At 40.6% G+C, this 144,179-nt stretch overlaps 5 protein-coding genes across 17 annotated transcripts; 2 read left to right on the top strand and 3 right to left on the bottom strand.

Annotated features, from left to right (window-relative positions):
- Positions 1–13,738: 13,738 nt before the first annotated feature.
- Positions 13,739–34,442, top strand: Xpac (DNA repair protein complementing XP-A cells homolog Xpac). Of its 4 annotated transcripts, none has more exons than XM_070104846.1 (7): positions 13,739–13,852; positions 16,674–17,242; positions 20,860–20,977; positions 24,658–24,785; positions 26,984–27,149; positions 27,681–27,798; positions 32,799–34,442. In XM_070104846.1, exons 2-7 carry the CDS (start codon positions 16,695–16,697, stop codon positions 32,948–32,950), a joined length of 1,230 nt encoding a protein of 409 aa, XP_069960947.1. In that variant the 5' UTR covers positions 13,739–13,852; positions 16,674–16,694; the 3' UTR covers positions 32,951–34,442. The 4 variants fall into 4 exon arrangements, with proteins under 4 accessions (XP_069960947.1, XP_069960946.1, XP_069960948.1 ...); XM_070104845.1 differs by having other exon boundaries at positions 13,775–13,856; XM_070104847.1 differs by lacking the exon at positions 13,739–13,852 and adding an exon at positions 13,853–13,913.
- Positions 34,443–45,166: 10,724 nt separating this feature from the next.
- Positions 45,167–58,201, bottom strand: Set (NAP domain-containing protein SET). Its single transcript, XM_053798796.2, has 6 exons — positions 57,704–58,201; positions 53,220–53,332; positions 51,556–51,632; positions 50,274–50,458; positions 48,891–49,095; positions 45,167–46,372 (listed from the first exon to the last, which is right to left on the bottom strand). Exons 1-6 carry the CDS (start codon positions 57,962–57,964, stop codon positions 46,350–46,352), a joined length of 864 nt encoding a protein of 287 aa, XP_053654771.1. The 5' UTR covers positions 57,965–58,201; the 3' UTR covers positions 45,167–46,349.
- Positions 58,202–60,919: 2,718 nt separating this feature from the next.
- LOC128703919 (lysine-specific demethylase 9) lies at positions 60,920–107,871 on the bottom strand. Of its 7 annotated transcripts, XM_070104842.1 has the most exons (14): positions 107,616–107,870; positions 97,634–97,800; positions 96,086–96,175; positions 91,036–93,882; positions 86,424–86,621; positions 86,102–86,242; positions 82,532–82,671; positions 80,197–80,336; positions 79,904–80,043; positions 78,127–78,277; positions 72,697–73,104; positions 69,339–69,443; positions 65,421–65,670; positions 60,920–61,347 (listed from the first exon to the last, which is right to left on the bottom strand). In XM_070104842.1, exons 1-12 carry the CDS (start codon positions 107,848–107,850, stop codon positions 69,424–69,426), a joined length of 4,677 nt encoding a protein of 1,558 aa, XP_069960943.1. In that variant the 5' UTR covers positions 107,851–107,870; the 3' UTR covers positions 60,920–61,347; positions 65,421–65,670; positions 69,339–69,423. The 7 variants fall into 7 exon arrangements, with proteins under 7 accessions (XP_069960943.1, XP_069960940.1, XP_069960939.1 ...); XM_070104839.1 differs by lacking the exon at positions 69,339–69,443 and having other exon boundaries at positions 107,616–107,871; XM_070104838.1 differs by having other exon boundaries at positions 65,421–69,443; positions 72,023–73,104.
- Positions 107,872–114,223: 6,352 nt separating this feature from the next.
- Positions 114,224–125,108, top strand: Polr2E (DNA-directed RNA polymerases I, II, and III subunit Rpb5). 2 transcript variants are annotated; one of them, XM_070104836.1, is made up of 6 exons: positions 114,224–114,359; positions 116,435–116,692; positions 117,764–117,868; positions 120,060–120,196; positions 121,284–121,445; positions 124,032–125,108. In XM_070104836.1, exons 2-5 carry the CDS (start codon positions 116,450–116,452, stop codon positions 121,429–121,431), a joined length of 633 nt encoding a protein of 210 aa, XP_069960937.1. In that variant the 5' UTR covers positions 114,224–114,359; positions 116,435–116,449; the 3' UTR covers positions 121,432–121,445; positions 124,032–125,108. The 2 variants fall into 2 exon arrangements, with proteins under 2 accessions (XP_069960937.1, XP_069960936.1); XM_070104835.1 differs by lacking the exon at positions 124,032–125,108 and having other exon boundaries at positions 121,284–122,140.
- Positions 124,684–137,616, bottom strand: LOC128703917 (uncharacterized). 3 transcript variants are annotated; one of them, XM_053798789.2, is made up of 6 exons: positions 137,554–137,616; positions 133,226–133,509; positions 129,327–129,351; positions 128,736–128,801; positions 128,207–128,354; positions 124,684–125,140 (listed from the first exon to the last, which is right to left on the bottom strand). In XM_053798789.2, exons 1-5 carry the CDS (start codon positions 137,578–137,580, stop codon positions 128,208–128,210), a joined length of 549 nt encoding a protein of 182 aa, XP_053654764.2. In that variant the 5' UTR covers positions 137,581–137,616; the 3' UTR covers positions 124,684–125,140; position 128,207. The 3 variants fall into 3 exon arrangements, with proteins under 3 accessions (XP_053654764.2, XP_053654765.2, XP_053654766.2); XM_053798790.2 differs by having other exon boundaries at positions 137,504–137,586; XM_053798791.2 differs by having other exon boundaries at positions 137,522–137,585.
- Between the last annotated feature and the right edge of the window lie 6,563 nt (positions 137,617–144,179).

Here is a 144,179-nt window from a genome sequence, read left to right as displayed (position 1 = left end):
ATGACAAGATTGAGGAACCCAATGGAAATAAGTTAGTCCTCGATGACGCACTGACTTTCTTGGGTTATCCTGGGTGGCTAACCCTCCGGGGTTAAAAATCCGAGCGAAATCTTAATGTATTTCCCCTACACTACCACGTCCCTCATAGAACATTAGTTCAACAACCAACACTATGGGTTATTTAACCTGTTGGAGCTCTGCCGTATACCAGTTTACTAACACACCCCATACCCATCCTGTGGGCTGTAGTCAAATGATTAGAGGTACATAATGGGTCCACGGACTACTATGCTAGCCTGAAATCATAACCTACCTTACCTGCCAGTTATGGCTGGCGTCTAGGGCACAACCTGGGGACCACTACTTTCAAGCCCCCCCCCCCCCTCTCTACATCTATTTTTTCTGGATTTCTAACCTAGCAGGGTTAATAATCCTATTCCCAATCTAAATCACCCCCATAACTATACTCATCAGCATCAGATGTTAGTGAATCCTTTCTACCGACTAACACTTCACTTCAGATCACAGAGGTTTCCATTATTTTCATCACTAACATCTACTGCCAGAAATGTTACGCTTCACTACTTACAATCAAACCAACTGTAATTCTGAATAATAATACTCTAATTTTGGAAACTCAATGAACAAATATTTAACTTGGCACAGTTTGGCCAAAGGCATAAAAAACGTAGAACACCCACCACAACCACTACCCAAACCCGGAACCCACCAAAATCCCGACGGAAACCACGTGCAATAACAGACTGCAGACAGCTACTGAAGGTCGTTGGTGGGTTCCCAGGCCAACAGTTCTACGTAATCTATGCCTTCAGGGGAGATTACTCTCCCCTGCTATATGCATTCATAATGCATATAGCAGATTCTCCAATTCTATACCTCACGTACCCTACTTAACATCCCCTAAATCTATAAGTTATTTTGACAAACTAAATAATTGTAGATCTAGTGTTATATATATACACCAAAACTATGCAGCATACTCCAGGTATAGGCCTTACTAATTTGTAGAGCAATGGCGGCGCTAGGGGGATGAAGGGAGGTAAAGGTAAGATCAAGGAGGGTCTAGGTAATATCAAGGTGGGTCTAGGTAAGATCAAGGTGGGTCTAGGTAAGATCAAGGGGGGTCTAGGTAAGATCAAGGGGGGTTTGGGTAAGATCAAGAGGGTCTAGGTAAGATCAAGAAGGGTCTAGGTAAGATTAAGGGGGTCTAGGTAAGATCAAGAAGGGTCTAGGTAAGATTAAGGGGGTCTAGGTAAGATCAAGGGAGGTCTAGGTACGATCAAGGGGGTCTAGGTAAGATCAAGGGAGGTCTAGTCTAGGTAAGATCAAGGGAGGTCTACGTAAGATCAAGGGGGGTCTAGGTAAGATCCCTTAAATGTCACTGGAAAGTCAACTTGCACTACTCTCCTCTGAATCAAACCTGATTGACTTCCATCGATCTGTCTCCAGAGATTTTACTGCTCCCCCCCCCACTCCCTCATTCAAACAATTTTGCATACGTGCACATTTACCCAAATAAAATTTCACGTAACTATAGATATTATATTACCCATAGGAGTTATACACAGCTTGGGGAATATTAGACAATCAGGTTTAATCCAAGGAAGGGGAGGGTACTTGCAACTGCTTGTATCAAGATACCTTCACTAATACAGACACCCCTTGAAGGGCATCCAAATTTAACATGGTAGTTAGGACCATTAAGACAACATTGGTGGTTAAATCTCTCGCTTCACACACGGAGGGCCCGGGTTCGATTCCCGGCGGGTGGAACATTTCGACACGTTTCCTTACACCTATTGTCCTGTTCACCTAGCAGCAAATAGGTATCTGGGTGTTAGTCGACTGGTGTGGGTGGCATCCTGGATGACTAGATTGAGGAACCCAATGGAAATAAGTTAGTCCTCGATGACGCACTGACTTTCTTGGGTTATCCTGGGTGGCTAACCCTCCGGGGTTAAAAATCCGAGCGAAATCTTAATGTATTTCCCCTACACTACCACGTCCCTCATAGAACATTAGTTCAACAACCAACACTATGGGTTATTTAACCTGTTGGAGCTCTGCCGTATACCAGTTTACTAACACACCCCATACCCATCCTGTGGGCTGTAGTCAAATGATTATAGGTACATAATGGGTCCACGGACTACTATGCTAGCCTGAAATCATAACCTACCTTACCTGCCAGTTATGGCTGGCGTCTAGGGCACAACCTGGGGACCACTACTTTCAAGCCCCCCCCCCTCTCTACATCTATTTTTTCTGGATTTCTAACCTAGCAGGGTTAATAATCCTATTCCCAATCTAAATCACCCCCATAACTATACTCATCAGCATCAGATGTTAGTGAATCCTTTCTACCGACTAACACTTCACTTCAGATCACAGAGGTTTCCATTATTTTCATCATTAACATCTGCTGCCAGAAGTGTTACGCTTCACTACTTACAATCAAACCAACTGTAATTCTGAATAATAATACTCTAATTTTGGAAACTCAATGAACAAATATTTAACTTGGCACAGTTTGGCCAAAGGCATAAAAAACGTAGAACACCCACCACAACCACTACCCAAACCCGGAACCCACCAAAATCCCGACGGAAACCATGTACAATAACAGACTGCAGACAGCTACTGAAGGTCGTTGGTGGGTTCCCAGGCCAACAGTTCTACGTAATCTATGCCTTCAGGGGAGATTACTCTCCCCTGCTATATGCATTCATAATGCATATAGCAGATTCTCCAATTCTATACCTCACGTACCCTACTTAACATCCCCTAAATCTATAAGTTATTTTGACAAACTAAATAATTGTAGACCTAGTGTTATATATATACACCAAAACTATGCAGCATACTCCAGGTATAGGCCTTACTAATTTGTAGAGCAATGGCGGCGCAAGGGGGATGAAGGGAGGTAAAGGTAAGATCAAGGGTTGTCTAGGTAAGATCAAGGAGGGTCTAGGTAATATCAAGGTGGGTCTAGGTAAGATCAAGGGGGTCTAGGTAAGATCAAGGGGGGTTTGGGTAAGATCAAGAGGGTCTAGGTAAGATCAAGAAGGGTCTAGGTAAGATTAAGGGGGTCTAGGCAAGATCAAGGGAGGTCTAAGCAAGATCAAGGGAGGTCTAGGTAAGATCAAGGGGGGTCTAGGTAAGATCCCTTAAATGTCACTGGAAAGTCAACTTGCACTACTCTCCTCTGAATCAAACCTGATTGACTTCCATCGATCTGTCTCCAGAGATTTTACTGCTCCCCCCCACTCCCTCATTCAAACAATTTTACATACGTGCACATTTACCCAAATAAAATTTCACGTAACTATAGATATTATATTACCCATAGGAGTTATACACAGCTTGGGGAATGTTAGACAATCAGGTTTAATCCAAGGAAAGGGAGGGTACTTGCAACTGCTTGTATCAAGATACCTTCACTAGTACAGACACCCCTTGAAGGGCATCCAAATTTAACATGGTAGTTAGGACCATTAAGACAACATTGGTGGTTAAATCTCTCGCTTCACACACGGAGGGCCCGGGTTCCCTTCCCGGCGGGTGGAACATTTCGACACGTTTCCTTACACCTATTGTCCTGTTCACCTAGCAGCAAATAGGTATCTGGGTGTTAATCGGCTGGTGTGGGTGGCATCCTGGATGACAAGATTGAGGAACCCAATGGAAATAAGTTAGTCCTCGATGACGCACTGACTTTCTTGGGTTATCCTGGGTGGCTAACCCTCCGATGTTAAAAATCCGAGCGAAATCTTAATGTATTTCCCCTACACTACCACGTCCCTCATAGAACATTAGTTCAACAACCAACACTATGGGTTATTTAACCTGTTGGAGCTCTGCCGTATACCAGTTTACTAACACACCCCATACCCATCCTGTGGGCTGTAGTCAAATGATTAGAGGTACATAATGGGTCCACGGACTACTATGCTAGCCTGAAATCATAACCTACCTTACCTGCCAGTTATGGTTGGCGTCTCGGGCACAACCTGGGGACCACTACTTTCAAGCCCCCCCCCCCCACTCTCTAACTATTTCTTCCGGATTTCTAACCTAGCAGGGTTAATAATCCTATTCCCAATCTAAATCACCCCCATAACTATAATCATCAGATGTTAGTGAATCCTTTCTACCGACTAACACTTCACTTCAGATCACAGAGGTTTCCATTATTTTCATCATTAACATCTGCTGCCAGAAGTGTTACGCTTCACTACTTACAAACTATCAAACCAACTGTAATTCTGAATAATAATACTCTAATTTTGGAAACTCAATGAACAAATATTTAACTTGGCACAGTTTGGCCAAAGGCATAAAAAACGTAGAACACCCACCACAACCACTACCCAAACCCGGAACCCACCAAAATCCCGACGGAAACCATGTACAATAACAGACTGCAGACAGCTACTGAAGGTCGTTGGTGGGTTCCCAGGCCAACAGTTCTACGTAATCTATGCCTTCAGGGGAGATTACTCTCCCCTGCTATATGCATTCATAATGCATATAGCAGATTCTCCAGTTATATACTTTACCTATCATACTTAACACTACCTAAATCTGTAAGTTATTTTGACAAACTAAATAATTGTAGACCTACAGTGTTATATATATACACCAAAACTATACAGCATACTCCAGGTATAGGCCATACTAATTTGTAGAGCAATGGCGGCGCTAGGGGGATGAAGGGAGGTAAATATAAGATGAAGGGGGTCTAGGTAAGACCAAAGGGGGTCTAGGTAAGACCAAAGGGGGTCTAGGTAAGACCAAAGGGGGTCTAGGTAAGACCAAAGGGGGTCTAGGTAAGACCAAAGGGGGTCTAGGTAAGATCAAGGGGGTCTAGGTAAGATCAAGGGGGTCTAGGTAAGTTCAAGGGGTCTAGGTAAGTTCAAGGGGGTCTAGGTAAGATCATGGGGGTCTAGATAAGTTCAAAATGGGTCTAGATAAGATCAAAGGGGGTCTAGATAAGATCAAAGGGGCTCTAGGTAAGATCAAAGGGGTCTATGTAAGATCAAGGGGGGCCTAGGTAAGTTCAAGGGGGTCTAGGTAAGATCATGGGGTCTAGATAAGTTCAAAGAAGGGTCTAGATAAGATCAAAGGGGGTCTAGGTAGGATCAAAGGGGTCTAGGTAAGATCAAGTGGGTCTAGGTAAGATCAAGGGGGTCCAGGTAAGATCAAAGGAGGTCTAGGTAAGATCAAGGGGGTCTAGGTAAGATCAAGGGGGTCTAGGTAAGATCAAGGGGGTCTAGATAAGATCAAGGGGGTCTAGATAAGATCAAAGGGGTCTAGGTAGGATCAAAGGGGGTCTAGGTAGGATCAAAGGGGGTCTAGGTAAGATCAAAGGGGGTCTAGATAAGATCAAAGGGGGTCTAGATAAGATCAAAGGGGGTCTAGATAAGATCAAAGGGGGTCTAGGTAGGATCAAAGGGGGTCTAGGTAAGATCAAGGGGGTCTAGGTAAGATCAAGGGGGTCTAGGTAAGATCAGCCTACAAAGTCTGTAAATATACACTGTATAATCCAAATTCAAAACAAATGCTACCCCCCCCCCCAGAAGCTCTAATACAGACGCTGGAGTCGTAAGCGCTAAACCCACATACGTATTTTTGGGACTTCAAAGCATATAATTACTTAGCCAGGCCCTCTACAACCTAACTGAAAATAGGAAGATGTGGTTAATTCCACATTTCTGAGGAATTATAGATTTTTCCGGCTATAATATATTCTGCCTAAGGAAAAATGATCCCTTCACGTGAAGCTAAAAACTTTGGCTGTTTAGTTTTAGAAACAGGTTAGACACACGAGTGTTTGAGAGTTGGACCTGCCTAACATGGCCCACTAGAAACCATACCCCGGCCGGGATTGAACCCGCGGTCAGAGAGTCTCAAAACTCCAGCCTGTCGCGTTAGCCACTGGACCAGCTAGCCACAATAAGATTCATCCAACTAGGTATATTTCTACACCATAGGAAGGCTAGCTGGTCTAGTGGCTAACGCGACGGGCTGGAGTTTTGAGACTCTCTGACCGCGGGTTCAATCCCGGCCGGGGTATGGTTTGTTTGCAATCGTGTCATTACGATTTCGTGAGTCATGGCCCACTAGGCCTGCTTCAGTGCTCCTTTGTCTTAATGGATATACCTGATTTAATAGGCTTTCCTTACACCCGGCTTCAAGACCTCTACCATTACCCTCACCACACTAAACTATCTTAGTATAATTATTAATCCTTGGCTTCATATCAAGAAGCATAAATAATAGGAGTCCTCACGTTGTTCAACTCTATACATCCTTGGTTAGGCCTCATTTAGATTATGCTGCACAGTTTTGGTCACCGTATTACAGAATGGATATAAATTCTCTGGAAAAATGTACAAAGGAGGATGACAAAGTTGATCCCATGTATCAGAAACCTTCCCTATGAGGATAGACTGAGGCCCTGAATCTGCACTCTCTAGAAAGACGTAGAATTAGGGGGGATATGATTGAGGTGTATAAATGGAAGACAGGAATAAATAAAGGGGATGTAAATAGTGTGCTGAAAATATCTAGCCTAGACAGGACTCGCAGCAATGGTTTTAAGTCGGAAAAATTCAGATTCAGGAAGGATATAGGAAAGTACTGGTTTGGTAATAGAGTTGTGGATGAGTGGAACAAACTCCCGAGTACCGTTATAGAGGCCAGAACGTTGTGTAGCTTTAAAAATAGGTTAGATAAATACATGAGTTGGTGCTGGTGGGTCTGAGTTTGACCTGACTAGCTTGTGCTACTAGGTAGTTGCCGTGCTCCTTCCTTAAGTGATTGTGACGTGACCTGACTAGGCTGGGTCACTGGCTTAAGCCGGTGGGAGACTTGGACCAGCCTCGCACGGGCCGGTAGGCCTGCTACAGTGTTCATGTTCTATAACATTTTTATTAGAATATTTATACTCCCCAGGATGCGACCCCTACCAGTAGGTCTGCTGCAGTGCCAATGGATATAAGGGAACATACCCACTTGTGCCGGGGATCGAATCCCGGTTCTTCAGTTGACGCCACTATCAACTGAGCCAGGATACATCACTTACACATTTCATCTCAGCTCCCTATAATCTTACAGGATGTATATCAGCTGCATAATACACATATTACACTTAACTCCTGGTCACAGACCGGGCCGCGGGGGCGTTGACCCCCGGAACTCTCTCCAGGTAAACTCAAGGTAATAAATTCTTCATTATTTTCCGACCAGAGATTTCATCTCTGGTCTGGAAATAAACTAATTTTCTAAGCTACGTTTGATATCATTCTTACAACTTTTTCTGTACTTTCCCCACCACATTCTCAGTTAATATAATTACTATTTGCTACAAAAACCAAACTATAGTGGACTTATAACCTGGAAATACCTTACAAGCGAGCCCCGCCCATCTTTGACGACGTCTCCAGCTGCTGCATCTCCACATGAAACTGTTATGGGTCAGACTATATACTAGTGTGGTTGTGTCCACTCCTCAGACTGATCAATGTTGCTGTGTTGATCAATGTTGCTGTGTTGATCAATGTTGCTGTGTTGATCAATGTTGCTGTGCTGATCAATGTTGCTGTGCTGATCAATGTTGCAGAAGACAGCCTGGCACAGCACTTCTCAGACTGATCAATGTTGCTGTGTTGATCAATGTTGCTGTGTTGATCAATGTTGCTGTGCTGATCAATGTTGCTGTGCTGATCAATGTTGCTGTGATCAATGTTGCTGTGTTGATCAATATTGCTGTGTTGATCAATATTGCTATGATCAATATTGCTGTGATGATCAATCTTGCTGTGATGATCAATCTTGCTGTGATGATCAATCTTGCTGTGTTGATCAATGTTGCTGTGATGATCAATGTTGCTGTGATCAACGTTGCAGCACACACAGCCTGGCACAGCACTCCTCAGACTGATCAACGTTGCAGCACACACAGCCTGGCACAGCACTCCTCAGACTGATCAACGTTGCAGCACACAGCACTCCTCAGACTGATCAACGTTGCTGTACTGATCAACGTTGCTGTGATGATCAACGTTGCAGCAGACACAGCCTGGCACAGCACTCAGACTGATCAACGTTGCTGTACTGATCAACGTTGCTGTGATGATCAACGTTGCAGCAGACACAGCCTGGCACAGCACTCCTCAGACTGATCAACGTTGCTGTACTGATCAACGTTGCTGTGATGATCAACGTTGCTGTACTGATCAACGTTGCTGTGATGATCAACGTTGCTGTGATGATCAACGTTGCTGTGATGATCAACGTTGCTGTGATGATCAACGTTGCTGTGATGATCAACGTTGCTGTACTGATCAACGTTGCTGTGATGATCAACGTTGCTGTACTGATCAACGTTGCTGTGATGATCAACGTTGCAGCAGACACAGCCTGGCACAGCACTCAGCCTGATCAACGTTGCTGTACTGATCAACGTTGCAGCAGACACAGCCTGGCACAGCACTCCTCAGACTGATCAACGTTGCTGTACTGATCAACGTTGCTGTGATGATCAACGTTGCAGCAGACACAGCCGCCTGGTACACCTGCAACACACATTATAATCAACATTACACACATATATACACATTATCTTAAACTATTAACATTACTCATATAAACATTAATATTTAACATAGTAGGTAAAGCTATCTTAAACATTAACACAACTAACAGTTTGTTAATATGTGAGTTTATATCTGGATCACAAGGCTCAAGTTACTTGGATCAAGAGACCTTCAGTAAGTTTTCAATAATGGACAAAAATAGGCCAGAACTACATACATCATTATGGGTTATGTTGTGTGAGTTACTGTTTGATCCGAGGAAGAGGAGCAGCTCCAGTTCCTCGCATCAAAACCCCTCCACTAAGAATACCCCCCCACCCCCCCCCCTCCAAGATATTAGACCCCCAAAGAAAATTAACAATAATTTGGTGACCAAACTGGTGGCAAGGACCAGGAGCTGCAGCTTAACTCTGCCGTTGTACTGGCAAACACGTCACTAGGCAATACTTACGTTATTTATGTGTATTAAGATGCTGAGGAAGCGGTAAAGCCGGCGGGGCAGCAGGAGGAGGAGCAACACATCTCTCCTGTACGACCTCTGAAGGTTAACTGACTTTTAGTGACCTTGAGGTTGGTCACTATCCTGACCTTCACTATAACACCATCACTGATAACCTGACTAACTCTGACTACCACCACTAGATGGCACTACTACACCACCACTGTCCTGACCTTCACTATAACACCATCACTGTTCTGACCTTCACTATAACACCATCACTATCCTGACCTTCACTATAACACCATCACTATCCTGACCTTCACTATAACATCATCACTATCCTGACCTTCACAGATGACAGCAAGGAAATGAGTGAGCTACTCAAGTCCCAATATGACTCAGTTTTTAGCAAGCCGCTAACCAGACTGAGAGTCGAAGATCAAAATGAATTTTTTATGAGAGAGCCACAGAATTTGATTAACACAAGCCTATCCGATGTTATCCTGACGCCAAATGACTTCGAACAGGCGATAAATGACATGCCCATGCACTCTGCCCCAGGGCCAGACTCATGGAACTCTGTGTTCATCAAGAACTGCAAGAAGCCCCTATCACGAGCCTTTTCCATCCTATGGAGAGGGAGCATGGACACGGGGGTCGTCCCACAGTTACTAAAAACAACAGACATAGCCCCACTCCACAAAGGGGGCAGTAAAGCAACAGCAAAGAACTACAGACCAATAGCACTAACATCCTATATCATAAAAATCTTTGAAAGGGTCCTAAGAAGCAAGATCACCACCCATCTAGAAACCCATCAGTTACACAACCCAGGGCAACATGGGTTTAGAACAGGTCGCTCCTGTCTGTCTCAACTATTGGATCACTACGACAAGGTCCTAAATGCACTAGAAGACAAAAAGAATGCAGATGTAATATATACAGACTTTGCAAAAGCCTTCGACAAGTGTGACCATGGCGTAATAGCGCACAAAATGCGTGCTAAAGGAATAACAGGAAAAGTCGGTCGATGGATCTATAATTTCCTCACTAACAGAACACAGAGAGTAGTCGTCAACAGAGTAAAGTCCGAGGCAGCTACGGTGAAAAGCTCTGTTCCACAAGGCACAGTACTCGCTCCCATCTTGTTCCTCATCCTCATATCTGACATAGACAAGGATGTCAGCCACAGCACCGTGTCTTCCTTTGCAGATGACACCCGAATCTGCATGACAGTGTCTTCCATTGCAGACACTGCAAGGCTCCAGGCGGACATCAACCAAATCTTTCAGTGGGCTGCAGAAAACAATATGAAGTTCAACGATGAGAAATTTCAATTTCTATGTCTGTTGTTTTTAGTAACTGTGGGACGACCCCCGTGTCCATGCTCCCTCTCCATAGGATGGAAAAGGCTCGTGATAGGGGCTTCTTGCAGTTCTTGATGAACACAGAGTTCCATGAGTCTGGCCCTGGGGCAGAGTGCATGGGCATGTCATTTATCGCCTGTTCGAAGTCATTTGGCGTCAGGATAACATCAGATAGGCTTGTGTTAACCAAATTCTGTGGCTCTCTCATAAAAAAATAATTTTGATCTTCGACTCTCAGTCTGGTTAGCGGCTTGTTAAAAACTGAGTCATGTTGGGACTTGAGTAGCTCACTCATTTCCTTGCTGTCATCTGTGTAGGACCCATCTTGTTTAAGTAGGGGCCCAATACTGGACGTTGTTCTCGACTTTGATTTGGCCAGACTATTGTACCACTAGTACTCTACATGAAGGCCAGATTATTGTACGACTAGTACTCTACATGAGGCCAGATTATTGTACCACTAGTAATGCACATGAAGGACAGATTATTGTACCACTAGTACTGCACATGAAGGCCAGATTATTGTAACACTAGTACTCTACATGAAGGCCAGATTATTGTACCACTAGTACTGCACGTGAAGGACAGATTATTGTACCACTAGTACTCTACATGAAGGCCAGATTATTGTACCACTAGTACTCTACATGAAGGCCAGATTATTGTACCACTAGTACTCTACATGAAGGACAGATTATTGTACCACTAGTACTCTACACGAAGGCCAGATTATTGTACCACTAGTACTCTACATGAAGGCCAGATTATTTATTTATTTATTTATTTATTTATTTATTTATTTATTTATTTATTAACAATTTAAGCATACATACAGAGGTACAAAAAAATACAGATAAGAGCAGCATGCCAAAGCCACTTATACTATGCATAGCATTACGGGCTGGCTTAAAATTAACTTAAGATTAACTAAGCAATGATGAAATCAGTGATAAAACATTATTGTAAACAGATAACTATAAAGCACAAGTGAGTATTACAAAGACAGGTCATATCCAGTATCACTACAGGTTGCATGCATTGTTGTACATTCAGTCGTATGGAGTATTCTGTTAGGTACCACTAGTACTCTACATGAAGGCCAGATTATTGTACCACTAGTACTCTACATGAAGGCCAGATTATTGTACCACTAGTACTCTACATGAAGGCCAGATTATTGTACCACTAGTACTCTATATGAAGGCCAGATTATTGTACCACTAGTACTCTACATGAAGACCAGATTATTGTATCACTAGTACTCTACATGAAGGCCAGATTATTGTACAACTAGTACTCTACATGAAGGCCAGATTATTGTACCACTAGTACTCTACATGAGGCCAGATTATTGTACCACTAGTACTGCACATGAAGGACAGATTATTGTACCACTAGTGCTGCACATGAAGGACAGATTATTGTACCACTAGTACTGCACATGAAGGACAGATTATTGTACCACTAGTACCCTACATGAAGGACAGATTATTGAACCACCCGGATGACACCCGAATCTGCATGACAGTGTCTTCCATTGCAGACACTGCAAGGCTCCAGGCGGACATCAACCAAATCTTTCAGTGGGCTGCAGAAAACAATATGAAGTTCAACGATGAGAAATTTCAATTACTCAGATATGGTAAACATGAGGAAATTAAATCTTCATCAGAGTACAAAACAAATTCTGGCCACAAAATAGAGCGAAACACCAACGTCAAAGACCTGGGAGTGATTATGTCGGAGGATCTCACCTTCAAGGACCATAACATTGTATCAATCGCATCTGCTAGAAAAATGACAGGATGGATAATGAGAACCTTCAAAACTAGGGAGGCCAAGCCCATGATGACACTCTTCAGGTCACTTGTTCTATCTAGGCTGGAATATTGCTGCACTCTAACAGCACCTTTCAAGGCAGGTGAAATTGCCGACCTAGAAAATGTACAGAGAACTTTCACGGCGCGCATAACGGAGATAAAACACCTCAATTACTGGGAGCGCTTGAGGTTTCTAAACCTGTATTCCCAGGAACGCAGGAGGGAGAGATACATGATTATATACACCTGGAAAATCCTAGAGGGACTAGTACCGAACTTGCACACGAAAATCACTCACTACGAAAGCAAAAGACTTGGCAGACGATGCAACATCCCCCCAATGAAAAGCAGGGGTGTCACTAGCACGTTAAGAGACCATACAATAAGTGTCAGGGGCCCGAGACTGTTCAACTGCCTCCCAGCACACATAAGGGGGATTACCAACAGACCCCTGGCAGTCTTCAAGCTGGCACTGGACAAGCACCTAAAGTCAGTTCCTGATCAGCCGGGCTGTGGCTCGTACGTTGGTTTGCGTGCAGCCAGCAGCAACAGCCTGGTTGATCAGGCGCTGATCCACCAGGAGGCCTGGTCACAGACCGGGCCGCGGGGGCGTTGACCCCCGAAACTCTCTCCAGGTAAACTCCAGGCTACATGAAGGACAGATTATTGTACCACTAGTACTCTACATGAGGCCAGATTATTGTACCACTAGTACTGTACATGAGGCCAGATTATTGTACCACTAGTACTCTACATGAGGCCAGATTATTGTACCACTAGTACTGCACATGAAGGACAGATTATTGTACCACTAGTACTCTACATGAAGGCCAGATTATTGTACCACTAGTACTGCACATGAAGGACAGATTATTGTACCACTAGTACTCTACATGAGGCCAGATTATTGTACCACTAGTACTGTACATGAGGCCAGATTATTGTACCACTAGTACTGCACATGAAGGACAGATTATTGTACCACTAGTACTCTACATGAAGGCCAGATTATTGTACCACTAGTACTCTACATGAAGGACAGATTATTGTACCACTAGTACTCTACATGAAGGACAGATTATTGTACCACTAGTACTCTACATGAAGGACAGATTATTGTACCACTAGTACTCTACATGAGGACAGGTTATTGTACCACTAGTACTGCACATGAAGGACAGATTATTGTACCACTAGTACTCTACATGAGGCCAGATTATTGTACCACTAGTACTGTACATGAGGCCAGATTATTGTACCACTAGTACTCTACATGAAAGCCAGAATATTGTACCACTAGTACTCTACATGAGGACAGATTATTGTACCACTAGTACTGCACATGAAGGACAGATTATTGTACCACTAGTACTGTACATGAGGCCAGATTATTGTACCACTAGTACTCTACATGAGGCCAGATTATTGTACCACTAGTACTGCACATGAAGGCCAGATTATTGTACCACTAGTACTCTACATGAAGGACAGATTATTGTACCACTAGTACTCTACATGAGGACAGATTATTTTAAAACAACAAAGGTGTCAGTGCCCCTAAACCCAACATAACACGTACCTGCTGTCCTTGTTCACCTAGCAGTAAGTAGGTACCTGGGTGTTAGTTACCTTACACCTGCTGTCCTTGTTCACCTAGCAGTAAGTAGGTACCTGGGTGTTAGTTACCTTACACCTGCTGTCAGTGTTCACCTAGCAGTAAGTAGGTACCTGGGTGTTAGTTACCTTACACCTGCTGTCAGTGTTCACCTAGCAGTAAGTAGGTACCTGGGTGTTAGTTACCTTACACCTGCTGTCCTTGTTCACTTAGCAGTAAGTAGGTACCTGGGTGTTAGTTACCTTACACCTGCTGTCAGTGTTCACCCAGCAGTAAGTAGGTACCTGGGTGTTAGTTACCTTACACCTGCTGTCAATGTTCACCTAGCAGTAAGTAGGTACCTGGGTGTTAGTTACCTTACACCTGCTGTCAGTGTTCACCTAGCAGTAAGTAGGTACCTGGGTGTTAGTTACCTTACACCTGCTGTCAGTGTTCACCTAGCAGTAAGTAGGTACCTGGGTGTTAGTTACCTTACACCTGCTATTACGGTTCACCTAGCAGTAAGTAGGTACCTGGGTGTTAGTTGCCTTACACCTGCTGTTAGTGTTCACCTAGCAGTAAGTAGGTACCTGGGTGTTAGTTACCTTACACCTGCTGTTAGTGTTCACCTTTAGTAAGTAGGTACCTGGATGTTAGTTACCTTACACCTGCTATTACTGTTCACCTAGCAGTAAGTAGGTACCTGGGTGTTAGTTACCTTACACCTGCTGTCAGTGTTCACCTAGCAGTAAGTAGGTACCTGGGTGTTAGTTACCTTACACCTGCTGTCAGTGTTCACCTAGCAGTAAGTAGGTACCTGGGTGTTAGTTACCTTACACCTGCTGTCAGTGTTCACCTAGCGGTAAGTAGGTACCTGGGTGTTAGTTACCTTACAGCTGCAGTCACTGTTCACCTAGTAGTAAGTAGGTACCTGGGTGTTAGTTACCTTACACCTGCTGTCACTTACCTAGCAGTAAGTAGGTACCTGGGTGTTAGTTACCTTACACCTGCTGTCAGTGTTCACCTAGCAGTAAGTAGGTACCTGGGTGTTAGTTACCTTACACCTGCTGTCAGTGTTCACCTAACAGTAAGTAGGTACCTAGGTGTTAGTGGATTGGTGTGGGTGGCATCCTGGGGGACAAAATTGAAGAACCACAATGGAAATAAGACAGAATCCCTGGGTTATCCTGGGTTGGTAACCCTTCCCTGGGTTATCCTGGGTTGGTAACCCTTTCCTGGGTTATCCTGGGTTGGTAACCCTTCCCTGGGTTATCCTGGGTTGGTAACCCTTCCCTGGGTTATCCTGGGTTGGTAACCCTTTCCTGGGTTATCCTGGGTTGGTAACCCTTCCCTGGGTTATCCTGGGTTGGTAACCCTTCCCTGGGTTATCCTGGGTTGGTAACCCTTCCCTGGGTTATCCTGGGTTGGTAACCCTTCCCTGGGTTATCCTGGGTTGGTAACCCTTCCCTGTGTTATCCTGGGTTGGTAACCCTTCCCTGGGTTATCCTGGGTTGGTAACCCTTCCCTGGGTTATCCTGGGTTGGTAACCCTTCCCTGGATTATCCTGGCTTGGTAACCCTTTCCTGGGTTATCCTGGCTTGGTAACCCTTCCCTGGGTTATCCTGGCTTGGTATCCCTTCCCTGGGTTATCCTGGCTTGGTAACCCTTCCCTGGGTTATCCTGGCTTGGTAACCCTTCCCTGGGTTATCCTGGCTTGGTAACCCTTCCCTGGGTTATCCTGGCTTGGTAACCCTTCCCTGGGTTATCCTGGGTTGGTAACCCTTCCCTGGGTTATCCTGGGTTGGTAACCCTTCCCTGTGTTATCCTGGGTTGGTAACCCTTCCCTGGGTTATCCTGGGTTGGTAACCCTTCCCTGGGTTATCCTAGGTTGGTAACCCTTCCCTGGGTTATCCTGGCTTGGTAACCCTTCCCTGGGTTATCCTGGCTTGGTAACCCTTCCCTGGGTTATCCTGGGTTGGTAACCCTTCCCTGGGTTATCCTGGCTTGGTAACCTTTCCCTGGGTTATCCTGGCTTGGTAACCCTTCCCTGGGTTATCCTGGCTTGGTAACCCTTCCCTGGGTTATCCTGGCTTGGTAACCCTTCCCTGGGTTATCCTGGCTTGGTAACCCTCCGTGGGTAAAAATCCGAACACATCTTATTTCTTTATTAAGGTAAGTTATATATCTGTATATCTATAGAATATATATGTAAGATTTCATTCAGATTTTTAACCCTGGAGAGTTAACCTCCCAGGATAACCCATTATAAGTTATATATAAGTTGTATATTATATTATATAAAATATTTATATTTCATTACAAATTATATAATAGCCACTACGGATACAGAATATTTTGTGACCAGAATATCCCTATGATGCCTCATAAGGATTTAATTAAATCCACTGATTACTCTCTGTACAGATTACCTTCTGGTAAATTTATTTACACAATGTAATTGTTACATTGTACAGTGGACCCCCGGTTAACGATATTATTTCATTCCAGAAGTATGTTCAGGTGCCAGTACTGACCGAATTTGTTCCCATAAGGAATATTGTGAAGTAGATTAGTCCATTTCAGACCCCCAAACATACACGTACAAACGCACTTACATAAATACACTTACATAATTGGTCGCATTCGGAGGTAATCGTTATGCGGGGGTCCACTGTAGTTTTATTTGCATTAATTAAGATATTATAACTAATAATCGACAGGTCGAGGTTCTGACTTTTACTTTATTTTATTGAGGAATTATAATGTACTGTAGTTAAATATATTGAAATACTGTAATATTTTTCATTGCAATACTCTAATACATTTCAGAGACGGCGTAATATATCAGTAATGGCAGCCCAACAGAAAAGAAGTATATTTGATAATTCAGATGAAGAAGATATGCCTTGCGATGACAAAAAAAAGTCGAAGACAAAGCCATCTAGGGAGAAAATCTACGATTCTGCCGAGAAGCATTCCTCGGAGAGAATAATACAGAGTTCATCGCTTGACGCTGCACCAGAGGCTCATTGTTCAAATACTATTAAAGAAAGCGAATCCAACAAGACAGAAAAGGACGAAGATATGCCTTGCGATGACAGAAAAAAGTCGAAGACAAAGCCATCTAGGGAGAAAATCTACGGTTCTGCCGAGAAGCATTCCTCGGAGAGAATAATACAGAGTTCATCGCTTGACGCTGCACCAGAGGCTCATTGTTCAAGTACTATTGAAGAAAGCGAATCCAACAAGACAGAAAACGACGTTGAATTGGAGAAAAAGACAAATGAAAAAGTGTCACTAACTGCAGCACAACGTGCCTTAATAGAGCAAAAGAGACAGCAAGCTCTTTTAATAAGGCGGGAGAAGTTAAACAGAAGAAATCCATATGTCCATGAAGAGTAAGAAAATTGTCTTAAGTTATTCTTTAAATAAGAACCTCTTGAAACTAATGAAGGGTTCTTGATGCAAAGAATTAGATCTACCTTCCCTGTCCTCAGATCGAATCATATTTCCTCGTATTCCCAGGTGCTTTATAACTCCCATGGGATTTAGTGCTCATCATGACTGTACAATAATAAGTAGCAAAATTAAAACAGGTTTTTTCCCAGGGCTTCACTAACCAGTACAGATTACCTTCATTTTATGCTATGTCTCATTTCTATTGGTAATTATCTATGTACATTACATTCACTGTATGTGATCTGTAGTTCACAAGGTTTATTGAAGCTTCTTATTACATGGGATTTATTGTTGATGATCGAATGATGAATAAGATGCAAAGAACTCTTGTCTTTTTCATCAACTTCTTTTATTGTATACTATGACAGAGATTTTTAGATTTTGCCACTGTAGTGACTAGTTTATTGTGCACCCCATATCCATCCTGTGGATGGTAGAGCAAGAGCATATGGATACACAAAAGGCCTAGGAAATAGGCCCCAAAATTGGTTAACAGGAATACATATGGATTTATATCTTCACATCTATAGTTCACCTAGGTAGTAGGTTGGTAGACAGCAACCACCCAGGGAGGTACTACCGTCCTGCCAAGTGAGTGTAAAACGAAAGCCTGTAATTGTTTTACATGATGGTAGGATTGCTGGTGTCCTTTTTTCTGTCTCATAAATTGCAAGATTTCAGGTATGTCTTACTACTACTTCTTACACATAGGTCACACTACACATACATGTACAAGCATATAGTATATATATACACACACCCCTCTGGGTTTTCTTACTAGTTCTTGTTCTTGTTTATTTCCTCTTATCTCCATGGGGAAGTGGAACAGAATTCTTCCTCCGTAAGCCATGCGTGTTGTAAGAGGTGACTAAAATGCCGGTAGCAAGGGGCTAGTAACCCCTTCTCCTGTATATATTACTAAATGTAAAAGGAGAAACTTTCGTTTTTCCTTTTGGGCCACCCCGCCTCGGTGGGATATGGCCGGTGTGTTGAAAGAAAGATCTATAGTTCAATTATCTGTTACAGGCAAATTTAGGAAATTTGCTTGGTATATCTGGTATCTTATTTTCAATAATAAGATATCTTGACATGTCACATAGGTTATTATACTGTCTGTCTCTGTATTCCTCAATAAGTGGCAGTTAAGCACATAGTGTTCAAGACAGTGACCATATGTCTGATCACATAATTTACATTTAGTTTGATCATCTGTGTGTCTCCCAAACTGCCAGAAGTACTTGTAACCAAGCCTAAGCCTGGCCACTACAACATCAGTCAGTACTTGTAACCAAGCCTAAGTCTGGCCACTACAACATCAGTCAGTACTTGTAACCAAGCCTAAGCCTGGCCACTACAACATCAGTCAGTACTTGTAACCAAGCCTAAGCCTGGCCACTACAACATCAGTCAGTACTTGTAACCAAGCCTAAGCCTGGCCACTACAACATCAGTCAGTACTTGTAACCAAGCCTAAGCCTGGCCACTACAACATCAGTCAGTACTTGTAACCAAGCCTAAGTCTGGCCACTACAACATCAGTCAGTACTTGTAACCAAGCCTAAGCCTGGCCACTACAACATCAGTCAGTACTTGTAACCAAGACTAAGTCGGGCCACTACAACATCAGTCAGTGTTCACATTGCAAGTTGCTCCATAAACATACTTATCTACATTCATGTTATCATAGTGGGTTATAGATCTACTCAGGCTTCTAACTGCATTCCTATAACAATCATTTTCATTATTTACTTCTCTCCTAATATTATTCCTAATGCTAGACACAGTTATACCAAAGTTATATTCTACATTCTCCTTCTGGGTACTCTTCTTGGCTAACATATCAACTTTATCATGAAGGAGTAATCCAATGTGTGATGGCATCCATAGCAATTGTACATTAATTCCTTTGTCCCTGATTTTTGAGTGTCTATACCTGGCTTCTCCAATGACCATGTTGTTGGAGTCATTATATGAGTCAAGAGCCTTCAATGATGACATAGAATCAGTAATGATAGAGTCAAGCTCAGTGTCATAGGTTAGCTTTAGCGCCATTAGGATTGCAAACAATTCAGTTTGCAGTGTAGATGCCCAGTTGTTAATTCTTATGCCTAACTCAACAAATTTATTATGGTTCTTAACTAGGGAGGTGGCAACAAGAGCAGATGCAGCCCTGCCAGAAGACTCCTGTTTAGATCCATCAATGTATATAACTTGTGATAACTTATTACTACCAGCTAGGTGAGAAATTTCTTCTTGAGCAGTTGCTTTAGCAAGTGATTTAAGGAAGGGATTACTAGCAATGAGCTTCTTGGGAGGGACTTGCAGGTATGTGATATTAAATGAACACATCTTCTATGGAGGGGTGAAATGCTCTTGTTGCCTACAGTGATACAGTTCATGCAGGTTATAAAACTTAATGCAATTGCACATTTTCACAATCCATTTAGATCTGTGTATTTACTTCTAGACAGTAAGGTTCATTGTGACAGTATCTGGTTCATTTCTTAACATTCTAATACCGAGTACAGTGTTAATTTCAACAATCCTATCACTGATACTAGAAATACCAAGCTCCTTCCTCATGTTAAGAACTTTTGTAGATCTGGGACAACCAAGAATAATCCTGAGAGCTTCATTTTACATTAACTCCAAGGGTCGGAGAGAACTTTCTCTAGCTAATATCAACATGGGAGCAGCATAATCAATTAAGGACCTAACATAGGCTAATATCATACAGCCTCATTGACCTTAGCTCAGCTGCTGTAGGCCTCATACACATTGCATGGAGACTGTTTCCTTACACCTGTTGCCCTGTTTCCCTAGCAGTAAGTAGGTACCTAGGCATTAACTATAATAGTAATAATAATATTTTATGAAGGAATTCAGGGAAACCAGTTAGCCGGATTTGAGTCCTTGAGGTGGGAAGTACAGTGTCTGCACTGTGAAGGAGGGGTTTGGGAAATTGGCTGTAAGATAAGATTTTGTTCAGATTTTTAACCCTGGAGGGTTAGCCACCCAGGATAACCCAAGAAAGTCAGTGCATCATCGAGGACTGTCTTGACTTATTTCCATTGGGGTCCTCAATCTTGTCCCCCAGGATGCGACCCACACCAGTCGACTAACACCCAGGTACCTGTTTGCTGCTAGGTGAACAGGACAACAGGTGTAAGATTTTTTCTTTGTTTTGGGGTTTTTCTTTCTTTTTGGGTCACCCTGCCTTGGTGAGAAATGGCCAAAGTGTTAAAAATATTAATAATAACACTATTAATGAGATACGAGTGTTACACCATACTTTTAAGAGATGGTAGTTAGGCTATAAGTCACACGATTTGAGATTATTTGAGCTTTTAAGTTTTCCAGATTTTGCAGTAAATTCCCTTTAGGAAAGTGCCTTGATGCCAGTGAATTGCCTTGATATAAGAAATTGGAGGTATATCCTTCTCTTGGATTAAGCCTGATTATCTCCCTTGTCCCAGGTGCTGTATGACACTCTGTGGGTTAGGGCTTTCCCAAGAAGTTAGAAATCAGAATATTTAACAGTTCTGTTACTTTACAGGAAGAAGAAAGATAGTGAAAAGGTGATCAGAATAAATAACACCAAGTTAATTGACACTGGAGGCGGCTTTTTCATTGAGGAGACTGACGGTATCTCCAATGATGACATGTTGACAGCTGTGAGTAATTTTGTTTATTTTATGTGTAAATTCTTATAACCCTTATTTTTTCAAAAGACATTTTAACATGTTAGTGTAAGTAAATAAATTAAGTATAGTTATCATACATAGTGTAAGTCACTCTCAAGGATAACCCAAAAAAGAGTCAAGTGACTTATTTCCATTGAGGTGAGTATTTTTTTTTTTTTATTTTTTATTATCACACTGGCCAATTCCCACCAAGGCAGGGTGGCCCGAAAAAGAAAAACTTTCACCATCATTCACTCCATCACTGTCTTGCCAGGAGGGTGCTTCACACTACAGTTTTTAAACTGCAACATTAACACCCCTCCTTCAGAGTGCAGGCACTGTACTTCCCATCTCCAGGACAGAATTTCAGTTTATCACTGCCCATGTACAGTGGACCCCGGTTAACGATATTTTTTCATTCCGGAAGAATGTTCAGGTGCCAGTATTGACGGAATTGGTTCCCATAAGGAATATTGTGAAGTAGATTAGTCCATTTCAGACCCCCAAACATACATGTACAAACGCACTTATGTAAATACACTTACAAAATTGGTCGCATTGGGAGGTGATCGTTAAGCGGGGGTCCACTGTATTATTTTTGGAAAAATGCAAAACTTACCCATACATGCAAACAAGGAGGATATGTTTTAAGCTGTCAACACGAGCAAGGAAAAACAGGTGTTGTATCCTTAGGATGATAGAGAAGAACCATTCAGGAAGGTACTACTGTGTAAAGTAAAAGGACACAAGTGCAACTAATGTGACATTCTATTGTGGCAACTAATGTCACATTAGTTGCACTTGTGTCCTTTTACTTTACATATTGTCGGTAATTCTACCAACATTATTACAAGGTACTACTGTGCGACCACAAGAAAGATAAGATAAGATTTCGTTCGGATTTTTAACCCCGGAGGGTTAGCCACCCAGGATAACCCAAGAAAGTCAGTGCGTCATCGAGGACTGTCTAACTTATTTCCATTGGGGTCCTCAATCTTGTCCCCCAGGATGTGACCCACACCAGTCGACTAACACCCAGGTACCTATTTGCTGCTAGGTGAACAGGACAACAGGTGTAAGGAAACGTGTCGAAATGTTTCCACCCGCCGGGAATCGAACCCGGGCCCTCCGTGTGTGAAGCGAGAGCTTTAACCACCAGGCCACCGGGACAGAAGCCTGGTAAATGCTTTGTACTCCAGAAATTCCCCAGCATGATAGTGCCTTTCTTTGTACTTAACTAATCAAAATTGTAAATACAGTGGACCCCCGCATAACGATTACCTCCGAATGTGACCAATTATGTAAGTGTATTTATGTAAGTGCGTTTGTACGTGTATGTTTGGGGGTCTGAAATGGACTAATCTACTTCACAATATTTCTTATGGGAACAAATTCGGTCAGTACTGGCACCTGAACATACTTCTGGAGTGAAAAAATATCGTTAACCGGGGGTCCACTGTACATATTGTAACCTTGCAAGAAATAAAATCTTTTATCCAGCAGAAGTTTTCTTTCTGTCTCATGAACATAGTAGATAAAAGACAAATCTTACAAATTTATAATTGCATTAACTGCGTATATACTTTACCTGTGTGGTTGCTAATAGTTATTTTTTTTCTTACCACATTGGCCGTTTCCCACCAAGGCGAGGTGATCCAAAAAAGAAGAAACACTTTCACACTATCACTCACTCTATCAATACCACAGGTCAAAAACTGCAACATATCTCCACTGCTCCTTCAGAGCACAGGCACTGTACTTTCCACCTCCATGACTCAAGTATGGCTAACCAATTATATAAATAACAAAAAGGCACAATACCGTGACTGGAACGATACACAAATAACCCGCACATAAAAGAGAGAAGCTTACGACGATGTTTTGGTCTGACTTGGACCATTGACAAAGTCAATGGTCCAAGTCGGACCGAAACGTCGTCGTAAGCTTCTCTCTTTTATGTGCGGGTTATTTGTGTATGGCTAACCAAATTCCCTGAATCCCTTCATAAATGTTACATTGATCACACTCTAACGATGGCTATTATGGCTGTAATATTTCTTTTCGAGTTTAGGAGGCCTGGTCAGTGACCAGGCTGTAAGGTGAATCAGCAACTGTAGCCTCGGACTTCAGCAGCACATCTCATGCCAAAAATTTAACCGTCTGTTTTACAAATGTGAAATTTTATACCTTACCTCTCAACGTATCAATGATTTCCATCATATGCACGACTTATTTTTTTCTTATCTTCATAAATACTTATATTTGTGGTTCATACCAATAAGGAGGTTTTGGCTTGAACATCAGCAGGCTTGTGTGAGCATGTTAGATTGGAATGAGTGGAAACAAGTGGGTTTTATGGCATGACATGCCATACTTTATGAAGTGGGTTTTATGGCATGTCATGCCATAAAGCCCACTTCATAAAGTATCCTTTATGAATGGATTCAGAGAAAAACTAATTAGCCTGGAAGTTGACAGCACAGCGCCTGCTCTATGAAAGAGGTGTGGGGATGATAATAATAAAATTGCTAATAATAGTAATAATATAGGTAGTAGGTTGGTAGACAGCAACCGCCCAGGGAGGTACTACCGTCCTGCCAAGTGAGTGTAAAACGAAAGCCTGTAATTGTTTTACATGATGGTAGGATTGCTGGTGTCCTTTTTTCTGTCTCATGAACATGCAAGATTTCAGGTACGTCTTGCTACTTCTACTTACACTTAGGTCACACTACACATACATGTACAAGCACATATATACACACCCCTCTGGGTTTTCTTCTATTTTCTTTCTAGTTCTTATTCTTGTTTATTTCCTCTTATCTCCATGGGGAAGTGGAACAGAATTCTTCCTCCGTAAGCCATGCGTGTTGTAAGAGGCAACTAAAATGCCGGGAGCAAGGGGCTAGTAACCTCTTCTCCTGTATATATTACTAAATGTAAAAGGAGAAACTTTCGTTTTTCCTTTTGGGCCACCCCGCCTCGGTGGGATACGGCCGGTGTGTTGAAAGAAAGAAGAATAGTAATAATAATAATAATAATAATAATAGTAATAATAATAATAGTAATAATAAAGTGTTAATGTTGCAGTTTAAAAACTGTAGTGTAAAGCACCCTTCTGGCAAGACAGTGATGGAGTGAATGATGGTGAAAGTTTTTCTTTTTCGGGCCACCCTGCCTTGGTGGGAATCGGCCAGTGTGATAATAAAAATAATAAAAATAAAATAATAATAATAATAATAATAATCTTTATTTCTACAAGCACATGATACAACTTATACAGACCATAGCTGACATCAGTGACATACTGTATAGAAAGCCCCTGGTTATGCAGAGCATTTCCCACAACTTAGATTAATTTTGTCCTCCAGTATGTGATCTACACGAGTCGGCTAACACCCAGGTACCTACTTACTACTAGGTGAACAGTGACAGCAGGTGTCTTAAGGAAACACATCCTAATGTTTCCACCCGTACCAGGGATTGAACCCCAGACCTCAATGTGTGAGTGTGAGTGAGGGTTATTTGAGTTGTGATTCATCCAGTAGCTGGCAAGACAGCTTGACTAAAGACATGAGTGTTTCCTCTTTTTGGGCCACCCTTCTTTAGTGGGAGATGGCCAGTGTGTTAAAAAATTGGTAAATATCGTGGCAAACAAAAGTGTCTCGTTGCAGATGAAGCTGGTGACTGACCCAGCTCCCTTGTTTGAGGAGGACCGTCCACACTGCCTGGATTGTGATCACCCATTTGATAGCTCGTTTCTCTTTAAAAACTTTGATCATCCAACATGTGACCAATGTAGGTAAGAATATCAGCTACAGCAAGAATTAGTCAGGTACAGTATCAAACGGACTTCCTTCTGTTATTTATGTGGCATTACTGTATAGACCCCTGGCTGTCTTCAAGAAGGCACTGGACAGCTACATAAAGTCAGTACCTGACCAGCCGGGCTGTGGTTTGTACGTCAGTTTGTGTGCGGCCAGCAGTAACAGCCTGGTTGATCAGACCTTGATTCACCACTACTAGGCCTGGTCTCAGACCGAGCCGTGGGGGAATTGACCCCCGAAACCCTCTCCAGGTATACTGTAGCCTTCATAGTAGTTTCTTTGATAATATCTTGCCTCTGGTAAGACAGTGATGGAATGAGTGATGGTGAAAGTGTTTCTTCTCTTTTGGGTCATGCTACTTCAGTGGGAAACGACTGATGTGTTAAAAAAATATTTTTAGCCCCACTCCACACTTTAATTATGAACCAAGTAACATTAATGAAAGTATTCAGGGAAGCCGGTTAACTGGACTTGAGTTTTAGAGGTGGGAAGAACAGTGTCTGCACTCTGACGGTGGTGTGGGGATGACGCACTTCAGTATACAGTGGACCCCCGGTTAACGATATTTTTTCACTCCAGAAGTATGTTCAGGTGCCAGTACTGACCGAATTTGTTCCCATAAGGAATATTGTGAAGTAGATTAGTCCATTTCAGACCCCCAAACATACACGTACAAACGCACTTACATAAATACACTTACATAATTGGTCGCATTCGAAGGTGATCATTATGCAGGGGTCGACTGTATTATTTTAATTGTGATATCCAAGAAATTTTTTCAAAACACTTAGTGAGTAAATGATGGTGGGAGAGAGCATATGTGATTAAAAAGTGTGTATATGTGTAACACACATCAAGTATATAAAATTACATATAATTGTAATACAAATGTTAATAAAAAAAGGAATATGTAGTGAAACAGTACCAAGTAAATTAAAATTAATTTGTAAATAAAATTTAACTTCAAGAGAATTAAAAAAACAGATAAGGAAGAAAGGATGTCATAATGAATGTAGATATTAAACATTTAAAAAAAAATTGAGAAAAAGGGTGTAATTTAAAACTTAGAAGTAAAAGTTTAATGGCAATTTAAGGAGCTACTGTACATTAGGAATTGTTTAAGGAAACTATCCAAATTTTTTTTTTAAGTGTTTGAAGTTATCATGTTACAGTTTTTGAATTCATCTGGCAAGCTATTCCATATTTTTGGCTGTCTTATTGTTACTGAGTTTCTGTAGTGGGTCAAGCAAACTTGAGGAATATAAAGAGGTACAGGTACATTGAATGATGATGAAAGTATTTTCTTTTTGGGGATTTTCTTTCTGTTTTGGGTCACCCTGCCTCGGTGGGAGACGGCCGACTTGTTAAAAAAAAAAAAAAAAAAGGTACGTTGAATGAAAATTACCACTGGGTGGGAAAGAGCAGATTTTTCATAATTGAATACATCTAAAACGTCTAATAACGTGTTTACACTATCATATATTAAGTGCTCAGTACAACTAGGGATAAAAAACAAATAAAAATGTAAAAATATATACAGTGGACCCCCGGTTTACAATCAGCTCCCAATGCGACCAATTATGTAAGTGTATTTATGTAAGTGCGTTTGTGTGTGTATGTTTGGGGGTCTGAAATGGACTAATCTAATTCACAATATTCCTTATGGGAACAAATTCGGTCAGTACTGGCACCTGAACATACTTCTGGAATGAAATAATATCGTAAACCGGGGGTCCACTGTACATGATACATACAATACTTACCTTAAAATACAGCGCTGGTCACCCTTTTCTTATGCACTGTTATGTGAAAATGGCAGAAAGTGGTAAAAAGCACCGAACATAATGAAAAATGGCTTAATTGAAAGCCAACAAAAATGTGGAACACCAGAAAGAGGTGCTGTATATCCAGGGCTCTCCTGTACGTATTTGTTTAAAGTGTGATGCTCGTGTGTTTTACAGGACTCATCTTAGGTCACCATCAGCTTTACATTAGTGTTTTGAAACATGTGGAGCAAACAGTAGTGTGTACATCATCAATATTTAGTGCATTTAGACATTTTAAATAAAGGAATTTAAGATTGTGATAATCCTGGTGGCTTCCTGTTTTGCATACACTAAGATCATTTTTAAAGAAATGTTAAGTAAGGCATTAATTGGTGCCATATTTTCAGAGATAAAGATGACAAGCATTGTCTGATCACCAAGACTGATGCCAGAAACGAGTACCTACTCAAGGATGTGGATTTTGAAAAGCGAAAACCACCACTGAAGTTTATTGTGAGGAAAAATCCCCATAATTCTCGATGGGGTGACATGAAGCTGTATCTGAAACTTCAGGTGAGCATCTATGAGGTTTCATATCCATCTTATTATGATATTATTTCATTCCAGAAGTATGTTCAGGTGCCATTACTGAATGAATTTGTTCCCATAAGGAATATTGTGAATTAGATTAGTCCATTTCAGACCCCCAAACATACACGTGTAAACACACTTACATAATTGGTCACATTGGGAGGTGATCGTAAAGCGGGGGTCCACTGTATTTTTCAGTGAACTGGCTGTCTCCCACCAAGGCAGGGCGACCTAAAAATAAAAACTTTCTTTTTTCTTTTTACATTTAGTAAATGTTATAAATGGTGCAAAGGTGACATTAAAACAATATTAAAGATGGTTTACACAAACCCATTACCATTGTAGTATGCTCCTCACTTAGCGACAAATTCATTTACCAATGTGGTCTTAGGAACAGAAGTCCGTTGTTAAGTGACGAAAGGTATTGTGGCTTTTTCTTCTTTCTTGACAGCAGTATTGGAATGCTTCAGAGGTTTTAGAACGGTGAATGTGATCTGTAATTATTATTCACAGGTCGAAAAGCGAGCGCTTGAGGTGTGGGGATCTGAGGAAGCACTAGAAGAAGCCTTGGAGAAAAAGGATCATCAGAAAGAAGCAAATAAACAGAAGAGATACAATAAGAAGATGAAAGGTAAATTATTGCAAATTTCAGCTGATTAGTTGTCCTTTATATGATTTTTAAGGTTGATATTTAAAGGATATATGTACAGTTACTTTCTTCCTTCGTAAACTATGCTTGTAGTACGAGGGGACTAAAATGCCGGTAGCAAGGGGCTAGTAACCCCTTCTCCTGTATAAATTACTAAATTTAAAAAGAAAAACATTTGTTTTTTCTTTTTAGGTCACCCTGCCTCAGTGGGATATGGCCAGTTTGTTGAAAAAAAGAAAAGAAATGCAGTTACTGTATTCTGTGTAGACCATACAGGAAAAGATGACAAAGTTAATCTCATGTCTGGGATCTCTCCTATGATGTACAGTAGACTTCATATACACCTACCATCCGACTTACGACCGAGTTCGGTTCCGAGAAACCGGTCGTAAGTTGAAATGGTCGTAAGTCGAACTTTACTACTGAATATCAACAAAACATTTTTGTAATGACTTTATTTTATTGTTTTATTTTGGTATTTCAGGTTTTACTTTACTTTTTATGCTGTTACTACTGTATTTTTTACTGTAAGGTTTAGGATAAACACTGTGTACAACACAAATAGTTGTTTATTTCCCAGAAATTTGGCATAAAAAACACGGTCATAAGTTGAGTGGTCGTAAGTCGAGCAGGTCGTAAGTCGGATGGTAGGTGCATATACACTCTCATGAACAGATCACAGAGAGAAAGACCTCTTGCTGTAAACCATAGTTTTAGAAATACAGTACAGGCAGCCCCCACTTTACAGCACTCTGCTTTATGGCATTTCACTAATGCAGTGGTTTACAGTTATACCCATTCTTCATTTATTCAAACTTCCTACAATAAATATATTCATCACGCACTAGAAGCTAAGGACAAAAATATTTTAATGTAAGTAACGTGTGTACTGTATATGTATTTTTAGACCTAGCTCTGTTGCTCACTTGTTTATGATAGTGTTAACATGTTATCAGGCTTTTATATGCATTTAAAAGAGAAAAAAAAGGCTGTTTCACTTTACAGCAATTTTTGCTTTGCAGCAGAAGTCTGGAACTTAACCTGCTGTATAAGCTGGGCCCTACAGTAGCCTGGAACTTAACCTGCTGTATAAGCTGGGCCCTACAGTAGCCTGGAACTTAACCTGCTGTATAAGCTGGGCCCTACAGTAGCCTGGAACTTAACCTGCTGTATAAGCTGGGCCCTACAGTAGCCTGGAACTTAACCTGCTGTATAAGCTGGGCCCTACAGTAGCCTGGAACTTAACCTGCTGTATAAGCTGGGCCCTACAGTAGCCTGGAACTTAACCTGCTGTATAAGCTGGGCCCTACAGTAGCCTGGAACTTAACCTGCTGTATAAGCTGGGCCCTACAGTAGCCTGGAACTTAACCTGCTGTATAAGCTGGGCCCTACAGTAGCCTGGAACTTAACCTGCTGTATAAGCTGGGCCCTACAGTAGCCTGGAACTTAACCTGCTGTATAAGCTGGGCCCTACAGTAGCCTGGAACCTAACCTGCTGTATAAGCTGGGCCATACAGTAGCCTGGAACCTAACCTGCTGTATAAGCTGGGCCCTACAGTAGCCTGGAACCTAACCTGCTGTATAAGCTAGGCCCTACAGTAGCCTGGAACCTAACCTGCTGTATAAGCTGGGCCCTACAGTAGCCTGGAACCTAACCTGCTGTATAAGCTGGGCCCTACAGTAGCCTGGAACCTAACCTGCTGTATAAGCTGGGCCCTACAGTAGCCTGGAACCTAACCTGCTGTATAAGCTAGGCCCTACAGTAGCCTGGAACCTAACCTGCTGTATAAGCTGGGCCCTGTACAGTAGCCTGGAACCTAACCTGCTGTATAAGCTGGGCCCTGTACAGTAGCCTGGAACCTAACCTGCTGTATAAGCTGGGCCCTACAGTAGCCTGGAACCTAACCTGCTGTATAAGCTGGGCCCTACAGTAGCCTGGAACTTAACCTGCTGTATAAGCTGGGCCCTACAGTAGCCTGGAACCTAACCTGCTGTATAAGCTGGGCCCTACAGTAGCCTGGAACCTAACCTGCTGGATAAGCTGGGCCCTACAGTAGCCTGGAACCTAACCTGCTGTATAAGCTGGGCCCTACAGTAGCCTGGAACCTAACCTGCTGTATAAGCTGGGCCTTACAGTAGCCTGGAACCTAACCTGCTGGATAAGCTGGGCCCTGTACAGTAGCCTGGAACCTAACCTGCTGTATAAGCTGGGCCCTACAGTAGCCTGGAACCTAACCTGCTGTATAAGCTGGGCCCTACAGTAGCCTGGAACCTAACCTGCTGTATAAGCTGGGCCCTACAGTAGCCTGGAACCTAACCTGCTGGATAAGCTGGGCCCTGTACAGTAGCCTGGAACCTAATCTGCTGTATAAGCTGGGCCCTACAGTAGCCTGGAACCTAACCTGCTGTGTAAGCTGGGCCCTACAGTAGCCTGGAACCTAACCTGCTGTATAAGCTGGGCCCTACAGTAGCCTGGAACCTAACCTGCTGTATAAGCTGGGCCCTACAGTAGCCTGGAACCTAACCTGCTGTGTAAGCTGGGCCCTACAGTAGCCTGGAACCTAACCTGCTGTATAAGCTGGGCCCTACAGTAGCCTGGAACCTAACCTGCTGTATAAGCTGGGCCCTACAGTAGCCTGGAACCTAACCTGCTGTGTAAGCTGGGCCCTACAGTAGCCTGGAACCTAACCTGCTGTATAAGCTGGGCCCTACAGTAGCCTGGAACCTAACCTGCTGTATAAGCTGGGCCCTACAGTAGCCTGGAACCTAACCTGCTGTATAAGCTGGGCCCTACAGTAGCCTGGAACCTAACCTGCTGTATAAGCTGGGCCCTACAGTAGCCTGGAACCTAACCTGCTGTATAAGCTGGGCCCTACAGTAGCCTGGAACCTAACTTGCTGTATAAGCTGGGCCCTACAGTAGCCTGGAACCTAACCTGCTGTATAAGCTGGGCCCCATACAGTAGCCTGGAACCTAACCTGCTGTATAAGCTGGGCCCCATACAGTAGCCTGGAACCTAACCTGCTGTATAAGCTGGGCCCTACAGTAGCCTGGAACTTAACCTGCTGTGTAAGCTGGGCCCTACAGTAGCCTGGAACCTAACCTGCTGTATAAGCTGGGCCCTACAGTATCCTGGAACCTAACCTGCTGTATAAGCTGGGCCCCATACAGTAGCCTGGAACCTAACCTGCTGTATAAGCTGGGCCCTACAGTAGCCTGGAACCTAACCTGCTGTATAAGCTGGGCCCTACAGTAGCCTGGAACCTAACCTGCTGTATAAGCTGGGTCCTACAGTAGCCCGGAACCTAACCTGCTGTATAAGCTGGGCCCCGTACAGTAGCCTGGAACCTAACCTGCTGTATAAGCTGGGCCCTACAGTAGCCTGGAACCTAACCTGCTGTATAAGCTGGGCCCTACAGTAGCCTGGAACCTAACCTGCTGTATAAGCTGGGCCATACAGTAGCCTGGAACCTAACCTGCTGTATAAGCTGGGCCCTACAGTAGCCTGAAACCTAACCTGCTGTATAAGCTGGGCCCTACAGTAGCCTGGAACCTAACCTGTTGTATAAGCTGGGCCCTACAGTAGCCTGGAACCTAACCTGCTGTATAAGCTGGGCCCTACAGTAGCCTGAAACCTAACCTGCTGTATAAGCTGGGCCCTACAGTAGCCTGAAACCTAACCTGCTGTATAAGCTGGGCCCTACAGTAGCCTGAAACCTAACCTGCTGTATAAGCTGGGCCCTACAGTAGCCTGGAACCTAACCTGCTGTATAAGCTGGGCCCTACAGTATCCTGGAACCTAACCTGCTGTATAAGCTGGGCCCTACAGTAGCCTGGAACCTAACCTGCTGTATAAGTTGGGCCCTACAGTAGCCTGAAACCTAACCTGCTGTATAAGCTAGGCCCTACAGTAGCCTGGAACCTAACCTGCTGTATAAGCTGGGCCCTACAGTAGCCTGGAACCTAACCTGCTGTATAAGCTGGGCCCTCCTGTACTGAAATATGTATGGTTCCTCAACTAAACTAGTATTTTGTAGGATTGCCCTCCCTCTTGATGCATTCCTTGAATCCCATAGGCACTGATAAGGCCAACTTATGTAAAATATAGAAGAGACAGTACCCTCTCACACCTGCTTACTGACACTCAAGAGAATAGAGAATACATCCATGCCACGATGCTGACATTTAATAAGGTTCCAGATGTTCTTCATTGGATTTAAGTCCCTTGAGTTTCCAGACCACTCATTAAAGTATGGTAAATCATAATCATTTAGCCATTTCATTATGTTTTGGCAGTATGGCAAAAAGTGCCATCTTCCACCACTTGCTTTAGTGATGAATATAGGGAATACATTTAAACTATATTGGGGAATGGGAATACACCACTGCATCCCACTGATACAGCTAACAAGATAAACAACTTCTTCTCAACCATAGGATCTAATCTCGCCAATAAAATCCCACATACCAACGCCCATGCCGGGGACTCACAAAAGTTGCCTTGGCACTTCTTGAAACTGTCAGGCAAGTATGTAGTCTGATAAAAAAAAAGCTTATTAATGCACATGCATATTTATGATGCCTACTGTATGTAATTTTTGCACTGACCTGGGGTTTTAAGACTCACTTGCTATGGGTTCAAACCCCACCCATTCCATGTTTTTTTTTTTCCTCATTTGATTTTTAATCCTCTGAGGGTCCAGACTCCCAGATCTGAAACTTGTCCACAGAGTACCCCCCCTCCAAAAAAAAAAAAATAAATAAATAAAATAAAAATGATTTTTCCTTATAGATTAAGTGATTTAATTTGCTAGGTTTTGTATTGACTGTCATGAAACTTAAATTTACTCAAATAATGAGCTTATTTATTTTTATTCTGTCTTGATATTTAGTATTATTCCATTAAAAAAAAAAGAAAGATTTTGACTATTCAGGTAATTCTTAATTTTGTGATGTTAAAGTGTTGTATTTTACTCTTGCAGAGTTGAGGATGAGTGTACGAAGCAGTTTGTATACCCGGGTCACCAAAATTCACGAACACGAGTATGGCGAAGAAGTTTATCTTCCCGATGAAGACGAGTATTCCCGCACTTGTACAACCTGTGGTCACTCTTACACATACGATAAACTGTAATTTGAACAGAAGCTTATGCATTTTATGTTCGTTTTAAAATAGTACAAAATTTGTATTACACACGCTATGGTATTATTTAGAAATTAAATTTTTTATTTTACAGTGGACCCCCGGACAACGATATTATTTCAATCCAGAAGTCTGTTTGGGTGCCGTTATAGACCGAATTTGTTCCCATAAGAGATATTGTGAATTAGATTAATCCGTTTCAGACCCCCATAAATACACCTACAAAAGCACTTACAAAAATACACTTACATAATTGGTCGAGTTGGGAGCTGATCGTTATGCGGGGTCCACTGTATTTTGAAATAAACAAAAGTCCAATAAGCTCAGTAAAGCTACTCCATATTACAGATCTTTCAGGGGAGAAAGGTGGGGGAGGAGGTAGTTCCTTGGGTTCTTAATCTAAAGAACAGAGGTATTGTCTCCTTAAGTGGATCAAATCTAATTACCCACCATTCTCTTGGTTCTCTTCTCTCCCTTAAGACCTTTCTCATTTAAAAGTTGTGCTTTTTTATCGAGAACCTTCTTGTAGTAAGAAGGCAGTAAATGCTGACAACTTTAGAGGTAATGGACACAAATGTATACACCTTAGTTTATTGAAAACCTGTTGGTCCTGGGACCTCGATCACTTCAAATACATTTATTTATGAAATGATCGTTTGGTCTCATTAGTGGGGATATTTCCCCTTTTGTGAAATCCATCCCCTAGTAAGAAGGAAAAGGAATCACTAGAGGCATCTGTTCTAGCATAACATTTATTGGTGGTGTTGTGGTGATGGTGGGGTCATTCCACCAAATAGAAAATGGATTATATTGGATGTGTCAGGTGAAATAAGTTATCTGGCAGAATCCTTGATGATGCAGGTAGCACTGTTCCTGATGACACACTGTACGTGTTCACATGCTCTAACTTTTACATCCCACAGCATTTGTCTTCCTCGTACACTTCAACTAGGTACAGTAGGGTCCAAAGGTGTTTTGTCCAGAGAGGGAAAAACTGCAGTAGTTCTCCTACCATTTTGTAACCCAGGTACCTTAGGACAAGACTCACTATCATATAGATTATAGATTCATATCTCTTACCATCACTATTTGTAAGTTGTTAGAAAATATAAATCAATAAATGCATCATTGGTATTTAAGAGACCCAAAAATCTTCATTAATTTGGTTTTGGAAAGGTTCACTTTACCATCGACGGTCTACTCTTTACTTGATAAATGTACACGAAATGCCTTCAAGGACAGCCATTTGATTATTGCTGTCTTTTTTTCATGTAGAAAAAGCTTATGACACATGTTTCTACATTTTATCCCATACACATTTCAGCTTTCAAGTAAATAATAAGTCGGTTGCCTGATTTTGTCCACGTTGAAGATGTAGTGCAAGGTTATGTCCCTAATACAACACTACTGTACCTTTTTCTTTGTTGATCATCTCACAAGTATCTGGTGATTCATATATTTAAACCCTCGGATAATGTACAGATTATGTTCCTGAAAAAGTGTTAAAATACACGAACTGAAGAATACAGGAAGGCCCCATTATGCAGCAGGTTAGGTTCTGGGCTACTGTAGGGCCCCACTGTACAGCAGGTTAGGTTCTGGGCTACTGTAGGGCCCCACTGTACAGCAGGTTAGGTTCTGGGCTACTGTAGGGCCCCACTGTACAGCAGGTTAGGTTCTAAGCTACTGTAGGGCCCCACTGTACAGCAGGTTAGGTTCTGGGCTACTGTAGGGCCCCACTGTACAGCAGGTTAGGTTCTAGGCTACTATAGGGCCCCACTGTACAGCAGGTTAGGTTCTGGGCTACTGTAGGGCCCCACTGTACAGCAGGTTAGGTTCTGGGCTACTGTAGGGCCCCACTGTACAGCAGGTTAGGTTCTAGGCTACTGTAGGGCCCCACTGTACAGCAGGTTAGGTTCTGGGATACTGTAGGGCCCCACTGTACAGCAGGTTAGGTTCTAGGCTACTATAGGGCCCCACTGTACAGCAGGTTAGGTTCTGGGCTACTGTAGGGCCCCACTGTACAGCAGGTTAGGTTCTAGGCTACTGTAGGGCCCCACTGTACAGCAGGTTAGGTTCTGGGCTACTGTAGGGCCCCACTGTACAGCAGGTTCCCCTCAAGGAAGGTTCCTTGATGTTGGTGAGGGGCTCTTGATTTAGGGAATTGGATCTGTGCTCCAGTTCCCCGAATTAAGCCTGAATGCCTTCCACAACCCCCCCCCCCCCAGGCGCTGTATAATCCTCCGGGTTTAGCGCTTCCCCCTTGATTATAATAATAATAATAATGTACAGCAGGTTAGGTTCTGGGCTACTGTAGGGCCCCACTGTACAGCAGGTTAGGTTCTAGGCTACTATAGGGCCCCACTGTACAGCAGGTTAGGTTCTGGGCTACTGTAGGGCCCCACTGTACAGCAGGTTAGGTTCTAGGCTACTGTAGGGCCCCACTGTACAGCAGGTTAGGTTCTGGGCTACTGTAGGGCCCCACTGTACAGCAGGTTAGGTTCTAGGCTACTATAGGGCCCCACTGTACAGCAGGTTAGGTTCTGGGCTACTGTAGGGCCCCACTGTACAGCAAGTTAGGTTCTGGGCTACTGTAGGGCCCCACTATACAGCAGGTTAAGTTCCAGGCTACTGTAGGGCCCCACTATACAGCAGGTTAGGTTCTGGGCTACTGTAGGGCCCCACTGTACAGCAGGTTAGGTTCTGGGCTACTGTAGGGCCCCACTGTACAGCAGGTTAGGTTCTGGGCTACTGTAGGGCCCCACTGTACAGCAGGTTAGGTTCTGGGCTACTGTAGGGCCCCACTGTACAGCAGGTTAGGTTCTAGGCTACTGTAGGGCCCCACTGTACAGCAGGTTAGGTTCTGGGCTACTGTAGGGCCCCACTGTACAGCAGGTTAGGTTCTAGGCTACTATAGGGCCCCACTGTACAGCAGGTTAGGTTCTGGGCTAATGTAGGGCCCCACTGTACAGCAGGTTAGGTTCTAGGCTACTGTAGGGCCCCACTGTACAGCAGGTTAGGTTCTGGGCTACTGTAGGGCCCCACTGTACAGCAGGTTAGGTTCTAGGCTACTATAGGGCCCCACTGTACAGCAGGTTAGGTTCTGGGCTACTGTAGGGCCCCACTGTACAGCAGGTTAGGTTCTAGGCTACTGTAGGGCCCCACTGTACAGCAGGTTAGGTTCTGGGCTACTGTAGGGCCCCACTGTACAGCAAGTTAGGTTCTGGGCTACTGTAGGGCCCCACTATACAGCAGGTTAAGTTCCAGGCTACTGTAGGGCCCCACTATACAGCAGGTTAGGTTCTGGGCTACTGTAGGGCCCCACTGTACAGCAGGTTAGGTTCTGGGCTACTGTAGGGCCCCACTATACAGCAGGTTAGGTTCTAGGCTACTGTAGGGTAGGACCCCACTATACAGCAGGTTAGGTTCTAGGCTACTGTAGAGCCCCACTATACAGCAGGTTAAGTTCTAGGCTACTGTAGGGCCCCACTATACAGCAGGTTAGGTTCTAGGCTATTGTAGGGCCCCACTATACAGCAGGTTAGGTTCTGGGCTACTGTAGGGCTCCACTATACAGCAGGTTAGGTTCTAGGCTACTGTAGGGCCCCACTATACAGCAGGTTAGGTTCTAGGCTACTGTAGGGCCCCACTATACAGCAGGTTAGGTTCTAGGCTACTGTAGAGCCCCACTATACAGCAGGTTAGGTTCTAGGCTACTGTAGGGCCCCACTATACAGCAGGTTAAGTTCTAGGCTACTGTAGGGCCCCACTATACAGCAGGTTAGGTTCTAGGCTACTGTAGGGCCCCACTGTACAGCAGGTAAAGTTCTAGGCTACTGTAGGGCCCCACTATACAGCAGGTTAGGTTCTAGGCTACTGTAGGGCCCCATTATACAGCAGGTTAGGTTCTAGGCTACTGTAGGGCCCCACTATACAGCAGGTTAAGTTCTAGGCTACTGTAGGGCCCCACTATACAGCAGGTTAGGTTCTAGGCTACTGTAGGGCCCCACTATACAGCAGGTTAAGTTCTAGGCTACTGTAGGGCCCCACTATACAGCAGGTTAGGTTCTAGGCTACTGTAGGGCCCCACTATACAGCAGGTTAGGTTCTAGGCTACTGTAGGGCCCCACTATACAGCAGGTTAGGTTCTAGGCTACTGTAGGGCCCCACTATACAGCAGGTTAGGTTCTAGGCTACTGTAGGGCCCCACTATACAGCAGGTTAGGTTCTAGGCTACTGTAGGGCCCCACTATACAGCAGGTTAGGTTCTAGGCTACTGTAGGACCCCACTATACAGCAGGTTAGGTTCTAGGCTACTGTAGGGCCCCACTATACAGCAGGTTAGGTTCTAGGCTACTGTAGAGCCCCACTATACAGCAGGTTAGGTTCTAGGCTACTGTATGGCCCCACTATACAGCAGGTTAGGTTCTAGGCTACTGTAGGGCCCCACTATACAGCAGGTTAGGTTCTAGGCTACTGTAGGGCCCCACTATACAGCAGGTTAGGGCCCCACTATACAGCAGGTTAGGTTCTAGGCTACTGTAGGCTACTGTAGGTCCCCACTATACAGCAGGTTAGGTTCTAGGCTACTGTAGGGCCCCACTATACAGCAGGTTAGGTTCTAGGCTACTGTAGGGCCCCACTATACAGCAGGTTAGGTTCTAGGCTACTGTAGGGCCCCACTATACAGCAGGTTAGGTTCTAGGCTACTGTAGGGCCCCACTATACAGCAGGTTAGGTTCTAGGCTACTGTAGGGCCCCACTATACAGCAGGTTAGGTTCTAGGCTACTGTAGGGCCCCACTATACAGCAGGTTAGGTTCTAGGCTACTGTAGGGCCCCACTATACAGCAGGTTAGGTTCTAGGCCCCACTATACAGCAGGTTAGGTTCTGGGCTACTGTAGGGCCCCACTATACAGCAGGTTAGGTTCTAGGCTACTGTAGGGCCCCACTATACAGCAGGTTAGGTTCTAGGCTACTGTAGGGCCCCACTATACAGCAGGTTAGGTTCTAGGCTACTGTAGGGCCCCACTATACAGCAGGTTAGGTTCTAGGCTACTGTAGGGCCCCACTATACAGCAGGTTAGGTTCTAGGCTACTGTAGGGCCCCACTATACAGCAGGTTAGGTTCTAGGCTACTGTAGGGCCCCACTATACAGCAGGTTAGGTTCTAGGCTACTGTAGGGCCCCACTATACAGCAGGTTAGGTTCTAGGCTACTGTAGGGCCCCACTATACAGCAGGTTAGGTTCTAGGCTACTGTAGGGCCCCACTATACAGCAGGTTAGGTTCTAGGCTACTGTAGGGCCCCACTATACAGCAGGTTAGGTTCTAGGCTACTGTAGGGCCCCACTATACAGCAGGTTAGGTTCTAGGCTACTGTAGGGCCCCACTATACAGCAGGTTAGGTTCTAGGCTACTGTAGGGCCCCACTATACAGCAGGTTAGGTTCTAGGCTACTGTAGGGCCCCACTATACAGCAGGTTAGGTTCTAGGCTACTGTAGGGCCCCACTATACAGCAGGTTAGGTTCTAGGCTACTGTAGGGCCCCACTATACAGCAGGTTAGGTTCTAGGCTACTGTAGGGCCCCACTATACAGCAGGTTAGGTTCTAGGCTACTGTAGGGCCCCACTATACAGCAGGTTAGGTTCTAGGCTACTGTAGGGCCCCACTATACAGCAGGTTAGGTTCTAGGCTACTGTAGGGCCCCACTATACAGCAGGTTAGGTTCTAGGCTACTGTAGGGCCCCACTATACAGCAGGTTAGGTTCTAGGCTACTGTAGGGCCCCACTATACAGCAGGTTAGGTTCTAGGCTACTGTAGGGCCCCACTATACAGCAGGTTAGGTTCTAGGCTACTGTAGGGCCCCACTATACAGCAGGTTAGGTTCTAGGCTACTGTAGGGCCCCACTATACAGCAAGTTAGGTTCTAGGCTACTGCTGTAAAGCAAAAATCACTAAAGTGAATCATTACTTGCTTCTCACTTTCAAATGCATATAAAAGCCTATTTACACTATCATATATGAAGTGAGCAATATTATTATTACAATCAAGGGGGAAGCGCTAAACCCGGAGGATTATACAGCGCCAGGGGGGGGGGATGTGGAAGGCATTCAGGCTTAATTTGGGAAACTGGAGCACAGATCCAATTCCCTAAATCAAGAGCCCCTCACCAACATCAAGGAACCTCCCTTGAGGGGAAGTGAGCAACAGAGCCGGGCATAAAAAATACTTATACAGTACACACGTTACTTATCTTAAAATATTTTCGTCCTTAACTTATAATGAGTGGTGAATATATTTATTGTAGATCATCTGAATAAACGAAGAATGGCTATAATTGAAAATGTCTGTATTAGCGAAATGCTGTAGAGCGGAGCTTTCCTGTATTAGGAGTACGTAATACAGTGGACCCCCGCTTTACGATCACCTCCCAATGCGACCAGTTATGTAAGTGTATTTATGTAAGTGCGTTTGTACGTGTATGTTTGGGGGTCTGAAATGGACTAATCTGATTCACAATATTCCTTATGGGAACAAACTCGTTCAGTACTGGCACCTGAACATACTTATTATTTTTTTATTATCACACTGGCCGATTCCCACCAAGGCAGGGTGGCCCGAAAAAGAAAAACTTTCACCATCATTCACTCCATCACTGTCTTGCCAGAAGGGTGCTTTACACTACAGTTTTTAAACTGCAACATTAACACCGCTCCTTCAGAGTGCAGGCACTGTACTTCCCATCTCCAGGACTCAAGTCCGGCCTGCCGGTTTCCCTGAACCCCTTCATAAATGTTACTTTGCTCACACTCCAACAGCACGTCAAGTATTAAAAACCATTTGCCTCCATTCACTCCTATCAAACACGCTCACGCACGCCTGCTGGAAGTCCAAGCCCCTCGCACACAAAACCTCCTTTACCCCCTCCCTCCAACCTTTCCTAGGCCGACCCCTACCCCGCCTTCCTCCCACTACAGACTGATACACTCTTGAAGTCATTCTGTTTAGCTCCATTCTCTCTACATGTCCGAACCACCTCAACAACCCTTCCTCAGCCCTCTGGGCAACAGTTTTGGTAATCCCGCACCTCCTCCTAACTTCCAAACTACAAATTCTCTGCATTATATTCACACCACACATTGCCCTCAGACATGACATCTCCACTGCCTCCAGCCTTCTCCTCGCTGCAACATTCATCACCCATGCTTCACACCCATATAAGAGCGTTGGTAAAACTATACTCTCATACATTCCCCTCTTTGCCTCCAAGGACAAAGTTCTTTATCTCCAGACTCCTAAGTGCACCGCTCACCCCTTTCCCCTCATCAATTCTATGATTCACCTCATCCTTCATAGACCCATCCGCTGACACTGATCTGAACATACTTCTGGAGTGAAAAAATATCGTTAACCGGGGGTCCACTGTACAGTGGACCCCCGCATAACGATCACCTCCGAATGCGACCAATTATGTAAGTGCGTTTGTACGTGTATGTTTGGGGGTCTGAAATGGACTAATCTACTTCACAATATTCCTTATGGGAACAAATTCGGTCAGTACTGGCACCTGAACATACTTCTGGAATGAAATAATATCGTAAACCGGGGGTCCACTGTATTACATTCCACTCCTCCAAATTTCCCAAAAAACATTTTTTTCAAGTTCTACTTCTGTATATACAAAATTGTATAGTTTATCTTACTCTACATTCTGGTTCTCAATATATGTTACCATGGAAGAGTGTAGAGTTAATGTGGTCTTACTGGGCTGAGGTGGATGGCAGTGGCTCGTGTAGATTTTTTTTTTTTTCAACAAGTTGGCCGTCTCCCACCAAGGCAGGGTGACCCAAAACAGAAAGAAAATCCCCAAAAAGAAAATGCTTTCATCATCATTCAACACTTTCACCTCACTCACACATAATCACTGTTTTTGCAGAGGTGCTCAGAATACAACAATTTAGAAGCATATACGTATAAAGATACACAACATATCCCTCCAAACTGTGGATGCGAATTGTCAGCATTTGATAGTTGTATTGGTGTATTCAGGCACTGCAGTCAAAACTAAGTGCTCAACCCACAAGGGTCATACAGCACTCCAGGATAGGATGTACTAAAGACATATGCCAGATCAGAGACCAGCGAGGGTGAAAAGGACATCGGAGGCAGAGTTAGTAAGGGCAGTGAAGAGGGGTAAAGGGAAAGCATAATCAAAATTGGTTTAATAAAGCTATTGCTGACAAAAAGTCAAAGAGGGAGTCTGTGTCAAAGGTGGAGCCATCAGCCAGGAGGTATCTATACTGCATCTCTGGCCTGTTGTACCCTGCAATATTGGCTTCTTTGGCATTCTTTTCACATCAAAATCTGCATTATTTGCTGCACAGATTTTCATTTTTCTTAAATTATATGGCTGGTGGATTCTCTCAGCCTAAAAGTTTAGGCAGTTTGTATCATGTGCACCACAAAGTATATTGAAAATTGACACTCTTCAATATTGGAGATTCACACATTCTTCTTCGCATCTCCAACATCACTAGTATTCCCCTGGGTTCCATGGTTATTATCTAAAGTGATGAGATGTAATGCCAAAAATATAAAAAATAATCCTTTGATAAATGCACAGAAAGATACATGACACTCCTAGAATGCAACTTCTTACTGCCTGGATACAGAACTTCTCCAGACATTTGACCCTTACACCCAACCTGGCTTACAGACTTATGATTTTGCATGTAAATTAATAGTATGCATTTTACTTGAACACAGATAGTTAAACCCTTCTCAGATTTTACGCAGCCTTAATTCTATCCAAGCTAGACTGTATTGTGGCAACGTTTCGCTCTCCAGGAGCTTTGTCAAACCGTTACGCTCCTGGAGAGCGAAACGTTGCCACAATAAAATGTCACATTAGTTGCACAAGCTAGACTGTGGGGACCAAGTGTTCTCCTCAGCCACTCCATGTAAACTCAGTGCCACTCATCATGGATAACATTTATGTCTGATGCCTCTTGATTTTCACTGGTCAATAATTTGTACAGAGAAGCAAATATTCACTCTAGGATTACTGCGATGCTCATTATTATAATAATCAAAACCAAGCTCTCAACCCATGTGGGCGATGCTCTTTGCCTTACTTATCGTGTTCAATTTACACAACCTTCACAATCCTATTACCTGGAGTGGGTTTCGGGGGTCATCGCCCTCACGGCACAGTCTGAGATCAGGCCTCATCTCACTTATTAGTCAAATAAATTCATTTAATCATTAACCCAATTTGTCATGGCCCTCGAGTCTCTCTTGAGTTCATCCTCTGATATTATCTCTTAATTTGCTCTGCTTTTTGTTCATTCCATGTATTTTTCTCTTCCTCATGGAGGAGTTCTGGTGATTCACATTATCTCCTTCCACGATCTTGTGGCATGATGTACACAAATGGTTCCAAATAGAGCAGTCCCAGAGCATTTTCTAGTCTACTTCATTCATCGTTCTTTCAAAGTGCAATACAAGCTATCCAGAAATGTGACCCCACACCTGGTCATCTTCCTATTGATGTCAGGTATGGGAAAATTCCCCTCATACATTTATACAGTGGACCCCCGCTTAACGATCACCTCCCAATGCGACCAATTATGTAAGTGTATTTATGTAAGTGCGTTTGTACATGTATGTTTGGGGGTCTGAAATGGACTAATCTACTTCACAATATTCCTTATGGGAATAAATTCGGTCAGTACTGGCACCTGAACATACTTCTGGAATGAAAAAAAAATATCGTTAACCGGGGGTCCACTGTATATCAGTCACATGTCTTGAACATAAATACCATCGATAAAGATGCTCGCCACCTTTGTATGGACTGCTAGGTAGCTTTAACAGTTAATCAATTAGGTATTTAATCGACTATCCTATCAGAGAGCAGCAGAATTAACTTTCAACATCTTCAAACGCCCTGACACTGCAACTGTCCTCCTTTCCGAGTGCAACACAGTTTCTATATCTTTTTAACAAACTAACCTGTTGCACCAACTATGATGTAATAATTATAATGGGGGAGTGCTAAACCTGTAGGATTATGCAACACATGTGGGAGGGATATGGAAAGTATTCAGGCAACTGGAGCACAGATCACAGATCCAATTACCTAGATCAAGAGCCCCTGACCAGTGTCAAGGAACCTTCCTTGAGGGGTATCTTAAATATTTAAGTAAAACATTTAATACAGCTTAGAAATATACACTTTTAATTGTATAATTGCCACTCATTCCATGCACCTGCAGTTTTTATATTAAAAGAATATTTTCTTAAATGGTAATGTGCTTCAGAACATTATAATATTCTTAAGAAACTATAAATGGAATGTTGTCTAGTCCTAAAACATGTGTAAACTAAGTGGTCCCCCTCAAGGGAGGCTCCTTGATGCTGATAAGAGGCTACTGATTCAAGGAATTGAACCTGATCTCCCTTTCCTTGCATCAGACTTGATTGTCTCTGATTTCCTCAGATGCTGGATTATAGGTTTAGCATTTTCCCCATAAATATTATACAGAATGTCAAAAGAAAGGTTCCATTTTCTAACTTGTTAGAGGAAAGTCAAAATTGGTACCACATCAACTCGTTAATTTGTATAATGTTCCTGAGAAACTGCATGACCCATATCGGTCAATAACTCAAAGCTACCAGTGATCTTGGATGCATTTAAAGTTTTGTAGGCAGAAAAAGATAATTTGTAAAATTGGAAGGCCATTAACTGTGGAAAGAAGAGTTGGTGTGCTTCCCATAATGCCAGATATCAAGATACTTAACAAGACAGTTCCTTTACACTTGTTAGCTGTATAGTCCTTGTGGCTTAGCGCTTCTTTTTGATTATAATAATAATAATAATTTACACTTGTTCAAAAACAACATCCAGATCATCTGCAGCATCACTAGTCCTCATTAATCACCAAATTACTGGCCGTCTTCTTATCACCAGTGTCGAGGTTGGGAGACTACTCTCTCCCGTCTTCGCATTGGCCATACTCGTCTTACTCATGGATATCTCATGGAGAGGCGTCTTGCTCCTCTCTGTGAGAATTGCCAAGCTCCATTATCAGTCAGCCACATTCTGTTGGACTGCCCACTTTATCAACGAGCACGCAGAATTTACCTCTGTCGTCGTCTTCGCCCCGCTGCTCTCTCTTTACCTTCCCTTCTCGCTGATGGACCCACCTTTCATCCGGACTCTCTTATTGACTTTTTGACAACGACTGACTTACTTCACAAATTCTGATACTTTCAGCCCTTTCTACTTGTATCTCTTGCTACCCTCTACCCCCGTACTATCCCCTGCCCCGCTGTTTTCTGTAACCTGCTGATCATCCCCCCTCCCTCCTGCCATCCAATTCCCTTGCTTCCTTCCCTACCCTGCAGCGCTGTATAGCCCTTGTGGCTTAGCGCTTCTTTTTGATTATAATAATAATTAATCACCAAAATCACCATTAATCACCAAAGGTGTTTGGTAGTTCTCTCCATATTGTGGGAAGTGGAGACACTACTCTTACAATGGAGTGGCAGCCAGTGAGGCCTGTCAAGTCAAGCTAATAGGTGGAGTGATCATTACCACAGAACTGCTACTGGCAAGGGCAGCCAAGATGGGTCCAGTGATCCCTTTTTATTCTCCCAATTGTTTGTGCAGGGAGGCTGGGATAAGGGTATTCAGGTTTGAGCCTAGGAAAGCGAGTAAAAGTTTTGCTAAATGATTTTCAAAGGTTATGTTTAATTTTAGTTTCAATAAAGTCCCTCAAGGAAGGTGCCTTGATGCTGGTGAAGGGCTCTTGATCCAAGGAATTTAACCTATCCTCCCTTTCCATGGACTGAACCTGATTGCTTCCCATTTCTGAAGACCTGTATAACCCTTATGGGTTTAGAATTTCCCCTTTATTATAATAATACAAACCTCCTATACTTAAACTGTTATATTTAAATAGTAAAAGTTATTACCAACCTCATATAACACATTGAACCCCAAAGAACAAGCACCAGTATTGCATACCTACTGCATGTTCGTGTTCCTGCATCTACCCTCCTTTCAACCAGGTCCTCCACACTACATTTCTACCATCATTATTATCTTCAGAAAACACTAAACCAACATGGGTCATTCACTGATGTTAAAAGGCACAAGAGTGGAGGATGAAACCCAAGGGCAAAAACAGGAAGTCACTATTGGTATAACAAATAGTTTCATTTTGAGAAGTCATGGTGAATTTACATTACAGGTAGACCCTCTGGGTCTGGCAGACCTTCAAGTATATAGCTGACAAGACTATTTGTTTGGAAGGCTGAGTTTAGACAGTACCTGCTGCTGCTGCTCTACTTAGGATCACAGAACAGCCTCTTCAATGCATCACATGACTCACTTATTATATATACCATTTCTTTAAATTATAGTAAGAAATTTAGTTTAAAATAGTTTGAGCTGATACGTGAATTTTGATAATTCACAATAATACCATAAATTAACTCATTAATAGTACAGAAAATGCCATAACCTGCCTTGGGTGGAGCAGCAGTCATAATATTCACAAAAAAAGCACTAAACCAACATTCACAAATGGGGCATTTAAATAAAGTATGAGAGCTAAAGACCCCTGAAATTCCATATGAAAACAGGTAAGAAATCCAAATTACAAAAGTGACTTTTAATGCTAGGAATGATCATACATCATGACATGTAACTTTCGTTCCCAGTGTAGAAAACTTGTACATGATACTTCATTCTATTCAATGTATTCTAATTATACTCCCCCCCTCTACACTGTTAGTAATTTTGAAGCAGGAATCTTTCAAAATCAAGTGTTCAATGGGTATGGCAGACATTCCCAACAATATACACCTTGCATTCTCAATCATAAAAAGAATTTTTTTTTCATATTATAAATTACTGCATACCCACTGTACACATGCTAACTTGTGTAGGGTGTCAATTTGGGCAAAGCATGAGAATAAATTTGAGATAATTTTAATTTCGTGTGTATAAAAAGGTCTAGCTGTGTGTCACTATCCTCCATATTCTTAGGATGGTACCTTGAAATTTAAATAAACTTTTTTAATGAATTAAACATGTTAAGATAACAAACTGGAGTACACCAAAATATTAAGAAAAAAATAAAAATGGCTAAGATTTGTCATGACAGATTCCACAAAAAATGACCATTTATCCTTTGCTTAGAGAACAATATTTAAATATATACTTAAATGAGAACAGCAACGTCTAAAATCAATCTATCTTATAACTAGCAAAGGTAATCTGATCAAGTGAACCATTGAGACCATTCCTATTTATGACCGATAACGCTTGGGGCAATATTTGTCTTGGAACTCCGGAGCCGCCGCTATAGCCTGCCTCACTCATCCGCTTCTCCGTCCTCTGTTTAAAGAAAAAGTTTTAATATGTTAATTACAAAGAGCTTAGTTATTTTATATTATAATTATTACAATCAAAACTAAGCATTAAACCCACAAGGGTCATACAGCACTCCAGTAAATTTATAATTTTCCAAAATGATGTAAGTGCAGAGATCTCATGATGTTTTCTAAAGGCTTGGGTCCCTGGGAAACATGATTAAATTTCTTAAGATAGGGTACTACTAAAGTATAAATTATATTAAAAAGTCAAAATTAGAGTAAAGAATGACAACATGACAACATGCATTTGCACATTCATCATCTGCCCATTTTCTGCATGAGATGGGAAGGTCATTGTCCAGAAAGGATGGAAAATACGGAAAAGATATCAGCAGATTGTGCAAACTGGTGGAACTGCCCTCTTGTCAAGCAGGACAGGTAAAGTTTATTGTGTAGCACCGGAAATGAAAGGCTATTCTACTTGATGCTCTGTACAGCAGGAACTAACATTCAATAACTAGATGAATTTTTTTTTTTTCCAACAAGTCGGCCGTCTCCCACCGAGGCAGGGTGACCCAAAAAAGAAAGAAAATCCCCAAAAAGAAAATACTTTCATCATTCAACACTTTCACCACACTCACACATTATCACTGTTTTTGCAGAGGTGCTCAGAATACAACAGTTTAGAAGCATACACATATAAAGATACACAACATATCCCTCCAAACTGCCAATATCCCAAACCCCTCCTTTAAAGTGCAGGCATTGTACTTCCCATTTCCAGGACTCGGTTCCGACTATATGAAAATAACCGGTTTCCCTGAATCCCTTCACTAAATATTACCCTGCTCACACTCCAACAGATCTTACATTATTACAAGACCTCAAAAATAAAATCCTAAGTTGAAAAAGAGCAATATTATTAAAAACAATCTTTATGAGGGATGGATTCCTGAAAAATGGTAAAAATCTATTATGAAATACTGAGGATACTATAACATGGCAGTACCACCCTCCCCAATAACAGACCTGCACCCCTCAAGGAAGGTTCCTTGATGTTGGTGAGGGGCTCTTGATTTAGGGAATTGGATCTGTGCTCCAGTTCCCCGTATTAAGCCTGAATGCCTTCCACATCCCCCCCCAGGCGCTGTATAATCCTCCGGGTTTAGCGCTTCCCCCTTGATTATAATAATAATAATAACAGACCTGCAAGTGACCAGAATAATACTATATCTGTACAGCGGTAGAGCTTACGGCTCGGTCAAAAATACAGAGGTTTGATTGCCGGGCTAGGTGAACATGCACATTCATCTCCTCACACCTGCTACCCCTATTTTCCCAGCAGTAAACAGGTATCATATCTCATGGGTTATAAGACACGGTACACAAATAACCCGCACATAAAAGAGAGAAGCTTACGACGACATTTCGGTCCGACTTGGACCATTTACAAAGTCACACTAACCAGAAGTGGAGCAGGACGGCTATATATAGGCAGGAAGAGGTGGTGGTAGTAGTAGTAGTAGTAGTACAAGAATGGTAAATAATACCGACAAGATGTACTACTACTACTACTACCACCACCTCTTCCTGCCTATATATAGCCATCCTGCTCCACTTCTGGTTAGTGTGACTTTGTCAATGGTCCAAGTCGGACCGAAACGTCGTCGTAAGCTTCTCTCTTTTATGTGCGGGTTATTTGTGTATCGTTCCAGTCACGGTATTGTGCCTTTTTTTGTTATTTATAAGACACGGCTTACAAGACTTGTTTTAGTTTCAATGGCTTGGCATAGGACATAACTGGGAGAGCTACAGCCCACCCCAGACCCCAGTTTACAGGATGCAGGGTGGTTTTTGGAGACATTTTATGGGGAAAAAAAAAAAGTGTCTAATAAGCTGCAAAATACAGTTTATATTCAGATGTAAATCAATTGTTTTGAGTTACATCCTAGGGTGGTAATACAGAATGAGGAATTATACTGATAAAGTAGTGGAGGCAGACTTCATACATAGTTTTAAGAATAGGTACAACTGGGCCCATAAAGCTACAAGTAAATCTGGTAAGTGACAAGTTGAGAGCTGGGGCCAGGAGCTAAGCCTCAACTCCTGCAACTACATACAGGCAAATGCAAAAACTGGATAGTGTTACTAATTTCAAGATTTTTAAATCTGATGCCATGCAACCTGGCACCACCTGGGTGCCAATTTCCTTCTCAATACCTTTTAACCACTTTATTCATCCACATGTTCATGGAACACTTCAGGCTGGTTTTACTACTAACCAGGTGTGAAAATATAGAGAAACAATTAACAGTCTATATACATGTATTAGTGCCCACATTCTGAAGAAGGGGTGGGGGTCTTGCCATCAGGAGGGTCACTTGAACCATGATGTCAGAAAACTTCTGGCACAACAGCTATTGAATGAATGTTGGTGACTGTGTTTCCTTATTTTTGGGGTTATCCTGCCTCAGTGGGAGAGGGCTAGTGTGTTATAAAAATACTATACTGATGCTTCTAAAATCCTGTCTGTAGCTTACCTTCTCCTGGTGCTTCCTCTTCTTCCTCTTCCTCCACACCTTCTTCATCTACTTCTTCAATTTCTTCTTCAACCACTACTACATTGTCATCCACTTCCTCATCCTCCAGCTCTTCTTCATCATCATCCCCTTCACCATTTTCTACCTCAATGTCGGGTACTAGGAAATACTGCAGAGGATTTGGCCACATATCATCCTTGATAACCTGATAACATTGATGCAATAACTTATTAATCCATTATTCTTTACATGTTCATGGTTCTCAGCATCAGCTAAAAAAAAAAAAAAAAAGAGAGAGAGAGAGAGAGAGAAAGAGAGAGAGAGAGAAACAAGAAAGTAAAGATAGTGTATACAGAATGTCAACAGAAGTTTATAAGATCTACCTGTCACCTTACATGTTCATTACAAACAAGGAAAAGACCAACAATCCTGCCAGTGTAAAACACGGACATTTGGAACCCGTATGACAACAGCAGAACCTTCCTTGCTGTTGGCCGTATTTCCTCAGATCTAACTATAAACTACAAAATCACATTATAGCATGTATGTATGTACGTATGAACAAGGAGGCTTTACAAAGAGTAGGCGATACATAAACTGTTTACATGGAAACATATTTAGTAAGGGTATGGAAGTTTTTGTTGCATTTTGGATAGGAGGTAAGTAGGTTTGATCTAAGAAGATGGCAGCTCCAATTCCTTGGATCCAGAGGAATTTCCCCCTGAATGGATATACAAGTTGGGACATGATTAAGGTGACAAATGAAAATTTGATGCAACTTGAGACAATGTGCAACATGCATATAACTGCTAGACAAGACATGACTGTTGCTGCACAGTATTTGCAACTAAAGATTATTGCTATTTTTAAGGGAAAGTGCTTAATGCAGAGGATAAAACAGAATCTTGAGGAATGGGAGGCAACCAGGTTCAATCCAAAAAAGGGAAGGGCAAGCCAAATTCCTTGGATCAAAAGCAGCTCACCAGCATCAATAATCTCCCTTGTGAGAACAGAAGAGTGTGAGCAGAAATAGACTTTTTTTTTATTATCACATCGGCTGTTTCCCACCACAGCTCAGCTATCAAAACTTTGGAGTCCAGTCCCTGGACCAATTATGTACCTCTGTAATCTTTTGACTACCGCCCACAGGATGGGTATGGGGTGCATAATAAACATATTAAACTAACTAAACCACCAAGGGAGGCGGACGCTAACCCAAAAAAGAAGAAACACTTTCATCGTTCATGCTAATTTTCGCTGACAACACCAGTCGCTCTTTTACATAGCTTCTGATATACACATACGTACAGTACATTATGCATCATCATGCAAACACAGAGCTTAATTAATGACAAATGGTTAATTACATGTGTAATAACATACCTCTGCAATTTCATCAGCTGATGGGTCTCCGTGATCAGAAAACCAAGAGAAGAATGATCGAAGTTCCAGAGGACGTTTCCGGCCTGTCCCGCCTTTTTCCCCTTGCTGCATCCTCTGTCGAAATCGTTCTACCAGATTGTGTCCTTCTTTCCATTTGATGTCTGTAGACTGTGATGCAGGATCACCTGGTAAACAATGAACTCTTATGAAAACAACTGTGGAAATGATACCAAGAGGAACCTCACCTCCCTTTCTATCAATCATCATTCTCAAAATTAATTAATAAAAAATCTAAAAATGCAGAACCTAAAAGTACAATTTGAAATGGCAATTCAAATATTTTTTAAACAAATGACAATGGACTCGCATGAGCATCCTCAACTCCCCATCACAATTTTTTAAGAATTGTCATAAGTGCTCTTTAACATCGAGTTTGGTTCAACATAAAACTTGTACATTACATACATATAGTTAACAAACATTAAGCAATAATTCAGACTGCTTTAACTGATGGCTAAAATGCTAATTTGCATCAATAAAATGTCTAATTATGCACCACACATAATAACTGAAATATCTTTTGGCCTGTAATATATTTGCATCCCATATTTTCCCACCTCCTTGTATAATAAGAATATACTGCAGTGTAACAAAGAATGTTATTCATATTTATTTTGTCAAATTTATTATGAAGAGAGAAAGCAAACATGTCACTGGTCTAATGAAATGATAAAAGGTGTAAATACATTCTGTATGAGCGTTAGATAGGAGTGAGTGAAGCCAAGTGGTTTTCTAATGAATGTGCTGTTGGAGTATGAGTTGGGTAACTTTTATGAAGGAGTTCAGGGAATATTGGTTAGCCAGACTTGAATCCTGGAGGTGGGCAGGGCAGTGCCTGCACTCTGAAGGAGGGTTAGAAATGTTGCAGTCAAGAGGATAATCTGACTGTGATATGAGCACTCTTCTCAAAAGATGGCAATTAAATGATTGATGGTGAATGTGTTTCCTTCTTAGAGTTGCTGTACGTTGGCTGGCTGGAGACAGCCACTGAGTTAATAAAAAAGTATTTCCCAGTACAGAGAGATGACATTTTAATACATCCTTGAAAATTTAAAAGCTCCTAATATAATTTAATTTCATAAGGAATATACATCAGCAGAATTATTAAGTCTAAGTAAACCCCACATTAAAATTCTCATTAAATGTTTATTTTTTACTTAGGTTTCTATTCAAAACCTGAAGTGCTCTTAAACATGAACTAAATAATATTTACTAAACATACCTGTCGAGCCAAGGTGAAATTCTTTTGTAAGAACTTCGTTTTCAAAGTACGGATTTTCATCAAAATGAAATTTAATTCTGAAAAATAAAAAAAATCAGTGTGCTTTATATTACAATACTTGACAATAATCAGATACAAATCACGACAAAAAACCCACTATATATGTACTTGCTGGTAGGAGGAGGAGGATGTCTTTCACAGAAAAATGACAAAATTTGTAGGTTTCCAGGTAAATCATTGAAAGATTTCTGGGATTTAAAAATTGGGATCAATATTGTGTATGTAATTCTGTAAGATGTCAAATATCTTTCAATGTTTCATTATTGGTCATCCTCACCTTGTGTTTATTTTCTAATGACATATCAGATCACATATTAAAAACTGGTATAGTGATAATGACAGTATCACTGACAGTATTACTATGGTATAGTGATACTGATAGTATCACAAGGCCTGGTCTCAGACTGAGCCGCGGGGGACGTTGACCCCCGAAACCCTCTCCAGGTATAATATCTTTTTCCACAGATTACATATAGCATTGCTGGTAAAAATTATGAATCGACAGAGATGAATACAAAAGAAAACATTTTATATATTGATGTGTAATCCTTCCAAACTGGTCTGAGTACAACACTGAAAACAAATAAAAAACATGAAATTCAAGATGTGAAAATCGGCAATTTATAAAAAGTAGAACTGCTAAGATAATGTGAGATGACAGAGAAGACTTCAGATGAGGGGCACAGCAAGTTAAGAGGGGTAAGTCCCTTAATGGAAAACAGAAGCAAGATTATATAAATACAGTGGACTCCCGCTTTACGATCAGCTCCCAATGCGACCAATTATGTAAGTGCGTTTGTACGTGTATGTTTGGGGGTCTGAAATGGACTAATCTAATTCACAATATTCCTTATGGGACCAAATTCGTTCAGTAATGGCACCTGAACATACTTCTGGAATGAAATAATATCTCTCTCTTAAGCCGGGGGTCCACTGTATTAATTAGTACTAATATACAGTGGTCAATAACACACAAACCCATGTAAAGACACTAAAACAAGATGAGTATTGTGCTGTACGCATTGGTTTAAATGTGATTTCCTTCAACAACGGGGTTTCAATGTGAGGTTGAAATATTTTATACTCATCTTAACTTCTGATTTACTGCCTCCAGGCCAATCAAAATTAGAGTTAGATATAACTGCCTGGAGTATTTTCTGTTATATTAACTTAAGATTACATAAATATGAGAGTACAAACGATTTAAGCAATAATTATAAAACTGAAAAATTATGTTTTAAATAAAAGGATCAAGACACATTTTAAAAACTAAAGCAAAATATTAAACTATGTGATACTAGAATGTTAATGTAATAAGGAATATGGTCCACCAATCATGAGTAAAGTCTATTTGTCTTAAAATAATTCACACACATTTATTTAATTTTTAAAATGCCATCTGGATACGTACATTAACATTGGATCCAGATGTCTGTGTGGAGAAAATGGTTTTAAGACTTTGGTTCAATTAATAAAAAATAATCTTCAAAGGGAATCCTTTACATATTACTTCTGTAAATTGAACATTTACAAAATACAATCCGGGCTAATCATATGCATATATACTTTTTTTTAGATTCAGAACATTAATATACTTAACACACCTGTAGCCTGACTTAATATCATCAAACTCCTCTACATCTAATTTGGTCAAGTAATGTAGGCATTCTTCCTCTTCTTCTTCAAGTATAGCAGAAATCTGAGGGTGATTAACAAACTGGACACAAGTTAAGAAAAATTCTTCACATTTAATGGCCAAAAGCACTTAGACGTATATATAGCCTCCTGATGATGTGCCTCAATAAGGACAGAATTGTGCTACCATGAAATTATTTCCATTATAAAATACTACACGAGGCCTGGTCATGGACCGGGCTGTGGGGGCGCTGACCCCAAGAACACTCTCCAGGTATACAGCATCTTTTGCAGAGTACAGAAGGACCCCCATATCTGCGGGGGACATGTTCTAAGGACCTGCCATGCATACCAAAACCGTGGATAGTAGTGGTCCTTATATGTGTCATTTTTCATTTACATACATACTCATTATAAAGTTTTGAGGTGGTCAGTCCCTCAGCCTAGAAGAGTTTTGCTCTGGAACAATGTTCCAGACAATGGAGCAAAACTCTTCTCCAAGCTGACAGACTGACCACCTCAGGACCACGTCCTTAAGGGTGATGGACTGATTACATTGTCTCTATTGCTTCTGCTCACTCTCTTGTACTCGACTGAAGAAGCCTACTGGGTAGGTGAAACGTTGCAAAATAAAGATACTAACTGTTGAATATGTGTCTTACTAATCATTCTGTTGGTACTAAATACCATTTTTATATTCAACAAGATATTACAAGGACCACAATGGAAATAAGGCACTTTGACTTTTCTGTGTTATACAGGTAATTTACATGTTAAACTATGTATGATAATTGTACTTATGTATACATGTACATAAAAAAATTTACCTATTTATTAAAGTTTTAATAGCTACATGTCTAACCATCACAGTGTCTCCCTGTCTAGTGGTACCTTGAAGCTAGTGAGAGGCTCCTGATACAAGGAACTGAGCCTTTCTTCTTCTTCCTTGGAGCAAACCTGATAGCCTCCTATGCACAGGCACTTTATGTCTCCTGTGGTTAGTACATAAGAACATAAGAAAATAGGAACACTGCAGCAGGCCCATACTAGTACCTAGTCTTCTCAAACCCAAACTCACTTAACAAAAATATTTGCCACAACCCATTTTCAATGTTACCCAAAGAATAACACAGGTACTTTATAGCCCTCATAGGTTTAGTGGTTACTGTTAAACATTATACTGTCATAACTAAGCGCTAAACCCACTAGGGTCACAGAGTGCAGCATAAATGTGTGGTCTGTGATACTGCTGGTACCAGCAATATTAGTAGTGTATTAATATTGGCAGAATTACCAACAATATGTTAGGTAAGAGGACACAAGTGCAACTAATGTGGCATTAATTACTGTGGCAACGTTTTGCTCTCCAGGAACATTATTATTATTATTATTATTATAATAATCAAGGGGAAGCGCTAAACCTGGAGGATTATACAGCACATGGGGGGGGGGGGATGTGGAAGGCATACAGGCGTAATTCGGGGAACTGGAGCACAGATCCAATTCCCTAAATCAAGAGCCCCTCACCAACATCAAGGAACCTTCCTTGAGGGGTCTCCAGGAACACTGTTAAGGCTTGATAAAGCTCCTGGAGAGCGAAACGTTGCCACAATAAAATGTCACAATAGTTGCACTTGTGTCTTTTTACTTAATATTTGTGGTGTCATTGACGTAACATTAAGGTGTAACAGAGGAATATAATAATATAACAGTGTGATTATTGATACAGTTGTTACTAGTAACATTAAATATTAAAATAATAATAATATAAGTGTCGTTACTGGGGTTACTAGTAACAATAAGATGTAAAAGATGAATATAAGTGTGGTCACTGATATAATGAAGAATATAAGTGTGATTACTGATATAATGAAGAATATAAGTGTGGTCACTGATATAATGAAGAATATAAGTGTGATTACTGATATAATGAAGAATATAAGTGTGATTACTGATATAATGAAGAATATAAGTGTGATTATTGATATAATGAAGAATATAAGTGTGATTATTGATACAATTGTTAGTATCAGTATGACTGATACAGTATCACTGATACAGTTAGTATCACTGATACAGTTAGTATCACTGATACAGTTAGTATCACTGATACAGTTAGTATCACTGATACAGTTAGTATCACTGATACAGTTAGTATCACTGATACAGTTAGTATCACTGATACAGTTAGTATCACTGATACAGTTAGTATCACTGATACAGTTAGTATCACTGATACAGTTAGTATCACTGATACAGTTAGTATCACTGATACAGTTAGTATCACTGATACAGTTAGTATCACTGATACAGTTAGTATCACTGATACAGTTAGTATCACTGATACAGTTAGTATCACTGATACAGTTAGTATCACTGATACAGTTAGTATCACTGATACAGTTAGCATCACTGATACAGTTAGTATCACTGATACAGTTAGTATCACTGATACAGTTAGTATCACTGATAGTTAGTATCACTGATACAGTTAGTATCACTGATACAGTTAGTATCACTGATACAGTTAGTATCAGTACCACTGATACTATCAGTACCACTGATACTATCAGTACCACTGATACTATCAGTACCACTGATACTATCAGTATCACTGATACTATCAGTACCACTGATACTACCAGTATCACTGATACTATCAGTACCACTGATACTATCAGCACCACTGATACTACCAGTATCACTGATACAGTTAGTATCACTGATACAATTAGTATCACTGATACTATCAGTATCACTGATACAGTATCAGTACCACTGATACTATCAGTACCACTGATACCATCAGTACCACTGATACTATCAGTACCACTGATACTATCAGTACCACTGATACTATCAGTACCACTGATACAGTATCAGTACCACTGATACAGTATCAGTACCACTGATACTATCAGTACCACTGATACCATCAGTACCACTGATACCATCAGTACCACTGATACTATCAGTACCACTGATACCATCAGTACCACTGATACCATCAGTACCACTGATACTATCAGTACCACTGATACCATCAGTACCACTGATACCATCAGTACCACTGATACTATCAGTACCACTGATACCATCAGTACCACTGATACCATCAGTACCACTGATACTATCAGTACCACTGATACCATCAGTACCACTGATACTATCAGTACCACTGATACTATCAGCACCACTGATACAATTAATATCACTGATACTATCAGTACCACTGATACCATCAGTACCACTGATACTATCAGTGCCACTGATACTATCAGTACCACTGATACTATTAGTACCACTGATACTATCAGTACCACTGATACTATCAGTACCACTGATACAGTTAGTATCACTGATACCATCAGTACCACTGATACTATCAGTACCACTGATACTATCAGTACCACTGATACTATCAGTACCACTGATACTATCAGTATCACTGATACAGTATCAGTACCACTGATACTATCAGTACCACTGATACTATCAGTACCAATGATACCATCAGTACAACTGATACTATCAGTACCACTGATACAGTATCAGTACCACTGATACTATCAGTACCACTGATACCATCAGTACCACTGATACTATCAGTACCACTGATACTATCAGTACCACTGATATTATCAGTACCACTGTTACTATCAGTACCACTGATACTATCAGTACCACTGATACCATCAGTACCACTGATACTATCAGTACCACTGATATTATCAGTACCACTGATATTATCAGTACCACTGATACAGTATCAGTACCAATGATACAGTCAGTATCAGTACCACTGATACTATCAGTACCACTGATATCAGTACCACTGATATTATCAGTACCACTGATACAGTATCAGTACCACTGATACAGTCAGTATCAGTACCACTGATACTATCAGTACCACTGATACTATCAGTACCACTGATATTATCAGTACCACTGATATTATCAGTACCACTGATACAGTATCAGTACCACTGATACAGTCAGTATCAGTACCACTGATATTATCAGTACCACTGATATTATCAGTACCACTGATACAGTCAGTATCAGTACCACTGATACTATCAGTACCACTGATACTATCAGTACCACTGATACTATCAGTACCACTGATACCATCAGTACCACTGATACTATCAGTACCACTGACACCATCAGTACCACTGATACTATCAGTACCACTGATACTATCAGTACCACTGATACTATCAGTACCACTGACACCATCAGTACCACTGATACTATCAGTACCACTGATACTATCAGTACCACTGACACCATCAGTACCACTGATACCACCAGCACCACTGACACCACCAGTACCACTGATACCACCAGCACCACTGACACCACCAGTACCACTGATACCACCAGTACCACTGACACCACTAATACCACCAGTACCACTGATACCACAATAAACATAAAAGGATACAGCAGTCACCCAGAAGTTAGGAATCCTCTGGATAATTTTGCTTCGGTTCTCAAAATTTGGTTTTCTTAGTTTGTTATATTTTTGTTCCACCTTCAGGATCTCCTCACTGGCTTTCTCATTAAGCTGATCTATTTCGTTCTGACACGAGTCTATCTCCTCCAGGGCCTTCTGTGTCTCTGGGTCATATTCCCGGGTCTCGTGAACCTCCTCTGTGGGGTCTAGCTTTTTTATTTTGGCCGGAGAGGCGCCGGATTCTGACATTTTGTGAAATATGGAGGACCCAGTCTGGCACGAGGGTATGGTAACACACGCTTAATTCTTGTTATTTGTGAGGTTTTTAAGGGCCACAGGTGGCCTCTGCCCTTCCTGCCACTCTCAGGGCACGTTATAGTGCCCAGGGGTGGGCGGAGAGGGTCAAGGGTACGATAAAAAGGGGTAAAATATGGAGGTAACGGTGGTAGACCCGGGTAAGAGAGTGTAAACACAACAAGACTGTGCAGCTTCCCGGCCAAAATGGACGCCTCTGTCCTCATTGGTCGTCCCCTGGGCCAATCACGGCGACCAGCTGGCTGCTAGCCAATCGTAGCGCTTGGCGCTCCCCAGTCAGCCAATCACGCGCCAGGGTGTACGCTGCCCGCCACGGCTATTCATTCTACTTTCTGATGGCGGGAAAACTTGTAGATTCGAAATTCTGTATTCACTTGTGGCCTCGAGGGAGGTGTCTTGATGATGAGGGGCTCTTGATCCTAGGAGATGGATCTATCCTCTCTTTCCTTGGATCAAACCTAATTGTTTCCCATTTACCCGGGAGATGTATTACTCAAGGACCCCAATGGAAATAAATCACTTTGACCTCTTTCTTTCGGTTTTCCTGGGTAATTTACATGTTACCATGTATGATAATTTGTGTTGCTGTATTTATGTGTACCTGTACCTAAATAAAATTATTTATTTATCCTGTGAATTTATATTTAGATTACTGTCCTATCACTGCATTTAAAAATGTACAATAATTAGAAAGACGATGGCTCCTGGCTCTGTCTCTCAGCTTATATTTTTTTTACAGTCATGGACAAGAAACACTAAACCCACTGGAGTCATGCATTATTATTATTATAATCAAAAAGGAGGGGTGTTAATGTTGCAGTTTAAAAACTGTAGTGTAAAGCACCCTTCTGGCAAGACAGTGATGGAGTGAATGATGGTGAAAGTTTTTCTTTTTCGGGCCACCCTGCCTTGGTGGGAATCAGCCAGTGTGATAATAATAATAATAATAATCAAAAAGAAGTGCTAAGCCACACGGGCTGTACATTATTATTATTAAAATCAAGGGGGAAGCGCTAAACCCGGAGGATTATACAGCGCCTGGGGGGGGGATGTGGAAGGCATTCAGGCTTAATTCGGGGAACTGGAGCACAGATCCAATTCCCTAAATCAAGAGCCCCTCACCAACATCAAGGAACCTTCCTTGAGGGGAACTCAAGGTTAAATAACTGATTACCTCAAACTACTACTGATCTTCAACAATTCTTCTCTGTATTGGACTGACGAAGCCACTGGTTGGCAAAACATTTCCACAGTAAAGATATCCAAGTGTTGCAGAAGTGATGAATGGTTTAGAAAACCGACAAGTTGAAGAATTGAGACACTTACGCAACACATGGGAATCTTTATTGAAGAAACGTTTCGCCACACAGTGGCTTCATCAGTCCAATACAAAGTATTATTATTATAATCAAGGGGGAAGCGCTAAACCCGGAGGATTATACAGCACCAATACAAAGTAGAAATGGGTAAGGAGAGTAGAAGTTTGAGGGACTGATTACCTCAAACTTCTCCTCTCCTTACCCATTTCTACTTTGTATTGGACTGATGAAGCCACTGTGTGGCAAAAAGTTTCTTCAATAAAGATTCCCATATGTTGCATAAGTGTCTAATTCATCATCATTGATACATAGGCTTCAGTACATAACAGCAAATTTCAAACCATGATTTTTGGGGGGCTCGTTCCACCACATTTTTTTCTCCTCACAATTACTTTGCTTTCTGCCAGCCAGATAGTCCGTATCCACTCGAGTAGTTTACCTCTTACAGTTTGTATAGCAGTAGTCTGTATGTCAAATGTTTTGTTAAATGAAGGAGAGTGGATTAACCTGCCTTCTCTCCCCTGCTTCCTTTGTCACTCATTATTATAATCATGACTAAGCACTAAACCCACAAGGGTCATTAAACTTGAGATTCAGAAATCTTCATCATGAGGGAGCACTAAATCCATAGGGATTACACAGTGCCTGTGTGGGGGGAAAGGCATTCAGGCTTAATTCATGGAATTGGACCACAGATCCAATTCCCTAAATCAAGAGCCCATCACCATCAAAATTCATGGGATGTTTAATGCTATGTTAATTGCTTCTTATACATCTTACAAGTTGCTCAACTATTCTCATCCATTATTGGGGTTGTTTGATCTGAGGAAGGGGAGGATACCTTCAGTCCATCGTGTCCTTGAGGGAGATTTCTTGATGCTGATCCGAGGGCTCTTTATCCAAAAACTGAATATGATTGCCACTTCCCCCACTTAATGTTGAAACTGATAGCTTCCTATTCTCCAAAGTGCTGTATGACCCTTACAAGTTTAGTGCTTGCCCATGAATGTAATAATTCAAGTCCCTGAAATAGCCTTTTATCAACATCAAGGCACACTCTTCAAGGGCCATGGTATTGTTAGCTGCATTATTACTGAAATGTTTAAGTCCCACTGCTGCTTTTTCTATAAAAATTCATGTATAATAGAGCCTCCACATCATTAATATATTCATCAGGAAGTGCTAAACCCATAGGGGTAACACAGCACCTGGGTAAATGGTAAGCAAATCAGGTTTGACTATAGGAAATGGAGGTTAAGTAAAATTTCGTGAATCAAGAGCCCCTGATTAGTGTCAAGGAGCTTCCCTTGAAGGGCAATATTAAGAAAAAATTTCTCTGACAATTTACAATTAAATTTCCTAAGCTTTTTAGAAATTGTTCACTTTAGCTGACAAATTAAAAGAAATTTGGATAACTAATTACTACTTACAATCAAAACTATGCTAAACCCACAACGAAATATTGCAATGCATTTTGAAAAATCTTTTATTACTAAAAAAATCTATTACAGTTATAGAAACCATTGTTTAGTCTGTTTTTCCTCTGAAGGTTAAATTGACAAGTACTGTATTAACATACTAATATTTTATTCCATATTTACACTTTGTGATTTACACATCACGAATAGTTCAAACATCTTAAAACTTAACAATCGCAAAACGCGGGAGGTGTAAAAATAGAGAAGATACACACAGCGAATAAACCAGAAGTTACCTTACTTAGGAAGCTGCAGAAATAAACTAAACCAAAACTAAAATATATATAAAATAAATGTAGATATTATATTTATACTAGTACATTCATAAAATATAATCTGAAAATATTTTGTAACACTAGACTTGTCAGCATTTATGCTACAATAACAAAAAGCTTATCTGTTAAGACTATCCACAAATATAGTTCTGTACACTACAAATGAGACGGAAAATAGGATGACTTTGAAGAATAAATATCAGGACATCACACAATGGGACATCTCTGCAGCCCCTAAGGATGCTCTGAGGAAAAAAATAGCAAAATTCTTATCTAACAATATTTGCACATGGGTAAATACCAAAAACAAGACATAAATTTCAGGTGAGATCATATTTAACATACACATAAGAAATATACAAAAATATACAAAGGAAATAGAATACATCCATCCGAATAAATAAGAAACAATTATAGATGTAAAATCAATAAGAAACATAGATGTAAAATCAATATACCATGATGTGTAAACTTCCTAACCTCATCGTGCCGTGAACACTGGTAAACACTGAGGATGTAATGACAAAGGTGGAATGCTGAGACTATTTTTTTCATTTTTTTATTAGTTTTTGATTGGTAAATCTCTAAAGTTGACTGATGTGTTGTACTACCAAGGCATAATACCAGCTCAGATTCATATACTGTATTTCAGTTTCATGGGCTGATATACAATAAAGTACAAAGAATATTTCTACCAGTAATTTTCACTGTCTTGTAATTAATGCACGCTACTTGAGACTTACAAACTAGATTTTGGTTCCCAGGCATCTCAATAAAAATTTGTCTTTGATGATTTGTTATACAGTGGACCCTCGACCAACGTTGGCATCGACTAACGTTAAATTCGACCAACGATACGTTAACGCTAACATGTTGCCTCGACTAACGTTACAAAAACTCGACTAACGATAATCGTTCTCGGGTACCAATTAATATCGTTAGTCGAGGGTCTACTGTACTTGTAAAGATCTATAGACCACATTTTATCTCACCATTCATCAGTTCACGGAGGTACAACCACCTGAGTTACCAGGAAAGACTCATGACCGTGAAAACTTGGTTCGCTGAAGAGAAAGGGAGGGTTACATAATCATGTACATCTGTTACATAATCACATTCATCTGCTACCCGAGGAATCACCGTGTACCATAATTACAGTACATACACCTCTCATTTCACTGTATTGTATTTCATCATGCGCTAAACCCACATGGGTCATTCAGCGCCTCGTTTCATGAATGGTCATGCTGCAAACTCTTGTGGCCTACATCTTGTTACAAGTATTTGCAAATTAGTAGAGAGAAAAAATTTGCAGAGCATATCACCAATAACCCAAACTCAGGTGAGGACCCTCTCCCAAGTGTGGCTTAGTTGTGATTACTCTTACCAGAGCAAGTCTTTATTTTGACAACATTTTGCTCAATGCCAAGTGAAACAACATTAAAAACTCATTCTGCATTCTTTCTCTCTTTTTACCACATCTGTTAATACCATTCCTCAGTCAGATTCACAATTAAGATGCCCTGACACATGCTATGCTCCCTTTATTAACCACATAAGAAGTGAGGTCTCTGAACCTAAGATGCTTTATACACTACCAGCTGCAATCAAGAACACTTGTGAATGACCTACTAAAATCTTAGCTTGTCCTTAATAATCAAGTTGGTAGTAATGTTTGATAACCTTACGTGCCAAAATACACGGCATATTCGGCAAGGCTACAGGATTATCAGCTTTGATGTAAATAATGCTAGTTTTTGATACTAAGCTAAGCCATCTCAACTGGTAAAAATGTGAATCAACCCAGCCACTGATATAAGTAAGAAAATTGTCCTTGAGCCGCAAAAATTCTGCAGCAGCATTATCTAAGAATTTTTTTTTACCATAAACAATAGTGTTGTTATAATTTACAATCCACGAAACACATTGTCATTACAAAACCTGATTGATTCAAATGACAATACCTATCACCTTGAAAGTCTAGTAACAATTTGACAATTAACTGCACATTAACATATGGAATACATACAAGAAGCAAAATTTCTACGAAGTAAAGGTGTTATGTAAGAATGAACAGGATTATAACATCTGATTTAGCTTATATAACATGTGAAGTGGAATTCAAAGAGCAATTAATGGAAAGACCAACAAAAATCGTGTGCCCTCACACCACATGTGAAGATATGATCTAGAAGACCCAACTTTATACAGTATGAAGAATGATGATGACAGCCCAGAAACAGTTGTGCAGGAGTATAAACAAAACTTTTTAAACATATTTCAAGTTTATGGTGTGTGTGTGTGTGTATGTGTGTATGTGTGTGTGTGTGTGTGTGTGTGTGTGTGTGTGTGTGTGTGTACTCATCTATTTGTGGTTGCAGGGGTAGATTCTCAGATCCTGACCCTGCCCCTTGCCACTCTTCAGATTCACTCCCTCTTAGACTTGTGGGCTAAGATTATTCCACTTCCCAACCACTCTGAGACTGAAGAAATACTACCTAACATCCCTGTGGCTCATCTGTGACTAACTTCCAGCTATGTCCACAAGTTCCCTTTTTTTTTTGCCTCTCGAATAGTCTATCCCTACCTACCTTATTAATTTCTCTTAGTATATCTTAGTATATCTTCCCTGATTCTTCTATTTTCCAGTGTTGCTAGATTCAGTTCTATTAGCCTCTTCTCGTAGTTCAAGCCTCTTACTTCAGGAACATGCCTTGTTGCATACTTCTGCACTTTCTCTAGTTTCTTGCATGCTTCTTCAGGTATGGGTTCCATACTGGTGCTGCATACTTCAAGATTGGCCTGATGTAAGTTTCACAGAAGTGCCTGGAAAGACTCTTTGTTAATATTCCTGAAGGCCACTCTTCGAGTTGCCACGCAAGCATTGGCTGCAGATGTTATTTAGTTGATGTGAGCCTCTGGTGAAGTGCTAGGCATTATGTTCACCCCTAGGTCTTTCTATGAGTGAGGTCTGCAACCTTGGTCCCCCATGTCCAGTCTTCTGTTTTCTTCCCCAATCTTAATGAACTTGAATTTGCTGAGGTTGAATTCAAGCAATCACTTTTCTGGCCAATCTTGCAGTTTGTCCAGTTGTATCTGCAGCCTTTCCCCAGTGTGTTTTTTGTGTTTGTTTTTGTATTATTTTTGCGAGTGTGAGTGCACACGTGAGACATGTAGTGTCTCGTTTTCAGTCATTTTTCATTTTCTAATTTGTTTCAGTTTTTCAATTGCTGTAGCGCAACTTCCACTTCCACTGGTCTACTACTGTAAAGAAAAATACTTTCATGAATCCCTTCAGTTTCACTTTTTTCCTCAACATACAACTTGTCCTTCATCCCTGTTGCAGCTACTAGTTTATTCTTTCATGTCCTTTTATAACCTTATATGCAAGTACTATGTTTCATGTCTCCTGTCAGCTGGTGTCTTTAGCATTAACCTTTTATTGTAACTCAGTTTTCAGATCTGGTAGCCATTTTGTGGCTCCTCTTTGGACCTCTTCTAATTTTCATGTGGCCTGCTTTAGCTTTCCTATTATTTCCATTATATGGCATTTATGTGTCACTCCATCTACTCCATAAAAGTCATCCTGTAATGATTTATTGTTTGTTTATTTTACCTAAGAACTTTTGCATTATTTGCAAAAATATTCACATCGTGTTCTATTCCTTCTGACAACTCATTTAAATTAACAACACTGGAGCAAGCACAGACCCTTGTGGCACCCCAATTGAGACATTTCCCCATGAGGAAACTAAATCAAAACACTTACTATTTAGTATGTTTTTACTCCCCAAGTATTTTATCCACTTTCCTGTAATAACTTTTTCTAAGTTTCACAATACTTCTCGGAAAACTGGCCGATAGTTTAATGGGTCCTCTGTGTCTTTTAGGTCTGCCATTTTTCCCTCTTGTAGTGAAATCATAAACACTTTCCAAAAGTGGATAGCATAACTCATCTGCACAAGAAAGGTTTCATTTTTCTTTTTAGGTCACCTTGCCTCGGTGGGATATGGCTAGTTTGTCAAAAAAAAATATATATCAACAAGTTGATAAGTAAGACACCCAACTGCTGTGCATGTGTCTTATCTTCTGCACATTGTTTTAAAATCAATGGTCTTACTGCATCTCATTCCATCGCTTTATTTTTGTCAGTATCCAAAAGTACAGTGGACCCCCAGTTTACGATATTATTTCATTCCAGAAGTATGTTCAGGTGCCAGTACTGACCGAATTTGTTCCCATAAGAAATATTGTGAATTAGATTAGTCCATTTCAGACCCCCAAACATACACGTACAAACACACATAAATCCACTTACATAATTGGTCGCATTGGGAGCTGATCGTAAAGTGGAGGTCCACTGTAATTTCTTTTCTTCCTTTTTTCAGTTATTTCAGTATCAGCTATCTATTTGGAATTCCAAGCCTTTGCATTTAAAATTTTAATACCTCACATTTCTCCTCAACTTCACTGACTTTGACATTCTTGTAACCGCTCTTTCACATCTGGTTTACATCTGTCTGCATGTGCGCGTGTATATGTACAAAGGTTCTGCAAGAGCCATCCTGCTGCAGAGAAGATATATTAGAATAGAGAAAAGATCTAAGCTGCATCTACAGCTGGAGAGCTTATAAAAGTTTTTCTTTACATAAATTCTATTTTAAAAATTCTATTTTACACTGTACAACACACATTTTTTTTCCCAGCAGTAAATGTTTGTCAATTGACACCCTACCATTATCATGATTATTGTAAGTGTTTCATTGCCTAAAGCTTTATAATTAGTAAGCTTTGCTCCAATTGCTATTAAACCAAGAAAAATAAAGAAAAAAAAAATAATTGCAAAGAAATATACTGGCATGCAATGGCCTACAAAAATGCATATCATAATAGAAGCCAGTTACCCAGACTGATAACCTGAAAATCTGAATTAAAGTTTAATTCACTAACTACTCTACGTGACATGGATGGAAGTAGTAACACTCAAACATTCTCTTCAATGATGACTGGTAAAATTAGTATACAGTCATGATTTTTATGACAGAAAATCACAACTTCATTTGAACTCCATGAAACTGCCATTGTCTTCAAGTTCATATGCTAATGGCCAAGTTATTAAGCCAGAACATATTTAAATATGATACTGGAATGGTATAAATACCAATAAGGTGGAGTAAATGATACCTAGATGCAAGTGGATATTTTTATTAAAGACAATGTTTTGACCACACAGTGGGCTTTATCGTCAGTAGAGAATACATGGGGAGGTGCACAGGGGGATTTTAGGGCAAGGGAGCACTGCAGGGAGTATACCATACTGCAGCATTATGCTGGTTCATGGGTTCCTGGATGACTTGCAACTTTTTAAGCTAAGATTTAGATAACGTGAAACTCCCATGGTTCTGTACTCGCCTATATGTGGTTGCAGGGGTTGAGTTATAGCTCCTGGTCATGCCTCTCAAATTGCCACTTGCCAGATTCTCTCTCTCTTTCCTAGCTACTTGGGCCCTATTGTACCTATTCTTAAAAACTATGTATGGAGTATGCTTCCATCACTTCTTCGAGGTCACTCCTCTTGCCAACTACCCTGAGACTGAAGAAACACTTCCTAACACCCCCCCCCAAGACTCATCTGTGTCTTTACCTTACAGCTGTTCCATCCCACAGTACCCATTTCCCACCTCTCAAACAGCCTGTGCTGTGGTGCTGATAAGGACAGATTCTAATCATCTACCTTTGTCTTGTTCTTTAATATCATATTTAGTATCTGCTTTTTATGAAGTAACCGTCTATACGTCAATGTAAAACATATGCGTTGCTTTCATTATTCATTCTGCATGTACACAGTGACAATGACTCGTGGAGATACCCTATGTAACACTTATCACATTCATTACAAGGAATAATGTAGACTAAATTTTTGCATTATGGTGGCTATGTTTAGCTCTAGTAAAGTCTCTGATGGTGGTAGAAGTGACGACTTACATTGTTGCTTCTGCACCATGTTAGCAAGGATGAGGGCACCAGAAGTGGAAAATTATAATCATAAATAAGTGCTAAACCCACAAGGGTCATATAGCACTGCAGGGTAGGGCGTGCTAAAAGGTGTAATATACCTGATCAGAGATCAATGAGGGATGAAGAGTATAAACAGAGGTACAGCTAGGAAGGGCTGTGAGGCATGCTAAAGGATGTGCATATAAACCATACATAAAAAACTTGCATTTGTGGTCACAGTGGTGCCTATGCTAACCTTCCTATGGTTTAGAAATATACCTAGCTGGACGAATCTTATTGTGGCTAGCTGGTCCAGTGGCAAACGCGACGGTCTGGAGTTTTGAGACTCTCTGACCGCAGGTTCAATCCCGCCCGTGGTATGGTTTGTTTGCAATCGTGTCATTACGATTTCGTGAGTGATGTACATATAAAGTTGATGTCTTATTATTATAATCAGAGAAAGTGCTAAATGACAAGGGTCGTACAGTGCTGTGGGGCAGAAAATCGTGCTGAGGCAATAAACAGCTAGGTAGAGAGGGAGGATCAGAGGTGAGGGGAGGAAAGGACTGGAAGGGATGCTAAGAACTGTGTGTCAAACTTCGTACAGTAAAGCACTTACTGACAAAAAGTCAAAAAGTGATTGTAAGTCAACGCTAGGGCCATCTGCAAGAAGGGATTTAAGGTAAGTGTGGTAGAGTGGCGGCAGCGTTGGAGGTATATAAAGTTTGTGTAATAAAGCTGTTGCTGACAAAAATTCAAAGAGGGAGTCTGTGTCAATAGTGGGGCCGTCAGCGAGAAGGGACGATGTTAGAAGTGTTAGAAACGAAGTACCTGTCCAGTTCTTCTCTCTTAATTGGTTAAGTACTGTTTGTCTGCAGTTGTGTGAAGACAGGAAGCAGAGCCTGGATAATAATATCACCATTCCTCTAGAAATTCCAGGCATCTTACTCTGAGAAAGAAACGTTGACACCTTCCATCCAATTCACACTGGAGGAACACAATAACACATTCCTTCCCAGATTTTCTGGTCTGCACAGTGGCAGCTTTAGAATTTCACATAGGAGCAGCTTAAGAGTGGCAGGCTGGTTGGAAGAGTGAAGGCTATGGGACTCACTTCAAACTGTTTATTATAATTTTTATTTGGGGGTGAGATTATTGAGGCTTTAGTTTCCCCCTTGGCATTGCCACTTTCTCTGCAAATCAGATACATGGCTGAAATTCCATGTTTACTAGAAACCTACTAGTGAACACAGTCTTATCTACTCAGTGTGGCACAATACTGAACCAAGAGAGGCGCCAATAAGGCTCTGCCTAGGAGTATGTGTACAGACAAAGCAGCCAGAGTTTCTAGAAAAATGTGACAAAAAAAATCTTCAAGCTCTACTTCCAATCTTACTTCATACACAACTGGAAAAAATAAATGTCCTTAACCCTTAAACGGTCCAAACAGATCGACGTTCAAATTCGTAGCTACAAAAGTAGATCTACTTTTTTTTACGTATTTTCAAATATAACAAAAAAAAATGTAGATAAAAGTTTTTTTACACGTTTTCAAATGTAAAACAAAAGAGAAGATCTACATTTTTTTACATACTTTCAGATGTTGAAAAAACGTATATATACGTTTGGACCATTTAAGGGTTAAATTCATAACTACACCCAAAACAGAAAAACCAGATGACAGGTACATAATTTTTTCTTGAAATTAAGACACACGTGCAACATCTGGCTATCTTTATTGTAGACGTTTCGCCATCCAGTGGTTTTATCAACACAAATTCCTGGAATTTGTATTGATAAAGCCACTGGATGGCGAAACGTCTACAATAAAGATACCCAGATGTTGCACATGTGTCTTAATTTCATCTTGTCGGTATTATATACCATTCTTGCACATCATTTTCTTACTTGTTGCCACCAACCTTGCCAACACACTATTCAACAGCAGCCATATAGGGGTCATCACTTCCACTATTATCAAGATACGTGTAAGATCCAAACATATCCACCATAATGCTGAAAAATTAGTCTACATCATTCACTTGTGATGAATATAATGTTTAACTGACATAGTCAAAAAGGTCAAAGAACACCAGCAAGCATGAAGAATGCAATGTATGTGTTATATACTGACAATCACATCCTGAAATGGACCGATGCAAAAAATGGTTATCAAAGAACAAGACAATATTAGATGAAGATTCTTGTTAGCCAAGTCATTAGCTTACATCATACTTACAGGTTATCAAGGAGTCTGGAAGCCAACACAATGGTCCAGTGTACATAGTGCACTGCTCCTTTGCCCTGAGATACACCCATGCACCTCACCATCCTTTGTCTCTACCTGTATATAAACAGTACTTCTCTTTTTCATGTATTCTATATAGACTTTATGAAGAAATTGTGTGAGAAAAATGTTAATAAAAGGTATCCACCGTGTCATTTACTCCATCTTGAAACTTATTACTGAAAATTCCATCTACTGACCCTACAGAAGCAATAACAATGGCAAATATCTTGGAGGTAACAAAAGCATCACGCACATGATGCACGCACACACACATACACACACTCAAGACTAAATGCTCCATACTACATTTTAGCTTTTAGCTTCAGTCATTTTCACTAGATAATTAAGCTTCATCATCAAAAGAAAATTTTTAATAAAAATTTATCTCCAATGTCGTTGGCATACACCTTCATCCGGAAAACATCCAGCTGTAAATGGATAATGTTTTACGAGCCATAAAACTGAAAATACAGATTATGTCCTAAACTTTAAAGTATGTCCAGTGCTGACACTTGATCAATCAAAAATAGTGAAACATTTACAAGAATCAACAAATGATTAAAATAACTCGTGCTGATATCAACGTAAGTGAAGAGCAATAGTTTTTCTTGTTCCAATAAGACTTAATCTTTTCCACCAAACTCCCCAGCATTCACAATACCTCATCAATAACCATCTTCCCAGTATTTATCTTTAAAAATAGTATTACAACTGTTTCCTTCCTCAGACCATTCAACATTACAGTACTTCACAATATAAAAAGCAAACAAAAAAAGTATCTATATATAATTTCTGTGATGTAAAAATAACACTATGCTTATCAGGGTTTGCATTAAACATCTTCACAGTTTCCAATATTCTCAAGTATGATAACACATCAATCATTTTCCCAAATATTATACTCTACAAATGGGCTGACAAGCGACATAGAAATTGGCATAAATTGGTGAAATACCATATTTGCCACAGGAACCTTGTCAGCAACATTGCTCAGTGTTCCCCAAGTAATTTTGTACTGTCAGGAAAACTTTAAAACTAACCTAGCGCGCATACACCACTGGAAACTGATACAGCAGCTTAAACTAACATATGCTATCTTCACTGAGGGGGGAGGGGGGTGAAAGCAATAATGGTGCCAGATATGCTAACAGTGAATTGCAGTGTTAATCTTAGCATTCATTCTCGCCGAGGCACTCACAGCCTTTACGTTCATGTCCTTGAGTGAAAACGGTATACAACTCATAACCAGTTAAGAAATTATAACTATATTAATAGCTTAAGTACTATATGGTTACTCAAATGCAACCATAAGGGTGATGAATCAAATGTCGAACATAAACTGTGTAACACAAAATTTGTGTGGTGCTCAGTCAACGCTACTACTGACAAGCTAGTAAATGATTTGATGCATTTCACCTGGCTTTTCCTCAACAAGCAATACTCAATAAATTACTGGGCTGTAACAGCGGGTTAATAAATTTTAATAGTTCGTGTAACATTAGCTACCAATACACCGACATGAAAATGATAATCTGTGCTTATGAAGTTTTCAGATGTTCTAAGCTGAATCCAACTTAGCAATAACAACCAATGCTATGCTATTTACATATATATCATGCAGTAATTTTTTAGAAGCCACTGAAATACTAAGGAGAAATAACCACCAGGGATTCACAACAGAGCTTCACCAGTGTTGGATAAATAGGTCAAATCTCTTTGCTTATTATCATTAAAACTTGATAATGAATCTCTTTTTATAAAATCTGAAGATCTTTAACTCCATCTTCAAGCCAAATTTTAAATCTCATTTTAACTAATATAAAAAACAATCAAAATGCTAAAAAAAACTATAACCGATATTTGCCCTAAACTAAAAAATAGCAACTTTCTATCTGTGTGTGATACTGAATAGACATATTTAACTATACTATATATAAGTATTTAAGATTTTGATTTTGAATCATAACCAATGAAATTATAACATTTTCTAAGTAAATTTTAAAAGGCTAAGAACGGGAAAAATAAATCGTATGGAGAGTATCGTATTTGCTGCAGCAATTATGACTAATAAGTATATACCATTATATACCTTAACTGAGTGGCAAATACAATATCTTCACTTATAGAAGAAAAAAAATTATTTAAAAATTATGTTGAAGAACACTATATATATTGCACATCCTTTTCAAGCAGAGGCCGTCCTTACAGTAACACTATCATACAGCATACATCCCAAAATTATTCCAATGCATCCCCAGATTATTATTATTTATTATTACTCCATGTCAGCTGGTAACACATTCTCTAAAAGCACAATAATCAGGCAAGATATCTTTTATGTCTTTGCATATAAATGAAATACCCAATTATGTAGTAACAGTTAAAACTTCAGTTCTCCGAGGCATTTTGTCACTTTCTTTACGCTAACTACTCAATGCCTTTTAAATCTCACAAGCAAGCTACCACTGAAGAAGAGAACTGGCACAAAATATTCACTTACAAGGCTTTCTGGTATTTAATTATTACCGAACTCTACCCTACTTTAGTCAAATCTATGAATAAATAAGTTAGCATATCTACAGCAATATACATCTCTATCTATAGAGGACACAAGAATTTCAACTAAAAATCACCTGGGTATGTTTAGAATTAGATCCTTTGTAAGAATGAAGTGTTTCTTCTAATAATTATTATACGAAGAGCATGAAGAGGTCACACAAAATAGTTGTTGATGTATCTAAGGCATTAAATGCATATCATTTATTAATGGAACTCGGTCTTTATAATATTCCTTCAGTTTCGTCCAAAAAAATTCGAGCTCACAAGTGTTTTCTACAAATTTAAGGAATTCTGTATCGAAAAACACATTTTCTCAGACATTATTTGTGCATTCCTGACTGTGACATTCCAGCCATTATGGTTTCAAGAACATCACATGCTGGCTGGCCACCGGCAACTTTGTTGGGAGTTTTCGGTCTGCTTATTGCTCCAGTGGTTTTCACTTTGGGACCACTAATTGGTTTTTCAAGGCTTCCGTTCTCTTTTTTTGACTGACCAACCTCTAGGCTTATTTTGTTATTCTCGGAACATTCTTGTATATTATTTACATTTTTATCTTCAATATCTACCTGATTTTCTTGTGGGGAAGCAGCTACCTCTGGCAGCAATTTTGACTCGGCATTAGGTTCAATCTTTGACTCATCTTTAGGTTCCATTTTACTCTCATCAATTGGTCCATTCTCTTCTACTTTAGGCTTCTTAGCCTCTGGCTCCCCTATATCACCTGAACTAGCTTTCTCGTTCTTACCTTCCACAACTGACTCGTCCAATGATGAACTGGAGTCCAACCTTAGCCTTTTCTTTACTTTCTCCGTTTCATCCTTCTCTGGTTTCTCTCTCTTTTTGCTTTTGTGTTCACTCCTCCGTTCACCTCGATGATGGTCCTTGTCTTTGTGCTTGTCTTTGTCTTTATCTTTGGCCCTATGTTTGTGTTTATGCTTCTCGTGCCTTTCCTTTTCATGTTTGTCCTTTCTGTCATGCTTGTGGCTTCTGTGATGTTTAGATGGCGTTGAAGAAACAGATGACGACTTCTCCTTTTTCTCTGTGAGGTCTATTTTTACTGGAGAGAGGACTGGGGAATTCTCATTAGAGAGCTTTTCTTTATCCTTCTCTGAAGTTTTAGGAAGGTAATACTGCTTCAGCTGAACATGCCATGCTGAAAGATAAAAGAAAAAAATTAATTCAATAAATTTTGGTTAAGCTACAGGCCTGAAAGCGAGTGTAATGGCTTGATGGGCGAGTATTACCTCTTTACCTCAGTAGTGACTACTTATCCATTGAAAAAAATTGTAACTTTTTACCAAAGAGTTCTTATTTATTAGTTACATGTATTACTTTGTATTTTTTTTTCTTCAACAAGTCGGCCGTCTCTCACCGAGGCAGGGTGACCCAAAAAAGAAAGAAAATCCCCAAAAAGAAAATACTTTCATCATCATTCAACACTTTCACCACACTCACACATTATCACTGCTTTTGCAGAGGTGCTCAGAATACAACAGTTTAGAAGCATATACGTATAAAGATACACAACATATCCCTCCAAACTGCCAATATCCCAAACCACTCCTTTAAAGTGCAGGCATTGTACTTCCCATTTCCAGGACTCAAGTCCGACTATATGAAAATAACCGGTTTCCCTGAATCCCTTCACTAAATATTACTCTGCTCACACTCCAACAGATCGTCAGGTCCCAAGTACCATTCGTCTCCATTCACTCCTATCTAACACGCTCACACACGCTTGCTGGAAGTCCAAGCCCCTCGCCCACAAAACCTCCTTTACCCCCTCTCTCCAACCCTTTCGAGGACGACCCCTACCCCGCCTTCCTTCCCCTATAGATTTATATGCTTTCCATGTCATTCTACTTTGATCCATTCTCTCTAAATGACCAAACCACCTCAACAACCCCTCTTTTGCCCTCTGACTAATACTTTTATTAACTCCACACCTTTTCCTAATTTCCACACTCCGAATTTTCTGCATAATATTTACACCACACATTGCCCTTAAACAGGACATCTCCACTGCCTCCAACCGTCTCCTCGCTGCTGCATTTACCACCCAAGCTTCACACCCATATAAGAGTGTTGGTACTACTATACTTTCATACATTCCCTTCTTTGCCTCCATAGATAACATTTTTTGACTCCACATATACCTCAATGCACCACTCACTTTTTTTCCCTATCAATTCTATGATTAACCTCATCCTTCATAAATCCATCCGCTGACACGTCAGCTCCCAAGTATCTGAAAACATTCACTTCTTCCATACTCCTCCTCCCCAATTTGATATCCAATTTTCTTTATCTAAATCATTTGATACCCTCATTACCTTACTCTTTTCTATGTTCACTTTCAACTTTCTACCTTTACACACATTCAGTCTAATTATTAATTGAAAGAAAAGGGTATAATGAGTTGTTACTGCATGAAATTCTGCTGTTACCTTCCAAATGAAATAAACACAAACAAAAAAAGTGAAAAATCACCTGCAAGAACTAGTCATATCACGGACAATGATTTCATCCAGAGTGAATGCATTTCAATGTCACTTTTATAATTTAAGACATTAATAAACTTTTCTAAATTATGATTACCATAAATGTATTAATTCATATTTGACTCTCTCTCACTCTCTCGCCACTCCCATATTTTCATTTCCAACACCCTAAAATTCATGCCTCCAATACTTATTAATGCTGGACGCTAATATCCCATAGCTTGATCCACTAGAAAAACTAGTTTTACATAATTTTGTCACAACCAATTCATTACAATTCATCTTACACCAAGGGTTTACAGCTTGTAGTCTAAAGCCTTCCAGGAATCCACAAGGAGGGTCCTATTGTAATGTTAAATCCTGTATGTCATATAGCTAGCTGTTAATGGTTTAATTAATGGATCACTAGCTCTGTATCTTGGCATTACACCAGGCTTCCTATACTGAATAGGAAATCGTCATCTTTCAACAAACCGACTGTATCCCACTGAAGCAGGGTGGCCCGAAAAGAAAAACAAAAGTTTCTCTTCTTAACTTTAGTAATGTATACAGGAGAAGAGGTTACTGGCCCCTTGCTCCCGGCATTTTTGTTGCTTCTTACAACATGCATGGCTTATGGAGGAAGAATTCTGTTCCAATTACTTCCCCACGGATAAGAGGAAATAAACTAGAACATGAACTAGCATGAAAATAGAAGAAAACAGAGAGGGGGTATATATATATATATATATATATGCTTCTACATGCATGTGTAGTGTGACCTAAGTGTAAGCAGAAGTAGCAAGACGTACCTGAAACCTTGCATGTTTATGAGACAGAAAAGACACCAGCAATCCTACCATCATGTAAAACAATTACAGGCTTCCGTTTTACACTCGCTTGCCAGGACGGTAGTACCTCCCTGGGCGGTTGCTGTTTACCAACCTACTACCTAGGACTTTGCATGTTTATGAGACAGAAAAGACACCAGCAATCCTACCATCATGTAAAACAATTACAGGCTTCCGTTTTACACTCGCTTGGCAGGACGGTAGTACCTCCCTGGGTGGTTGCTGTTTACCAACCTACTACTTGGGTGCAAAGGAAATATTATGGAAATATGAAGGAGGGATGTTAATGTTGCAGTTTAAAAACTGTAGTGTAAAGCACCCTTCTGGCAAGACAGTGATGGAGTGAGTGATGGTGAAAGTTTTTCTTTTTCGGGCCACCCTGCCTTGGTGGGAATCGGCCAGTGTGTTAATAAAAAAAAAATGAGCTACAGTGGACCCCCGCATAACGATCACCTCCGAATGCGACCAATTATGTAAGTGTATTTATGTAAGTGCGTTTGTACATGTATGTTTGGGGGTCTGAAATGGACTAATCTACTTCACAATATTCCTTATGGGAACAAATTCGGTCAGTACTGGCACCTGAACATACTTCTGGAGTGAAAAAATATCATTAACCGGGGGTCCACTGTATTAGGAAACACAGAAAAGTAAATGTATACTGAATGTAAGCAGATTATTGTAAGAGTTACCGGTCATCTTCTGTGTTCACCAGACTGAAGAAAAATATCAATAATTCATCTAGAGATCAAAATATTAAACTGGCTTCCATCTTGTATTCATGAGTGGATGGTAGTCCTTCCCTGGATGGATGATGTCTACCATCTTACTACCTAACATTATCAAATGTGCAGAAAAGGAAATCCTCCTAATATAGGATAAACTGATTCACAATAAGTACTTAGTGGTCTATAGTGGCCAGCAAGGTTAAGAATCATTGTCTTTATACAATATTGCATTTGAGAAGTTAGGTTCTACCACAAGCCTGCAATATTTTTTTTTTTTTTTTTTTTTTTTTTTAACAAGTCGGCCGTCTCCCACCGAGGCAGGGTGACCCAAAAAAGAAAGAAAATCCCCAAAAAGAAAATACTTTCATCATCATTCAACACTTTCACCACACTCACACATTATCACTGTTTTTGCAGAGGTGCTCAGAATACAACAGTCTAGAAGCATATACATATAAAGATACACAACATATCCCTCCAAACTGCAATAATTGTTCTTTTATTTAAAATAAAAATATTTAGCAATGAGACTGGTATTTTCACTCCTAATTAGTTCTCACTAGTCCCTACTTGTTTGAGCTGCAATGACTCCCTATTATGGCGAGAATTGCATTTAAATTATTTCCAATTTTTAATGAACCCAAGAATTTTGCTGATATGCTTGTACCTTTTCCTAGGTAGTAGGTTGGTAAACAGTAACTGCCCAGGGAGGTACTACCGTCCTGCCAAGTGAGTGTAAAACGGAAACCTGTAATTGTTTTACATGATGGTAGGATTGCTGGTGTCCATTTTTCTGTCTCATAAACATGCAAGGTTTCAGGTATGTCTTACTACTACTTCTTACACATAGGTCACACTACACATACATGTACAAGCATATATGTATATACCCACCCCTCAGGGTTTTCTTACATTTTTTTACTAGTTCTTGTTCATTTCCTCTTATCTCCATGGGGAAGTGGAACAGAATTCTTCCTCCGTAAGCCATGTGTGTTGCAAGAGGCGACTAAAATGCCAGGAGCAAGGGGCTAGTAACCTCTTCTCCTGTATATATTACTAAATGTAAAGGGAGAAACTTTCGTTTTTCCTTTTGGGCCACCCCGCCTCGGTGGGATACGGCCGGTGTGTTGAAAGAAAGAAAGAAGAAAGCTTGTACCTTTTATATTTGGGACAGGAATGTTTCTGCAAATTGTCACCGACCCTTTTAGACTGATTGAGCTTCATGGTCTGGGGAAGAAATCATTCAAAGTAAGAGCCTTTTCTTATGTACATTGCCTGCCATTAAGGTGTGACGGGTAGAAAGCACAAGATGTAATTTCATGTCCAAAGTAATACCCTACCCTGGATCATCGGCTACTGTAGGTCATCTCAGGATTCCCTATAATTACTGGCTGCATCCTAAGGGCCTTTTCAGTCAGTGTGGTGGACAGTTTTGTCTCTGTGGTTCCCCTGCACCACATGGTCTTGAAGGCAAAGTTTGTTGCACATTTTTGGCTACTGACAAGTTAATATGTGCAGGAGTAAGTTGCTGGCCAGAAGCAATTGGAGAGGTCACTGAATTGCATAAGAGAGGCAATCCCATGAAGGATGTAGTAGAAGCCAGTGATTGTGTGCATTCAGTGAGGACCTGGCTAAGTTGGTTCCTTGAGAACAGCATTCATGACATATCCACACCAAAAACACATCCTGGGAAGCCTAGAAAAATATCCCTACTAATGTTAATTGGTTTAATGTACGAAAGTACCTAGAACTGGTCTGTTGTATGCTAAACAAAGTCCCACATTATTACCGTATTTTTTGACTTATCTGACTTGTTTTAGTCTCAATGGCTCGGCATCAGACATAACTGGGAGAGCTACAGCCCACCCCACACCCCAAACTTATAGCTCCCGCCACTGACCTTCAGTTTATAGGACGCAGGGTGGTTTTTGGAGACATTTTTATGGAAAAAAAAAAAACATGTCTAACAAGCCGCAAAATAAGGTATCTTTTTTTCAACGTATTGGCCATCTCCCACCAAGGACGGGTGACCCAAAAAAGAAGAAAACCGTAAAGTTTTCTTAACATTTAAGAAATAGAAATGATAAAGTGAAATAGCATATTGTAACTAACTCACCAACACTACAAACTGAAGTCACGGTGCGAAACTGATGAATGATGTTCCGAGGCAAGAAGTAAATATCATTATCGCACAGCTGGATGCGGGCAAATCGCACACCGTCTCGCCGCATCTGATTCAGTTTTGCATCTTCTATCCATTGTACACACTGCAATAAAGAACGTCAACTGTGAAACACCACAACTGTGCAATGTGATATTTTTTTTACTATGCTCTGCAAACTCTTCAATGGGAGTGTTTTGATATTAACTTGTAAACGGTCCAAGCAGATCTATGTTCACATGCGTAGAGCTACAAAAGTAGATCTACTTTTTTCTTACATATTTTCAAGTATAACTAAAAAACAAAAGTAGATTAAAGTTTTTTTTAGACATTTTCAAATGTAAAAAAACAAAAAGAAGATCTACTTTTTTTACACACTTTCAAATGTTGAAAAAACGTATATATACGTTTGGAACGTTTACGGGTTAATGAAAGGATGTTGATCTAAGGAATGGGAGTTGCCATCTCTTTCCTAGAGTCAAATCTGACCGGTTCACATTGCCCTAGTGTTGTATGACCCCTAAAGGTTTAGAGCTTCCCCATCAATATAATAAGACAGGTACAGGACGGCACCACATATACAGCACCTTTTCAGTGTTCCACATTTTCGTTGGCTTCAAACCGAGTCATTGTTCACTATGTCCCTCCCGGAGGTGGAACAATAGCACAAATGAAAGCCAATGAAAACGTGGAACTCCAAAAACAGGTGCTGTATATGAGATACCCTACTGTGCTAACCTTAACAAAGCAAGTACAGTGGACCCTCAACTAACGATATTAATTGGTACCCGAGAACGAATATCGTCGAGTTTTTTTAGCGTTAGTCGAGGCAAAATGTTAGCGTTAAAATGTATCACTAGTCGGATTTAATGTTAGATGATGCCATCGTTGGTCGAGGGTCCACCGTACTATATCATGATTACATTGCAGTAACCACTGATAGCACAATGTTACAACAATTCTCTCTTATAGTCACTAAAGGAATAACCTTAACCATCCCTTAAGTTATATTTAACCTTCAAGAACTGTATATTACCAGTACAAAAATACATGGCCGTTGTCGTTCCTCTCTCCCACAGACAACCAGAACCCGACTCTCAGGGTGGTAGTAGTAGTATTAGTTCTGGTATTTACAAAGTAGTTTGATCATTATTGACTCCCAGGATGATAAAGAATTTGTACATAAACATAATATCCATTTTTTCACCTTAAACCTTTGATGATGCAGAGGGAGGGGTGGAAGATACAAAACACACGTATGTTTTGATTGCTGATGCAGGAAGCAATTGACTTACTCCCATCTGTGAAGACTGACTCCCAGGGAGATAAAAAACTTATACACAGTATAAACTACCAGGGAGATAAAAAACTTATACACAGTATAAACTACTATTGTGATAAACTTATATACAGTATACACTACCAGGGTGATAAACATCTTGTATATTGTATAAACTACTGTACCAGGGTGATAAAAACTTATATATTGTATAAATATCACTATTTTCCTCAGAGGATATTAAAACCCTGGACATTTTAACTAATGCCAAAAAAAATAAAAACCTGATTCACTCCTATCTCTGAGGATAGACGACCCCTAAACTTATAAACTTGGGTATATGAAAAAAATCTAAGTATTATATTGAGGGCATAACCCCTCCGTCTCTTGGCTGGTAATATAACATTTCTTGTAAAGACAACCCGTTAACATAAGTACACAAACAGAACATACCTGGGATATAGGGGGTTCGTGAAGGTCTAGCTGAAGTTTTTCTACAATCTCGTGGAAGTCATGTGCATCAAAAGCTACAACATCTTTCACAACACGGTTGTGATAGTAATCGTGGCTACAATGGACAGCTTTCAACACTCCTGGAATGAGAAGAAATTTTCAAAATTATAAGACAGAAATCAAGGTGTGAGCTGAAAGTGACTTCCTCTACTAAGATTTAAATTTTTGCTTTCAAATAACTATAAATGACTATCATTTTTATTTGCAAGAGGGAACTAATATCTAAAACTCACCAACAGCTGCAGTAGTTTTCCTGTCAAGTCCAGCTCCTATATGGTCAGCATGAGCTTTAGTTCGGTCTTCAAACATCATTTCCCTGGCATTAGTGGCTCGTGGTAGATACTGAAGCCGTTGCAATTCATTAATTCCTGTTCTGTGTGAAGAAAAATTAAATACTGTATAAATAACAAAAAAAGGCACAATAACGTGACTGGAACGATACACAAATAACCCGCACATAAAAGAGAGAAGCTTACGACGACGTTTCGGTCCGACTTGGACCTTTTACAAAGTCACACTATAAACAAATACACAAATCTTATGTTCGAGAATACCATTAAGGGTAAATAGATACCAGTTGCACATGATTCTAGACATTTTCACTGCTGACTACCTCATCCTTGCTGTAACTTTCGAAGAACATGCTTCACACCCATACAAGTGTTGGCATCATTATAGCTCGATTCGTTTTCCCTTTTTGAATTCAATTACTAATTTCTTTCTTTTTTTGTGGATTTGTCAATACACCAAATTTCTTTCCCTCAAATATTTTGTGATTTGCTTCATTCTTTCCATATCCAAGTTGACACAGAAAATCAATTCCTAAGTATCTAAACACATTCACTTTCTCCAGACTCTTGCCTTCAAATCTGACTCCCTAATCATTTATCTCCTATACTTTCACTAATTTTTATCGCCTTCCTCTTTTCTGCATTCACTTGTCTTCCTATTTTTCCAAACACTCTCCGGCTCTGCCATCAACCCTTGCAACCTTTCATATGACTCTCTCAATAGCACTGCCGTCTACTAACAGTAAGTGAGTCAACTTTCATTTCCTATTAGATTCATTATCCTTCTAAGCTACAACTCCCCCTAACAACATCTATAAACATTAAAACACAGTAGTATCCTAAACATTTATTAAATATTTTCTGACTAAAAACAAAATTCCTCTTCTCTATGTCACTCCCAAAATAATTTTTAACAAACTTCCACCGAATTCACACCACTGCAATTCAGTACTTATCTTATTGCTTCCTATTACAGTCATATGCCTTTTTCAAATTAAAAGAAATAGCTCTCTTTTCTTGGGTAAAAACTGCCCACCTGCGTACTTGATGCAAACACCAGGGCTACACATCCCTATCCTTCATCAAATGCACAATTCATTTGCAATTTATCAACAAACCATACCCCCGGCCAGGACTGAACCCGCGGTCATAGAGTCTCAAAACTCCAGCCCGTCGCGTTAGCCACTAGACCAGCTAGCCACAATAAGATTCATCCAACTAGGTATATTTCTACACCATAGGAAGGTTAGCACAGGCACCTCTGTGACCAGTGGTGTTTGCAATCGTGTCATTACGATTTCTTGAGTCATTTATCAACAATTTGTCTACCCAATCATTTATCAATCACAATTTTGCCATATACTTACCCAATATGCAGAAGTCATATTATATTTACCTTTAAATCTCTTTCCTAACATTTTAGTTGCCAATATTTGCATACATTCCTCACTCTTCAATAAACAGCGAATGCTGACAAAGGTTCAATATTAATACGTATAAGATGATGGCGACTCATTTTGATGACCTAATGATATACCACCACTCTACAGATTTTACTTTCAACCTTCATATTTTTTTTTTTTTTAACACAGTGGCCATTTCCCACTGGGGCAGGGCAACTCAAAAAGAAGAAACACTTTTAACATCACTCACTCCACCACTGTTTTGCCAGAGGCGTGTCAATACTACAGTTCAAAATCTGCAACATATCTCCATCCCTCCTTCACAGTACATATATAGATGTTCACTCATTCCAAGAGACTGTATTCTTCTTCATCCTAAACATTACATTTCTGCTTCCACTGAATCTCCTACAAACAACAATCTCCAAACATTCTCATCCCTTTCCCTACGTCCCTGCCTCTTTATCTGCTATCTTACCACTTTCACTTAACAGAAATTCAGTTTCTTCCTTGGAAATCACTTATTTGATTTAAAAATAAAAAAAGATACACAAATAACCTGCACCTAAGAGAAATAAACTTGTAATGACGTTTGGTCTGACTTGGACTATTAGGTAGTTAATTTAATTCGATTTGTATTTATAAGAAAATAATAAAAACAAAGAGGCTAATACAGCATTTGGGGGAAGAAAGGTTCGAATCCAAGGAAGAAGGCAGTTTTAATTCCTTCTATCAAAAGCTCTGACCAGCATCAAGGCACTCCCATTGAAGGGTGCTACTTGGAGGGTGTTCTGCAGGACAATGCCCCCCATGGCCCAGTTAGTCGAGAATCAAAAAAACAAGTTGCCATATACAGACTAGCATGGTGTTTTTACCTTTTTCTTTTAGCTGGAGATTTACCCAGTTCAGCTGTTGGTATGAGCTGTTCTCCAGGTCGAATCCACAAGATAGGTCCATCGTTACTCTGCTGTGGCGAACTCATATTTATTATAGACATAGGACCCCAAGGCATCGCCTGCAAGTAAAAAAGTCATGCTGCTTTAAAACAGTTGCAATACAATTTAACCCCTGGAGGGACGGGGTAAGGGAGGCTTTGTATGTGAGGGGCTTGGGCATCCAACAAGTGTGAATGTGTTAGTCATGACTTGATAAAGCTCTACCTAAAAAAAAAAAATGTCATCTATAATAAAGGTTTGCTATGCATCAAGTGCCTACCATAATAAAATCTCTTGTACAGAAATGTACAAGAGATTGTTATGTATAAGTAGTGAAATGAAAGTATAGTGGTACCTTGAGCTAAGAACTTAATTCGTTCCAGAAGGCCGTTCCAGTGCCGATACCGAACGAATTTATTCCCATAAGGAATAATGTAAGTTAGATTAGTCTGTTCCAGACCCCCAAAAATACACTTACGAAAGCACTTACAAAAAATACACTTACATAACTGTTCGAGTCAGGAGCTGTTCGAAACTCAAGGTACCGTTGTACAGATAAAATTCACAACCCACAATTTCAAGATAAAAAATCCATAAAATTTTTATAGTTTACACATCCAAACTGAGTGTTGTGATTTGTTCCAGTGTTATTATTATTATGGGGAAGTTCTAAAACCATTAAGATCATGCAATGCTTGGGAAATGGGAGGCAAATGGGATGGATCCAAGGATGGTAAAAATTAGTCCAATTCCTTGCATCAAAAGGGCCCCTCACTGACATTAACACACTTCCCTTGAGGGGTGTTCCACAGTTTATTTTTTTTATGTAACAGCTGTCTCCCACCTTGGCAGGGTGACCTAAAAAGAAAAATGAAAGAAGTTTTTTTTTAAATTTAGTAATTTATACAGGAGAAGGGGTTACTACCCCCTTGCTCCTGGCATTTAGTAATTTATACAGGAGAAGGGGTTACTACCCCCTTGCTCCTGGCATTTAGTAATTTATACAGGAGAAGGGGTTACTACCCCCTTGCTCCCAGCATTTAGTAATTTATACAGGAGAAGGGGTTACTACCCCCTTGCTCCCAGCATTTAGTAATTTATACAGGAGAAGGGGTTACTACCCCCTTGCTCCCAGCATTTAGTAATTTATACAGGAGAAGGGGTTATTAGCCCCTTGCTCCCAGCATTTAGTAATTTATACAGGAGAAGGGGTTACTACCCCCTTGCTCCCAGCATTTAGTAATTTATACAGGAGAAGGGGTTACTAGCCCCTTGCTCCTGGCATTTAAATTTATACAGGAGAAGGGGTTACTAGCCCCTTTCTCCCAGCATTTAGTAATTTATACAGGAGAAGGGGTTACTAGCCCCTTGCTCCCAGCATTTAGTAATTTATACAGGAGAAGGGGTTACTACCCCCTTGCTCCCAGCATTTAGTAATTTATACAGGAGAAGGGGTTACTAGCCCCTTGCTCCCAGCATTTAGTAATTTATACTGGAGAAGGGGTTACTACCCCCTTGCTCCCAGCATTTAGTAATTTATACAGGAGAAGGGGTTACTACCCCCTTGCTCCCAGCATTTATTAATTTATACAGGAGAAGGGGTTACTAGCCCCTTGCTCCCAGCATTTAGTAATTTATATAGGAGAAGGGGTTACTACCCCCTTGCTCCTGGCATTTAGTAATTTATACAGGAGAAGGGGTTATTAGCCCCTTGCTCCCGGCATTTAAATTTATACAGGAGAAGGGGTTACTAGCCCCTTTCTCCTAGCATTTAGTAATTTATACAGGAGAAGGGGTTACTAGCCCCTTGCTCCTGGCATTTAAATTTATACAGGAGAAGGGGTTACTAGCCCCTTCCTCCCAGCATTTAGTAATTTATACAGGAGAAGGGGTTATTAGCCCCTTGCTCCCAGCATTTAGTAATTTATACAGGAGAAGGGGTTACTACCCCCTTGCTCCCAGCATTTAGTAATTTATACAGGAGAAGGGGTTACTACCCCCTTGCTCCCAGCATTTAGTAATTTATACAGGAGAAGGGGTTATTAGCCCCTTGCTCCCAGCATTTAGTAATTTATACAGGAGAAGGGGTTATTAGCCCCTTGCTCCCAGCATTTAGTAATTTATACAGGAGAAGGGGTTACTACCCCCTTGCTCCCAGCATTTAGTAATTTATACAGGAGAAGGGGTTACTAGCCCCTTGCTCCTGGCATTTAAATTTATACAGGAGAAGGGGTTACTAGCCCCTTTCTCCCAGCATTTAGTAATTTATACAGGAGAAGGGGTTACTAGCCCCTTGCTCCCAGCATTTAGTAATTTATACAGGAGAAGGGGTTACTACCCCCTTGCTCCCAGCATTTAGTAATTTATACAGGAGAAGGGGTTACTACCCCCTTGCTCCCAGCATTTAGTAATTTATACAGGAGAAGGGGTTACTAGCCCCTTTCTCCCAGCATTTAGTAATTTATACAGGAGAAGGGGTTACTACCCCCTTACTCCCAGCATTTAGTAATTTATACAGGAGAAGGGGTTACTACCCCCTTGCTCCCAGCATTTAGTAATTTATACAGGAGAAGGGGTTACTACCCCCCTGCTCCCAGCATTTAGTAATTTATACAGGAGAAGGGGTTACTAGCCCCTTGCTTCCAGCATTTAGTAATTTATACAGGAGAAGGGGTTACTAGCCCCTTGCTTCCAGCATTTAGTAATTTATACAGGAGAAGGGGTTACTACCCCCTTGCTCCCAGCATTTAGTAATTTATACAGGAGAAGGGGTTACTACCCCCTTGCTCCCAGCATTTAGTAACTTATACAGGAGAAGGGGTTACTAGCCCCTTGCTCCCAGCATTTAGTAACTTATACAGGAGAAGGGGTTACTAGCCCCTTGCTCCCAGCATTTAGTAACTTGTACAGGAGAAGGGGTTACTAGCCCCTTGCTCCCAGCATTTAGTAACTTATACAGGAGAAGGGGTTACTAGCCCCTTGCTCCCAGCATTTAGTAATTTATACAGGAGAAGGGGTTACTAGCCCCTTGCTCCCAGCATTTAGTAATTTATACAGGAGAAGGGGTTACTAGCCCCTTGCTTCCAGCATTTAGTAATTTATACAGGAGAAGGGGTTACTACCCCCTTGCTCCCAGCATTTAGTAATTTATACAGGAGAAGGGGTTACTACCCCCTTGCTCCCAGCATTTAGTAATTTATACAGGAGAAGGGGTTACTACCCCCTTGCTCCCAGCATTTAGTAATTTATACAGGAGAAGGGGTTACTACCCCCTTGCTCCCAGCATTTAGTAATTTATACAGGAGAAGGGGTTACTAGCCCCTTGCTCCCAGCATTTAGTAACTTATACAGGAGAAGGGGTTACTAGCCCCTTGCTCCCAGCATTTTAGTCACCTCTTACAGAGGAAGGATTCTTTTCCACTTCCCCACGAAAGTGAAAACAAATATTATGACTTACTCTTGATATACCTGGTAGATTATCAAAGATGAAAATGACAGCAAGAAACTTACCCTCCGAAGGAATGGATTTTCTTCCATCATGTTGAGGAAATGGGGAAAATAGCCACCCACTTCTTCATGTACTGTCCCAACAAGACTGACTTGATGCAGAGGACCGGTGCGGAAGGTGCCATTACAATATGTTCTGTACACCTGCAGTATAAGTTTGAAACAAATTAATTAAAAGACCTTGAATACATCCCATAATTAATGGTACAATTTTAATTTTGTATTTACTAAGAACACGAAATAAAAAAAATCATGGCAACTTTACAAAATTTACTTCTACATTACAGACTACATCCCTAAAGAGAAAATAATGTACATAACATACCTCATCCTTATATTTTTCCATTGTATATGTCTCCAGGTCTGAGTTTCTTCCAATGTGGCCAATAACTCCAGCCTTTACAAAGAGGTTCGGATGTTTCTCACTCATATAATCTAGAAAGTCTGGCATGTATCTGGCAGCATTGTGGACAATACCACAAACATGATGGGCAAACCCATTATCATCTTCAGAAAACACAACCTAAGACAGAATTAAATTTTAAGAAATGATTAATAAACTAAAAACACAAGTATGAGCATAAAAATATAAATGCAGCAGAACCCCCATATCCATGGATTCAGTTTCCGCAGTTTCAGTTATCTGTAGTTTACCGTGGCCAGATAATAACCTTTAATTATGCTTAATAATGGTCCCAAAGCCCAAAATTAGTGATACTGGCAGTTCTTCAGAGCCTAAGAGAAGCCGTGAAGTGATTCCCACCATGGAAAAATTGCTAATTCTAGACTTACTGTGCATAATTTATCAATTAAACTTTATTACAGGTATGCATGTCAATGAAAAACGACATGTATATATAAGGTATGCTACAATTTGTGGTTTCGGGCATCCGCAGTAGGTCTTAGAACGCATCACCCATGGATAAGGGGGGACTACTGCACTATACAATAAATATATTTGGAGAAAAGCATCTGATCCAAGTCTTGTCTTGAACACAAGCTAATTAAAAAACAAATCCACATTACCAAATAAATGATGCAAAGCAGGAAATGGTGAGATTTTGAATTAAACTAGTTGGAATACTACACTTGATATCTATTACTTATTTTATGTGAAGCACTAAACCCAAGCAGGTAATTTATTACAAGGACCAGTATGGAACCCACACCTGAGGAAGCAGCTTACGAAACTAGAGACAAACCTGAGGAAACATAGAATGAAAATAGACAACCAGAGGAAATAATGAAAATAGACAAACCAGAGAAAATAATGAAAATAGACAAACCAGAGAAAATAATGAAAATAGACAACCAGAGGAAATAATGAAAATAGACAAACCAGAGAAAATAATGAAAATAGACAAACCTGAGGAAATAATGAAAATAGACAAACCTGAGGAAATAATGAAAATAGACAACCAGAGGAAATAATGAAAATAGACAAACCTGAGGAAATAATGAAAATAGACAAACCAGAGAAAATAATGAAAATAGACAACCAGAGGAAATAATGAAAATAGACAAACCTGAGGAAATAATGAAAATAGACAAACCTGAGGAAATAATGAAAATAGACAAACCAGAGAAAATAATGAAAATAGACAACCAGAGGAAATAATGAAAATAGACAAACCTGAGGAAATAATGAAAATAGACAAACCAGAGAAAATAATGAAAATAGACAACCAGAGGAAATAATGAAAATAGACAAACCTGAGGAAATAATGAAAATAGACAACCAGAGGAAATAATGAAAATAGACAACCAGAGGAAATAATGAAAATAGACAACCAGAGGAAATAATGAAAATAGACAAACCTGAGGAAATAATGAAAATAGACAAACCAGAGAAAATAATGAAAATAGACAACCAGAGGAAATAATGAAAATAGACAAACCTGAGGAAATAATGAAAATAGACAACCAGAGGAAATAATGAAAATAGACAACCAGAGGAAATAATGAAAATAGACAAACCTGAGGAAACATATAATGAAAATAGACAAACCTGAGGAAACATATAATGAAAATAGACAAACCTGAGCTAAGTAATGTAAGATTATTATTATTATTATTATAATCAAGGGGGAAGCGCTAAACCCGGAGGATTATACAGCGCCTGGGGGGGGGGATGTGGAAGGCATTCAGGCTTAATTCGGGGAACTGGAGCACAGATCCAATTCCCTAAATCAAGAGCCCCTCACCAACATCAAGGAACCTTCCTTGAGGGGTAAGTAATGTAAGAAAGCAGAGCTAAGTGGTATGAGCTACAAAGAGAGACTAAAGAAATTTCCTTAATAATGTGCATAAGTTGTATCATGTACTTGCATTATTATTATAATCAAGGGGGAAGCGCTAAACCCGTAGGATTATACAGCGCCCAGGGGAGGGGGGATGTGGAAGGCATTCAGGCTTAATTCGGGGAACTGGAGCACAGATCCAATTCCTTAAATCAAGAGCCCCTCACCAACATCAAGGAACCTTCCATGAGGGGTCATGTACTTGCAGAAACAGATTATTATTATTAAGGACTCGGGGAGACATGACAACATACTAAATACTCTGGAGTATTGGGTACACAGCTGGAAGTTAAAAACACAGACAAGTCACAGGGATGTCAGGAAGTATTTCTTCAGCCTCTGGGTATCAGGAAGCAGAATGACCTCAACAAAATAGAGGCAGAAGCAGACTCAATACAGTACATAGTTTTAAGAATAGGTACAATAGGGCCCACAACGCTAGGAGAGAATGAATCTGACAGGTAGTAAATTGAGAGGTAGGACCAAGAGCCAGGACTTGACCCATGCAACAACATACAGGAGAGTACTACTTAGATGAAGGGAAATGTGCACCGGTGATTATTATTGCATTCATGGTGAAGCATTAAATCCATAATGATCACACACTACCTAGGAAATAAAGGCAGTTATATTTGATCCAAGGAAGCAGAGGATGCCTTCAATACTTTGTATCCCCAGCATCAAGACATACCCCTAAAAGCAGTATTACAGTGAAGAAAGTTTGACAGTCTTGCACATGGAATTAAAGCTATACACTAAGGGATAACTACTCAGTGTAAAGAGGCCAAGACTTTTCAACATCCTCCCTTCTTACATACAGGGGATTACCAACAGACCCCTGGTTGTCTTCAAGAAAGAATTGGACAAATTTTTGAAGTTAGTTCCTGGTCAGCCAGGTTGTAGTGCTTTTGCTGGACTCCACCCAGCTAACACCAACGGCCTGATTGATCAGGCCATCCACTGAGAGGCCTGGTCTGGGACAGGGTCACGTGGCCCGGTGGCTAAAGCTCCCGCTTCACACACGGAGGGCCCGGGTTCGATTCTCGGCGGGTGGAAACATTTCGACACGTTTCCTTACACCTGTTGTCCTGTTCACCTAGCAGCAAATAGGTACCTGGGTGTTAGTCGACTGGTGTGAGTCGCATCCTGGGGGACAAGATTGAGGAACCCAATGGAAATAAGTTAGACAGTCCTCGATGACGCACTGACTTTCTTGGGTTATCCTGGGTGGCTAACCCTCCGGGGTTAAAAATCCAAACGAAATCTTATCTTATCTTATCTTAGGCGCTGACCCCAGAACACTCCAGGCAGTCGTTTATACAAAATAAAGCCAGTATCTCATTCTAAAACTGATTCTATCCATGAGAGGAAAAATTATGAGACACAAACTGCCATAACCATAACGTGCTCATACTGTGAATACAAAATATAAATACAAGACTAAAGTCAGAAATATTTTTGGAAATAACCTTGAAAACTAAAAGAAATTATACACAAATATTATTATTATAATCATGGGGGAGCACTAAACCCGAGGAGTATACAGCACACGTGCAAGGGGGAGGGGGAAGGTATTCAGGCTCAATTCAGGGAATCAGAGCACAGATCCAATTCCCCTAAATCAAGAGCCCCTCACCAGCATCAAGTTTTTTATTTTTTCAACAAGTCGGCCGTCTCCCACTGAGGCAGGGTGACCCAAAAAGAAAGAAAATCCCCAAAAAGAAAATACTTTCATCATCATTCAACACTTTCACCACACTCACACATAATCACTGTTTTTGCAGAGGTGCTCAGAATACAACAGTTTAGAAGCATATACATATAAAGACACAACATATCCCTCCAAACAGCCAATATCCCGAACCCCTCCTTTAGAGCGCAGGCACTGTACTTCCCATTTCCAGGACTCAAGTCCGACTATATAAAAATAACCGGTTTCCCTGAATCCCTTCACTAAATATTACCCTGCTCACACTCCAACAGCGTCAAGGTATACACAAATAACTTGCAAATAGGAGAAAAAATGCCAGGAGCAAGGGGCTAGTAACCCCTTCTGTATATATTATTAAATGTAAAAAGATAAACTTTTGTTTTTCTTTTTGGGCCACCCTGCCTTGGTGGGATACGGCCGGTTTGTTGAAAAAAAAAAAAAAAATAGGAGAAAAACTTATGATGACGTTTCGGTCCGACTTGGACCATTAACTAGTTGTCGTAAGCTTGTCTCTCCTATGTACGGGTTATTTGTGTAGTTCCAGACACGGTATTGTGCCTCTTTTGTTCTTAAATCAAATTAGTACAGTACATTTTGCAAGATGAAATGTCAAAGGTATAAATGTTTTCAAGAATGACTGAGACATAAAAATTAACATGAAATGATCATAAGCAAGTCTCCAAATTTTTTAAATGATAATATACAGAATATGGAAGAATAAAACCAGTAATAAACAATGAACTAGTTATAATACAAAATGTAACGAAATTGACAGAATGTGCAAGATACAAAAGGATATAAAAGACTTAAAAAAAATTACACAAAGGTACAACAAAAATTATGAAGCAGTGAACTAAATATTTAAGTAGATATCTTCTTAAACATGACTTAGTAATCTTAATACAAAATATGAATACATTTCTCACCTCTAAAAACTCAGCTGCTAACTCTTCTTGCTCTTCCTTACTAAGAGGCTCAATTTCCTCTTGGTACATATGCACTACTGTTGCATCTCCATTAGGATATGTTTCCACATGCATATAATTGGCATATTTGTACTTGTCCAAACCAGGCTTACCATTACATGGAGGTCTGGGTAAAGATATGTGCTTACTTCCAAAGTCCACTTTTGCAAAAACTGGTTGGTTCACACATGGCGCTGATCCAGACAACGAATTTGGTGAAGACTTGGAGTCTGTCTTATCTCGTCGGCACTGTACACCAATATTGTAACGTTTAATTTTGCTGCGCTTGTGACACTTTGCACAATCATATTTCTTACTACTAGAAGTTCCAGAAGTTGATTTGTGTCTGTGTGTAGGCTCACTCAAGCTCTTTGTTTTTTCCAAATCTTTTCCAGCATTCTTTTCAACTTTTTCATTAGAGCTAACTATCTCTGTATTTTTTTCTAAATTAGTTTTTGAATGAGAAACCTCAGGTATTTTATTTTTGCTCAACAAATCTGACACTTTGGTCCCATTCACTGGAAGTTTTACCGCATCTACAGGTGTCAACACTTTGTCTTCCACTTTGCTATCTTTTTCTCTCAAAAAACCTAATGTTCTCTTTGGCATATTATTAGCATCCTCCTTGACACTGGCTAGACTAGGAAAATTCACAGGGGATTCAGCTTCCTCTTTCTTTGGCGTTGTTGATCGATCTAAACTCTTTGGCAATTCCGTTTTCTTGGATGAAGTTGGAGGTTTTCTCAACGTAGTTGTTTTAATATACGACTCTCCCTTTGTAATTACTGGTACTTGATCTTCATCCTTTGGGGGTTCTTGTTCATCCTCTGTTTTAACTGTCTTTCCTTGTGGTCCTGTGTAAATTGTTGTATCACCTTCTTCAGCAAATTTACAAAGCTCATCCAATACTTCACTTTTAAAGTCAAGCTTTGGCATAATTTCAGTTTTTACATTCACAGAATCCTCCACTTTCCCTCCTTCCCCTTCTATTATATCTTGAGATCTAGAGTCAACATCAAGGGGTTCTCCCTTGAGAGTAGCTTCTGGCTTGTGGTCAGGAGATAGATCACTTCCCTCATCAAAGCCACTCTCTGCAGTATCATGTCCCTCTCCACTAGCAGATCTTTCCCTCAACTCATGGCCCTCCTCTTCACTGAATCTTCGTAGCTTCTCTGCTGTGGGAGGAATTGTAACTGGTCTTGGAGTCACTGGGACAATAACTTCAGTAACAGATGACATAGAAGAAATAGAAGAAATTGATGTTCTTGACTCAGATGACCTTTTCTGTCTAATTACTGGATCAGGCTTCCATTTAGGAACAGGTAAATCCATTGGACTTCTTGGACGTGTTCTTGGTGGACTTCTGACTTTTGGTGATTTTGGACACGAAGAAACAGGTGATATCAGCTTGGGTCTAGTTGGATGTGTTGGGGAAAGAATCCCTTGACGTGGACTCTGGTGGGGTGGGGACATTATGTCTGTTTTAACAGAGTTAGTTGGCGAAAGAATGTCAGGTATAGGCACCCTAGGTGATAGAATTTCTGTTTTTAATGGAACAAGAGAAGGACTTGGAGGAGCAACTACTCTTAGGGATTGTGACATGTTTACTACAGATGGGAGGGGACTCCTCGGTCTTGTAGCTGGAATTGGTGATGGAGAGGGAGAACGTGAAGATGATGGAGAACCAAACTGGGGTGAAGGAGATTTAGGACATTCAAAAGTACAATCAGGTAATGGTGATGGTGTATCTCTTTCTAGATTGTCCTCCTGAAGCATACTATCCTTAAGGCATGACTCTGAATTTAAGACAGGATTGGCACAGTTTTCATGAGATTCTAGATGTGATGGTGAAAATGCTCTTGGTGACAATGATGGGAGATTTTTAAACGAAGGTGGTGAATTTTTCAATGAATTTCGATTAGGGGGGCTCTGAGGAGACATGTTAGGTGGTGGAGGGGTTCCTGGTGACATAGGAGGTGGAGGTGGGGTGTCTGAAGGTAATGGAAGGGGTGGTGGTGTACCAGGAGACATAGGGGGAGGAGGGGGAGGAGGGGGATTGTCTAAAGTTCCTAAACCTCTTTCTTCACAACTATATGAATTAGTAATAGTTCCTTCTAATCTATGGGAAATTTCTTTTGATACAGGTGGTGGTGGTGGACTTTCAGGAGAGCCAGGAGGAAGGGGAGGAGTTTCAGGAGTCCTTGGAGGAGGTGGAGGAATATCTGGTGATCTTGGAGGTGGTGGAGGTGTTCCTGGTGATCTGAGAGACCACGGAGATTCAGGTGATATTGATCGAGTTGGAGTAACAGGTATGGAGGTTTCGTGAGGTCTTGGAGGGAAGGATGATGGTGAAGTGGGACATATTCTAGGAGTAGCAGAGTTTTCAGCTTGCACTGAGAAAGGAAAGGGTAAGGAAGGATATGTTATGGATGGAGTTCCTGGGGACTCGTGTGGGGAAGAAGAGCCTGGGGATCTTGGAGGAATACAACTTGATCTTGACATTGGAGGGGTTCCAGGTGGTCTTGGAAGTGGAGTAGCTGATGAGGTAGGCAGAATAGGAGGGCTTGGTGAAGATGTTGAAGGTGAAGAATTCTCCAATCCATGCGGCAACAGAGGTACCCTGGAGGAATCCGGATGGCTTTGCTGATTGTTTCTATCATGTATGTTATTACGTGTGTGTGGTGAAGTGGGACATCTTGGAGGAGTAAGAGACAGTGATCGTGAGGAGTCGCCATCTTCAGAGGATCCTCGACATCTTCTTGATAATACTCTTGTGTCTTGGTGAACAGGGGGAGTGTAGCTCCTCTCCTGATTGAGAAAAGAAAATTTCACCCTTTTATTAAGTACCATGCTTAGGTAGGAGATAATATTAGAAGTAAATAATGAAAATGATTGTTATAGGAATGCAGTTAGAAGCCTGAGTAGATCTATAACCCACTATGATAACATGAACGTAGATAAGTATGTTTATGGAGCAACTTGCAATGTGAACAGACTGACTGATGTTGTAGTGGCCAGGCTTAGGCTTGGTTACAAGTACTTCTGGCAGTTTAGGAGACACACAGATGATGATCAAACTAAATGTAAATTATGTGATCAGGCATATGGTCACTCTCTTGAACACTATGTGCTTAATTGTCCACTTATTGAGGAATACAGAGACAGACAGTATAATAACCTATGTGACATGTCAAGATATCTTATTAATGAAAATAAGATACCAGATATACTAAGCAAATTTCCTAAATTTGCTTGTAACAGATAAGTGAACTATAGATTTTTTTTTTTTTTCAACAAGTCAGCCGTCTCCCACCGAGGCAGGGTGACCCAAAAAAGAAAGAAAATCCCCAAAAAGAAAATACTTTCAACCACACTCAACACTTTCACCACACTCGCACATTATCACTGTTTTTGCAGAGGTGCTCAGAATACAACAGTCTAGAAGCATACACATATAAAGATACACAACATATCCCTCCAAACTGCCAATATCTATAGATATGTAGATATAAATCCATATGTATTCCTGTTAACCCTTTGGGGCCTAGTTCCTAGGCCTTTTGTGTATCCACATGCTCTTGCGCTACCATCCACAGGATGGATATGGGGTGCACAATAAACTAGCCACTTCGGTGGCAAAATCTAAATCCATGCTTAGTGAAACAATACCAAAGTACAATAATAAATCAATTATACCATACACTGAGGGCTCTTCAAAATTAGAAAAATGAAGAATCTGTTAAGAATAGATTCACCATATATGTATAAGATTCCCCTCTGTTCATGCAGGCTCACTTTAAGCAAATTCACTATTATGATGTGTACAATTTCTTCTATTAAATCCGTGTGTGTGATATACATTTGCCATGTGCAATCAGTATGTACTGAAGACGCTTATTGTGTATAATTAACCCGTAAACGGTCCAAACGTATATATACGTTTTTTCAACATTTGAAAGTATGTAAAAAAAGTAGATCTTCTTTTTGTTTTGTTTTTTACATTTGAAAATGTGTAAAAAACTTTGATCTACTTTTTTTTTTGTTATATTTGAAAATATGTAAAAAAAAAAAAAAAAACGTAGATCTACTTTTGTAGCACTACACGTGAACGTAGATCTGCTTGGACCATTTACGGGTTAAGTGTTGACAGCCTGGTTGAGATTAATACAACCGCAGTGGGCCTGGACTACATCTACTGTGTAAGAGAGACAGGGATACCTGTACAGTGTGAGTAAATCTCGTTTCATGCATCTTTCCATGCAAAAGTTAAAAATATATATTACCTTTACATAAGGGATTACGAATAAGAACTTACAAAATACATCTTACATACAGGGCAAACAAAGAGGACGAATATTCATGTACGGTATTTACACACAAACAAATCTGAAGAATTAAATATAGCACTGCCATTGTTTTATCAGTTCTGTCATTAGGCCGTGTTTTGAGGGAATACTGAATTCACACTCACCCTGCCTTTAAATAAGGCAATGACATAATAATAAAAACCTACGATAATGCCAAATGTGAATACTGAAAAATTCTAAAATACAGTATAACTAAAATTAATATATGTCATTTGTCTAAATCTGGTTACAGTAATAAAAACCAACACAGAAAACTAAATGCAGTACACATACAGTATACAAATGCTTTAAAACAGTTTACGTGTTCAATCCATCACAGTTTATGCAATCAGGTGATTAGAAGCAGAAGGCGCTGCTGGACAAATCCGCTGGTGTAAGTAGGTCGCAGGTTAGATAAGCATAGAAAGATTCCATGTATCAAGATCTCAAGACATTGCAACATCTTGATACAGGGATATTACAACATCTTGATATGAGATGTTGCAACATCTTGGGATCTTGATACAGGGAATTCTTCTGCCTTTACCCAGCCTACAGTCATGACCAACTTAAACCAGTGAATTTGTCCAATGGTGACTCCATCTCCTCCTGCTTCTACTCACCTGACTTCAGTATATAAGCCACTTCTCCAGGTTATCTCATACCTCTGAAGCATCGTGCTCTGGTGTTCCACTGCCACTGCTTCCATTTTCACTTCTCCATCTGATACGAGCTTCTCCACTGCGATCTTTATCCTAAGATTGAAACTAGCTTTTAGATTACAGTACAGTAATATGGAAGCAAATAAGAAAGACGAAGAAAGGCCAGTAAAACAATACTGTCTTTTAATAAAATACAAAGACGTATACATATTTTTAACATTCCAGTCATCTCCCACTAAGGTAGGGCAGCCAAAAAAAGAAGAAACACTTTCACCATTTCTCACTTGATTACTGTCTTGCCAGTGGGGTACCAATACTACAGTTTAAGACTGCAAATATCCCTACCCCTCCTTCAGAGTGCAGGCATTTTACTTCCCACCTCCAGGACTCAGGTCTGGTAACTGGTCTCCCTGAATCCCTTCATAAATGTAAATTGTTCACACTCCAACAGCACCTCAAGTCATAAAAATCACTTGCCCCCACTCACTTCTAACATGCTTGCTGGACATCAAAGCCCCTAGCACACAAAACCTCCTTTACCTGCTCCTTCTAACCTTTCCTAGGACAACTGCCCTGCCTTCCCTTCAACTGCTGATTTATACACCCTCCAACTCATTTTGTTCCATCCTCTCTAAATGTCCGAACCACCTAACAACCCCTCCTAAGCGCACTGGAAAATACTTTTAGTAACCACGCACCTCCTTCTAATTTCCAAGCTATGAATTCTCTGCATAATATTCACACCACAACTTGCCCTCAGGCACATCTCCACTGCCTCCAGCCTCCTCCTTGTTGCAACATTCACCACCCATGCATACATACATACATATGTTTTTCTTCTTTCAACACACCGGCCGTATCCCACCGAGGCGGGGGTGGCCCAAAAGGAAAAACAAAGGTTTCTCCTTGTACATTTAGTAATATATACAGGAGAAGAGGTTACTAGCCCCTTGCTCCCAGCATTTTAGTCGCCTCTTACAACACGCATGACTTATGGAGGAAGAATTCTGTTCCACTTCCCCATGGAGGTAAGAGGAAATAAACAAGAACAAGAACTAGTAAAAAAATGGAAGAAAACCCAGAGGGGTGTGTATATATATGCTTGTACATGTGTGTGTAGTGTGACCTAAGTGTAAGTAGAAGTAGCAAGACGTACCTGAAACCTTGCATGTTTATGAGACAGAAAAATGGACACAAGCAATCCTACCATCATGTAAAACAATTACAGGTTTCCGTTTTACACTCACTTGGCAGGACGGTAGTACCTCCCTGGGCGGTTGCTGTCTACCAACCTACTACCTAGGACATACATATGTATCTTTATTTATTTTAAAGGGGTAATAACATTTCACAATTTGGGTAAGTTCAACAGACAGCTAATAAATACAGTATGAGCCAAATTCCATGAAGTCCATTACCAGTGAAATGAATATTTTGAAATTAAAGGCATTTTCATTACATTAGGTAGAGTATTTTCATTATTTTATCCTGTATTAATATGGAGGATCTTGGCATTTAAACATATCAGTGTTTTGTAAATTGAAAACTTACCCTGTGCCGGTGTTTCTTATGGTGGGCCCGGTCTCTGTCTCTTTCCCTGTGCTTCTTTTTCTTATGGTGATGGTGGTGGTGATGATCCCTGTGGTGGTGATGGTGGTGATGGTGGTGGTGATCACTTGTGTCTAATGGACCTGACTCTGCACTGCATAAAGGCGGTTCTAGAAATAAAGAAATCATAATAAGCAAGCTTTGAATGTCTGTAGTTTCCTCTGATGGACAAAAGGAAATAACAGTAATGGTGCTGTTCTCTATTACCAGTCAATATAAACCTTAAAAATATTTATCATAAGATTTGAAAACTGTGATTCTAAGTTGGACAATTTCTCTTCTTGCTTCTCACTTAAGTGGTTAGCGAGCAAAAAATGTTTCTAAGCTAGTTGGCACCTTCTCTAAGATACGTTACTATGTACCTTAAACAGAACTACTATTACTCTGATTTATCCCTACCTCACCTATGATATTTGTTCCTGGGGATCCACTATACTGCAAATCACCTACAACCAATAATAACTCAATAAAAGGCAGTGCAGTTACACAAATGATCACTCAGTCTAGTGCCAGACAACATACTCCCCCACTCTTGAGAAGTTCAAATTTACTCAATATACATTAGTCACTTATATTAGTGTGCATGCTACATAAACAGGACAATCAATTTAAATATTAATCCTGCCCTGAAACACTTTCTCGATAGCTGCAACAGAACTCACAGACATGACACTAGACAAAAATCTGTACAATATTCCCCACGTCCAACTCAACCTGTGTAAAAACTAAGCATAAATGACAGGATGGATAATGAGAACCTTCAAAACTAGGGAGGCCAAGCCCATGATGACACTCTTCAGGTCACTTGTTCTATCTAGGCTGGAATATTGCTGCACACTAACAGCACCTTTCAAGGCAGGTGAAATTGCCGACCTAGAAAATGTACAGAGAACTTTCACGGCGCGCATAACGGAGATAAAACACCTCAATTATTGGGAGCGCTTGAGGTTCCTAAACCTGTATTCCCTGGAACGCAGGAGGGAGAGATACATGATTATATACACCTGGAAAATCCTAGAGGGACTAGTACCGAACTTGCACACGAAAATCACCCACTACGAAAGCAAAAGACTTGGCAGACGATGCACCATCCCCCCAATGAAAAGCAGGGGTGTCACTAGCACGTTAAGAGACCATACAATAAGTGTCAGGGGCCCGAGACTGTTCAACTGCCTCCCAGCACACATAAGGGGGATTACCAACAGACCCCTGGCAGTCTTCAAGCTGGCACTGGACAAGCACCTAAAGTCAGTTCCGGATCAGCCGGGCTGTGGCTCGTATGTTGGTTTGCGTGCAGCCAGCAGCAACAGCCTGGTTGATCAGGCTCTGATCCACCAGGAGGCCTGGTCTCAGACCGGGCCGCGGGGGCGTTGACCCCCGGAACTCTCTCCAGGTAAAACTCCAGGTAATAAAAGGGCCTAAAACCTGAGACTCTCTGACTGAAGATTCCAGAGGCTCCCTATCTGTCAACCACTTTAAAGGTAGTGTCAAAAAGCACCTTCTTACCTTAATGTGATCCTGACAATAATTTATTAAAAAAAAAAAAAAACATATTCTGAAACCCCGTCTCTCATCCAGTGTTGTCTGTATGCTTGTTCCATTTTTCCTTCCACTATTATATATATTGTTAGATAAGACATATACTATCCACTCATATTTTGTATTAATTCAGAGAGCTGGCTTCATTCTTAAAGTAATTTGTATTAAAATTACAATTTTGAATTAGTGAATACTCTTAATATTTATGTAGCATAATCCATGGAAAAAATCACAATTTAAAATGTGTGGTTGCAAATACTATGAAAAAAAAGTGAAAATAGGAAATAAAACCTGAGTGCTTTCATGTACTGTACTTACACGCACATCTTGTGAGGCTGTGTGTACTTACACGCACATCTTGTGAGGATGTGTGTACTTACACGCACATCTTGTGAGGATGTGTGTACTTACACGCACATCTTGTGAGGATGTGTGTACTTACACGCACATCTTGTGTGGATGTGTGTACTTACATGCACATCTTGTGAGGATGTGTGTACTTACACGCACATCTTGTGTGGATGTGTGTACTTACATGCACATCTTGTGAGGATGTGTGTACTTACACACACATCTTGTGAAGATGTGTGTACTTACATGCACATCTTGTGAAGATGTGTATACTTACACATCTTGTGAAGATGTGTGTACTTACACGCACATCCTGTGAAGATGTGTGTACTTACACGCACATCCTGTGAAGATGTGTGTACTTACACGCACATCCTGTGAAGATGTGTGTACTTACACGCACATCTTGTGAAGATGAACCCGCGGGTTCAATGCCGCCCGTGGTATGGTTTGTTTGCAATCGTGTCATTACGATTTCATGAGTCAAAGTGATACCTGGAGTTACCTGGTGAGAGTTCCGGGGGTCAACGCCCCCGCGGCCCGGTCTGTGACCAGGCCTCCTGGTCACCTTTGGCCATCTTTGTAATTTGAATCTTATAACATGTAAACCGCACATTGTAAGCTTAATAAGGAAATAAATATTTGTATCCTAAGATTAATACAACAAAACTGATTGTTTATATATATAGTCTCAAGTGGTTTTAACAGTAAACACTTTTATGAAGTTTAATTATTTTAAGGAATACAAGTAATGAGAATTCTAGCATATTAACAATCAATTTAGGAGTTACTACAACAAAGAATAAAGTGTTTTTTCTTTTCCAGGTCAGTCTGCTTTGGTGGGAGATGCCCGGTGTGTTAAAAAATTATTTAATTAATATTCAGAACTCCACAATCTATGTCACTATACCATTTACAACTAAAGCTTATTCTGTTTTCTATATTTTTTCACTAGTTGACAACTGTTGCTGCAATATCACACAAACAGGTAATTTAATTTAGTTTTCTTTAACCCGTAAACGGTCCAAGCAGATCTACGTTCACATGTGTAGTGCTACAAAAGTAGATCTACGTTTTTTTTACATATTTTCAAATATAACAAAAAAAAAAGTAGATCTAAGTTTTTTTACACATTTTCAAATGTAAAAAAACAAAAAGATCTACTTTTTTACATACAGTGGACCCCCGCATAGCGAACGCCTTGCATAGCGAACAATCCGCATAGCGAACGCTTTGTTCGCCAAAATTTTGCCCCGCATAGTGGACAAAAACCCGCTCAGCGACCTTCGTCCGAGACGCGTCCATTGTTTACCAGCCAGCCTCCGCGGTAACATTCAAGCATACACTCGGAATATTTCGTATTATTACAGTGTTTTCGGTGCTGTTTCTGGAAAATAAGTGACCATGGGCCCCAAGAAAGCTTCTAGTGCCAACCCTGTGGTAAAAAGGGTGAGAATTAGTATGGAAATTAAGAAAGATTTTGAAGGGTTTGGGGCTAACCCTGAGAAGCCTATGCCAGTTGTGGAATCCATTGTGCCTACTTCAAAAATTAAGGAAATGTGTGCACAGTGGGTTGAACTGCAAACCTTTATGGATGAAAATCACCCTGACACAGCTGTTGCAAGCCGTGCTGGTGACTATTTCAATGACAATGTTATGGCCCATTTTAGACAAATCGTAAAGGAACGGGAGGTACAGAGCTCTATGGACAGATTTGTTGTGCGACAGAGGTCCAGTGACTCTGAAGCTGGTCCTAGTGGCATTAAAAGAAGAAGGGAAGTAACCCCGGAAAAGGACTTGCTACCTCAAGTCCTAATGGAAGGGGATTCCCCTTCTAAACACTAACACTCTCTCTCCCCTCCTCCCATCCCATCAATCATCACCAGATCTTCAATAAAAGTAAGTGTCATGTAATTGTGCATGCCTTTTTCAGTTTGTGTGTACTAAAATTAACATTTTTTTGTGGTAAAAAAATTTTTTTTTCATACTTTTGGGTGTCTTGCACGGATTAATTTTATTTCCATTATTTCTTATGGGGAAAATTAATTCGCATAGCGAACATTTCGCATAACGACCAGCCCTCTTGCACGGATTAAGTTCGCTATACGGGGGTCCACTGTACTTTCAAATGTTGAAAAAAACGTATATATACGTTTGGACCGTTTACGGGTTAACACTGCTTTTGAAAGCTATCATCGTTGTACTGATTTACAGTAGATAGATAAGATGCTCCATATTTTTTACTTTCTAATTTATATGGAGCATCTACTTGTTCATTAGCAATTTAGGTAGGCCACATATATAGGTAATGTGAATTTACAACTTTCTATTATTGCACACTCGGCTCACACACCGTCATCTGTGGCTTGATCCCCAGTACGGCTGGAAACATTGGGATGTGTTTCCTTAAGACACCTGCTGCCCCTGTTCACCTAGCAGTAAAATAGGTACCTGGGTGTTAGCTGAATGGTATGGGTTGCATCTTGGGGACAAAATTGACCTAATTTGCTCGAAATGCTCTGCATAACAAAGGGCTTTCTATATAGCAGTATGCCAGTGATGTCAGCTATGGTCTGTATAAGTTGTATCATGAAATTGAAGAAATAAAGAATATTAGAATTATTATCATCCTGACAAGTCACAATTCCTCAAAACGATTTAATTCTATCAGGGTCCCTACATAGTTCATACATTTCATTTAGACATTGGTACATTCTTCTGAATCTTACAAGAGTACTGAAAGACCCACATGGGTTTAGTGCTTAACATAAATTATTTTATTAAACAAGAGTACCAAACAAATAATTTCTTGTTGCAACCACGTTCTGCCATAGCTATTTTAATAAGACATTAGATCTGTGTTGCAGTTACTATATTCCAGGAAAAGTGCTACAGCTGTAGGTAATTAGTTCTGATCTAAGGAAAGGGAAAGCAGTTCCAATTACCTGGATCAAGAGCCCTATACCAGCATCAAGGCCCCCCCCCCTTGAAAGGACAGTGGCAGTATATACGAATCGTCTATTATCTCTAATTGTTCTTACATGAGGTAATAAAATCCATTCCACTAAACAACTTAAATATATATCCATATAATTTTACTGTATGCTGAAAATACTGTATTCTGTACTGTATGTTACAAATTATTTAAAAACCTTAATACATACAGTATATTATCTGAAATGCATCGGAGATAAAGATAAGAAGGGTGCATAGAGAAGAGATAAATAAAAAAAACGGTAAACAAACATGATAATAAGGCTGCCAGACATAATAAAAGGGCATTCAATACATATTAATACTGTACAGTATTATTACAGTCATGGCAAGTACGAAACCCTGAAGGGTCACGTAAGTTTATTCAGGTATAGATACACATATACAGTTGCATGAATTATCATACATAGCAGCATATGTGTAAATTACCAAGGAGGACCTTGTAATATCTTATTTAAAACCTAGCAGTAAGTTACTGTAGGAATTAATCATGATAATTGAATCAACTCAACTGTGTGGAAAGTAAGCAATGGTATTAACATGTTAATTCCAAACAATATAACTCCAAGACATATACTAACATTAGGATAAAAGAGGATTAACTGATTTATTAGGTTTAATCATTAAACCTAATAAATCATGTACACACACATGTACATACACAAACATGTACATACACAAACATGTACACAATGTACATACACAAACATGTACACACATGTACATACACAAACATGTACATGCATGTACATACACAAACATGTACACACATGTACATACACAAACATGTACACACACATGTACATACACAAACATGTACACACACATGTACATACACAAACATGTACACACACATGTACATACACAAACATGTACACACACATGTACATACACAAACATGTACACACACATGTACATACACAAACATGTACACACACATGTACATACACAAACATGTACACACACATGTACATACACAAACATGTACACACACATGTACATACACAAACATGTACACACATGTACATACACAAACATGTACACACATGTGCATACACAAACATGCACACACATGTACACACATGTACATACACAAACATGTACACACACATGTACATACACAAACATGTACACACACATGTACATACACAAACATGTACACATGTACATACACAAACATGTACACACACATGTACATACACAAACATGTACACACACATGTACATACACAAACATGTACATACATATGTACATACACAAACATGTACACACACATGTACATACACAAACATGTACACACACATGTACATACACAAACATGTACACACACGTACATACACAAACATGTACACACACGTACATACACAAACATGTACACACACACGTACATACACAAACATGTACACACACACGTACATACACAAACATGTACACACACACATGTACATAAACATGTACACACACATGTATATACACAAACATGTACACACATGTACATACACAAACATGTACACACATGTACATGTACACACATGTACATACACAAACATGTACACACATGTACATGTACACACATGTACATACACAAACATGTACACACATGTACATACACAAACATGTACACACATGTATATACACAAACATGTACACACATGTACATACACAAACATGTACATACACAAACATGTACACACATGTACATAAACATGTACACACATGTACATACACAAACATGTACACACATGTACATACACAAACATGTACACACACACATGTACATACACAAACACGTACACACACAATGTACATACACAAACATGTACACACATACACACATGTACATACACAAACATGTACACACACACACATGTACATACACAAACATGTATACACATACACACATGTACATACATAAACATGTATACACATATACACATGTACATACACAAACATGTACACACATACACACATGTACATACACAAACATGTACACACACACACATGTACATACATAAACATGTATACACATATACACATATGTACATACACAAACATGAACACACATATACACACATGTACATACACAAACATGTACACACATGTGCATACACAAACATGTACACACATACCCTTACAAGTATATACACACACACACACACAGGATCCAAACATCTCAAAGAAGAGGTATGATAAGACTTTTGAAGCCAGGAGACTGAACCTAGTAGCAACCAGCAAAGAGGCGGGGCCAAGAGCTGTGACTTGAACTCTGTAGCCACATACACACCCACACATGCACATACATATACATACATGCAGTACACACACATACATAAATATATACAGAATACATACATAAAGTACAGATAGTCGTGCATACATACATATACACACCTCAGTATATACACTAGGAGAAACATCTTTCAATGTATATATAACTTAGTGTATATACAGATATAGTATATAAATATGTATACCCTGATACACACTTCAGGGTGTATACATAGATCTGCACATCTCAAGTGTCTGTAGTGAGATATATACATTTTAATGTACTCACACACTTCAGTGTATATGATATACACACCCCTCAGTGTATATGATATACACACCCCTCAGTGTATATGATATACACACCCCTCAGTGTATATGATATACACACCCCTCAGTGTATATAATATACACACCCCTCAGTGTATGATATACACACCCCTCAGTGTATATGATATACACACCCCTCAGTGTATGATATACACACCCCTCAGTGTATATGATATACACACCCCTCAGTGTATGATATACACACCCCTCAGTGTATATGATATACACACCCCTCAGTGTATGATATACACACCCCTCAGTGTATATGATATACACACCCCTCAGTGTATATGATATACACACCCCTCAGTGTATATGATATACACACCCCTCAGTGTATATGATATACACACCCCTCAGTGTATATGATATACACACCCCTCAGTGTATATAAGATATACACACACCAGTGTATATGACACACAATTCAGTGTATATGAGATACACACAATTCAGTGTATATGGCATACACACACCCCTCAGTGTATATGAGATATGTACACCCCTGTGTATACGATATACACACACTTCAGTGTATATGACATACACACCTCAGTGTATATGGTACACACATACAATGTATATAATATACATGCACCTCAGTTTATATATATTATATACAGTGTGTATATAAGATGCATCTCAGTGTATATGATATACACCTCAATGTATATGATATACACCTCAGTGTATATGATATACACCTCAGTGTATATGATATACACCTCAGTGTATATGATATACACCTCAGTGTATATGATATACACCTCAGTGTATATGATATACACCTCAGTGTATATCATATACACCTCAGTGTATATGATATACACCTCAGTGTATATGATATACACCTCAGTGTATATGATATACACCTCAGTGTATATGATATACACCTCAGTGTATATGATATACACCTCAGTGTATATGATATACACCTCAGTGTATATGATATACACCTCAGTGTATATGATATACACCTCAGTGTATATGATATACACCTCAGTGTATATGATATACACCTCAGTGTATATGATATACACCTCAGTGTATATGATATACACCTCAGTGTATATGATATACACCTCAGTGTATATGATATACACCTCAGTGTATATGATATACACCTCAGTGTATATGATATACACCTGTGTATATGATATACACCTCAGTGTATATGATATACACCTCAGTGTATATGATATACACCTGTGTATATGATATACACCTCAGTGTATATCATATACACCTGTGTATATGATATACACCTCAGTGTATATGATATACACCTCAGTGTATATGATATACACCTCAGTGTATATGATATACACCTCAGTGTATATGATATACACCTCAGTGTATATGATATACACCTCAGTGTATATGAGATAAATACACCCATATATATAGTAAAATACACACCACACTTAAGTGATATAAACACCTGTCAATGTGTATACAATAAAACACCTTTGTGTATATAGGCTGACATATATACACATCTATACAATGAGATATACACACCTCAGTCTATGTAATGTAAATGAGACACTTGTGCCACACATGGGAAATATTAAGGAAACGTTTTGCCACTCAGTGGCTTCATCAGTCCAATACAGAGAACATAGAGGACTCTGGGGTAATCAGTCCCCATTGACTGGTCAAACCTTCCCAAATGCTTTATTGCATTTATTTATTTTATGTCTTTGCAAGTAATACATTAAGATTTTGTATTTATAATACTGGGTTGCAATGCAAATTGAGCCTATTATGTCTAGGCACTATAGGCTTTATGGCTTCAGAAACCTCATTCTACACCTCAATATATACACACAGATATAAAATACGTGTGTATATACCCAGATACACACACCTGGATGTATATAAGGCGGGAGAATAAGAAAAAATGAAGAAATCTGCCATAATATCCGTCTTGGGAGACGTCTGATAGCTTAACCTGTAGTGTGGATAAGGTACAGTTATATATATGAGGCACCTGAAGCCCAGGTACATAATTAGAAAGCATTAGCACCTACTGCCGGCCCCCACCACCCACCTAAACCCCCACCTGACCACTTAAAACGCAATTACTGGCGTCAAGTTCCTTCTACGCTGAACTGAAAGATTTCCTGGAATAAAAACCGAGATATAAAATGACTTATTTCCGGTATTTGAGGGGGAAGGAGGCTTAATTTACACGATATTTCAGCCTATAGGTGGTGTACTAACCACTGGGTAACACCCCCAGTGGGGGAAAAGTGTGAAATAAGTGGGTTTAATAAGTTGGTAGGATTTATAAGCTTATTGGGGGGAACAGGTGCATAGGCCTGAGAGGAATGTCAGGCTCTCCTAGGCCTACAAGCAGCCTCAATAGGCCTAAGGGTAATTAGACAGGTAGTAGAGGACACAAAGCAACCACCAGATGTGCTGGAAGCCAAGTCTATACCTGGTGAATACTTTGAATCCATTTTTCCCAACGAAGATGGAGAAGCTGGCGACGACATGTCCAGAAATCCTGGAAAATTCCTGAAGCTCCCCTTATCTCTCCCCTGGACGAGGCTCTCAACTTGCTCTACCTGGCTCTCTTGTTCCTCCTTCACCTCATCCCCTACACATTTTCCATTAGTAACAGGTAAGTGGGTAGTTTCTGCGTCATATTCTCCCTCCCTCACGGCCGCCATAACACTGATTCCCGGATGTTATTTCTTACTCTAGCCGCTAGAAGGTCTTGCTCCTTCGTCACCTTTTGGTTAATTATAATTGGGTTTTTTGGGGGGGTTACTTGGCGGATTTTGGTTTTGGTGGTTTGTGTGGGTAGATGGGTTCCTTGTGGAGGGGTGTGGGTGGGTTTTGGGTTGGTGGGAGGGGGGGTTATGGGGTTAAAATTGGGTTTTTGTGGGTGGGTGGCAGTGTGGGGTGGCTGTGTGCGTCACCCAGCAGCAGCGCCTCACATACACTCACACTTGCACTCTGACGCACTCATATCACGTACATGCCTTGTCTCACGCACACACACTCTCCTCAGCTGCTTTCTTAGGGATTCACTTGCCTCACGCACTTCACTCAGCTCTTTATGTACTTTACTCACCTGCTAACGCACCTTAGTATGGAATCGTTCATGTACCTTCTTGCCTATATAACCCCTTTCCTCACACCTGGTTCATCACACACTCACCTGGTTCCTCACACACTCACCTGGTTCCTCACACACTCACCTGGTTCCTCACACACTCACCTGGTTCCTCACACACTCACCTGGTTCCTCACACACACCTGGTTCCTCACACACTCACCTGGTTCCTCACACACTCACCTGGTTCTTCACACACTCACCTGGTTCCTCACACACTCCCCTGGTTCCTCACACACTCACCTGGTTCCTCACACACTCACCTGGTTCCTCACACACTCGCCTGGTTACTCACACACTCACCTGGTTCCTCACACACTCGCCTGGTTCCTCACACACTCACCTGGTTCCCCACACACTCGCCTGGTTACTCACACACTCACCTGGTTCCTCACACACTCACCTGGTTCCTCACACACTCACCTGATTCCTCACACACTCACTTGGTTCCTCACACACTCACCTGTTTCCTCACACACTCACCTGGTTCCTCACACACTCACCTGGTTCCTCACACACTCACCTGGTTCCTCACACACTCAACTGATTCCTCACACACTCACTTGGTTCCTCACACACTCACCTGTTTCCTCACACACTCACCTGGTTCCTCACACACTCACCTGGTTCCTCACACACTCACCTGGTTCCTCACACACCTGGTTCCTCACACACTCACCTGGTTCCTCACACACTCACCTGGTTCCTCACACACTCACCTGATTCCTCACACACTCACTTGGTTCCTCACACACTCACCTGTTTCCTCACACTCACCTGGTTCCTCACACACTCACCTGGTTCCTCACACACTCACCTGGTTCCTCACACACCTGATTCCTCACACACTCACTTGGTTCCTCACACACTCACCTGGTTCCTCACACACTCACCTGGTTCCTCACACACTCACCTGGTTCCTCACACACTCACCTGGTTCCTTACACACTCACCTGGTTCCTCACACACTCACCTGATTCCTCACACACTCACTTGGTTCCTCACACACTCACCTGTTTCCTCACACACTCACCTGGTTCCTCACACACCTGGTTCCTCACACACTCACCTGGTTCCTCACACACTCACCTGGTTTCTCACACACTCACCTGGTTCCTCACACACTCACCTGATTCCTCACACACTCACTTGGTTCCTCACACACTCACCTGTTTCCTCACACACTCACCTGGTTCCTCACACACTCACCTGGTTCCTCACACACTCACCTGGTTCCTCACACACCTGGTTCCTCACACACTCACCTGGTTCCTCACACACTCACCTGGTTCCTCACACACTCACCTGATTCCTCACACACTCACTTGGTTCCTCACACACTCACCTGTTTCCTCACACTCACCTGGTTCCTCACACACTCACCTGGTTCCTCACACACTCACCTGGTTCCTCACACACCTGATTCCTCACACACTCACTTGGTTCCTCACACACTCACCTGGTTCCTCACACACTCACCTGGTTCCTCACACACTCACCTGGTTCCTCACACACTCACCTGGTTCCTTACACACTCACCTGGTTCCTCACACACTCACCTGATTCCTCACACACTCACTTGGTTCCTCACACACTCACCTGTTTCCTCACACACTCACCTGGTTCCTCACACACCTGGTTCCTCACACACTCACCTGGTTCCTCACACACTCACCTGGTTTCTCACACACTCACCTGGTTCCTCACACACTCACCTGATTCCTCACACACTCACTTGGTTCCTCACACACTCACCTGTTTCCTCACACACTCACCTGGTTCCTCACACACTCACCTGGTTCCTCACACACTCACCTGGTTCCTCACACACTCACCTGGTTCCTCACACACTCACCTGGTTCCTCACACACTCACCTGATTCCTCACACACTCACTTGGTTCCTTACACACTCACTTGTTTCCTCACACACTCACCTGGTTCCTCACACACTCACCTGGTTCCTCACACACTCACCTGGTTCCTCACACACTTACCTGATTCCTCACACACTCACTTGGTTCCTCACACACTCACCTGGTTCCTCACACACTCACCTGGTTCCTCACACACTCACCTGGTTCCTCACACACTCACCTGGTTCCCCACGCACTCACCTGGTTCCTCACACACTCACCTGATTCCTCACACACTCACTTGGTTCCTCACACACTCACCTGTTTCCTCACACACTCACCTGGTTCCTCACACATTCACCTGATTCCTCACACGCTCACCTGCTTCCTCACACACCTGCTTCCTCACACACTCACCTGCTTCCTCACACACTCACCTGATTCCTCACACTCACCTGTTTCCTCACATACTCATCTGCTTCCTCACACTCACCTGCTTCCTCACACACTCATCTGCTTCCTCACACACTCACCTACGTCCTCACACACTCACCTACGTCCTCACACACTCACCTGCTTCCTCACACTCACCTGCTTCCTCACGCTCACCTGCTTCCTCACACACTCACCTACTTCCTCACACACTCATCCGCTTCCTCACACACTCACCTGCTTCCTCACACACACCTACTTCCTCACACACTCACCTACTTCCTTACACACTCATCTGCTTCCTCACACACTCACCTACTTCCTCACACACTCACCTACTTCCTCACACACTCACCTACTTCCTCACACACTCACCTGCTTCCTCACACACTCACCTGCTTCCTCACACACTCACCTACTTCCTCACACACCTACTTCCTCACACACTCACCTACTTCCTCACACCTACTTCCTCACCGTAATAATAATTTTTATTTCTACCAGTAGATGGTACAACTTATACAGACCATAGCTCACACCAATGACATACTACTATGTAGAAAGCGGCTTGTTATACAGAACATTTTGGTTAAATTAGGTCAGTTTTTGTCCCCAGGATGCGACCTACACCAGTCCACAAACACCCAGGTACCTATTTTACTGCTGTTAGGTGAACAGTGACAGTAGGTGTTTTAAGGATGTGTTTCCTTAAGACACCTGTTGTCCTTGTTCACTTTTCAGTAAAATAGGTACCTGGGTGCTAGTCGACTGCTGTGGGTCGCATCCTGGGGACAGAAACTGACCTAATTTGCCCGAAATGCTCTACATAACCAGGGACTTTCTATATAGTATGTCATTGGTGTCAGCTATGGTCTGTATAAGTTGTATCATGTACTGGTAGTAATTATTATTATTATTATTATTATTATTATTATTATTATTATTATTATTATTATTATTATTATTATTATTATTATACACAAAGTAAGTGAGGTCCACCGTGCAACATGCAACATCAATCTGGATCCCACACTTGACACATATTCAAAGATTTGAAAAAGGTGCAAAGATATGCAACCAGATTAGTCCCGGAACTAAGAAGGGTTCGTTATGAGGTAAGACTCGTGGAATTTATACGGTAGACCCTATAGGATGGAAGGATGGAGGGGAAACCATGACTACGACGTACAAAATACTCAGATAAATTGATAGAATTGTATGTAGGGTACAGTGTTGTATGACTCCTAGGGGTTTAGCGCTTATCGATAATAATAAAAATAATATAATGTAAAAATAAAAAATAAATTCCTGCTTTGCAGATCCTTACGGCTGTATCAGAAAGTCGGTCACTAACTCTGGCAGAGTTGGGGCATCTGGAATTGGTGGATTTTTGGCGAGGATTCATCTGATCCAATTGTTAGAATCAGCTTTTATCCTTTTTATTTAAGGACACCTGTCCCATTTTCATTTTTATTTCAGTTTTACTGAATATTTCCTTCCAAAACACCGTGAGTCCCGGAATTTAGATTCACATACAACACTACTTACGTACGTCCATGTCATCTATTTATGCGTACAAACTATTGTAACAAATAACATTTATGCTAGGAAACCTATGCAATATATGGGAATCTTTACTGAAGAAACGTTTCGCCACACAGTGGCTTCATCAGTCCAATATAAAGCAGGAAGGTATAGAGAGAGGAGGAGTTTGAAGTAATTAGTCCCTCAGTCTGTAGTCGATATGTTCAGTCCATCAGTCTTGTAGGAAGTACAACATAGGTTAGATTAGGTTAGGTTAGGTTCTTAGGGTCTTAAATGATGACCCGCCATTGGAGCTTTTGGTCATCTGACCGAGGCCTTCCGCTGGCTTACCGGTCCACCCCTTTAGAAATTATGGTTATAGTTACTACCATTACTACAACATAGGGCCAGAGAGGTGGCTCATGTACTGTAGTCAGGTGAGTGGAAGCAGGAGGAGGCGGGATCACAGCCTAAATAGGTCTTCGTCTAGAGGTTGGACAAGTGTTGAAGAATTCTTTATATCAAGATCCTATCTGTCAGACACTGCAATATCATGTGATCTTGATATAAAGAATTCTTCAACACTTGTCTAACCTCTGGACGAAGACCTACTTGCACTAGTGGATGGTCCCACTGTGATCCCGCCTCCTCCTACTTCCACTCACATGACTACAGTATATAAGTCCCTTCTCTGACCCTATGCTGTACTTCCTACAGGAGTGATGGACTGAACACATCGATTCCAGGCTGAGGGACTGATTACCTCAAACTCCTACTCTGCTTACACCTTCCTGCTTTGTATTGGACTGATAAAGGCACTGTGTGGCAAAACATTTCTTCAATAAAGATTCCCATATGTTGCATAAGTGTCTCAATTCTTCAACTTGTCGGTTTTCAAAACCATTTATCACATGCTGGGAAACCCATGGTTAATTGTCCTAAATTATTGTATACTGGAACAGACAAGGTGGACAGAGACAGGATGTTCCAGAGATGGGACACAACAACAAGGGGACACAGCAACAAGGGGACACAGTAACAAGGGGACACAGTAACAAGGGGACACAGCAACAAGGGGACATAGTAACAAGGGGACACAGCAACAAGGGGACACAACAACAAGGGGACACAGTAACAAGGGGACATAGTAACAAGGGGACACAACAACAAGGGGACAGCAACAAGGGGACACAGTAACAAGGGGACACAGTAACAAGGGGACACAGCAACAAGGGGACACAGTAACAAGGGGACACAGCAACAAGGGGACACAGTAACAAGGGGACACAGTAACAAAGGGACACAGTAACAAGGGGACACAGTAACAAGGGGACACAACAACAAGGGGACACAGCAACAAGGGGACACAGCAACAAGGGGACACAGTAACAATGGGACACAGCAACAAGGGGACACAGCAACAAGGGGACACAGCAACAAGGGGACACCGCAACAAAGGGACACAGCAACAAGGGGACACAGCAACAAGGGGACACAGTAACAAGGGGACACAGTAACAGGGGGACACAGCAACAAGAGGACACAGTAATAAGGGGACACAGTAACAAGGGGACACAGCAACAAGGGGACACAGCAACAAGGGGACACAGCAACAAGGGAACACAGTAACAAGGGGACACAGCAACAAGGGGACACAGTAACAAGGGGACACACCAATAAGGGGACACAGCAACAAGGGGACACAGCAACAAGGGGACACAGCAACGAGGGGACACAGTAACAAGGGGGCACAGCAACAAGGGGACAGTTGGAAGTTGAAGACTCAGATGAGTCAAAGGGAAGTTAGGAAGTATTTCTTCAGTCACAGAGTTATCAGGAAGTGGAACAATCTGGAGAGTGACGTAGTGGAGGCAGGAACCATACATAGCTCTAAGACGAGGTATGATAAAAGTCATGGAGCAGGGAGAGAGAGAACCTAGTAGCGTTTAATGAAAAGGCGGGACCAGGAGTACTGCGATTATTATTATAATCAAGGGGGAAGCGCTAAACCCGGAGGATTATACAGCGCCTGGGGGGGGGGATGTGGAAGGCATTCAGGCTTAATTCGGGGAAGTGGAGCACAGATCCAATTCCCTAAATCAAGAGCCCCTCACCAACATCAAGGAAAGGAGTACTGCGAGCACTGTGCAAACTTCTTTTGTTTTTTGAGAGTCGTCAGTGTCCCTTAAAGTCCAATAATAATAACAGCTGCTACACGTGAAAGTTATTTTCTGGAAAGTTTAGTAATAAGTAAGTTAATTTAATTAGGTAAAGATAAGTACAGTTATTATGTATAGTTTAATATATGTGTAAATTACCCAGGATAACCAAAAAAAAGGTCAAAGTGACTATTTCCTTTGTGGTTCTTAAATTTTGTCCCCCAGGATGCCACCCACACCTGTCCACTAACTTGCTAGGTAACTGGGACAGTAGGTGTAAGGTAACTAACACTCAGGTACCTGCTTACTTGCTAGGTAACTGGGACAGTAGGTGTAAGGTAACTAACACTCGGTTACCTGCTTACTTGCTAGGTAACTGGGACAGTAGGTGTAAGGTAACTAACACTCGGTTACCTGCTTGCTTGCTAGGTAACTGGGACAGTAGGTGTAAGGTAACTAACACTCAGGTACCTGCTTGCTTGCTAGGTAACTGGGACAGTAGGTGTAAGGTAACTAACACTCGGGTACCTGCTTGCTTGCTAGGTAACTGGGACAGTAGGTGTAAGGTAACTAACACTCAGGTACCTGCTTGCTTGCTAGGTAACTGGGACAGTAGGTGTAAGGTAACTAACACTCAGGTACCTGCTTGCTTGCTAGGTAACTGGGACAGTAGGTGTAAGGTAACTAACACTCAGGTACCTGCTTGCTTGCTAGGTAACTGGGACAGTAGGTGTAAGGTAACTAACACTCAGGTACCTGCTTGCTTGCTAGGTGACTGGGACAGTAGGTGTAGGGTAATTAACACCCAGGTACCTACTTGCTTGCTAGATAAATGGGACAGTAGGTGTAGGGTAATTAACACCCAGGTACCTACTTGCTTGCTAGGTAAATGGGACAGTAGGTGTAGGGTAATTAACACCCAGGTACCTACTTGCTTGCTAGGTAAATGGGACAGTAGGTGTAGGGTAATTAACACCCAGGTACCTACTTACTTGCTAGGTAAATGGGACAGTAGGTGTAGGGTAATTAACACCCAGGTACCTACTTGCTTGCTAGGTAAATGGGACAGTAGGTGTAGGGTAATTAACACCCAGGTACCTACTTGCTTGCTAGGTAAATGGGACAGTAGGTGTAGGGTAATTAACACCCAGGTACCTACTTGCTTGCTAGGTAAATGGGACAGTAGGTTTAGGGTAATTAACACCCAGGTACCTACTTGCTTGCTAGGTAAATGGGACAGTAGGTGTAGGGTAATTAACACCCAGGTACCTACTTGCTTGCTAGGTAAATGGGACAGTAGGTGTAGGGTAATTAACACCCAGGTACCTACTTGCTTGCTAGGTGAATGGGCCAATAGGTGTAACGTAACTAACACTCAGGTACCTGCTTACTTGCTAGGTGACTGGGACAGTAGGTGTAGGGTAATTAACACCCAGGTACCTACTTGCTTGCTAGGTAAATGGGACAGTAGGTGTAGGGTAATTAACACCCAGGTACCTACTTGCTTGCTAGGTAAATGGGACAGTAGGTGTAGGGTAATTAACACCCAGGTACCTACTTGCTTGCTAGGTAAATGGGACAGTAGGTGTAGGGTAATTAACACCCGGGTACCTACTTACTTGCTAGGTAAATGGGACAGTAGGTGTAGGGTAATTAACACCCAGGTACCTACTTGCTTGCTAGGTAAATGGGACAGTAGGTTTAGGGTAATTAACACCCAGGTACCTACTTGCTTGCTAGGTAAATGGGACAGTAGGTGTAGGGTAATTAACACCCAGGTACCTACTTGCTTGCTAGGTAAATGGGACAGTAGGTTTAGGGTAATTAACACCCAGGTACCTACTTGCTTGCTAGGTAAATGGGACAGTAGGTGTAGGGTAATTAACACCCAGGTACCTACTTGCTTGCTAGGTAAATGGGACAGTAGGTGTAGGGTAATTAACACCCGGGTACCTACTTACTTGCTAGGTAAATGGGACAGTAGGTGTAGGGTAATTAACACCCAGGTACCTACTTGCTTGCTAGGTAAATGGGACAGTAGGTGTAGGGTAATTAACACCCAGGTACCTACTTGCTTGCTAGGTAAATGGGACAGTAGGTGTAGGGTAATTAACACCCAGGTACCTACTTGCTTGCTAGGTATATATTGACTTTTTTTTTTTTCAGGCATAAAGCTTAACTATGGAAGACGAAGCTGAAACTTACAAATTGTGGCGCATTCGGAAAACCATCATGCAGTTGTGTCACGACCGTGGCTACCTCGTGACGCAGGATGAGTTGGATCAAACCCTCGAGCAGTTTAAAGAGCAGTTCGGAGACAAGCCTTCTGAGAGGCACCCGGCCAGATCGGACCTTATTGTCTTAGTGGCTCACAACGATGACCCCACTGATCAGATGTTTGTCTTCTTCCCGGATGAACCGAAGGTTCGTACTTGATATATTTACCTTATGCTACTGCCGTGCTCCTTCGTTAGTGAATGGGACCTGACCTGACTACCTTAAGGCATTAGCTTAAGCTGGTGGGTGAAGTGCACCTGCCTCACATGGGCCAGTAGGCCTGTACTTTATTTTTGGAAGTTATATTATCACGTATTATTAATATTATTACAATCAAAACTAAATGCTAAACCCCTAAGGATCATACAGCGCTGCTTTGGTAATTAAAACATCTCACCGCACTACATGCGATTCCCATACTCCTAGTTTATTTGTATATTTCAGACATCTTATATATTTGCCCCCTAGTGCATATCTCCAATTATATAATGCGAGTCTATGGGAAAATGCCACTTGCTATACAATATCCCTTATAGCAGGTTTTGGTGGAACTCGTGTGTGTTGTTAACTATGAGCTCGTGCATTAAATTCTCTCATTAAATTTAAAGTAAGCATTTTAAGGTGCTTTAGTAGTTTTCGCTGATGCCAAAACTATAATCTGTATAGAAATAAACTAAGAATCTCACCATATAATGAAATTAGCAGAATGAAAGTTGCAGGTTCTCAGCTGTACCATCTCAGACATAAAGCATAAAACAGAATTAACACATTATCATTTATAAACACTTTATCAATTATTATCATTTATCAACTTTATCGGTTATTAATACTATCATTGTTACTATCACTGAGTAAATCAGACAGGTAGAGCTAGCCTTTATTAAAGAGATATTTTGTGTTTTTTGCTATTTATTATTGTTATTAATATTATTACAGTACCTGTATATTGGCAGTTTGGAGGGATATGTTGTGTATCTTTATACGTATATGCTTCTAAACTGTTGTATTCTGAGCACCTCTGCAAAAACAGTGATAATGTGTGAGTGTGGTGAAAGTGTTGAATGATGATGAAAGTATTTTCTTTTTGGGGATTTTCTTTCTTTTTTGGGTCACCCTGCCTAGGTGGGAGATGGCCGACTTGTTGAAAAAAAAAAAACTGTATATTGTTTACTGGTTTGTAATTGCCTCTGCGTATTATACATTAAAGTCTGCCCACAGGTTGGTGTACGAACCATAAAGACATATTGTACAAGGATGCAAGAAGAGAACATTCAACGAGCAATCATTGTTGTTCAAGCTGGAATGTCACCCTCTGCAAAGCAGGTAAAATACGCATACACACACTATTGTCTTAAATATTTGTTTCCCCCTTTTTTGTTAACCACATTGACTGTTAGAGAGAAGTCATTTGCAAAAAGAGCCTTTTTTTATGCAGCTCTCGGTCTGTGTAACAGGTTACCAGTGTCAAGTCAGAAATCTGTTCATGCCTTTAAATCTCGTTTGAAAGCAATCTCTTTTCTAGACCTTACAATCTTGATCATACTATTGCTTGTAAATATCAACTTTAGTATTTGTTTTTTATTGTAGTTGTTATATTTATAGTTTGACATGTGAGTACTTGCAAATTTCTCAAAAGAGCAGGCGATCAAGAATTATAAAATACAGTGGAACCCCGGTTTACGATATTATTTCATTCCAGAAGTATGTTCAGGTGCCAGTACTGACCGAACTTGTTCCCATAAGGAATATTGTGAATTAGATTAGTCCATTTCAGACCCCCAAACATACACATACAAACGCACTTACATAAATTCGTTAGAAAACATTCAGCGTAGGATGACTAAATTAATACATAGCATTAGAAATCTTCCTTATGAAGAAAGATTGAAGACTCTTAAGTTACATTCACTTGTTAGACGAAGAATGAGGGGAGACCTGATCGAAGTGTATAAGTGGAAGATAGGTATTAATAAAGGGGATATTAATAAGGTCTTGAGGATGTCTCTCCAAGAGAGAACCCGCAGTAATGGATTTAAATTAGATAAGTTTAGATTTAGAAAGGACATAGGTTGGACATCTAGGTTGGATAAGTACATGAGTGGGAGGGGTTGGATTTGAGTGGGACTTTCACATCAGAGCTTATTTCTTGGGTGGCATTGAAAATTGGGTTGGGCAAATGTTTTGTTAGTGGGATGAATTGTTAAGGACCTGCCTAGTATGGGCCAGCAGGCCTCCTGCAGTGTTCCTCCTTTCTTATGTTCTTACATAATTGGTCGCATTGGGAGCTGATCGTAAACCGGGGGTCCACTGTACCAAATTATTATTACAGTGTTATATGCACCAAGGTAGGGTGACCCAAAGGATACCTATTTACCATCACTCATTCAATAGCTCTCTTGCCAGAAGTACACCTCCATTGCAAAAAAAAATATGATGAAACTGAGTGAGTGAGCTGCCTTCAGTCTGCATGTAAAAATACTCTTGTTACAGAAAGCAGTCCATTTCAGTTTTGTGTTTATGTCAGAGAAATAATTCTTGAAACATGAGCATCTATAACGTTACAGTGAGAGAAGTGTAACTTGTTCTGAAAACATTATCTGGCCAGAGCACTATGCAGCTTTTAGATGTTTGAGTGGAATACATATGTAAAATTTGAGAAAATTGCCTTAAAGATTCCTCCCATGATGGGTTTTGAGAGTATTCTCACTCTGGCCGCCAGGAGCTGCTCCTCTGGGAAATCGGTCTTCACAGTAGGTGGGAAAACATGATAACAATTGAAGATTGAGACACTTATGCAGCATATGGAAATCTTTATTCAGGAAACGTTTCGCCACACAGTGGCTTCATCAGTCCAGTACTAAGAGGAAGGCGTAAGGAGAGGAGGAGAATGAGGTAATCAGTCCCTCAGCCTGGAGTCGATGTGTTCAGTCCATCAATCTTGCTGCATAAGTGTCTCAATCTTCAACTTGTCGGTTTTTCAAACCATTCATCACATGATAACAATTGTTCAGTTTACCTTTTCTCACAACAGCAGTAAATGACTCACTGGAATGTGAGTTAGTGCAAGCTAGAAGCTTCCTGCATGATAAATGTATTATCTTTTGTAGTAAGAAGTGTGAAATACTGTAGTTTATTTATTTTACTTACAAAATTGCAGCCATTTACACTTGTAATAATAATTTTTAACATGCTGGTCATCTCCCACCAAGGCAGGGTGACCTGAAAAAGAAACTTTCACCATCATTTATACTATCACTGTCTTGCCAGAGGCACACATACGACAGTTCAGATGTCTTTCCACACAGCAGATATTGGTTAGGTACTCAGAAATAGTTACTGGAGCTTCCCATTTTCCACATGTATGACCCCTAATGAGTTCAGAGCTTCCACATGAATATACAGCAACAAAAATAATCTGACATTTTCTTTATAGGATTTCTTTTGAGTTAGGCAAGAAATTCTATAGCAAGGTGGATTCTTCTACTCCGTCTTAAAAAGTGTAATTTATTTTCAGGCTTTGGTTGATATGGCTCCTAAATATATCTTAGAACAGTTCCTGGAGTCTGAACTGTTGATTAACATCACTGAACACGAGCTGGTTCCTGAACATGTGGTCATGACTGCTGAAGAGAAGACTGAGCTACTGCAGAGGTGAGTACACAGTGGAAATTATTGTTCTACTTAGGGGAGGTGGTAAACCCATAAGAGCTGTACAGGGCTGGGATGGGAGGTAATCAGGTTTGATCTAAGGAAGGTGAAGGTGGCTCCAGTTGTTAGGACAAGGAACCCCACTCAGCAGTATTAAGACACCCCACTTAAAGGGAAAATACTGTAATGGAAAGCTGCTTTGAATTTACTTGTAAGTTGGGGACCTACTTTAACTTATCATTTAACTTGAAACAAGTATTCTATATGGCAGTCAGATTTCTAATATTGAAAATATATGTGTTGCAGATCATAAAGCATGTGACAACCCATTTATGTTTAGTACTTTCAATAATATAAACACTTGTGTTACCCATTAGTGTTGAAGTGTATTAGTTTTGTATCAGAAAGGCAAATGGCTGCCGACAACGTGAGGGATATGGACACAAATACATTCACTTAGAAGACCTTTATTCTGTTATCTGGTAAGCGGTTGAGGATTATCTTTCCTATGGCCTGGTCTGCGACCAGGCCTTCTAGGTTAGAAAGGAAATGTTATTTGCAGCATTAAGAACTATTAAAAAAAAAAGATGTAGGAACATGAAGGTTCATGTACGTATACTGAATGTAAGCAGTCTGCATGATTTACAAAGTTCTGTTTACATTTTGTCATCTTATATGTTCATGAGAGAAAATGAAAATATCACTAAACCTGTCAGAGTGCAAAACATTTGACAGGATGGTTGCTGTCCACCAGCCTACTGCCTCTGATTGAAGACATGCGCTGTATGACCCTTGTTATGATTGTAATAATAATTATTGAAAGTGTTTTGGTCCTTGGACCTTGATTACCTCAAATATATTGAAGAGTATGAGAGGAAACAGGCTATATACAGGGGCAGGAGAGTAGCCAGATCACCATTACTACTGTGATCTGCCCCTACATATAGCTGTTCTTTAATGCTCCTTATATACTGAAAGTGATGAAGGTCCAAGGACTGAAACGTCTTCATTAAAGATGTCCTAGGTGAATGCATTCAGGTTTATTTCCCTCATGTTTTAGCATGCTAAAGTTGTTTTTATTACCTTCCAGATATAAACTGAAAGACAACCAGTTGATGAGAATTCAGGCCGGCGATCCAGTGGCTCGTTATTTTGGTCTGAAACGTGGCCAAGTTGTGAAAATTATCCGACCATCTGAGACAGCAGGAAGATACATTTCTTATCGTCTGGTCGTGTAACTCTTACTTGACGTGTGAGATCAATCTTGTGTTATTTTCGTCTTTATAATTCTTTACATTCATGGAGTAGGTTTTTTTTTTTTTTTTTCAACAAGTCGGCCGTCTCCCACCGAGGCAGGGTGACCCAAAAAAAAAGAAAGAAGATCCCCAAAAAGTAGGTATTATACCCATATGGGTCAGAGAGCCTGAGGAAATGTTAGGCAATCAAGCTTGATCCAAGGAAGGGGAGGTAAAGTTAAATTACACAAATAACCCGCACATAAAAGAGAGAAGCTTACGACGACGTTTCGGTCCGACTTGGACCATTGACAAAGTCACACTAACAGAGGTGGAGCAGGACGACTATATATAGGCAGGAAGAGGTGGAAGTAGTAGTAGTAGTAGTAGTACAAGAATTGTATATAATACCGACAGGATGAAATTAAGACACATGCACAACACCCGGGCATCCCCATCATAGACGGGGATGCCCGTCGTAAGCTTCTCTCTTTTATGTGCGGGTTATTTGTGTATTGTTCCAGTCACGGTATTGTGCCTTTTTGTTATTTAAAGTTAAATTACTTGGATCAAGAGCCTTTCAGTGTCAAGGAACCTCCCTCGAGGGGCTTTCAGCTTTAGAAAAATCATCTGAGTGTACCAAGAAAGTAATTTCACTATAAGTACGAAGAAAACATTTTTTTTGATAATGGTAATAAAATTTTGTAAGAAATTAGCTATTTTCTTAACACTGTATTTATTTTTATGGATTATTATATTAAAAAGCACAACAGATCATATTTTAATCTAGGTTAAACACTAAACCTGTAGGGTCATAAAGCACCTGGGGAATGAGGTATTTAGGCTTGATTAAGATCCCCTCACTGGCATCAATGCCTCTTGAGGGAGGCACCAAACCAGTTGGTCATACCTGAGTGACCACAAACTTTCACAAGAACTCACAAGCTGAATCAGCCAAGACATCTTCCACCTTATGAGTCGAGTGTGCATAACCAGAATTAATAATGCTGTATACCCAGCTGCATGACCCTTGTCAGTTTAGCGCTTTGATCATAATACAGTGGACCCCCGGTATTCGATATTAATCCGTTCCTGAGAGCTCATCGAATACCAAAAATATCGAAAAGAAATAATGGAAATCAAATTAATCCATGCAAGACACCCCAAAGTATGAAAAAAAAAATTTTACTACATGAAATAATGCAATAGAATAATTACAATAACAATAAAATAATTGACACTTACCTTTAATGAAGATCTGGTGATGACTGATTGGATGGAAGGAGGGGAGAGGTGTTAGTGTTTAGAAGGGGAATCCCTTTCCATTAGGACTTGAGGTAGCAAGTCCTTTTCTGGGGTTACTTCCCTTCTTTTAATGCCACTAGGACCAGCTTGAGAGTCACTGGACTTCTGTCGCACAACATAACTGGCAGCCTCATCATACCTAATCACACTATGTATGCCACTACGATTCTTAAATCTTTCAAACCAACCTTTGCTGGCCTTAAATTCACTCACATCACCACTAGTTGCAGGCAATTTCTTTACCAAATCGTCATACAACTGCCTAGCCTTTTCACAAATGATCGCTTGAGAGATGCTATCTCCTGCTATCTGTTTTTCATTTATCCACACCAATAACAGTCTCTCAACATTTTCTAACACTTGCGGTCGCTGTTTTGTAATCACAGTTGCACCTTTTGCAAGGACAGCTTCCTTGATTGCTGTTTTCCTGGTCACTATAGTAGAGATGGTTGATTGGGGTTTATTATACAACCTAACCAGCTCCGACACACGCACTCCACTTTCGTACTTTGCAATTATCTCTTTCTTCATTTCATAAGTCATTAGCGCCTTTTTTCTCAAAGGGTTGGCACTAGAAGCTTTCTTGGGGCCCATGGTGACTTATTTTGCAGAAACAAGCACCAAACACAGTGATAATATGGATAATATGGAATGTACTGAATGTATCCTTAGATGCGCGCACACTGGCTGGCTTGTAAACACTGGCACACACGGGGCAGTTCAGGCCACACGTGGACACGTCTCGTATGAATCGTATCGGATACTGGATTTTCAATCGAATACAGAGGCAAATTTTTTGCGATATAATGCATCGAAAACCGGATTTATTGAATACTGATGCCATCGAATACCGGGGGTCCACTGTAATAATAATCTGCATACCCAGAGGATTTCAATACATATTCTGTTCACAAATAACTTGCACATAGGAGAGGGGAGCTTATGACATTTCAGTCCAACTTTGACCATTTACAAAACCAGTGTGACTTTGTAAATAGTCCTAGTTGGACTGAAACATCATAAGTTCCCCTCTCCTGTGTTGGTTATTTGTGTATTATTCCAGTCACAGTATTGTGCCTTTTTGTTCTTTACTTGGTCTTATAACTGTTTTAAAAACTATTATGCTTATAAGCAGGACCGAAGTGCCCAGATATTGACATGCCACCTTCATTTCATGCCATGGGACAGTTGTCATCCCTAACAGTTACATAACAAGACTTCAGACTGTCTTTATACACCTACATCTGATGGTAAAAGTGTTGAATGATGAAAGTTTTTTCTTTCTTTTTGGGTCACAGTCCCTCAGCCTGGTGTCTGTTCAATCCATGTCTTCTCATCTTCCACCTAAAGTCGGTACCTGACCAGCCGGGCTGTGGCTCGTACGTTGGATTGCACGCAGCCAGCAGTAACAGCCAGCAGATCAGGCTCTGATCCACCATGAGGCCTGGTCACAGACCAGACCGCGGGGGCGTTGACCCCCGGAAGTCTCTCCAAGTAAACCGTTCTTCTCTGTATTGGACTTCAGAACTCACTGGCTTGTGAAACATTCCTTCGATGAAGATTCCATTATGTTGCACAAGCATCCTGTTCTTCAACTTCTGTTTTCTAAACATTTAAATCACATTAAAATCTTGGGAAAGCACTAAACAAAATATTGTACAATTCATAGGGAATGAGAAGGAAACAAGGTAAAAAAATCAGGTTTGGTACAAGGAAGGGGAGAGCTCCATTTTCTTAAAGATTATTCACCAGTATCAAAGCACTCCCTTGAATGACTAGTTTCATATAAATTAAAAATTTCTAATATATCCTGCCACAAATGCAAAAATACCTTACCAGGAAGCACAATTTTGTTATGTAACCACAGCCAGGTAAATATGGATAAGACACTATCTGTACTTCAATTATTATAATCACAAGAAAAACATTTTGGTATAATAATAATACAAGTTACATTTTTGACTATTTAATTGCATTTTGACTAATTATACTAAACAAAGGTTCTTTCATGAGGGTTAGTAATTATCCTACATCATATGGTAATGGTACAACTGAAGGAAGAACAATTAAAACTTTAAAGGAATTAGTACATGCAATCTTGCATTAGTTCACATGTAGCAAACAAATATGTTTATTTATTATAGGCTCGGTTATGAAGCACAGATTTAATATATCAAAACACATGAAGCTTGAAAATTAATATTTTGCAATGTGCATATCATTTCATAAAGACAAGCCTGATTATTTAAATACAATAAGAGAATATAATTAAAGGATAAATGAAGTGTTGTAACTAAATGTAATCTTCATGGATAGACAGCTGAATGGTCCATTCAGCTTCTCTTTGAATAATAAACTAAAATGGAGGAAACTGTCTTGAAGTTTGAGTTACACCTCGTAATCTCATCTGGAACAGAGAATTTTTTCCATTAACCCGTAAACGGTCCAACCGTATATACAGTGGACCCCCCCTTTACGATCAGCTCCCAATGCGACCAATTATGTAAGTGTATTTATGTAAGTGCGTTTGTACATGTATGTTTGGGGGTCTGAAATGGACTAATCTAATTCACAATATTCCTTATGGGACCAAATTCGTTTAGTACTGGCGCCTGAACATACTTCTGGAATGAAATAATATCGTAAACCGGGGGTCCACTGTATACGTTTTTTCAACATTTGAAAGTATGTAAAAAAAGTTGATCTTCTTTTTGTTTTTTTACATTTGAAAATGTGTAAAAAAACTTTGATCTACTTTTTTTTTGTTACATTTGAAAATATGTAAAAAAACCTAGATCTGCTTGGACCGTTTACGGGTTAAAAAAGGTAAGTAGTGGATTTAACTTTTTAAAAGTCTCCATCTTTTATTAAGTAATCATTTCTGGTATAATTCTTGGTGATCAGACAATGCCTGTAATCTTTATATCTAAATGCACAAAAAGGCAGCTAAAAGATTCACCACATACTACTGCATACAACATATTACGAACTTATTCCAATCGTGAAGCTACTATAATAACAATGCTATATATGATTGTCCTGCTTATATAGCAGGTTATGTTCCAGGCTAATATTGTGAAGCAAAAATTGTTGTGAAGTGAAACATAGCCGGTTTTCACTTTCAAATGCACATAAAAGTCTGATTACATGTTTACATTGTTACATATTAAATGAGCAATAAAGTTAGACCTGAAGAATACATATACACAGTATACACATTTTTTTTCCCAACAAGTTGGCTGTCTCCCACCGAGGCAGGGTGACCCAAAAAAGAAAGAAAATCCCCACAAAAAATACTTTCATCATCATTCAACACTTTCACCTCACTCACACATTATCACTGTTTTTGCAAAGGTGCTCAGAACACAACATTACTTACCTTAAAATATTTCTGTCTATAGCTTATAGAGAGTGGTGAATGTATTGTAGGAAGTCTGACTAAATGAAAAATGGGTATAACTGACAACTGCTGTACAATGTACAGTGGACCCCCGCATAACGATTACCTCCGAATGTGACCAATTATGTTAGTGTACTTATTTATGTAAGTGCGTTTGTACGTGTATGTTTGGGGGTCTGAAATGGACTAATCTACTTCACAATATTCCTTATGGGAATAAATTCGGTCAGTACTGGCACCTGAACATACTTCTGGAGTGAAAAAATATCGTTAACCGGGGGTCCACTGTATTAGCGAAATGCTGTAAAGCGGGGCCTGCTTATATATACATACCACTGTTCACTCGCTGTGTAACCCTTGTGGTTTAGCGCTTCTTTCTGATTATAATAATAATACTATTCACTCTATATCTTTTAAAATTATTGTAATGTTGATTTCTCATGTTTCCCTGAACCTCTATAGAGCTCAAATGAAAAATATAAGGGCCAAAAATGTCGAACTTGCCAGATGAATTAAAAAAAAACGCAGCGTACTTAATGATTTCAAATAAAAAGTTTAAAAATTTCTGTATACCTAATGTATTTCCCTGAAACAATTTTTAATGTAACTTCACAAACTGCCATTAAACTTATTTCAAGTTTTAAATTACACTATTTATTAATTTTTAAAGTTTAATTATATCTCCAAACATTATTACATCATTACTTATCCGTTAGCTTTTTAATTCACTTTAATTATCAGCTTTATATTCAATTTGAATTTAATGTCCTAATAGGTGCTCATTTTCCATTAAGATTGGACTTCCTGGAGGTGGGAAGTGGTACAGTGGTACCCCAAGTTTCGAACAGCTCCCAACTCGACCAATTGTGTGAGTGTATTATTATAAGCGCTTTTGTAATTGTATTTTTGGGGGTCTGAAATGGACTAATCTAATTTACATTATTCCTTATGGGAACAAATTCATTTGGTAATGGCACTTGAATAGCCTTCTGGAACGAAGAAAGTTCGAAACTTGGGGTACCACTGTACTCTAAATGAAGGGTTTGGGATATTTTGCTGTTTAGAGTGATATCTGCGCACCTCTGGCATGACAGTGATAGTGTGAATGATAGTGAAAGTTTCTCTTTCAGGTCACCCTGCCTCAGTGGGAGACTGCCAGTTGCATGAAAAAAAACACTACCAACCATTCACAACTGTCTTGTCAGAAGTGCAGACATCACAATTCAAACACACTGAACTGCAACATCCTCACCCCACCTCAAACTGCAGCTACTGTATTTCTCACCTCCATAAATCAAGTCCAGTTAACTGGTTTCCCTGAATCCCTTCATATATGTTACCTTGTTCATAATCCAAGTACAGAGTGACTAAAGATATCTACAATACTATACAGACTACAATAGTTACACCCCTCAAGGGAGGTTCCTTGATGCTGGTGAGGGGCTCTTGATCTAGGGAATTGAATCTGTGCTCTAGTTCCCTGAATTGAGCCTGAATGCCTCCCATTCCCCCCACTTGCGCTGTATAATCCTATGGGTTTAGCGCTCCCCATGATTATAATAATAATAATACATGTAGAGAGAATGGAGCGAAACAGAATGACTTCAAGAGTGTATCAGTCTGTAGTGGAAGGAAGGCGGGGTAGGGGTCGGCCTAGGAAAGGTTGGAGGGAGGGGGTAAAGGAGGTTTTGTGTGTGAGGGGCTTGGACTTCCAGCAGGCGTGTGTGAGCGTGTTTGATAGGAGTGAATGGAGACGAATGGTTTTTAATACTTGATGTGCTGTTGGAGTGTGAGCAAAGTAACATTTATGAAGGGGTTCAGGGAAACCGGCAGGCCGGACTTGAGTCCTGGAGATGGGAAGTACAGTGCCTGCACTCTGAAGGAGGGGTGTTAATGTTGCAGTTTAAAAACTGTAGTGTAAAGCACCCTTCTGGCAAGACAGTGATGGAGTGAATGATGGTGAAAGTTTTTCTTTTTCGGGCCACCCTGCCTTGGTGGGAATCGGCCAGTGTGATAATAAAAAAAAAAAATACAATAGTTACATATAAAGAACACAAGGTAGTGATACTATACCTTACAGATTCTTCTTCCTGCACTGTTCACATGTACGAATTTCGAAAAAGTCATAGTAATATGAAGTATCAAACAGCTGGGAACAGTGTATGCAGTAGGGACGGCCATCCTTGAACTTGGGGGGTTCTGGTACATTTGCTAGAATCCTCTGCAATGACAGATGTTTGGCATTTTAAAACAGGCCATTTTCCACCTAGATATGGTGAACCCTTTCCTCCCCCCCCCCCAAAAAAAAAATATATACAGTGGATCCCCGACAAACGATCTTTTTTCATTACAGAAGTATGTTCAGGTACCAGTACTGACCGAATTTGTTCCCATAAGGAATATTGTGAAGTAGATTAGTCCATTTCAGACCCCCAAACATACACGTACAAACGCACTTACATAAATACACTTACATAATTGGTCGCATTTGGAGGTGATCGTTAGTCAGGGGTCCACTGTATTCATTATTTATTAACAGCTGCTTTGTCAAAAGTGCACAGACATCACAATCAAATAACCCTCTCAATAGTAACATTCTCACCTGTCCATCATTGTGCAAAGGCCGTACTTCATAGCCACGAGAATTAATGCTGATCACCCCATCATCCTAAATACAGGTAAGGAACAAATACATCATTTTAACAAGTGAATCATTGGTACGTTTATTTCTAAAAAAAAAAAAAAAAAATCATATACAGCATTACATTACTGCTTCGTCTTACTGGTGTTAGCGTGAGAAAGAGCTGAAAGTTTAGATATGTTTTGTACTTTTTTCTAAAATAATGCTCTACTGTACTGTATTTTAACCCGTAAACGGTCCAAGCAGATCTACGTTCACATGTGTAGTGCTACAAAAGTAGATCTACGTTTTTTTTACATATTTTCAAATACAACAAAAAAAAAAGTAGATCACAGTTTTTTTTACACATTTTGAAATGTAGAAAAACAAAAAGAAGATCGACTTTTTTTACATACTTTCAAATGTTGAAAAAACGTATATATACGTTTGGACCGTTTACGGGTTAATATTGATAAACAAATTCTCACACTTATTCAAGTTAGCTAATATGATACTGACTACAATTATATTCCTTGACAAATATGTACTATAAGAATTGACAAAATTACTCACTTCTGCTGAGTTGTCCACTACCGGGCTGAAAAAAAAATAAGGAGGCCATGCTGTTTATAGTGAAAGCAGTGTGTGCTTAAGTGAAAAGTGTAAATTAATATGGGAAATTACTGTACAGTAGCACCCCAAGTTTCAGCCATAATTCATTCCAGAAGGCTGTTCAAGTGCCGTTACTGAACGAATTTGTTCCCATAAGGAATAATGTACATAAATTAGATTAGTCCGTTTCAGACCCCCAAAAATACACTTACAAAAGCACTTACTATAATACACTTGCATAATTGTTCGAGTTGGGAGCTGTACAAAACTTGGGGTACCACTGTACTACAGTGGAACTTGGGTTTTCGTATACCCCAGCTTGCATATAAAACCACAGTCATTCTCCATAAAATGTATTTTTTGTTAATATTTTTGGGTGTCTGGAACAGATTAATTGGATTTACATTATTTTTTATGGGAAATATAAAAAATACATTTTATAGAGAGTAACAGTGGTTTTACTTGCAGAGGCGTCGCTAGAGTTGGTGTCACCTGGGGCAGCATCTTTGGTGTCACCCCCATGATATTCAAGGGCGGGGGGATGGGGGGGTAAACTCCAGTTACGTCACTACTGCATGACCAGTTATGTCACTACTGCATGACCAGTTACGTCACTACTGCATGACCAGTTACGTCACTACTGCATGACCAGTGACTAATGTTTAACAATAAGAATGTTTAAGGGCCATAAACTGAACAGGAGAATACTTCTCAACTTTATTAATGATAAAGTAAATAATGGTAGTAATATTGAGGAAACATAAACTCAAATACCACTTTGAGTACAGCCAGCAGATCCTACATTTATTCATCTTCAACAATGCAAAAAAAAAAAAAAAAATTTAAAAATAAAGAAAAACATTGCAATATCAGAGAAACACTAATTCCAATTTGACCTTAGAGTACAGGTAACATCTCGGTGAATCTGATTTTACATTTTCTTGCCTTCAGTTAAGCAAAATCCTCTATCACATCATCAAAATCTATGATTTTCCCTATACAGTGGACCCCCGGTTAACGATATTTTTTCACTCCAGAAGTATGTTCAGGTGCCAGCAGTGACCGAATTTGTTCCCATAAGAAATATTGTGAAGTAGATTAGTCCATTTCAGACCCCCAAACATACACGTACAAATGCACTTACATAAATACACTTACATAATTGGTCGCATTCGGAGGTGATCGTTATGCGGGGGTCCACTGTATAGGCTTATTTGTACTCTGTAATCCTATCATAGGCTATAAAGAAACTAAGGATTCTTCTCTTATGTTGGTGCAGCACTGTTTTGTGCATTAGTGTCAACGTCTTTAGAGGCTCTATGGTGTCACCCCCTAAATGGTGTCACCCGGGGCGGCCCGCCCCCTCTTACGACGCCTCTGTTTACATGTAAGCTGGGGCATATGAAAACTGGGGTTCTACTGTATTTACGTATACGTATAGTGAAATAAAATAGTGAACACATCGGTAAAATAACCTATTTGTTTACAATTAACAACAGCACCAGATCTAGTAGATTGATGGGCAGAATGAATAAATTTTAATAAAATCATGAAAGGCAAAGACTGACTGCAAACTAGAAAAATAAAGAGGAAGCAGGTCATAAATTTACTAGAAACAAGGTCAATATAAAGCATAGTAAAAGTTTAGAAGGCACAAAATAATAGTTATTTCTGTAAACCTATAGCAAAGTTTATGATATAACTGAAACAGCAGGTGAATCTAGCTTGGGAATTTCTTTTTTTTTCCTCATCAAACTGGAAATATCCCACCAAGGCAGGGTGACCTAAAGAGAAAAAGCAAAGTTCCTCTCTATAACTTTAGTAATGAATACAGGAGAAGGGGTTACTAGCCCCCTACTCCTGGCACTTTAGTCACCTCTTATGACACACATGGCTTACGGAGGAGGAACTCTGTTCCACTTCCCCATGGAAAAGCTCGGATATCTGAAAATATTACAAACACTTTGAAAAAGAGATTAAACGGCTGGAAGAATATAATGCTGAAACTGCAGATAGTTGTATCAAGAAGTCACTGAATACAAGAGAGAAAAACAGGTGGTATTGGCAAAGGATTTACTGTTACAGCTAATATTAATCTACAAATTAAGAAGATTCTAAATAATTCTACATTGAGGGGAAACTGTATAGAGGAAAACAGTGGCTGTGCAAAGAAAGAAAAATTCAGTAGAAAGATTAAGAAATGCAACATTACACTCTTATTACTAGAGTACAGAACGGCAATAAGTTCTTTACCTCAACAGCCATCTCCTGCCAAGGCAGAGTCACCCAAAGAAAACACATTCACCATTATTTGTTGAAGTCCTGTCCTACCAAGTGTGCTGACATCACAATTCAAATTATTTTCCAACTGCAACATCAATCTTCCTTCAGAGTGCAGGTACTACTGACCTTCCCATCTCCAGGATTCAAGGATGGTTAACCGGTTTTCCTGAATACCTTCATAAGTTGCCCTGTTTACACTACACCACCACATTAAAAAAAAAACTTTTCTCCATTCACGTCTTAACATACTCACACAAGCCTGCCGGATGCTCAAGCCCCTAAAAATCCAAGACACTTTTACTCACTCCAACCATTCCAGAGACACTCCAAAACCCCTCCTACCATCCACCCCAGATTTATTAGACATAGGTAGGCATAGGCAAATTAAAGTATCATGAAGTGCCTTCAAGCTTAGTCATTTTATTGCTTAATTATGAAAGAGGACATTAAAAATTGATGACTAACATTGCTTCTGGCAAGACAATAATAGTGTGAATGATGGTGAATGTTTCCTTTTCAGGTCAACCTGCCTCTGTGGGAGACTACCAGCATTTTACTGATTTTAGATTATTAACCTGGAGAGTTAGTAACTCAGGATAACCCAATAAACCCATTATGGCCTTTACATTGTAGTCCTTTGATCCTCCCTCCCAGGATGCAACCCACTAAAGTTGGGTACCGACTTACTGCTAGGTAAACAGCCTCAATTTATGCAATAGAAGTGTTTGAAGCCCATGTCAGCTGTATTAAAGTTCAATTATGCCTCTCTGGGCAAGAGAATTGACAAGTTGATAAATTAGATGTGTGCAACACTTGGGTGTCCCCCCCCCTGTGGCTTCGTCAGTCCAATACATTGAATGGTGAAGATCAGGAGTAGTTTGCGGTAATCAGTCCCTTAGCCTGGAGCTAATGTAATCAGTCCATCAATCTTGGACAGATTACCTCAAACTCCTTCTGATCTTCACCGTTCTCTGTATTGGACTCATGAAGCCACCGTTAACAAAACATTTCCTTAATAAAGACTCAAGTGTTGCATATGTGTCTAAATTATCAGGCACCTAAAGTCAGTACCTGACCAACCGGGCTGTGGTTCATACATCAGCTTGCGTGCAGACAGCAGTAAAAGCCTGGATGAGGCTTGGTCTCAGACGGGGCCATGGGGGCATTGACCCCCGAAACCCTCTCCAGGTATACAATACTGACAAGTATTGTGTACCTGGAGTTTATTCCAGTCAGGCCATCAACACAATCTCATATAAGCTTCAATAATCTTCAGCAACCATAAATCACATACAACGAATGTATTGCACATACAGAATTAACAGAAATAAGATAGTGTATAAAGTGAAGGTAACCTGTATTGGTTAGGGGATGCCCTAGAAAGAAAAAAAAACTCTTTTAATGTTGCTACTTATCCCTGGGTTATAAAAGCACCTGGGGAGGTGGGAGATATTGTTTTTTAAGGAAGGGGGGTGAAGGGGTAATTTCAATTCTTAGGACAGAGTACCCTACACCAGCATCAAGGCAACTTATTGAAGGATACACTTTTAAAGATTAACTTAATACAACTTTCTTACTTTTTAGCATTCTCTGCATTTCTTGCCATCCTCTCCTCCCTAATCCTGAGTGCTCTCTGATAACTTCGTTCCATTCGTAAACGCTGTTCTCTGGTTATGACCATTTTTTCTGGTGTCTTGTCCTCCACTTGTCCAGCACGAGAAGTACTTGGTAACTGTTGTGTACTCTCATCTGTCCTCATCGCCGGTTTGATCCTGACATAGCAGTAGGTTGTGTTTTTTCCATCTTCAAACAAAACCTTTCTCTTATACTGAAAAGCCATCACTGTTGTATCAGGCTTTCTCTGAAATATATGAGAGTATTGTAATGAAAAATATATATATTTATACACAAATAACCCACACATAGAAGAGAGGAGCTTACGATGACGTTTCGGTCTTACTTGGACCATTTACAAAGTCTATGTGCGGGTTATTTGTGTATCGTTCCAGTCACGATATTGTGCCTTTTTTGTTATATATATATTTGTAATTTACAACAGTACATTACTGTACTTTATAATTCAAAATACACTACAGTCATTCATAGAAATACTGTAATGTAAAGGTCAGGGCCTTTACCTTTCTGTTATTAATAAACAAAAATTGTACCATGCTCAAATATAGAATTTAAATCTAAAAATGCAAGTTATCAAATTTGTTGTGGAAATGAATTTACCAAAAGATAAACTTATTTTCATATAGTCGGACTTGAGTCCTGGAAATGGGAAGTACAATGCCTGCACTTTAAAGGAGGGGTTTGGGATATTGGCAGTTTGGAGGGATATGTTGTGTATCTTTATACGTATATGCTTCTAAACTGTTGTATTCTGAGCACCTCTGCAAAAGCAGTGATAATGTGTGAGTGTGGTGAAAGTGTTGAATGATGATGAAAGTATTTTCTTTTTGGGGATTTTCTTTCTTTTTTGGGTCACCCTGCCTCGGTGGGAGACGGCCGACTTGTTGAAAAAAAAAAAAAAATAAAATAAACTGTACCCATATGCACTACATGGATTTAAATATTTTTGACAAATCATAAAGGATGGCCAGGTCATAAAATATCACTACAATTACTAATATAATTTGTAATAATTCAAGTTGAATTAGGAGACATGTAGCCGAAGAAAGGGGAAAGGGAGCTCTAATTCCATGGATGAAGAGCCTATAATTGCTCATCAAGGGATTCACAAGTTGGAAAGTTAATGTTGGCAAGAGGTTCTTGATCCAAGGAATTGAGTCTGTCCTCTCTGATTAAACACTGAATGTCTCCCATTCCCAGGCACTATACCCTTATGGATTTGGTGCTCCCTCATTAATGTAATAAATAAAATTAAAATAACTTGCAAATTGGACTATATCATTAATGCAGTTACTGATGATTGGGGCCTATGATCCTAAATCCCTTTATTTCCCTCTGAAATCATTACCAAAAACACAATGGGTACCATTTTCACAATAAAAATGTATAAAATTACCTATTTCCTTAATTTAGTCTGTACGCATTACTGTAAACTGTACTAATTGTACATATTATTATTTGCTACCTCTTTGTAATAACACATAATTAAAATTTACCACTCAATCTACGTCTAATCGTAATTAAGCAGTGGTAAGAATTTGGATTAGTCTGCCAGAAATGGTTCTCATAGGCTTAAAAATATTTTATTACATGTAAACTACACTGTATTCCACACAAATGTTTTTTTTGTATTATAGCAGTGCAGTACCACAGTAATAATATAATAATTTCTTTATTTACTACATGTATAAGGTATACAGACCATAGCTGACATCAATGATATATTACTGTATAGAAAGTCCCTTGTTATGTTGAGCATTTCCCACAAATTAGGTCAGTTTTGTCCCAGGATGTGACCCCTACCAGTCCACTAACACCCAGGATGTGACCCATACCAGTCCACTAACACCCAGGATGTGACCCATACCAGTCCACTAACACCCAGGATGTGACCCACACCAGTCCACTAACACCCAGGATGTGACCCATACCAGTCCACTAACACCCAGGATGTGACCCACACCAGTCCACTAACACCCAGGATGTGACCCACACCAGTCCACTAACACCCAGGATGTGACCCAAACCAGTCCACTAACACCCAGGATGTGACCCACACCAGTCCACTAACACCCAGGATGTGACCCACACCAGTCCACTAACACCCAGGATGTGACCCACACCAGTCCACTAACACCCAGGATGTGACCCACACCAGTCCACTAACACCCAGGATGTGACCCACACCAGTCCACTAACACCCAGGATGTGACCCATACCAGTCCACTAACACCCAGGATGTGACCCACACCAGTCCACTAACACCCAGGATGTGACCCACACCAGTCCACTAACACCCAGGATGTGACCCACACCAGTCCACTAACACCCAGGATGAGACCCACACCAGTCCACTAACACCCAGGATGTGACCCACACCAGTCCACTAACACCCAGGATGCCACCCACACCAGTCCACTAACACCCAGGATGCCACCCACACCAGTCCACTAACACCCAGGATGCCACCCACACCAGTCCACTAACACCCAGGATGCCACCCACACCAGTCCACTAACACCCAGGTACCTACTTACTGCTGGGTGAACATAGACAACCAGTGTACGGAAACATGCCCGATTTTTCCACCTCCCTTCGCAGGAAAAATATTAGGGACATGTTTCCATAAGACACCTGCTGTTCCTGTTCACCCATCAGTAAAATAGGTACCTGGGTGTTAGTGGACTGGTGTGGGTGGCATCCTGGGTGTTAGTGGACTGGTGTGGGTCACATCCTGGGTGTTAGTGGACTGGTGTGGGTCACATCCTGGATGTTAGTGGACTGGTGTGGGTCACATCCTGGATGTTAGTGGACTGGTGTGGGAGGCATCCTGGGTGTTAGTGGACTGGTGTGGGAGGCATCCTGGGTGTTAGTGGACTGGTGTGGGTCACATCCTGGATGTTAGTGGACTGGTGTGGGTCGCATCCTGGGACAAAACTGACCTAATCTGTGGGAAATGCTCAACATAACAAGTGGCTTTCTATATAGTAATATATCATTGATGTCAGCTATGGTCTTTATAAGTTGTATCATGTGGAAATAGATATACATGTATTATTATTACTGATGTGTACCTGCTGGTATCTATTATCCAGGTTTATACTATGTACCTAAATAAGCGGAAACAGATATATTATTATTACTGATGTGTACCTGCTGGTATCTATTATCCAGGTTTATACTATGTACCTAAATAAGCGTGCTTAGCATAAAAAGAAATTAAACCGTGGTTTTGGGGGCCCATAGGAGGTATAGGCACAAGCTCAAGGACCCTAATGGTAATCAAGGACCACAATGGAAATCAAGGATCCCAATGGAAATCAAGGATCCCAGTAGAAATCAAGGATCCCAGTAGAAATCAAGGATCCCAGTAGAAATCAAGGATCCCAGTAGAAATCAAGGATCCCCAGTAGAAATCAAGGACCCCCAATGAAAATCAAGGAGCCCCAGTAGAAATCAAGGACCCCAATGGAAATAAGTCGGACATGTTTTGTTATCCTTGATTCTCTACACATATATGCTGCTATGTATAATAAATATGTATTTGTGTATATCTGAATAAACTTAATTAGGTACAGACACAAGCTCATGGACCCTAATGGAAATACCAATGGAAATAAGATGTATAGACAGGTACACATAAGTACAATTACCATATATAGTAATATGTGGGGAAACTACCTGTGATAAACCCCCCCCCCCAAAAAAAAAAAAATTCAAAGTGCCATACTTCCACTGGGGTCGCTACGGGTTTAGTGCTCCCCATTATATAATCCACTGGGGTCGCTACGGGTTTAGTGCTCCCCCATGATTATATAATCCACTGGGGTCGCTACGGGTTTAGTGCTCCCCCATGATTATATAATCCACTGGGGTCGCTACGGGTTTAGTGCTCCCCATTATATAATCCACTGGGGTCGCTACGGGTTTAGTGCTCCCCCATGATTATATAATCCACTGGGGTCGCTACGGGTTTAGTGCTCCCCATTATATAATCCACTGGGTCGCTACGGGTTTAGTGCTCCCCATGATTATATAATCCACTGGGGTCGTGTATGGGGGTTTATTCTAGGTTAAACCTACATAAAAACCCTTTTCACCTGCCCACACCAAAAAAAAAAAAAAAAAATCGTCACATAATAAACTTGACCTAAAATGACCCTTTGTTGTGCCACTAAAAAATTCGCATTATTTGACCACTTCTTAATGTTAATACAAACACAAGTTGCTATAAAAACCCCGAAAAACTTAATAAAAACCAGCCAGAGACCACAAGTACTGGACAGGTACTGAACATGAACTAAATTTTCAAAACATTAACTACGAGCCTACTTTTTTTATATAGGCTGTGTACATAGCATATAATTTACTAATTATTTTGCTTAGCGCTTCTTTTTTATTATAATAATAATAATGCTAATTATTTTAAAATTTCACAGGTGTTTTGGGCACATAAAAATACGTTGTATAATTTAATTAATAAAAACCCATTAAGTCAAAATTCTGTGACTTATTTCCATTGGAGTCTATTTTTTTTTGGGGGGGGGGCTATTAATTTGTTATAATCGTGGTTGAGCGCTAATCCCGTAAGGGTTATAACAGCACCTGGTTAATGGGAAGTAATCAGGTTTGATCCGAGGAAGAAATATTTTTCTCGAAATCCATTACATACTAGTGATTTTCTGTTCTAATATTATTTTATTACATTATCTGTGTCTAGTATGAAAATAAATAATTTAATTTAAAGGGGAGAGTAGCTCTACCTCCTTGGATCAAGATCACATGCAAAGGTACGAGCCTATTGCAATTTTTGTGGGGTTATTCTGGAGAGTAATTTACATTATGTATGATAATTATATATATGTACCTGTCCATAAATAAATTTAGTAATAACTGTGAAGTAATAACAGCCGGGCTGTGGCTCGTACGTTGGTTTGCGTGCAGCCAGCAGTAACAGCCTGGTTGATCAGGCTCTGATCCACCAGGAGGCCTGGTCACAGACCGGGCCGCGGGGGCGTTGACCCCCGGAACTCTCTCCAGGTAAACAGACATAAGACTGGTGTCAAAGATGAAGTCATCAGTCCCTCAAGTGAGTTTACCTGGAGAGAGTTCCGGGGGTCAACGCCCCCGCGGCCCGGTCTGTGACCAGGCCTCCTGGTGGATCAGAGCCTGATCAACCAGGCTGTTGCTGCTGGCTGCACGCAAACCAACGTCCGAGCCACAGCCCGGCTGGCCAGGAACCGACTTTAGGTGCTTGTCCAGTGCCAGCTTGAAGACTGCCAGGGGTCTGTTGGCCACTGTGTGGCGAAACGTTTCCTCAATAAAGATACCCAAGAGTTGCACATGTGTCTAATTTATCAAGCGTAAGTTTATTGGCTGTCATCCAAGTCGATATTTTGATCAGCACCTCATTAACAATGGTGTTGAGGGTGGCAAGATTAAGGGTGAGAGATGACATAAGTCGTGTCGTCAGCAAAGAGAATGGGGTTCAGGTGTTGGGATACGTTTGGAAGGTCATTGATGTATATTCAAATTCAAATTCAAAGTTTATTCTCTATAAGGATTACAATTCTGAGTTTACAGGAATTTGGTTATTGTGTGGTTTACATGTAGTAAAATAGTGATTACAGAGTGTACCACTAGAACGCTTAGCATGGCTAGGTATTTCGGGCAGAGGAAGAGCAGGGGACCAAGGACACTTCCCTGCGGAACTCCTGTATCAAGTGGCCGTGTTGCTGAGACTGTCTTTTAATGGTGACATACTGATACCTTTTAGTAAGGTAGGATTTAAAATATGCAAGCGCATGGCCTCTTATACCGTAATGGTCAAGTTTGTGGAGTAGGATGCTGTGGTCTACTGTGTCAAAAGCTTTTCTTAGGTCAATAAAAATTCCTAGCGGATATTCCTTATTTTCCAATGTTGTGTAAAGCAGATCTAGCATTTTTATAACTGCGTCATTAGTGCTTTTATTTTTACTGAATCCAAATTGGCAGGGGTTGAGTATGTTTTGTGCCGTTATAAATTAATGTAGTCTCCTGTGCACGAGTTTCTCAAAGATTTTGGATAGCAATGGTAAGTTTGATATTGGCCTAAAGTTGTTTAAATCTGTACACCACCTTTATGTATTGCTGTAACCTTTGCAAAGGATTATACATTTTTTCACCAATATTCACACAGTGTCTCGCTGGAACCCACTTCTGAAGCTGTGGTTGGGATGTATTACTCTCCTAGACCACATCAGATGGGATCTTCCTCATTCCTAAGGGAACTGGGAAGCCCCTCTCATGGGATGCAGTTATTGCTGACAGTCTGTAAGATAGCAAGAGTCAGCCCCTGTCTAGTGCACCCAAGTTTTAACTTTGCCCGAAATGCTCTGCATGCAAAGGGGCTTTTGGCATGTACACTCAACTATTATATTTCTTGTACAAACATGTATCATTCTGAAATTAACTTCTCATTCTTCTTTCCCTCCCAATGTCCAGGCTTCACTGCCTCCCTCTCAGTCCAAAATGCTGCATCTCCTACAATGGCCTGTATGGATTATACTTAACATTAGATTGTGACCATCCTTGTCAAGTCTGATTACTAGATATACAGGGATGGCTACACATCTGGTAACTTTATTTTGGTACAGGTACATATAATATATATTTACTACAAGTACATGTATAAGGTATAAAGACCATAGCTGACATCAATGATATATTACTGTATAGAAAGTCCCTTGTTATGTTGAGCATTTCCCACAAATTAGGTCAGTTTTGTCCCAGGATGTGACCCACACCAGTCCACTAACACCCAGGGTGTGACCCACACCAGTCCACTAACACCCAGGGTGTGACCCCCACCAGTCCACTAACACCCAGGATGTGACCCACACCAGTACACTAACACCCAGGATGTGACCCACACCAGTCCACTAACACCCAGGATGCCACCCACACCAGTCCACTAACACCCAGGTACCCATTTCACTGATGAGTGAACATGGACAACCGGTGTAGGGAAACACGTCCAATGTTTCCACCCCTTCGCTGGGAATCGAACCCGGACCCTCACCGTCTGAAGCGAGAGCTTTAGCCACCAGATCATGGTGTAAATCCGGAGGACAGCCTATCCTACCCTAGGTGCCCCATCTAGGTTTCAGTTAAATATGTTTATTATGCACTCCATACCCATCCTGTGGGCAGTAGTTGAAAGATTACAGAGGTGCATAATAGGTCCAGGAGCTGAGCCCCAAAGTTTTGATACTGAAAAAATTACAAAGGTAATGAATCACAAAAAGGAATTCTGTTTCCTATAGTAATAGGTGAGTTACCAGTGGTGGTGTCAGCACCATCTATTAGTGAGAATATTAACTAGGTGAGTTACCAGTGGTGGTGTCAGCACCATCTATTAGTGAGAATATTAACTAGGTGAGTTACCAGTGGTGGTGTCAGCACCATCTATTAGTGAGAATATTAACTAGGTGAGTTACCAGTGGTGGTGTCAGCACCATCTATTAGTGAGAATATTAACTAGGTGAGTTACCAGTGGTGGTGTCAGCACCATCTATTAGTGAGAATATTAACTAGTTGAGTTACCAGTGGTGGTGTCAGCACCATCTATTAGTGAGAATATTAACTAGGTGAGTTACCAGTGGTGGTGTCAGCACCATCTATTAGTGAGAATATTAACTAGTTGAGTTACCAGTGGTGGTGTCAGCACCATCTATTAGTGAGAATATTAACTAGGTGAGTTACCAGTGGTGGTGTCAGCACCATCTATTAGTGATAATATTAACTAGTTGAGTTACCAGTGGTGGTGTCAGCACCATCTATTAGTGAGAATATTAACTAGGGGAGTTACCAGTGGTGGTGTCAGCACCATCTATTAGTGAGAATATTAACTAGGGGAGTTACCAGTGGTGGTGTCAGCACCATCTATTAGTGAGAATATTAACTAGGTGAGTTACCAGTGGTGGTGTCAGCACCATCTATTAGTGAGAATATTAACTAGGGGAGTTACCAGTGGTGGTGTCAGCACCATCTATTAGTGAGAATATTAACTAGTTGAGTTACCAGTGGTGGTGTCAGCACCATCTATTAGTGAGAATATTAACTAGGGGAGTTACCAGTGGTGGTGTCAGCACCATCTATTAGTGAGAATATTAACTAGGGGAGTTACCAGTGGTGGTGTCAGCACCATCTATTAGTGAGAATATTAACGCAGGAAATAGCAAACAAGAGGACTCCACTAGCAATAGTGAGGATATATTACCAAAAACAAATGGTGGGAGCTCCATTGTTGGTGCTAGGGAGGATAGAAGTAAGACAGGGAAACATGCACCAACAGGGAATACAGTCACAGAAACCCAAGGCAAACGGAAACCAAGCCTGTGCACATACTATGCACTCGGTATCTGCTGGCATGGGAAATCTGGAAAAACAGATGGGACGTGCAACTATGACCACCCTAGGAAATGCCATGCCCATATGACAACAGGAAAATGCAAACTCCCTTCCTGTAAGCTTTTTCACCCTGAACTGTGTACCTCTTCAGTACAGGAAAGACTGTGCTATAACTTAAATTGCCAGGCATACCATCTAAAGGGGACAAAAAGATACAAAACATCCAGGCCATGGGAAAACCTGGGTAGCCACAGCCACTCAAGAGGGAGAGGTTTTTTAGTGCCAGGAAGGAAAAAAAAACTGGCAGGAAATGGCAGAAATCGTACACCAAATCCAGTCATTCCTGGAGTGGAACCACAGTCGATGGCCTCCACTCCAAACCAACAGATACAGATACTAATGCCGGAAAAAAAATTCCCCCCCAGTACCAACAATACCACCAGTCCGATAACATTCTTCTTTGCAAATATACAGGGTCTAAAGCCAGCAACAAACAACAAAATACCTTTCATCCGTGGACTGCTTGCAGAGGCAAAGGCAATGTTCGCGGCTTTCACTGAGACCCACATAAAGGATCACTTGGACAACGAAATATGGATCCCAGGTTACAACCTATACAGATGTGACAGAGTGAACAGGCAAAAGGGGGGGGGGGGTTGGCCTGTACATTGCAGAGTCACTTGTTTGCACAGAACTGCTAAATGCCTCAAATGATGTAGTGGAAGTTTTAGCAGTAAAGGTCGAGAACCAAAACCTAGTCATTGTGATAGTCTACAAGCCTCCGGATGCAACATCCCAGCAATTCCAGGAACAGCTGTTAAAAATTGACCACTGTCTGGAAAACCTTCCAGCTCCTGCACCCAACATCTTGCTCCTGGGGGATTTCAACTTAAGGCACCTAAAATGGAGGAATATAGCAAATAATATTGTTGCAGTAATAACACCAGGAGGCAGCTCTGATGAAAACTCACACTCACGCGAGCTTTTAAATCTCTGCACAAAATTCAATTTAAACCAGCAAATAATAGAGCCTACTAGACTGGAGAATACACTAGACCTCATCTTCACTAACAATGATGATCTGATAAGAAATATCACCATATCAAAAACAATATACTCAGATCACAACATAATTGAGGTTCAGTCATGTATGCGCGGAGCCCCAGACCGACATAATGAGATTAGTCACGAGGGAGCATTCACCAAATTCAACTTCAATAACAAAAACATAAAGTGGGACCAAGTAAACCAAGTCCTAACCGATATAAGCTGGGAAGATATACTAAGCAACACAGACCCCAACTTATGCCTAGAACAGATTAACTCGGTGGCACTCGATGTATGCACAAGGCTTATTCCTCTAAGAAAAAGGAGGAGTAGATGTAAAACAGAAAGAGACAGGCGCTCCCTTTACAGGCGACAGAAAAGAATAACAGAGCGGCTAAAAGAGGTCAATATATCTGAAATGCGTAGGGAGACACTGGTCAGAGAAATAGCAAGCATCGAACTTAAGCTAAAAGAATCCTTTAGGAGTCAGGAATCGCGGGAAGAACTAAAAGCCATAAATGAAATCGAAAGAAACCCAAAGTATTTCTTCTCCTATGCCAAATCAAAATCGAGAACAACGTCCAGTATTGGGCCCCTACTTAAACAAGATGGGTCCTACACAGATGACAACAAGGAAATGAGTGAGCTACTCAAGTCCCAATATGACTCAGTTTTTAGCAAGCCGCTAACCAGACTGAGAGTCGAAGATCAAAATGAATTTTTTATGAGAGAGCCACAAAATTTGATTAACACAAGCCTATCCGATGTTATCCTGACGCCAAATGACTTCGAACAGGCGATAAATGACATGCCCATGCACTCTGCCCCAGGGCCAGACTCATGGAACTGTGTTCATCAAGAACTGCAAGAAGCCCCTATCACGAGCCTTTTCCATCCTATGGAGAGGGAGCATGGACACGGGGGTCGTCCCACAGTTACTAAAAACAACAGACATAGCCCCACTCCACAAAGGGGGCAGTAAAGCAACAGCAAAGAACTACAGACCAATAGCACTAACATCCCATATCATAAAAATCTTTGAAAGGGTCCTAAGAAGCAAGATCACCACCCATCTAGAAACCCATCAGTTACACAACCCAGGGCAACATGGGTTTAGAACAGGTCGCTCCTGTCTGTCTCAACTATTGGACCACTACGACAAGGTCCTAAATGCACTAGAAGACAAAAAGAATGCAGATGTAATATATACAGACTTTGCAAAAGCCTTCGACAAGTGTGACCATGGCGTAATAGCGCACAAAATGCGTGCTAAAGGAATAACAGGAAAAGTCGGTCGATGGATCTATAATTTCCTCACTAACAGAACACAGAGAGTAGTCGTCAACAGAGTAAAGTCCGAGGCAGCTACGGTGAAAAGCTCTGTTCCACAAGGCACAGTACTCGCTCCCATCTTGTTCCTCATCCTTATATCCGACATAGACAAGGATGTCAGCCACA

Source organism: Cherax quadricarinatus, chromosome 95 (genome assembly GCF_038502225.1).
Source record: "Cherax quadricarinatus isolate ZL_2023a chromosome 95, ASM3850222v1, whole genome shotgun sequence".
Lineage (NCBI taxonomy): Eukaryota > Metazoa > Arthropoda > Malacostraca > Decapoda > Parastacidae > Cherax > Cherax quadricarinatus.
This window is presented reverse-complemented; position numbering and strand designations above follow the sequence as displayed.

Coding starts and splice junctions, on each gene's coding strand:
- Xpac (XM_070104846.1), top strand. CDS start 16,695: ATGGCAGCCCAACAGAAAAGAAGTATATTTGATAATTCAGATGAAGAA. Junction 17,243..20,859: donor AATCCATATGTCCATGAAGA/GTAAGAAAATTG, acceptor GTTACTTTACAG/GAAGAAGAAAGATAGTGAAA. Junction 24,786..26,983: donor CCAACATGTGACCAATGTAG/GTAAGAATATCA, acceptor CCATATTTTCAG/AGATAAAGATGACAAGCATT.
- Set (XM_053798796.2), bottom strand. CDS start 57,964: ATGTCAGAATCCGGCGCCTCTCCGGCCAAAATAAAAAAGCTAGACCCC. Junction 51,633..53,219: donor GATATTAAGTCAGGCTACAG/GTGTGTTAAGTA, acceptor TTTATTTTTCAG/AATTAAATTTCATTTTGATG. Junction 50,459..51,555: donor ATTTCACCTTGGCTCGACAG/GTATGTTTAGTA, acceptor ATTGTTTACCAG/GTGATCCTGCATCACAGTCT.
- LOC128703919 (XM_053798795.2), bottom strand. CDS start 107,850: ATGGCGGCCGTGAGGGAGGGAGAATATGACGCAGAAACTACCCACTTA. Junction 93,883..96,085: donor CAGAGCACGATGCTTCAGAG/GTATGAGATAAC, acceptor TTTCTCAATCAG/GAGAGGAGCTACACTCCCCC. Junction 73,105..78,126: donor GACTTCAGTTTGTAGTGTTG/GTGAGTTAGTTA, acceptor TTTATCTTTCAG/CATGGCATGTTCAGCTGAAG.
- Polr2E (XM_070104836.1), top strand. CDS start 116,450: ATGGAAGACGAAGCTGAAACTTACAAATTGTGGCGCATTCGGAAAACC. Junction 116,693..117,763: donor TCTTCCCGGATGAACCGAAG/GTTCGTACTTGA, acceptor GTCTGCCCACAG/GTTGGTGTACGAACCATAAA. Junction 120,197..121,283: donor AAGACTGAGCTACTGCAGAG/GTGAGTACACAG, acceptor ATTACCTTCCAG/ATATAAACTGAAAGACAACC.
- LOC128703917 (XM_053798789.2), bottom strand. CDS start 137,580: ATGTTCAGTACCTGTCCAGTACTTGTG. Junction 133,510..137,553: donor GTACCTGTCCAGTACTTGTG/GTCTCTGGCTGG, acceptor CATATATTTCAG/AGAAAGCCTGATACAACAGT. Junction 129,352..133,225: donor AATGCAGAGAATGCTAAAAA/GTAAGAAAGTTG, acceptor TTTTTTTTTCAG/CCCGGTAGTGGACAACTCAG.